A 144,179-nucleotide genomic window follows, 5' to 3' on the forward strand; every position below is an offset into this window, starting at 1 on the left:
ACCTTACCAACGTTTTCTAGGCTCATAGCGTCCCTTAAAATAGAATGATTGAACGTGCATTCCTCAGTTCACCAGATCCTTTGCCACAGAAGAACCGGAGCAACTTTGATAATATCTTCTATATAGGGCACCCCTAACTCAGCGTGACTAACATAAGTTGAAACACTGTCTGGTACTGCTAAGAGGAATTTTAAGAAGTTGTTCTCCACCACCTGTAGTGGTTTTGTATTTACATACCCCCATACCCCTGCACCATATGTAGCAACTGCCACGCAGGTTGCTCTGTATACGGTTAAAACATTCCCCAATTGTTTTTTTGCCCATCCTTCTACTAAAAGTTTTCAAGGCCATGATAGATTTGCAAAACAGTAGTCTTCTAGTTTGTGTTGCATCATTCCATCGACCTGTTTGGTCAAACAGTACGCCAAGGTATGGGAATGTGGGGGTATGCTCAAGTGGTCTTGAGCCAACATATATTGTGTTATCCTTTTTATGTTGCCCAAGGCCGTATGTCATGCTAAAAGTTTTCGTGCAGTTGATTTTCAGGTGTAAGTTGTTCATAAAACCTGTAAAAGTGTTAACCACCGTTTGCATGGCCAGCGGTGTCCTGGCCATCAAAACTTCATTGTCAGCATATAGGAGTGCCGGAACAGACCTTTTGCCAACAAGCGGCATGTCCCTACACTCCTATAACAATGTTTTTTCAAGATCGTTGATATATATTGTAAATAGAAAAGGAGCGAGGACGCAGCCTTGCCGCACTCCTCTCGCAATGGTGAATAAATCAGTACATTCACCATTTCTTCCATACATAACCCGAGCTGTAGCCCGTGAGTAGAGTTCCCTAAGAAAATTAGTTATATTTTCATCCACTCCTAGGTTCCGGAGGACCAGCCATAGTTTAAAATGGGTGACTCAGTCAAAAGCTGACGTTAAGTCAACGAATGTTAAAAACATGTGACCACCCTTGGCTTTAGCGCATTTTTCTAATAGTATGTGCAAATTAAGACACTGGTCAATGGTGCCTAGACCTTTCCTGAAGCCATATTGAAGATCGCTGATTATTAGTCGTTCATCAGCCCAAGATTGCAATCTATTTAAAATTACTCGGCTAAAGATCTTAATGGTAGAATCCAAAAGAGAGATAGGGCGATAGCATTGGCAGGTCGCTCTATAGCCCTTTTTAAATATTGGAACAATTATTGACTCACACCATGAGGATAATAAACCATGGGAGCAGGATGCATTGAAAAGTTGGGTAAGCAGCGGGCCCCAAAGATCCATGTTGCTCTTATAAAGGTCAACTGGAACGCCGTCGGGGCCTGGAGCTTTACCTCCGGCGCTATCTCTCATGCTCACATTTACTTCACTCAGAGCAATACCCAATTCCAGTTTGATCCTGTTCTGTGCTATCTCAGTCCTCACGGTGTCCTCAATAAGGGCTTGGTCCTGATCACTTTTGGCATGATACATTTCTTCATAGTGTTTAACCCACTCCGTATCGGAAATAGCTGTCTCTACCCTGGCCTTTGTTTTATCGGTAAAAAGAGGCGCGTTTACTACTTTCCAGAAGGCTGCCGAATCTTTGCTCTGGGATGCCTCACACAATGCGTCCCATGCTTCCTTTTTGATATTCTCTTTCCTCATCTTAAGGTTTTTCTTATACTCCTTTCTTAACTCCTTTATGAGATTAATATCTCTAATAGGGGCGTTTAAGGCGAGCTTAAGTTTGGTATAACTCTTGGTACAAGCTGTATCAAACCAGCTCGAAGGATTCTCCTTAAAATATTTTGTCTCTACCCAAAGGCTGTTTTTAATATGTTCAGCAATAATTCTAAAATGTGTCACAACAACCGAATCATCCGCATTATCATCAAGGCAGGTTTTAATACTAAAATTACATTTCTTAATTAATGTAATCAAGAAATCTTCAGGTACTACTTTACTCCATTTCAGAGTGTAGCCGTTCTGCCGACTGAGGGCTATATTCCGTACTTGCTTACTTGGTGCACATATCTTGGGCAGATCTTTACCCAATTTAACAATCTCCAGGCTCAAGGGGAAGTGATCACTTAGAGGATTATCTAAGGTTTCGAATGCTCGAACCTCCCCGCCATACCTAGCTGAAATCAGTACAAAATCTATGGTGGTATATGCACCTCTACCATGAAAAGTTGGGCGAAATGGGACATCGCTACAACCAATTCTGTTCGCGGAGCCCAGATCGCAGGTAAAGATAATCTCATTTAAATGATTCCCACAGGTGGTATGTTCAAAATGGCTTAAGCTGGTCGCCTTAGCCAGCATTAGGCCACAGGTACCCTTTTCCCCATGTTTACACAAGGAGCTGTTGAAGTCCCCACCCCAGATAACACAGACTGCTTTCACTCTCCCTTCCATCAGACATTTAATGTCTTTACCCAGGCTTATAAATGTTTGTTCCATAACGTCCACCAGTACATTATTATAAAAATTAACTTGGGTCATATGTAGGTCTCGATCGATAACAATTCTGATATGATAGTACCGATTATTAAAGACCATCTCGATCTTACAACACTTAAACAGGTTGGACACATAGGTACACTGTCCCCCTTTGGCCCTACCATATAGGGAGCCAATTGCCGGTGAATGAAAAGTCTTAAATCCGCACAAATGCGAGGCCTCTATCGTCCATGTTTCTTGGAGGCTTACAATATCATACTCTTTGATCGTGTTCACCCAGTTACAATTTGAGAGTTTTGATTTGAGGCCCACAATGTTCCAAAATATAATTGACCAAGTTCCCTTTATGTTTGTAGCATCCTCCGCTACAGTAGGTTCAGGGTTACCTGCTTTGTCATCTACTAGTGCATTCAAGTTACTGTCACCGTTCGCCATAATTCCACCACAAACCTTATCAGAAGCCCTTGAACCTATTCCTAGTTCCACCCAGCTGTTTCCACCTCCTTCAATTACCTTTTCCTGTGTTAGGCTTTCATTTACAGTAACAGGATCCAAAATAATGGCACTATTATAACTACGCCCCAGTCAATACACCCCCTCCAATTCTTGGAGCATGTCAAAGCGATTAAAAAATGGGATGCGAAACTCATTGCTATATGCAGTATTTGGTCTTCTAAATTGTATTTCTCTCGTATTTAGTGGCAAAAAAGACGAGCCAAAAACGGTACATGGGTAAAAATAGCTCAGATCAAAGGTTTGAATTCCACCGTCCCCTCTATGCCCTGTCCAATCACAGATATACCTTACCACCCTGGTATCTCTGAAATTCACAATAATACAGTCTCCACCTAGCTCCTTTATTCTATGGCCTAACCAGCTCACCCTTCTAACATGTAGGATTTCAGCATTAATGTAACCCGGGAGTGATCTATTATTGTTAAGCCAAAAAATAACCTTGTTTTTCAATTCACTATGGGGTTCCAATTTATCATTATGAAGATCAGGAACCCCTGTCCGTATCCCCGTGTAGGGTGCTGAGTCGGGCGGTAAATCAATACGTGGGTGCTTCATTTTTCCATCTTCTGTGCCTATTCTTCTATTTTCTTTGTTAGTTATTTCTCCAACCAGCTCAGAGGTTACAATCTCCTTTCCGACATCCCTCCCAGTCTCTTTTGCTCCTTCTCTAATATTTTGCTTTGCCCTTTCTACCTCTGTCCTACCTTCATTGCAAGTTGATTTTTGCCGCCCATTCGATCTGTTTACTGTTTCTAGGGGGGTGTCAATTATAATATTATTGGTGTCTGAAGCTATTCTTTTTTGTGATAAAAGACCAGGGTTCTGTATTCTGCCTGCGACTTTTTCCAATATATGCAAGTTAGCCGTTACAACTCTTTCTAGCTTCCCCAGGTTCTCATTTATTAGTTTTATCCTTTCGAATAAGGGTAGCATCAATGACTTCATTAGCTGCTCTACTTGTTCCAAAAAGCCTTCTGGAATTTGTGTTGCTAAAGAGGGACGCTGAAATGACTGGGTTATCAGAATATTTGGATCTTTAGTGGGCAATCGAGGAGGTGGACAGGTTGATAACAATTGTGTGGGTGTTGTCATATTCCCCCCTGTGTTCGTTGTTTTGATAACTTTCGGGCATCTTCCCTTTTGTGGACCTCCCCCACGCTTTCTTTTACCAGTCGTTGCTTGGCCAGTTGTTCGTTTTTTAGATCTTAGATCAATGGGTGCAATGGGAGTACTCATTACTGCGGGCCTATTTCCTGCAGGTAATGTGCTATCTTTAGTAGTATTAACCGAAGCACAAACAATAAGCCCATCAGACCGAGCAGACTCTATACTTGCTCCCAACAGATTATCACCATTGGATAGATGGATTGGTAGCTGCTCTGGTGTTACAGCCGTCATAATAGTGCCCAGTGACGATCGCTTAGCAAATAGAGGTTCTAGTGATAATCTCTTTTTGGTTAGGGTTATTTCATGTTCTAATACTACTGCAGCCCTATTTATAAATTGGTCCAAAGTGCCAGTAATTGTCCCCCCAATAGTGCCTGTCACCGCCTTCCTCCCTTTCCCTGAGCGGAGCGCCATTTCTGTAAACGCTCAGGAAATTTGTCTTTTAAATAACCCGAAAGTTGGTAACAACAGAACAGCAGTACAATGGCTTACCCAAAACAACAATAAAACGTACTGAAGTTCATGAACGAAAAGTCTCACTTTTGGTGGCGACACGTTAGGGGGTGGCCCAGCCCAGCCTCCGCCGGCCTACGATGGCCTTAGACGGCCCCGCCCTTGTCCCGGGCTTTGCCCGGCGCACACCCTCCGCATCCCGCGGGGCGTCAAGTGGGCGTAGTTATATACAGCGGGCAGGTAGGCGGGAAGAGAAACCAGCTGCGAGCAGTGACCGGGGCTGCTGGTCCTCGCAGTCCTGCAACAATGGCAATCCCAGGTAGCAACAATGTCCAGCAAGAAAATGCTAGCGAGCGGCTTCCGCGAAGCGGGGGCCGCGAGCAGGTATGGGCGGGCAGGTAGGCGGGAAGAGATACCAGCTGCGAGCAATGACCGGGGCTGCTGGTCCTCGCAGTCCCGCTACGATGGCAATCCCAGGTAGCAACAATGTCCAGCAAGAAACTGCTAGCGAGCAGCCCCCGCAAAGCGGGGGCCCCGAGCAGTTCTGGGCGGGCAGGTAGGCGGGAAGAGAAACCAGCTGTGAGCAATGACCGGGGCTGCTGGTCCTCGCAGTCCCGCAACGATGGCAATCCTAGGTAGCAACAATGTCCAGCAAGAAAATGCCAGCGCGCGAGCAGTTATGGGCGGGCAGGTAGACGAGAAGAGAAACCAGCTGTGAGCAATGACCGGGGCTGCTGGTCCTCGCAGTCCCGCAACGATGGCAATCCTAGGTAGCAACAATGTCCAGCAAGAAACTGCCAGCGCGCGAGCAGTTATGAGCGGGCAGGTAGGCGGGAAGAAAAACCAGCTGCGAGCAATGACCGGGGCTGCTGGTCCTCGCAGTCCCGCAACGATGGTAATCCCAGGTAGCAACAATGTCCAGCAAGAAACTGCCAGCGAGCGGCCCCCGCCAAGCGGGGGCCGCGACGAGTTATGGGCGGGCAGGTAGGCGGGAAGAAAAACCAGCTGCGAGCAATGACCGGGGCTGCTGGTCCTCGCAGTCCCGCAACGATGGCAATCCCAGGTAGCAACAATGTTCAGCAAGAAACTGCTAGCGAGCGGCTCCCGCGAAGCGGGGGCCGCGAGCAGTTATGGGCGGGCAGGTAGGCGGGAAGAGAAACCAGCTGCAAGCAATGACCGGGGCTGCTGGTCCTCGCAGTCCCGCAATGATGGCAATCCCAGGTAGCAACAATGTCCAGCAAGAAACTGCTAGTGAGCGGCTCCCGCGAAGCGGGTCTGCGAGCAGTTATAGGCGGGAAGAGAAACCAGCTGCGAGCAATGAGCGGGGCTGCTGGTCCTCGCAGTCCCGCAACTATGGCAATCCCAGGTAGCAACAATGTCCAGCAAGAAACTGCTAGCGAGCGGCACCCCTTTACTTAATAGTTGCTTCAATGCCCTGTGTTTTATTACTGTTTTAATATTGTCCTAGTATTCCAGCCTACTTCCTAATAGCCACATTCATAGTGTTGATTTTAAGAATTGTTCACCTAGGATCTTCTCCCCCTTCTTGCAGGCAACGCCTAAGAATACAGTTCCTATTGGGCTGCAAAATCCTTTAGGTCGCGTGCTTCCATTTGCACCCAAAGCTGTATTAGCGATCAGGTGGCAATAGTGCATGACTAGAGAATTTGCGCACATAATTTGTGACGGAAAAGACAAGTCACAAATTGCAGATGCAAATGGCATGGAAGTATTTAAATCGTACATGACTTCCTTTTCCTTGATGCGCAAACCGTGATTGGGAGCAAATTGTGCACCTCCTAATTTGCTCCTCCTCCGCTAATACAAATGATATGGTGCGATTGTGGAGCCTGCATTTTGAGGTTGGGTCATAAGCAGGGCATTAAAATTGTGTAAGGGTCACCAGCTAAACGTGCAGACGGTCTTAACTAACGAGGGCGTGCAAGTAATAAGACTTTTCAGCTTCGTGGCTTGCTGACCTGTATGTAACGTGGTGTTTTTATCAGACTGAGTAATGTGTACACATAGGATTAGAGCATAACTTGCAAATAATACATGCTTTAGCTTGATTTGATCACCTGTATGTGTTGATTAAATAGTGTTCTTGTGGTTCGTTATGTTGTGGATGAATTATTAGAACAAAGACAATGGAAGGACAGTGCAACCTTACTTCTTAACAAAATAGCTCTGAGTAAAGAAAATAATTTGTATCTACTGCATAAAACAGTGACCAAGAGGCCTCCAACTTTAACAGGTAAGATTACACATCAGACAGCAGGACATCATATTCCATCCTTACTAACCACAACGAAAGGCCATTCTTTACCCCAGAGTGGAAACTCTGGACGCGAGTAAACAGGAACGATTCACCAATACAGAGTAGTATTCTTACCTTCTGTAAACAACTTACCGATCGACTTAATGACAGGGACTGAGGGATGCACACTGTTTGAAGCACTTTGAAGTCAATACTTCTAAATATGCAGCACTGTACGCAAGCCCTATGAGATAATACGTTGTAATTCGAATTTTTGTATCCCTTGCAGAGCCCGATCATTAGCCAGTTCTTCCCAACTGTTCTCCTGTGGTCCTTCTCAAGTCTCCTTCCATCCATAGTCTACTATTCAACCCTGCTGGAGTCGCACTGGACTAGGTGAGTCATGGGAGTTGTTTTCTACTGCCTGCCTGTTATTTTCATGTAGCTTTGTCCTCTGTTAGATACAACTTAAGTTGTGGATCTTTGCACTGGTGTTAGCTTACAAAGTAAGCAATGGACTAACTATATTTAATACTGTGTATACCTGTTGCACAGCTCAGGTCCTTTTGTGTTGTGGTCATGTGAGTTACTTTCAAAGTGTTAATCAATGGTTATTGTTTTCTGCTTCATATTTCATATTTATCCTCTTTTTTTTAGGTCAACGGAAAACAGAGTCATGATGTACAAAGTCTACTTTTTCCTGATTTTCATGGTGTTGATTTTACCGTCCCTAGGCTTGTCCAGGTAACTGTCCACTTCTTAGTTGTATTATAAGAACATATTTGTTTGATGGAGGTCTTTCAAGATTTAACTTATATTTTACGAAGATTGCAAAGTGTTTCCATCTGTTTGTTTACAATAGTTCAAGATAGAGATTTGTTAACTATATCAGAATATTTTGAGTGATAACCAGTAGTCCAACATAGTGAGAAATAGTTAAAGTATGTTCTAGGTTCATCAGTTGGGTTAAAGCGGTAAGCATAAAGGAGAACAGCATGGCTACTGCCTGTTTCTTGCATCGCTCGGCTCCATATGCATTAAGGTGATGCCTGGCTCCCTGCACCCACTATACAGCACACTGCCCTCTTCCTGGTGATTTGCATGTGTATTCAGTGCAGGTTAGTTATTCGATTGCACCTCTGAGACCATATAATATATTTATGTATGTATTTATATAGCACAGACGTAGCCACGTGGGATGAGCAGCACTTTACAGAAAACCATATAGGAGTGCAATGGATGAAGGAGGTAACTTAGTGGAGGAGAAACCTGGTCATTGTGGAATTAGAGAGGAGCAGAGACTGTCCAGGAGAAAGGATGTATAGATACGATCTGAATAGGTGAGTTGTCAGGTTCCTTCTGAAGTGGAGAAGATTATTGTTGGTCTGCAGACTTGTTGTTCCAGAGTCTGGTTCAGGGTCTTGGACTTTTCAAATTCTGAATTTCCGGAGTCATACAAGCTAGGTTCCTAGATCTTCTCTTCCCTCCAGAGGCCTTGAGTTTGTTATTTAGGCAGGCAAGCAGACCTTGGTGTATAACTTTATGGGTAATGCAAGAAATGTTAAAGTAATTTCTAGCATCTCAAGACAACCAATGAAGGTCGTTCAGGATGGGGGTGATGCAACCAGATTTATTTTGTGCGCCTTTCATGAGCTGAGAAGCCGTTTGTAGGATGGTCCTCGGAGGGGTGCGATTAGTTATGGGGATTTCTGCGAGTAGGCCATTGCTGCTTTCAAGCTAAGATAGTACTAGAGCTTGTCCCACGGTCCTTAAATATTTGGTTGGGTTGGAGGGTTTCATTTTTGTAAGAAGGTGATGTTGGGAAGATGCACTTTTAGATTACAGATGTGTTTAGCCATGGAAATACTATTATTTAGGGTGAATTTTTAGCAAGGGGCACTTGTGTTAGTAGAAAGCCCAGGTCAGTAAAATTCTTCAGTCAGAAATGAGAGCGTTCTGTGTAGTTAGCAGAAGGAATTACATTTTACAGGGGCTAAGTTTAAAGGAGAAAGCAACCATATTTTTTGCGGTAATAGATGCCTGAAGAGTTCAATACCTTGAGCTTATTGAGGTGTCATCGGCAGACTAATTAATTGAAATTCCCTCCATGTAAAGTATTGACTGGATAGATCCATGTGATACACTAGAAGAAAGTGGGAGGGAGTGTGAATTTGCCCATTTTCACAAACTGTTGTTTGGAAGTGATGAAGGATTAGAATTATTGAAGTACTGTCTCCTTCATTCTCATTATTTTTTAGAGAATTGTAAACATGGATACAAACCACAAGTTTTTCATGAAAAATGTTGCAGACAATTCGAGCAGCACTAACAGACAGACCTTGCCTTCATCCATCACCTGAGGACATTATCAATAATTTGAAGGGTGCAGAGTCTGTGCTGCACTGTAGGTGGAACCCAGATTGCTAGGTATTTAAGATGTTTTTAAAGATATGGGTGAGAATTTGTTTGGCTAAGTCTTTTTGTGAGACTTTCGTAAGAAAGTCAACTTGGAGATTGGTCTCAAGTTTTGAAAGTCAGTGGGGGTCCAGATAAGGTGCCCTCACATAAGTAGTGATCTGGCCAACTTTGAGGGCAAATGGGAATACACCTTTCTTAAGCGATGAGTTGATGATCTTTAGAAAAAAGGGGTGATGCGTTTAGCACGTGTTTTTAGTAGGTTTGCTGGAATTGGATCGTCTACATACGAGGATGGTTTGGTTTATGTTAAAGTAAGTAGGATGGATTCCAAGTCTAATTGGTTATATATGGACCATTATGTAGTATCATCTCCTGGTCTGTGGGGGTAGGTCCGAAGTAAAGTTTGTATTCCTGAAATCATTGTAGATTCTTGTGATCTTTTCAATGAGGAAGACTGTGACATCATTAGCTATCTAGGCTGAACTTGAGTGTGTCCGGGTGTTTAGAATGGTGCTGTCTGTTTCTCAAGACATTGTGTGGTCTACAGTGCATGTTGTTACTGAGTTAGTCCATGTACTCCAAACAGCACCATATAATAAAAATTGAGCACACAGCAACATCCTGCAACTGCACACATGTTCATGGCGCATCCTGGTCTCTCAAAGCAGTTGTGCATATTTTAAAATAACGCATATTGCTCCAATACCTATATATGTTACACGTATAGGTATTGCAGCACATGTATACAATAACATGTTGATTTCTGTTGGATTTGTAATAAGAGTTCCTACAGATTAATTTATTACAAACAGTACTCTTGCTGATATTCATCATGAAGGCACTCAGAAAATAAGAACAGACTGAAATTCCTCTACAAAAACATCATACATTGTGTTTTGACAGCAACAGTCGAGTTTACAGTATACACAGAACAGTCAAAAAAATCTGAAAGGTGGATAGATTGATCAAGTGAGTTGCCGGTGCAGGGCTCAGTCGATATGATCAACTGAGAAACAAAGATGCAAGGTAGTAAACATGCAAGATAAGGAGAATACTTTGCTCCAGTTCTGAAGTCCACAGTATAGCCAGAACCTGCACTGCCCACCACTCTCTGGTTATTCTGTCCCTGGCATTATCCTCAAAGGAACCACCATTAAATAAGCCATTCTAATCTTAGCAGTCATCGCAACTCTGAGTGCTCAAAGTCCTTACTTTATCCCTGCTTTCCTTACGAGACCATACTTCCCCTCTGATCTTTACTCTTATCCCTCGTGCCGACACTAAACTTGACTTTTTATGGAAGTGTCCCTAGTCAACAACATGTATATTTTTTGCTCAGAGATACAAATGTGAGATCTTTACCTAAACATGAAATCCAAACTTTTGATTTCATTCACGATCACTATCCTAGGAATATTTTGCTTAACGGAGCCTTATCTGAAAGAAACCTATGCTTCAGATCTTACCTCTGCATATTCGGCAGGCGATAAAACTCTTCACATCGATCGTGTCTGTAAAGCTGGTGTTTGCAAAGCGATCATTTGTCAGGACCATTTATTGATGAGTGCCTCTGACTCAGCTGATAAACATTCTAACAAGAATGACAGACTAAGGTTGTAGATTCATTGTCGGTTGAAAGCTCTGTATGAAGAATTATAGACAGATCACCAAATATATGCCATTAGGGAATTTAGCAGCAAAGCACATGTTATAAGTACCAAGAACTGAGTACAGTTCTAGGTGAAATCCAGCATAGATTCGCCTTCTAAGAGTGGGAAAGGGAAGTGTCTTCTCATAGAAATCTACACCCTTTTATAGGACTTCAGACAAAGAAAGTCATAAATTCTACATAGGTACACGTTTCTTAGGATATGCACCAATAGAGAACAGGCAATAAGAAACAATTTACTACAAAATACATTTGCGGATTCTGTTGAAAGTGCAGACATTCTCACTGTTCGGCAGTCCAATGGATATTGTATGTCCATGGCCTGGGACAGTTGAAGTGTCCTTGGTGCACAGTACAGAGGTCTATGGGAACAATTTTCAGTTTATTAGTGTGAGACATTCAATTCTTTATATGGAATAAACGAAACAACAACGACGCATGATCCTGTTGGCATCGGTACAAGGTGGAGGACACTGTAAACACACCTCGAGTTACCATAAGGCAAAATTGTGATGCGTATGAAAGTGAAAGGAGATCAGCTTCCACACTGGTTTAACTCCAATCTGGACCACAGATTGCAGGAAGTCTGCCTCCTTTTAAAATCAGACTTCAGGCATGTCACATGTGGTGTTTCATAGGGCTCTTTACTCAGCCCAATGCTCCTTTATCTTTACATAGCTCCCTTTGCCAAACTCATCAGATCTTTTGGCCTAGAATGAATTAAAATGTTATGCTCTTGATACTCAGATTATTCTCAGGATGGACGAACAACTGATTTCATATGTATTTAACTTTCTTAATCGTTTTAGGGTGATAGTCGTCAGGATAAACTCCAGCTATGGTATAGTTATAGAGATAAAACTGAGCTACTCATCATTGGTAGCTACCAGTCCTCGAGGTCCTCTTGCTGGTTGCCTTCTAACTTTAACGTCTGCCTACATGCTGTTTTAGAAGCTCTCAATCTGGGATTCATCATTTATCAAGATTTTACTTTCCATTCCCAAATCTCCAAATTGAATTCCACTTGTTTATTTATTTATAGAGTTTTATATAGCGCAGACTTGACCCTTGGGTATCAGAGGGCTTCACAGTTACATGTGGAATATTTGTAATACAGTGTGAATAGCAGCATTAATATCTGTAATATACCTGTACATTACTTTCTTATCGGTTTCAACAAAAAAACAATTTTACAAGGTGTAACAGTATTTCTATACACATGGTTCTGATGTGCTTCCCGTGAGTTCTACATCAGAAACGGTTCACGATCGACGTTTGGGTATTAGTCACGATGCTAAAGTGAACAGTGTAGCCTATGGAAGGAACTTGCTTATTAGGAAGATCTTTGCTTCCTTCTAGAATGTTGCTATGTTTGGAATTTTTCTAATGTTTGGAGGGAGTGAATTCCAGATTCTGGGGGCTGCTCCAGAGAAAGCTCTGTCATACGTTTTCTTCTTCCGAAAGATGGGTGGTTTCAGCAGCAGCTCTCTGGCACTCCTAGCTGGTCTGCTTCCCCCTGAAAGCTCTATTTTCCGAGCTAAGCACCTTGGAGTTTTGTAGGGGAGCGCTTTGTGTGTAGTACATGCCAGTTTGAATTGAATTCTGTCTTCGTATGGTAACCAGTTCCATGCATTCAGGTGAGGGGAGATATGGGCATATTTTCTGGATCCAGTAATGGGTCTAGCCACCGCATTTATACACACCTATAGTGGAGCTGTGGACATTTTTGATAGACCTGTTAGAGCTGTACATCCATATTCAATCCTTGAAATAAATAAGGACTGGACTGCCAGTTTGAGGTCCGCCGTGGAGATCAGTGGTTTCATTTTTCTAATATAGTTCAGATGAAACCGGGCACTTTTCATCTATTTGAGAAACATTCTTCTTTTCCTGCCCCATGACAACTGTTTTGTGGTCACCCGGGCCATAATTGGATCAAGACTAGACTGCGTCGATGCCTTAAAACAGAGCTTTTCCTAAATACTAATTTCAATGGATACAGGTAATCTAAAAGACTGCTCCTTGCCTCCTACTTGATTGCCCTTACTGGGTAAAAATTCATTGGCTACTTTTCACCAAAAGTTCCCTCTACAAAGGTCTATGCATTTGCCACAAAGCTCACTCTAGTTCCCAACCTCACTGTATCAGAATTCTTTTTCACCTGGTATCAACCAGCATGCTTTGTAAGATCTTACTCATCTAACCTACTCAAAATGCCCAAAAAAGTTTGTGTTCATCAAGGTGGCCACTGTGTCTGGTTAATTGGTCTAACAAGTGAATCTGTAGGAAGCATTGTCACTGATCATATCTGGGTTCCAAAGATTAGAGGGTATCCACTTTTCTAATCAAAAATATTTAAAATAAATACCACCAAGGCATCTACCTTTAATTATTTATTTTCAAAAGTGCCAATTTTTCCTATTTAGTCCTTCCTCCATTTTGTGACCTTCATCCAAAACTGAAAGTGACAATAGAGCAGGAAGGAAATAAAAGGAATTCACAGAAGTGTGATTGGTATGGTCCCTACAATGGTGGGGAGCACACTGTGTTCTTTAAATACCCCTCACACACCAAAAGGGCCCTTCGTGTGTTTGCGTTTGTGTTCAGGTGCCGTATTAAATAAGTGGCCCGGGTGCACAGTGGGCATTTGCACCCGCTTTGCGTGCCCTGAGTCTCTTTGGTATTACCTCAACCGATGGGAGAATGGAAACTGACGGACTAGGACACCAAATATACCAAACTTGGATCGGAGAGGATGAAAATAGCCTGGGGGACTTTGTAGTGGACCTCCCAGCCGAGATTACGGAGATGGACATCTCAGAGGTTATTGGCCAGATGAAAGACGGAAACCTTAGGACCTTAATGGCCTACCCGCTAAGTTCTTAAAGTGCATTTCCTCCTGGTAGGCGGTTCTAATGCAAGATAAGGTCTACAGAGCCCAACAAGATGGGGTCCTCCGGTGGGATCAGAGGAAAGACCACAATAGTGCTGATCCACAAGCTGGAAAGCCCTTTAGCGAGTGTGCCTCCAATCGGCCAGTCTCCTTGCTCAACCTAGAAACCAAGACCATGGTGAAGATCCTTGCAAATCACCTAATGTGGGTGATAGACTCCCTGGTGGGGCCTGACCAGTCTGAATGTATGCCCTATCAGGCAACAAGACACAGCCGGAGGCAACTGGTGGGGTGCCTAACCCATAAAGACAGAATAACTGAATTTGCTATCCTACTCCCTTTTGATGCCGAGAAGGCGTTTGACTTTCTTGAATGGCCCTATCTGCGGGCTGTACTGCACACGATGAGTTTTGGCCCAAACCATGTTTCCTGGGTGCGGCACCTCTATAAAAATCCTATTGCCAGGGTAAAAGGTAACTGGATGAAATTTGGCCTTGGCAGGGGCTTTCGCCACTGATGCCCTTTATCCCCCTACTTTTGCTGTGACAGTTAAAACACTGGTATTTTGGATACAGTGGGGCACGCTCATACCCTTAGTGGGAAGATGTCGTATTTCCTTATGCCAATGACATACTGCTCTACCTGGCTGACCCAGACCGCTCCATGCCTCCAACCCTCCAGATGCTGGCGGTTTTCTAGTCATACTTGGGACTGCTGGCAAAGACTCCAATTTTTTCTGCTGGGTAGGGCTGACCTTTATAAGATTGTTTACCTGCCAACATTTCTTTACGTCATACAAAACACTCCATTTGATGTTCCGGAGGGGTTTTCACAGCAGTGGACGATGTGACCAGACCTTATTTGGGGTGCTGGAATGCCTTGAGGATAGCCGTAGCCGTGGCCAAGCTGATCAGGAAACCCCTCGAGAGGCGGTGGATTGCACTTCCTAAGCTTCATCTCTACTAGTGGGTGTACCAGCTTCAGGTAGTTAATGATTGGGCTTTCTCATCCAACAAGAACAGTAGCGTAGCTAGCCCTTTGGCCGCCTGTGGCAGTCCCTGCGTTTGCCACCCCGCGGGGAGCTGGCGATATTGCTCCGTTTCCTTTGCCGCCCCGTGGCGGCCGATTGAAGATCCCCCTCACCCCCCACCCCCCCCTCTTGCTATGTCACTGAACAACAGCCCTGGGATGGAATACTAAAGTGACACTACAGATCCTGCTTGAGAGGCAGATTTACTAGAGAGGGTGTGTGCAATAGAAGGGTATATTAAAAAAGGGACCTTCTGGCCATGTCCAAAGTAGGAGATGTCTGGTACAACGGTAACTTCATGCCATTGGCTGAGCTGCAAAAACGATATGAGCTGCCAGGCTTTCAAAACCTCCAATACCGACAATTGTCATATATCCTATGGGCTATGGAGGCCAAATGACAGTGATCCCAAAAAAAACTCCTCTGGAATATAGAGTCCTGGGGGTTCCCGTGATTAGTCATGCGGTGTCACAACAATACTCTACCCTGCTACACAATAGTCTTGCCGCACTCAGCAGCCTCACGGTAAATGTTGGTAGCACCTGAGTAGGTTGGAGGATGATGATTGGGGGCAGCCTGCTGCTTCCCCCGTGAGGCTGTGATCAGGGCAGGACTACACCAGGACCTGGCTGTTTCTTATGGGTAAAATAGACACCGACCTTAGCGCACGTGGGTGTGGACACAGTGGGACATTACTCCATTCGATCTGAAGGTGTCCAAAGATTCAAGGCTTTTGGAAGGGAGTGCAGGATAGGCTCTCAGATACCGTAGACATTGTGAACACATCACCCCGCAACTAGTGGTCTTGTAAGTGTGGGGAGATCAGACTGGGAACTACATACTCCTCTTTCGTAATGTCCCTAAGATGGTGGTGCGATGTGACTTGATCCGGAGATGGGGAAGTGGTATAACCCCATCTGCACGGGAATGGGAGATGGGCATGGATTGGTGCGTGAGGGCTGAGGAACTGGTGCACAAAAAATTAAATAAAATCTGGGGCCCCTGGCGGGTGGCGGATTATACAGCCCCCTTACAGCTCCAGGGGAGCACTGACTGGTGGGGTTGAATGAGAACGGGGTAGTGCGATGGGAACACGGAGTGTAATGGTACTAGTTGATGTTCTTTCCAAATGGGGAAAGGATTCACTGTTCCGAACCCGCAGTCACACTCTTGGAGGGATCTATCGTTATGCGTTTTGTTACATGAGGGGATAATGGAATGAAGATTGGTTTAGCGAGCCTTGCACAGCTGTTTTTCTTGTTTTACATCAAACATTTGTATATTGGTACCACTGCGGTGGGATTTCAGTTGCAAAACTTAATAAAGATTTGAAAATAAAATTGGGCAGCAAAGGTTTTTGTGTTGTTTTAGAGGGATGGAAAATCCTGTTTGGTGATGTTTAGCTTTAAAAGGATGCCCATCTCTTCGATTTGGAATCTGGCACGTTACTCAAACCCATTGGTTCTCTTCCCATCCCTCCCACTCGAGGTATTTGTATAGTCAAATGATTTTGCATCCATGATGTGCGTTTTTGTACAACATACTGTTAAGGTTACCTGTTGAATGCATGAGATTTAAGCATGATGGATTTTCATAAGCACATCTAACTTCACTGGACACAGTTTATTTACACAGTTCACCCCTGAGTGCTGCAGCCACTTTTTCTGTTTGAACCTTACAATGACTGTTTTTGTTTTTAGTACAGTAGTTCTCGTCTATCTTTCATCGGCTATCCACTACAATTTCATAAGATTATCGCCACTTCAAAATGGCCGACAGATCGCCAAATAGCCCCTCCCGATTACTTGATTGCGCTTCAGCGTGCCATGGTTTCACACTCATTGCTTACATCTACCAAGATGGCTAATGGAATAAAATGCATCAAAGGACACTAAACATTATTTTCATGATTTGTTCCACTGCAAGATGACTGACGAATTACTGAATAGCCCTGGTCACCCGATAAGTGATCATAGAACAGTCATGTTTTTGGGGCTTTAAAAACTGTTCCTGTCATCACAGTGGCACAGACTGCGGGACTAAGGAGGAAGCAACTGTGAAGGTGGCCTACCCCATTCAAATTAAGGTGCACACAGTGCACTTCCTTGATTCCTTATTGTGGTAATCCTTTCTACTCCTCCTCCTAATCAAAGATACTGAAATGTTTGGTGAGGTTTTATTTTAAAAGGGTGTTATTGATATAGTCAAGTGATTTGGCATTGGTGATGTACTTTTTTGTCCAACATGCTATCAATAAATTAATGCTTTCGTAAAAAAACCTACATATGTTTTTGTTTTTTTAAGTGTGTGACTACAGGATGACACCCTTTCTTCTTCCTGGTTATAGTACAAGTAGTCTAAGCCTTTGGTAAGATTACCTGTTGAATGCATGAGTTTTAAAGCATTTGGTTTTTAATAAACACCTCCATTTTCACTGTACACAGTGTTTTTGTATGTCACCCCTGTGTGCTGTGCCCACTTTTTTTGCTCGCCCTGCTTGAGCACATGTGAGTTTGTGTGGGAATGTCTGAGGATGAAGCTTGCCACCATGGTGAGGGCCTTTCAATTCCTATGGGCATATCTGTACCAAGTAGCTATTGACAGATATATGATGGCCTAGTTCTCTTTACTGTGTGTTTAGTAATTGATAGAAAGGACAGAAAAATACCTCTTAAGGACGTCTCTTCCCCCTTGTGTTTGTAGGTATTGTAGAAAATAAACTATTTTACATTTACTTGTGAAAACCTTTTTGAAATCCACTGTTAGCAGTAACAACTATCCCATTTTGAATTCTGCCTTTTTATTTCATTTATTGGATGTTTTTGATCCTACTGAAGGATAACAAAAGCTATTTGTATAAATCAGTTAAAAAAATGTATACAGTATTACACTAAATATTTTAATTCTTTAAAAAAAATCACATACAATTAGTATAAATGAAAATTTAAGTGCCAATTATATGGTTATTACATTGTCTGCTATAAAAAGTGCATTAAAAAATCAGCATACACAAATCTTAGATTTGGAGGCAAAAAATTGTACATGGTCTAGCTGTTTGGAAGAAAAATGTTTCCTCATCGTTAGGAAAAGGATCTCTGGAACTGAACTCCTGGATCATCCGATTGAAGTAGAAGTAATAAAAGTATGTATTTAAGAAATGATACTCGAGGTGAGTGTTTGCTCCCTAATTAAGTAGTGACATTTTTCTTCCATATTATTGAGGACGGAGCCTATCCCAGCACTGTGCATCGGCCTATCAAGGGTGCCACACTGAAGGAAGGAGTAGTGTGGGTCTTGTACACATCATTTACACATACGGAATGCAAATATTTCTCTACCCGTATGGGGTTGGTGTGGTCGACAAATGTGAAATACAGCTAACACAGACCCCATAAACACTGCTAAAATAGGGCTCAATAAATAGGTCCATGGCAGCATTTGTCTCCTGGCATGATAGTCTACAGTGCTGATACAACTTCATTCATTTGTCAAGGAGTAGAAAATACTGTTGGTTGAGGAGGCCTTTGTGGTGCAAATTAAAGGCCAGGAGTGCAATTTATTTCTTAAAACTGTAACATCTGTGTCATTCAGAGATTAAGACATTGTGTTCTGTCTCCTAACCTACAGGATCCTTTTTTTCTTTTTAAAGAGAATGATCCCCAAACTCTATGTACCATGTGGTGAATCTGAATTGTAATTTTGTGGTGTTTCGCTTTTAGTTCAGTGTATAGTTTCTTTTAGATTTAGCTTTCCTGGTAATCGGGAATTTTATGATAAAATATTTAAATAAGATTAATACAATAACAATCTTTCACACTCGTCGTGTAAAATACAGCAAAAATAATGTTTTCTACAAATACCTGCTCTCAATAACATTGGTTTTTCTCTTTTTTCTTTATTTTTTAGCTTGGCTTTCTTTTTTCGCTGGCTGTTTGATAAATCTACGGACAGTAGTAACCCAGTCAGGTTGGAGTAAGTATTCAGCCTGTTGGCCGTGAACTAGTTCCTTAGCGTCATTAATGCATTGAAGTGTATGTAGATTCACAATACTTCTTTCTACAGCTGTAGATAAATTGCATCTCCATTTCACTCACTATGGAGGTAGATGAAAAAGATTGTAGACAAGACCCAAAATCCTGTTAAAATGTTTTAATTGTTGAGTCAAATGGACCTATTGAGCTTTAAACCTTGCTTTATGTTTTCTTCCTTGTTTTACTTAATCTTTAGATTTTTTTCTAATTTCTTCTCTGTTTCCCTTTCCTTCTTCCTGCAATTCTAACAAATTATCAGCTACGTCTTTGTAGATTCCAGAAACTAGTAATGCTACAGTTGTGCAAAGATTCTTTAAAAAAGAAAAGAAAATCTATTTTTATTACTTCCTTTGTGAATAGACCCCTTAATATATACCAGGGTATTTTTCTATATAGGATTAAAAGCCTTCCAACTGGGCTTTGTAGGAGTATGTTGTCTTGTGTGTGTTGACCAGCCCTCCTCTTCTGATGGGGACTTTGTAACCAGTTTCTGTAATTACTTGCCCAGCTCACCAAATATTTTGCATAGCTGCAAATGTCCTGTAAACTTTTTCAAGCTAGTTTAATGGTCAATCTGATAGAGGGGCCATCACACCCAGCACATGGACAGACAGCATGTTCGAACAGGAATAACCACAGTCTTGGCTGAGACTTTAAATGTAGCACAAATAATGATTTAAAGACTGTAGACATGAAGCTAAAGCTACCATTGGCTAACTGGGACTCAGAGCAACATACATGTCGGCAATGTGTCGTGTCAAACACAAATGCAAACCAAAGTTTAGCAAGAAATCTAAAAAGGAAAGATGAAACACAACCATAGCTAATAATTTGTCTTCAAACCATGCATTGTGCCTTTTACTCCAACATAATACAATGTGCGCTGTACACTGGTTACAAAAGCCAAACCCAGGAGACCAAATGAGCACCTTTTCAACACAAGATGACGTTTCCAGTTAACAGCCGTATATATTAGTTGACCGATGTATTATAAGTAAAAGAATTAGATCAAGTCTGTGAATTTCACCTACACCGTGGTTTTTAAGCTCTCAGCTCCAGGTGCCAGACATTCCCCACCCACTTCTAACTTTACGGGCAAAATGCTATTTGTTATTTGTTTTGGTGATCGCTACACGTCGAAGACATACTAGACAGATCTATTCCTGTAAATGTTGATTAGCTGTTTGTTTGCTATCAAGATAGCTGCATGAATGACAGTCTTTGGCCTATGGGATTATTATGGTATATGGTCGGTCCTTCCTTTTGTAACAAAAAGTGTCAAAGGACTCATTAAAAATGGGTAGTGGCAGTAGTCTGCTGACCACTTCCTGAGCGTATTTTCATCTGCAGCAAAAGAAGCACTTGAACTTCCTTAATCCAGTGGCTTGTTTGGGCTTCTCCGGCATATCTTACTTTTGGTGAGTGGCCAGTTAGTGTTAATGATGCCAAGACTTGGTAGTCAACACTGCTGCATGTTTTTAGAAAAATGTAGAGCATCATGTACTAGTTTTCCTTGCGATGGCTGAAAGAGTGGAATTGGTGTCTAGATCAGAAGAAATGGTAAACAGTGAGATGGGTCCAGCTGTCATGGTAACCCTTTGAGTAAAGGTCACCCAGCTAATTGAGAGCTATATCCCAAACACCCTTGACCCTCGGGTAGGTCACTTCCCCACCGCTGCAGCCGCGCCTGCCAGTCTTCTTGCCGCCTGCTCCTTCCTCCAGATCGGCGCTCTCCCACCCTGCACGAGCGCCGCCTGGACTGCCTGCGCCTTGATTGTGTGCCCCGTGTGCCTGCCAGCCCCCTTCTCTTTTTTTCTGTACCCCCGAGTGAGTGAGTGAGTCTTCCTGCTTCGTCCGCCGGGCTCCTCAGCCCCGTTTTTTTCCGCCACTGCCCCTCGCCCCCCACACCCATTGGCTTCTTCCCTCCCGTCTCCCAGCTGACCCCTCCTCCCCTCCTTCCCTCTTATGTCGCCCCCAGAGCGACCGTGCAGCGGACGCGCGCAGCGGGTGCGCCGATTGTGCGCCAAAGGCGCGCCAAAGGCGCGCCAAAGGCAAGCAAGTCTACGCCCGTCCGCGCCTGGACCGCGCCCAGCGTCAGGACCCCTGGCCCCCGAAGATGCCAGCCCACACGACAGACCTACGACGCCACCACCCTCAACGCACTCAACGCCGGCCGGAACCCCGCCTGCTACCGAGCCACCCCGAAACGGACCCTTCACCTGCCAAGCCTGCAAGTTCACCTGCCTCCGGACCTGCACCGCTCCCGCCAAGCCGAGCCCCAGCAACAACCACCTCAAGTGCATCCTGCTCAGCACCCGCTCCATCCACAGGCACGCCGTTGAACTCTGGAACCTGCTCGACACAAGAGCACCAGACGTCGCCTTCCTCACGGAAACCTGGATGAACGCCTCCTCAGCGCCTGACATCGCAATAGCCATCCCAGACGGATACAAGATCACCCGGAGGAACCGCGTCAACCAGACGGGAGGAGGCATCGCCATCATTCACAAGAACACCATCCGCATCTCGACCAACTCCGACGACACCTTCACCGCCGCCGAACACCTCCACTTCCAGATACACACCGACCCCAAGACGACCCTCAGAGGCACCCTCATCTACAGACCCCCGGGACCACGCACACGATTCAGCGAAGACATCGCAGACTTCATCAGCCCGCACGCCCACCCCTCCGCTGACTACATCCTCCTAGGGGACCTCAACTTCCACCTGGAGGACAACAATGACAGCAACACCACCACCCTGCTGGACAACCTCGCCAACCTCGGACTCCAGCAACTGGTGAACACTCCCACCCACTACGCCGGCCACACGCTTGACCCCGTCTTCTCTTCCAGCAAGCACACCTCCTTCAGCCACTCCACCGGACTTCATTGGACCGACCACAGCTGCGTCCACTTCAGCTTCAGAAGAACCACGACCCACCACCACCCGCAACAGGTTCCTCGCCGGAGCTGGAGAAGGCTCACCGCCGAGCAGCTCACCGCCTCCCTCAGCCAGAACCCCCCTACCAGCACAACGGACCCCAATGAAGCAGCCAGCAACCTTACACAGTGGCTGACCGCCTGCGCCGATGACCTCGCCCCACTAAAGAACCCTCCCAGCAGACCCGGCAGCAAGAAAACCCCCTGGTTCACCGACGAACTCAAGGACTCCAAGAAAAACTGCCGCACCCTCGAGAAAGCCTGGCGCCACGACCCGACCACAGACAACAGTACCGCCCTCAAGCACGCCACCCGCAAGCACCACCAGCTGATCTGCGCCACCAAGAAGACAGCTCTCAAAGAACGACTGGACAACAACGCCCACGACAGCAAGGAACTTTTCAGCATCGTCAAAGAGTTCTCCAACCCCAGCGCCGGAAACAACGACATCACTCCCTCGCAAGACCTCTGCGACTCACTCGCCTCGTTCTTCCACCGCAAGATCGCCGACATACACAACAGCTTCGGCGCACCGTCCACGCACCCAACCACCGAACCAACGCCCGCCACCACCACCCTCTGCAACTGGACCCCGGTCAGCACCGAAGACACCACCCGCACGATGAACACTATCCACTCCGGATCCCCAACCGACCCCTGCCCCCACCACGTCTTCAACAAGGCCAACGCCATCATCGCACCCCAACTCCGGGACATCATCAACACTTCCTACCACACCGCCACCTTCCCGGAGAGCTGGAAGCACGCCGAGCTCAGCGCCCTACTGAAGAAACCAACAGCGGACCCCACCGACCTCAAGAACTTCCGCCCCATCTCGCTCCTCCCTTATCCCACCAAAGTCATCGAGAAGACCATCAACAGACAGCTCGCCGCCTTCCTCGAGACGAACGGATCCCTCGACCCCTCGCAGTCCGGTTTTCGAGCCAACCACAGCACCGAGACCACCCTGATCGCAGCCATCGATGACATCAGATCCCTGCTCGACAACGGGGAAACAGCGGCCCTCATCCTCCTAGACCTCTCTGCAGCGTTCGACACCGTCTGCCACCGCACCCTAGTGCAGCGCCTCAGCAACATCAGAATCCAAGAGAAGGCACTGGAGTGGATCATCTCGTTCCTCGCCGGAAAAACCCAGAGAGTCCGCCTCCCCCGTTCAGATCTGAGGCCACCGAAGTCACCTGCAGCGTACCACAAGGATCATCACTCAGCCCAACCCTCTTCAACGTCTACATGAGCCCCCTCGCAGCCATCGCACGCCAACACAACCTCAACATCATCTCCTACGCCGACGATACCCAGCTGATCCTTTCCCTCACCAACGACCCCGCCACCGCCAGAGCCAGCCTACACGAAGGGATGAAAGACGTCGCCGAGTGGATGAAGAACAGCCGCCTGAAACTGAACTCCGAGAAGAGGAAAGTCCTCATCCTGGGATCATCGCCCTCCGCCTGGGACGACTCCTGGTGGCCCCCTGCCCTAGGCACCACGCCCAAGCCAACGGACCACGCACACAACCTGGGCTTCATCCTTGACTCCTCCCTCTCGATGACCAGACAAGTCAACACCGTCTCCTCATCGTGCTTCAACACCCTGCGCATACTCCGCAAGATCTTCCGATGGATCCCCATCGAAACCAGGAAGACCGTCACCCAGGCACTCGTCACCAGCCGACTGGACTACGGGAACACCCTTTACGCCGGAACCACAGCCAAACTTAAAAAAAGACTCCAACGCATCCAGAAAGCCTCCGCACAACTCATCCTGGACATCCCCCGACACAGCCACATCTCCGGCCACCTGAGAGACCTGCACTGGCTCCCCGTCAGCAAGAGAATCACGTTCAGGCTCCTCACCCACGCACACAAGGCTGTCCACGACCTGGGCCCCAAGTACCTCAACGACCGCCTGACCTTCTACACGCCCACCCGCCAGCTACGATCGACCAACCACGCCCTCGCCGCCGTACCACGCATCCGCAGAACCACCGCCAGAGGAAGGTCCTTCTCCTACCTGGCAGCCAAGACTTGGAACGCCCTCTCCATCCACCTTCGGCTGACCCAAGACCATCTCTCCTTCAGGAAGCAGCTCAAGACCTGGCTGTTCGAGCAGTGACGGACCCCTCTCCCCCAGCGCCTTGAGACCCTTCCGGGTGAGTAGCGCGCTATACAAATGCCATGATTGATTGATTGATTGAAACAGGATTACACTAGACACCATCACATCTGGACCTCGACTCAGTGCGTATGAATGTGATTGAATCTTATTGTATCTCTATTTTGCTACTTTAAAATGGCAAAGAAGAGGAGGAGAACTTGGACGTGAGGACAGAACGAACATTTGGTCTGCCATTGCTGACATTTTTTTATCTTTGTATGTAACTAAATTTTCAAACTACTGCCACACCCACCCTCTCTTTGAAATTTTTCAAAAATGTGCAGTTGGTGACTGGCAGATGGTCAGCACAGTTGTACATCACTGCAGTGAGTTTAAAATATCAAAAAATCAGTGCACAAGCTTAGCTAAATGATGAAAGGCATTATATATGGTTTCAAAATCCTCTAACTGAAAAAACACACTCTACCTCGGTTTAGACATGTTCTAAGCAGGCTAGCTGCAGATCTATCTCTGTAGATCTGCTCCTACCAAGATTTGACATCTGCTTCCAAAATCAGAGCAGTCAATCCCTTGATATTACTGGGCTACATACGGGGCTTCATTTGAGCCAGTGCAGGTGCAGGCTACTGGCACTCATTTTTGGGGAAACTGCCCTTCTTTTACCTCATCCGACTTTGTATCAGAGCAAGAGAGAAAAACACAAGCGAGAAAGAAGGAGGGAGAAGAGCTCAAAAAAACATTGACAAGGAAAAGAAAACTGAAAGAGTGAGGTAAAGGGACAGGGAGTGTCTGGTGTTGGAGGAACCAGACATGAGATGGAATTAAGCCTACACAGCCTTGGTATTCAGTATGCTGATTGCGGGCTTATGAGTAAAACTTTGGTCCCTGGCACTTATACTTTCGCAAATTAAGCACCGGCTACAGATCTTCTAGCTGGTTGGTCTTCTCAGAAGTTCTTTGCTGAGAAATACCAGGCCAGTATTTCTTAAGTGGAATATTTGGTAGAACATAGGAACCTTACTATTTATTCAAAATTTGAGGAAAATGTTGCAGCTCTAAATAGCAGAAACCCTGGTATTTAGCATGGATAGAATGTGAGTAACAATAGAAGTTACTTTTATGGCGTACACTGCATACCCGAAAGATTTGTAAATACTCCTAATTTAGCGCACGCCACTGTGGGTGGAAGATTAGATGTGCCTCGGATCATACATTGGAAGAACCAGAAACCGAACACGCAATGTTTTATCTGCAGTCCTTAACTGATAGTTATCGACCGAACTCTTGAGTAAAAAGATTGTAGCTAATCCTACTGAAGGAAGGTGGGGTCGTAGTACCGTACTAGCAATGTCATGACTGTATAATGTATATATTGTCATTGACACTGTATTAAGTTCCTTCTGCAACAATTTCCTTGGATCATGGTTGCCCTGCTGCTTTTTTTTTTTAATGGTTGCCCTGCTTCTCAAGTTCCTTCTGCAGCAATTTCCTAGAGTCTTGGTTGCCCCGCTTCTTTTAGTTCACTGGTACGATTCCCAGATCCCCGACCCATCTCCTTTCAGCCAAGGCCCATTGGCTTCTGTCTGAAAATCACATACACCCCTGGAGTGTGTTGTCTGTCTGGTTGTGTTTCTAGGTCGCTTAAAATCTGGATCTGCTAGTTTACAGATCACAGTGAAACTGAACCCATATTGACCACTCTGCATGCCTGCATCCTTCAGTTGGGCTGTTCTTGAGTTTTGCCTCAGTCTGCCCGCCTGGTTAACTGATGTGTTCTTTGCCTGTCTTCAGCTGTGTTTTTCTGCCGGACCAGGGAGCTTTCTTCGTCAACTATGTGATTGCTGCAGCCTTCATCGGGAATGGGATGGAACTCTTGCGTTTACCTGGACTCCTCAAGTACACCTTTCTAATAATAATGGCCAGGTCTGCAGGGGAGCGACGAAACGTTAAGCAGGTATTTTCAAAGGTTCACCAAATAATCCCACAGGTCACCTTGTTTGGGTCTTTCAGTGTAAAAGCACTCTAGAATACATATTGACAATTTATAATGATGAAGAATTGCGCCATAATTACTTTTCAACATAGAATTAAAAGGGGTAGTCTAGTATGTGGACTGAAATGGGACAGATTAGTATATTAATTTTATAAACAGTGTTTTTGCTCCTTTTTGAAAGGTGGAAGCTTCTAAATTAGATTTAGGAATAACGCTTTTATCGCACTTCTGAACGATTCTCATATATCTATTTCCCTGGTAAATGTTTATTCAAGTGGTTCATTTCCTGGGCTGAATTTGTCTCTGGGCTGTTAAGATGGTAACATTCCTCTTGCTGGCTGATTTTGTAGGGAGTGAAATTTAGCTACCTATGCTTTCTACTTTCGCTACTCAGCCAAACTCTGTCCATCTATCTTCAGATAATTATATTTTTGTCTCCTTATGGGAATTAGCAACATTGTTCTTCAAATCTGTCGCAATAATTAAAAACAAAAGAAATACAATAATAACTTTGCAAAACATTTTTACTAATAGGCTTTATTGGAAAATAAGTTAAATGAATTAAACAAAAATAAATTAAAAATAACTCTAATTTTACCTCTGACCTCTACACTACGCCTAATCAGGACCCTGACCCTATTTCGAATTTGAACATGACCTTCACCTTAATCTGTTCTCTTAACCCCAACCTTGTCCCTTACTGTGACACAACATGAATTATTCTGATACATTTTTAGTTTTCATCACTATTAGGTTTTTTGTTGTTTTCATTTTTTTTTGTTTTACTTTTTTATTAGGACATCAGACATAGATACAAATGATACAAAAAAGCAAAAAGCAAACATTAGACCACTATGCCTTAGGTCCTCCTTTTCATGATTATACCCCACCCCAACCCCCACCCACCACTGGTGGATCCCCACAGGGTATGAGAACAAATACCAACAAAAATCATTCATACATAAATAAATAACTACTGGCCATTATTGTTCCAGATTCAACCAATTAATAAGAGATCACCAAATCCGTTCACCCTCCCTCCGAACCCTATTTCCTCTTCTCCTATATACAGAGATTTCCCACTTATATACACATAAAAATTTGCTAAACCATACATGTAACTTCGGGGGGACCGGTTCCAGCCAAACTGTGGCTAGACATAGCCGCAACACAGCCATTGCTACAAAAAGCATCTTCCGCTCTGGTTCAGCCATGTTTTGGTCAGAGACACCTAGCATAATAACTTGAGGTGTCAATGATACAGTATATCCCAAAACTTGGTCCAGGCGCTGTTCTATTTTATTTAGCAGTTGGCACAGAGTGGGACAGGTGGCAAACATATGTATACTATCAGCCGCAAGTTCCCCACATCGTGAGCAATTTATCCCAGCAGTCCCCCCCCCCCATTTATGAATTCGGGCAGGAGTTATATAAAGATTAAACCAAGTCTTGAAGCATTGTACCTGAAGATTAGCGGAGATGCAAGCAGATTGACTATACACAAGTGAATCTTGACATACACCTTGTCCTGCTTGTAAACCCTCTTGCCACCTGTCGAAATGCTTGGTTAAATCATCGCTTCTTTTCTCATTTATTAATTTGTATATAGAATATATAGTCGATTGGTTCCCATTAATCAGTTCCACTAACGGAATACGTATCCAAGTGACAGTTCTTTTGCATAGAAAATCTCTATTCTGTAAAAATTTAAAGAATTGTTTATTCCCTATACCAAATTTCTGTTTTATAGCCTCGAAGGTCATAAGCCTAGAATCAGAAATAATATCCCCTATGCTATTAACCCCTTGAACTGACCACTCTTTAAAATAAGCATCACAAAAAATTTCTGGGAAGAGAATATTCCTTGCAAAAGGAGAGTATATGTGAAGTCGTCCTATTTCGAACATTTTACGGACCTCCGTCCAAACTTTAAAGGCACTAAGCAAGACCTTAAACCTCACCCTTTTAAAATATGCAAAATCTATATGTCGAAACAAAAGTCCCTTAGCCTCTACCCCATAAATTAAATGATATATTGAAGTATCTGGACGATCCAAAACTCCTCCACCCAGTAAATCAGCTATTTGTCTCCGTGTAATGGACCAATAGTATATTTGAAAGTTGGGTACTGTCCACCCTCCCCCTGTCTCTGGGCAAGGTCATGAATTTTAGAGCCCTTCTAGGGCGTTTCCCAGCCCATAAAAACCATGAAATAATCCGATCAAATATGGTTAAAAAAATTAGCTCTATCAACAAAGGAATAGCTCTAAAGCAATATAAGATTTTGGGGAGAATATCCTTTTGATAACGTTACATCTACCCATTAGTGTGAGCTGCAGGTTATTCATCGGCGAGCATCCGATTCTAATTTATGTATAAGGGGATTCAGGTTGATCTCTACTATTTCCTTGGGTTTTGAGCTAATCTCTATCCCTAAATATTTGGACTTGCCTACTGGATCCAATAAACTAGCTCTATCATTGCAAATTATTTGAGTTTTTGCTTCATTTAAATGGTAGCCTGATATCTCTCCAAACTGCGATGTTAAGATTTTAATTTCTTGTAGAGCTACCTGCAGGGAGTCAGTCAAAATCGCTAAATCATCAGCATAGCCCGACATTTTTGTATCCCCACCCTTGGCCTGCACAGGTTGAATTATTGGATCGTTTAACATTTTCTTGTTTAAATAATCGATGTAGATGGCAAACAATAGGGGGAGCAAGGGCACCCCTGCCTTGTTCCTCTGAGTATATTTATTGTTGCCGATTGGGTCCCCATCACCGATATTTGAGCTGTTGGTTGTACATACATACTCTGTATAGCTCGAATATATTTCTCCCCGAGACCATAGTGCTTCAAAGTGGCCCATAAAAAGGGCCAGGAGACCCTATCAAAAGCTTAATCCGCGTCTAGCAGAATTAAAGCCATAGGGTCTCCTGTAACCTTAGTGCAGTTGAAAAACGCGATCGTTCGGCGTATGTGGTCGATAGTTTCTCGGCTGGGTACGAAGCCGTGTTGCTGCGGAGAAACCAATTTTTTAATAACCACTGCCAGTCGATTTGCGGGAATCTTTGAATAAATTTTGATGTCACTATTAATTAGTGTAATTGGCCTATAAGACCCAGTATCTGTCGGTATCTTTCCTTTCTTTAGAAATGTTACTATCCTAGCCATCTGCTAGGATTCAGGGGGCTTATCCCCATTCTGGACCACTCTGAACATCTCAAGCATGATATGAGGAAGCTGGAGTCGAAAAATCTTATAGAATTCTCCAGGTAAAAAATCTGGCCCCACAGCCTTACCGGTTGGGAGAGAATCAATAGCCAACGATAGCTCATCAGAGTTAATCGCGGCGTCAAGCATTCCCTGCTCGTCCAATGACAATGAGCCCACCTCTATCTCGTTAAGGTACCTTTGTATTACCGCCTGTACCCCATGGTTATCTCTAAGATCTTCAGCATACAAGTTTTGGTAGAATTTCTGGAAAGCCAGCACTATTGCCCCTTCCTCAGTGACCAACCTGACATCTGGGTCCATAATACTGTCTATACGTAAAACAGCCGCTTTTTCTCTAGTCCTTATAGCTAGCATATGACCGTCTCTTTCACTGTTCTCATACAATTTAGATCGCCAGGCTAGAAATTTACTTGCGGATTTAGCCTGCGAGATTTCAGTTATGGCAGACTTGGCAATTATTATCCTTTTTTGTGCTGGGTCAGCCTCCCCACCCCCCGAAATACCCCTAGCAAGATTAATCTCAGCCTCTTCCAATTCTCTATATAGCTCCTGTACTGTATCCCACACATTCTGTATATTGGTGCTACCAATATTTTCATTCAAAAATCTAATTATCCACATCGCCATGCATTCTATATAGGCACGGTCTCTCAGTAAACCCCGATTAAAAGTCCATTTATCTTGTTTTTTCCCCCTGGACTGTATATTGACCTCTAGTACTAATGGATTGTGGTCCGACATTACTCTTGGATATCTAGTTATACTGGCTCCCTGTATCAGGCTTGGAGAAATAAAAAAAATAATCCAACCTAGAATGAGTTTTATGCGGTGCTGAGAAAAAGGTAAACCCAGGGTCGTTTCTCCTAAAAAAAAACACATATCAATCAGACCATGTAATTCTTGCCTTTGAACCAGGGACCTCTGGACTTTAAGTTTCCGCCCAGAATGCCCTATATCTGGGTGATTGGCCACTTCACAAGTTATATTGATGTTAAAATCGCCGCATAATATGAGCGAAGCAGGCCAACCGACCAACTCTAGATTTAGCCAGTTATAGAGTTCCGGGTCATCCAATACCGGACCATAGATAGAGCACGGTGTAAATACTTTATTATGAATGTTACCATGAATAATGACCCACCTACCATACTCGTCAGCAGAGGAGCGATTTATATTAACCAAACCCCGATGAGCCAATATCGCTACCCCTTTAGTTTTTGCCTCCAGCTTTGTCCAGGAGATCAACTGGAAACCCTCAAATTCGATGAGTTTATTACGGCTAGCTTCAATGTGCGTCTCGTGAAGGCAGATGATATCTGCCCTCAAGAATCGGACATCCTCTTTTACCCTACGCCGTTTTACTGGATCGTTCAGCCCACAAATATTGATGGAGGCTATCCTAATGCATGCCATTCTGTATAAACATACATTCCTTACAGACCATAGAAAAATATACCCTCCCTGTCACAACCATCCTCTTACCCAAGACATGCCCAGTTATTAAATCAAGCCTCCCCTTTGCCTGCGATGGATCCCCCACCCCCAACCACCCCCCAACCGTCACACCCTCCATAAAGGCAAAAAGGTCCTCAGACCCTTGTGATCCCTCCCGCGTTCCTGAGTGTCGCCCCGTCACTCCCCGACCCCAGAAACACCAAAAGAGAGGAAAAAAACAAAAAAGCCTTTAGAACAAGCGAAATCCGACCCCAGTCAGACCAGAAAAGGACTTCACTCTAAGGGAGCCCACAAGAAGAAGTACCCCTTAACTCTCAAATCCCTCAAATCGCACCTTCTATTCTAGCTTTCACAGTAAAACTACATCAAAAACAATGAGAGAAATGAGATTTATGTAACAAATGAAATCTAAGCGCCCAGGCACATCAGTAATAAATCAGACAGGCTATAAACACTTCATACAAAGCTTAAGTCCATTAGCCAGCAGTTAATTCCTTCAAATAACTTTCGGCTTGAATTTCCGAAGAAAATACCCGAATCTTCCCTTGATGTATAACCTTCAGCCGCGCTGGGTTCATCAAATAGACCTCACACTCTTTTTTTGGAAGGGGCTAATCATCTGGCGGAGCCGTCACCTCCTCTCTACTGTTGCGTGGCAAAAATCGGGCCGCACAAAGAAAGTCTGGCCCTCAACTGATTTCCTGGCGTCTGGTCGTGCCTTTTCAAATATCAACAGAAAATTGCCCAAAAAAATTAAAATCGCCCGGGGTTTAGAATCCGAGCCTGGATTTTTTTCACATCATTAGGGGGAATCGATGAACTCTCTGAATCTCGGTTTCCCAAAACCAATGAGCTAGTTCTGGGAATGCAGACTTAAACAGTGTCAGACAGACGAGCAGCCCTGTGGCAGAGGGCTCGCGCGCGCTGGGCGCTTTACCTTGATTTTAAAATACCTCATCCTCTGCTGACTGAAGAGCAGCCCTTCGTCACGCTGACTGCTAGCGCTTGACGCCATCATTCACTTTTTTAATCCACTCCTCCCGCCCTGTTGGCTCCTCCCACCTCCTGCGTCACACGCCTATTTAGGCCACGCCCCTTTTCTTCTCTGGGTGAACAGACGAGCAGCCCTGTGGCAGAGGGCTCGCGCGCGCTGGGCGCTTTACCTTGATTTTAAAATACCTCATCCTCTGCTGACTGAAGAGCAGCCCTTCGTCACGCTGACTGCTAGCGCTTGACGCCATCATTCACTTTTTTAATCCACTCCTCCCGCCCTGTTGGCTCCTCCCACCTCCTGCGTCACACGCCTATTTAGGCCACGCCCCTTTTCTTCTCTGGGTGAACAGACGAGCAGCCCTGTGGCAGAGGGCTCGCGCGCGCTGGGCGCTTTACCTTGATTTTAAAATACCTCATCCTCTGCTGACTGAAGAGCAGCCCTTCGTCACGCTGACTGCTAGCGCTTGACGCCATCATTCACTTTTTTAATCCACTCCTCCCGCCCTGTTGGCTCCTCCCACCTCCTGCGTCACACGCCTATTTAGGCCACGCCCCTTTTCTTCTCTGGGTGAACAGACGAGCAGCCCTGTGGCAGAGGGCTCGCGCGCGCTGGGCGCTTTACCTTGTTTTAAAATACCTCATCCTCTGCTGACTGAAGAGCAGCCCTTCGTCACGCTGACTGCTAGCGCTTGACGCCATCATTCACTTTTTTAATCCACTCCTCCCGCCCTGTTGGCTCCTCCCACCTCCTGCGTCACACGCCTATTTAGGCCACGCCCCTTTTCTTCTCTGGGTGAACAGACGAGCAGCCCTGTGGCAGAGGGCTCGCGCGCGCTGGGCGCTTTACCTTGATTTTAAAATACCTCATCCTCTGCTGACTGAAGAGCAGCCCTTCGTCACGCTGACTGCTAGCGCTTGACGCCATCATTCACTTTTTTAATCCACTCCTCCCGCCCTGTTGGCTCCTCCCACCTCCTGCGTCACACGCCTATTTAGGCCACGCCCCTTTTCTTCTCTGGGTGAACAGACGAGCAGCCCTGTGGCAGAGGGCTCGCGCGCGCTGGGCGCTTTACCTTGATTTGAAAATACCTCATCCTCTGCTGACTGAAGAGCAGCCCTTCGTCACGCTGACTGCTAGCGCTTGACGCCATCATTCACTTTTTTAATCCACTCCTCCCGCCCTGTTGGCTACTCCCACCTCCTGCGTCACATGCCTATTTAGGCCACGCCCCTTTTCTTCTCTGGGTGAACAGACGAGCAGCCCTGTGGCAGAGGGCTCGCGTGCTGGGCGCTTTACCTTGATTTTAAAATACCTCATCCTCTGCTGACTGAAGAGCAGCCCTTCGTCTCGCTGACTGCTAGCGCTTGACGCCATCATTCACTTTTTTAATCCACTCCTCCCGCCCTGTTGGCTCCTCCCACCTCCTGCGTCACACGCCTATTTAAACGTCCCCTATGCGGCCGCGCAGCGGACGAGCGCAGCGGGCGCGCCGGAGTCGCACCAGAGTCAAGCCCGTCTGCGCCCGTCCGCGGCCGGACGGGCCCAGGGGCCAGGGACGCTGCTACTGCTATCTCCTATTCTTCTCCCGCCCTCATGCACCTTCGTGCCGCCGCTTGTCCCCTACCGTTAGACACTTGGACACGGATCACCTCACTAGGAATCGTTGGTGACCTACCCCCCTACTTGGGCCCGCTCACCCCCCCCACCTTCCCTATTACCCCGGAGTCACAGATCCGTTTACTTTACTTAAACACTCGCTCTTTTGTCAGGCATCAAACTGACATCTTCCACTTACTCTCGACTGAAAGGCCTGATGTTCTCCTACTCTCTGAGACCTGGCTCACGGACGACTCCCTTCCGGACATATTGGCAGCACTACCTCCTGACTACTATCTGCTTAACACCAACCGCCAAGGGGGCCGCCCTGGAGGGGGGGTCGCAGCGGTAATTCGTAAGGACATCCAGGTTATCGCTTCCACCTCTATGACCCTCCCTGATGTGGACAATCTAGCTTTCAGCCTTGGGACCGAGGTAGGCGCAGTCACCTTTATGGTACTCTACCGTCCCCCCCAGCCCATGCCCTCTTTCCCTGCATCTTTTATTGAACAGCTTGCCAGCCTAGCTATTTCTTCCCCACGTATAGCTATCGTCGGGGATTTTAATTACTGGTTCCAGCATAAGGACGCCGGTACCCATGCCTCCGAACTGTTCGAAGGTCTTTCGAGCCTGAACTTTAGCCAACTGGTTACTTCTCCCACTCACAGTGGTGGTCACATACTTGACCATATCTGGGTCCATGGGGTGAAGCCCTCCCACCCGCTCATCACGCCTTGTGTGTGGTCTGACCACTTCCTTATTGACACCATCATCTCTGTGGTTGGTCAGATTAGGACTCCACCGCGGGAGGGTGGCATGGCTCGTAAGTGGAAGGCTGTTGATCCCTCCAAACTGTTATCCCACTTGTCTCACACACGCCCCCCCACCCTCAATAATCCTGACATTAACGAGCTAGATGGCCAAGTTTCCAACTGGCTCGTGTCAGCTAGTGACATCTTTGCCCCACTAACCAAGTTCCCTCGATCCCGACACAGTAATTCACATAAATGGTTCACTCCCCATCTCAAAGCCTTACAGCTGGAACTCCGCCAATCTGAACGCAGATGGAGAAGAGACTACTGCTTGTTAAGCAGAGATACTTATGTGGCAGCCCGTAATAAGTATAAGTCTGCCATCTCTGCAGCTAAAAAAGCCTACGTCTCAGAGAGAATCTTACTAGCCCCCTGCAAGTCGAAGGAGATCTTCAGAGTTTTGGACGAATTCACCTCCGATTCCAGAACGCTTCTGTCCCAGGCCCCCACTCAGGAATCCTGTAATGCACTCAGCACCTTTTTTTTTACAAAAAATTGTTTTGATTAAGGACACCATTCCGGTCACCTCACTGGGCGCTGACTCTGCTACTCCCCCTCATAATGCTCTTTCCATTACTCAGTTCCCCCCCTTAGATCCCACATCCCTAGCCAGCCTGGCCGTTCGCATTAAGTCTGGTTCTCCTGACGACCACTGTCCACCTTCTATACTACGGGACATCTGCCATTCCCTACCCGACTGCATCCTTCCTTTGCTTAACTCTTCTCTCCTCTCCGGGACGGTACCCAGCTCCTTCAAGGAGGCCGTCCTAGTGCCTCTGTTGAAGAAGCCTGGTGCAGATCCGGCCGTCCCGGCGAACTATCGTCCTATCTCTCTTCTACCCTTTCTTTCTAAAATCTTAGAAGCCCATGTCACTGCCTGTCTCTCGAGGTTTATCGAGTGCTCCAACTTCCTCGAAGCCAACCAGGCCGGTTTCCGTCCTGGTCATTCCACGGAGACTGTGATCCTGGCCGTCTTGGACACCTTGAGAGACGGAGCTGACAAGGGTACCTCCCAGGCCTTGGTATTATTAGACCTGTCGGCCGCCTTCGACACGGTGGACCATAACATCCTTCTCCACCGTGTCGAACAGGCCGGCATCCAGGGCCTGACGCTGGCATGGGTTAAATCCTTTCTTACTGGGAGATCCAAGACCCTCAGCCTAGGTACATTCAGGGCCCCCAGGGAGCATCTGCCTTGCGGGGTCCCCCAGGGCTCCTCTCTTTCTCCCCTTCTCTTTAATCTTTACCTTCGCCCTCTTCTTTTCTCTCTGAGGCAGTGGGACGTCACCGTCTTTAATTACGCGGACGACCTACAACTCATCTTCTCTCTAAACTCTTCCTCTGCTATCCCCACCTTCCAGGCAGTCATGTCCCATATCTTTCAGTGGATGTGTCAGAACCAGCTTAAACTGAACCCAGGAAAGACGGAGCTCCTCCTGCCGGGCAAGAGCGCCGTCGACTGGGGTCCACATTTCTGGCCGGCAGAGCTTGGCTCCCCTCCCACCCCGGTGGCCTCGGTGAAAAGTCTCGGGGTCACTATCGACGCTGGGCTTTCTCTCGGGCCGCAGGTGGGGACGGTGGTCTCCTCCTGCATGTTCCAGCTACGCAGGATTAGGAAGGTGGCCTACCTCCTCACCCCCGATGCCCTGTTGCAAGTCATCATGGCCCTCGTCCTGTCCCGCCTGGATTTTTCGAATTCCATCTACCATGGTTTGCCCAAATGTGCCATCTACAGGTTGCAAATCATTCAAAACCAGGCGGCGAGACTGGCCCTCGGGATACCGAAGTGGCAGTCTGCCAAACCCCTCCTCATCAAACTGCATTGGCTCCCTGTCAGCCTAAGGGCTGTCTTCAAGCTTGGTTGCCTTATCTTTAAGTCTCTCTCTGGCTCTTGCCCCGCTTTCCTGAAATCCCTCATCCGACCCTACTGTCCTTCGCGCAATCTTAGATCACTTCATTTACATCTCTTGGTGGTCCCCTCCTTTAAACTCTGTAGATCTGGTGGTCGAAGATTCGCCTTCCTCGGCCCCAAATTCTGGAACTCCCGCCCCCTCCCAGTTAGGATCTCTGGCACTCTCATCCAATTCCGCAAATCACTAAAAACCTGGCTCTTTCCACAAACTAGCTAAATTCCCTCTGTTTCTTCTTAGCACCCTATCAGCGCCATGATACCCACGGTGACAGTGCGCTTTACAAGCACCCCCTTAACATAACATAACATAACAGTACAAACCCTCTTACATCGTCCCCCTCTGCTTTTCATCAATCCCTAAAAGACGTAGATTGTTCCTGCGCAGCCTATTTTCGGAATCTTCCAGTTTCCACATTATATCCGCAAACCTTTCATCAGTAGCGGTTGTCTTTGATTCAACATTTTCTAACCCAGCCTCCAATCCAACAATTCGTTCCTCAAGGGTTGTTGTTCTAGCAACAACCTCTGAACAGACTTTGGTATTTTTTCGTTTTGCCCCTTGTATTTTCTTGGTTGCGATCTTTTATGCTCCTGGCGTGCTTCGATTTGTATAGATTTGAGCATGGCATATATCAAGGTATTTGATGGAGGTAAGTTAGGTTTACTGCCAGGGCCCCCTGGATTATCTTCCTGCACTCCGAGCCCTACTGTCCTTGCTAGACTGGTTGTGGAATAATCCCACTGAAAGTTGTCACTTGTCTCAGAGCAACCGCTCTCACGTCGTCCTAAGCTAGCAGAGGGTGTCTTCCTAGTTTTACTATGCCGATGAGTGGCCCTTCTTAAAGTATCCGCGGTGGTTGGGGGGCTCCCACTATCCTCTCAAGTTTTGTCATCATCTGTATTATCCAAGTCTGTGCTATTGTCCATATCAGATTCTTTAGCCAGTGAAAAAAAGCTCTCTCCATCCTGTATATCTGGTAAGCCACCAGTCCTGGTTCCCATACCAGGTATGCCCCCTACCGGGGTTTGGAAGACAGAGGTAGTATCAGGATCTGTCTCCTTCTCTTGTATTTGTTTCTCGATGTCCCCCTCAGATCCTCTTACGGCAGCATTTAAAGAATACGCTACCTCAGAGCTCCGTGCACTTAATGTTTTATCAATACTAGCAGCCCCTGGTTTGTTAAACTCATCTCTGACCACTTTGTCCGTAGCATTAACTAGTTCAGGCTCATTGACTGCATTATTTACACTTATTACATTCGCTGTGCTACGAGGGGGTTTTACCACCGTTTTTGTACCAGTGGGCTTACCAGAGAACATCCCGGGAACGGTTAGTGTCTTTCCTTGCCCAGCGCCGTCAGGGGATTGTAGAGCACCCCCCGGCAATCCATTATTTCTGCTTGCAGCCTCATCACTTGTTAGGCAGGGGGAGTGCGTTGCATCCTCATGTTTTGCCCTGTTAGCATTCGCTTTCTTCGAGCTGGCCGCAGTTCCTTTCGCGCCGAGCTTGTCAGCCGCTTTATCCGGTTTTTCATCCGAGGTCAGTACTGGCATCTTCCGTACTCCAGCCGCCATCGCTGTGGCTTTGGTGTTGAGAAAGGGTAAATTCCCATTATTGCGGGGCGGCATACCGAACTTCAAGCTGCCGTTCATGTCCGCGTCCTGCCCAGCCTTTCCCGCAGACCACGCCCGCCACGTCCTCAGGTGAGCGCGGCTGCGAAGATCGGTTACTGCAAGCCGGACTAACCGAAGCCACGGCTTTTGATTATCCAATTCACCGAGCATTCGTTTTTCACAGATCCGCTGTTGATCCGCTTCTTCAAAAGGCTATTTTCACCATCACAGTGAATCCCTCCAGAGGTTCTTCCCCCATAATCGCCGAAAATCAGCAGCAGCAGACGGGGAGTGACACCCGCTCAGGTCATCCAGCCGCCATCTTGCCTCTGAAGCATCCAAAATGCCGCGTTTCTCCTAGTTATTATTTTTTTTTAAATAAATGTATTTCTTAGTGCTAATGATGTAATCTGCATGGCCTGCTTGTTAGCTCTTTGAGTTCTGGGCAAAAGAACAACTCTTGGCACAGGCCTCCAACTAGACCAGAGTCACACATGCATAGTGGGATTTCCTGTTGTTCCTTCTGAGTCTTAATTTATCATGGTAAAGCAATGTTTGTTGTGACCTGAGGGGCGAGGTGACATTTTTCAATGTGCTGAATGAACCCTTCCCTTATTCGAATTCTTTTTCAGAGAATACCTCTGGTGTAGTTTAATTCTTCCTTAATCTTCTGCCAATTATGAGTAGGCAGGTAGGGTTTCTTTGTACCCCTTACATTGCCCAGGCTCTGGGGTGAAGAAGGCAGCATTAGAGACAGAAAGTAGGCAGGGCTTAAAGCTCCCTGTTTACTTTCTGTAGTTTAAGAATATTTTACCTTTCTGTAACCCCTCACAAGACAATCCTGGGGCTATGGGTCTGATAAGTGACCAGCCATGTGTACCTCAGGTTCAAAGGATGCATGTTGTCACTTCCCCTACCCATGGCAAGTTGATGAGTTGACATCCATGAAGCACATGGAGAAGCGTGGCTCAGTGGTTAGAGGCAGCAGACCTGGAAGCTGAGATCGGCCGTGGACCAGGGTTCGATTCCCCGCCTCGGTGGGTCTCGGGCTCAAAAATTCCACGGACTTGACAATTCTCGCTCCGGTGCCTACTCGACTCACGGGGTCACACTCTGCGACTCTGGGCAATAGCATGCTTAATCTCCACTACGGCCCCTCGCGGCGGGATGCCTGGCATTCACCTTGTGGATACCCTGCCGGGGTATCTCACAGGGGAATACCAGGACGGGTTCCCTAAGCAAGCGCTTAGATACCGTGTCGGTGATTTGCGCTATATAAATACATGTACATTTACATTTACTTTAAAAGAGTAGACAATAAGGATTCAATTAAACAGCTCCTTGTCCTGGAGTGCATTTATTTATAGACTGCTGGAGTCTTAGGGCTCTGTAGACAAGACATGTACCTAAAGCAATTCTACAATACTTTCTTGTACCCAAGCAGGTGCATTAGGCAATATTGAATCTTTACAACATAAACTTGTTTCTTTTGACTAACAACTTTTACATGGTCTTTCTGGCGCATACCATGTAGGTCTTAGTGAAGCTTACTTCAACATCTCTTTCAACAGTATAGTTGGTTTCTTAGATTTACAATCCAAATCAAAATTATCAATACAGTTATCAAAACTTCAAGCTGAACTCTACTCCCGGAATGTTCTCAAAGGCTTTTTGGTAGTAGCAGCCCTTTTTTGCTTTCAGGGTATTCATTTAAACTTATTTTGAAATGGGTAGACAAGGTGCAAATGTGCAGGGTATTCAAGACGAATCCCTTAATGTTTAATTTTGAAATATAGACAGATGCTGCATTACTTTAATACGTAGATTTATTATGGAAATATTTTCTGTATCAATATTGCTGCTATGTTCAGAAGGAAAAGAGCCAGCCAACACTTGTTTCACCCTTTGGTCTGCGTGCAGGCCTGAGGATTTCTCTAGGCAAAGATGGCCTTTGTCACAATAATTAATGGTTACTGGTCTGTGTGGTAAGAACTTGGTCCAGCATTGTGGCCTTCCATGAGAGAATGTAATTTAAAGATCAGGAAACTTGCAATAAGGGTATTAAATTAAGCGACAATACCAAGTGAGAGTCGTGGTAATCTGACACAAATCAGAAAAGTCGCAGGATGAAGGCTCAGTCTGAAAACCCTTAAAATTGTTTGTGACTTTTGCTTTAATCTGAGTTTTTTTATCAGTCAGAAGAAAATATACTCTTCAACATTGTAGAAAACTTCAATTTATTCGAGTGGTGTTACACTTCTCAGCCTGTTTGAAATATCTACCTCTTGAGTCAATAATATTCTTTAAACATGCAGTAAAGCATACCATTAAGCAGGGCGAGCCTTTTTCATCTTGCACATTACATCATATCACAATTTATATACCAACATTTTATTTTTATTTTTATTCTTTGTAGTATACTATCTAAGAACAGCTCTAAAAAGCACTCTCTCTAACTCTCATGGATATTTATTCCGAAAAAGTTAATCCAAAAGGAATTTCATCAGATTTCCACCCATTTTGTGTGCTGGTCCTTAAAGTCCAATTTATTTATGAGTATTTCTTTCTTCTTAGTTCCTCTCTTGTGTTCCAAATAACAACTTGAATATATTTTCCAAATTTGCCAGAGTGCTGCAGGTCGGGTATTTTAAAGTTCTTAGGGACACAGTGTATTTTTGGGAGAAGCTTTTTTAGGCATTCCCAAACAATTGTGAAGGAGTAAAAGAAAACACTGAACTTGCTAGAATCACTATGAAGGTGATTTTTTCTTACACATTTATTACATCAGTAGTCCAGCACCAGGCTCAAGTTTGATGCTCTAGAGGACAATTCAGTGCACATTTTAAACCAAGTAAAGGTACGTATAAGCAACAGAAATTGTAATCATTGTATAACCCTCTTAAACAGAGCGGCAAGGCCAAAACCATAAACTATAAGAAACAATTTAAAATGCACTAAAATGACAGTGAATTTGCTAGTCATAACCTTACTATTTCAAAGAATACCTAACTCTAGTTTGAATGAGTGTTATAGTTTGTGAACTAGTCTTAATACAGTCCCCATTGTACTTAAAACTAGGTACAACATTTATGAATTCTGTACATCCAAAATAAAAGCAGACACCAAAAGTAGAAATTAAAGCCAATACAAAAAGATTTTGGATTCAGATGTTTTACTGTAAGATTGTAGCTCATATGTGACCTCCCTCATATTCCCAAGTCAGCCATGAATCAAAATAAGTTTTCATGTTTTAAACACAACATTGCAAGACTCTCACTCAATTAGGGCTTTAGGAATCAATGCATCAGCTATATTACAAACTGGTCTATTAAGCTTTGCAATGCTTTTGAGAAAGTGTCTTCCGTTTACAAATGATTTGGGATCTGACGCATCTTGACTCTTTTAGTGGCCTGTCATAAACATAGTGAACCACATAGATATTGTAGATAATAGATTATATAACTTCACTGAGATGACTCCTAATGTGACCTGCAAGTCACAAGTTCAAATGCTGGCAAAGCCAACCCAACATTCGATGCTTCTGAGATCAAGACCGATTGTTTTTCGTAATTCCACAGCAGAAACAATGAGATGTTGGTACAGAATGTAATTTCTACTGAAATGTGTTGATCCGCTAACCATTTTTAATTGCCACTAAAGATTATTAATTGTACCATAATCTAGAAGAGGTTGAAATGCGGTTCATATCATTCAAATTCACAGACCTGTCTTAGTCAATAGGTGCAGCTATACGAGGGTTTTTTCTGCGTTGACACTTCTCTACCCCTTTTAGCAGTGATTCTCTCTGGTAAATATTGACTAAATAGTGACCAACGAAAATTCAGTATTTTGTTATTGCACAGCTGTTTTTATAACAGTGTTAACCAAATTTTCAATATATTAGTCATGAGGCATAACAATTTTAAGAAACACATCTATGACTCATTTGCAGAATATGAAATGACTTTCTATCACAAATTGAGAAACGTGTGAAATAAACCACAAATGACTGTATCTTTGTTTATGAAGCATGTAAATATACTGACCTTTGTATGCTCCAGATAAACACTTAAAAAATAAACGTATTATTAATTTGGGATGTATAATCTTCTGGCACATTAGTCAAGGCGCACAGTTTGTAGGTGTATTTTACATATGTGACTGCAGGAGCTGCATTGCCTATATCTGTTTATCTCTTGCAGCAACAAGCGTACGAGTTTGAGTTTGGAGCTATGTACGCTCGAATGCTTTGCATCTTTACAGTCATCATGGCATACAGCCTTGTTTGTCCTATCATCGCCCCTTTTGGTAAGTTGATTGTTTGACCTTGAGTTGTTTTGGTAGAGGTTAGTGGCATTTGCTGTATTTTTTTTAACTTATAGTGAAAAAATAAACTTAACACTAATAGAACACCAGGCCAATTGGGTGTGCCAGTTTCCCAGCTTGTATTTGGATCACTTGCGTATATAAATAATACTTTCAAGCTACTAATTTACGCATGCTTCTCTAGTTGTGTTTCTGTTTAATGAGCTTTCCAATTATCATTCATTTACAGTGGTGTTCAAAGTATCACTGTGCTTGATTTCCTAAAAATGTAGCATGCAATAGGCCCTTTGTTTTCCGTTACTAGCATTTAATAATGTGTGTCAGGTTGCTGCTGAGACTGGCACATTGATGTATGTATTTAGGCACTAAAGAAAAAATCTGCAGTGATTTTCCAACCAACTCTAGATTACAACTGTGTGCAATTATCAATGATTAATGATAGATGTGTTTTTAAAATGTTGGCATACCAAAAGAGGAACAACAAAATAATTTGCACCCGGCCTACCCGCATTTGCCATAATAGAATAAGAAGCCACCTCTGTTTGTGTATTTTTCTCTTCAGTAAAAAATCGTAAAATAGACATTGTGATTCTAAAGTATAGCGGGATATGCAGACGGCATACCCACGTTTCTGTTTACTAACAGCTGAATCAATTTATGATTTCTAGAAATATGCTAGAAAAGTAATGAATTGGCTGCGGGATAGTGATGTGTGTGTGATCTCCAGATTGACTAACATTTAGTGCAATCTCCACATGGGCTGGGCCCCTCCAAGTTTCTGAGGTGTTGTCTTTGGGATATTCAAACACCCTAGCTCTGCCTTGTGAAATTGCAGCACTGAATGAAACAAAGTGTCTTTATCATGTCCTGATCCAAAGGCAAAGAAGACCCAAAATTAACCCTTAAACTAAAACTTAAAGGATTCGACCCTTCTTGTTGTTGTGAATGATAAAACCTCTAGTTATCAAAAATTATCCCACTCTAACATTAATACATCAAATCAACAGAATGCCACAACCAGGGAATGTCTACCTATATTCACCCAAGAGAGTAAAGCACCTCCAACGTGACTCTGGTATCCAGACAACCTAGTTTGCTTCAATGAAAACAGTGCTCCACTCCACGTCATCGATCCCACAGAAGCGGAACTGATTATCATTACTGGCAAGGATCAGATTTAAAAATGGATATCTGATTTTATAAATCCATCCTCCTAAGAAAACCTAGCTACCTAGCCAACCAACTACATTGGGAGCTCCAGTTTCCCAAAAAGCTAAAGCTCTTCACAACTGGAATCTCCCAAATTCAGAACTGAAGAAGCTCTGAAAAAATTATTCACGGGGCAGCAATCTCCATCTGGAATTCCCTACTGACAAAGCGTGACATCATATCTTTCAGAAGAGGAGTAAGACCAACATATTCAGACTTTGGGGAAATTCCACCAGTAAACATGTGAGTCTCGTATTTCTCGAAGTGGATAGATGTCCTTCTATTCACACCGTACGTTCACTTCTTCCGTCCATATTGTTAGAGCACCCTAACCCCCTCAAGCTCAAGTTGATAACTTTAGTCTCTCCTTCTTCATACTTTGATTCACCTCCATATACTCCTTACAGGATTCTTTTCTCCTGTGTGGTTTTGTATATCTAACAAATCATCACAATGACCTAGTCTGTGTAACAAACTGCTCACAACCTGGAAATTTGCTTTTCTTCTAAGCCGTCCAAAGGAACAAACTGAATTCATAATGAACATGTAGGTTGTGCCTCATATAATTCCTTGACTAACCAAGCTGCATTTACTACTCGCTGTGCCAGGAGTAGAGTACTTTGTGTTCCTCACACACCTTACCTATACACAAAGAAAGCCATAATGCGAATCCTACACACATGCCTCATTACTGTGAAACTCTAAGATATAACTGCTCTGCACGACCGCTGTATGTCTTCGGTCTAGTGCATTTGCTGCATTACTCCTCAACGCCCCAGTGATGCATCTCACGAATGGCAGCAATGTGCTCTATAATTAGTTCAAAGATTACAATTCCCATTATTTCTGTCCATGACATTACATATAAAATATTACAATTCTGTATTCTAAATGATAATTAGCTTTTTTACAGTTTTGGAGCTTTGAGCATACACTGAAAATATGATGTGAATCAATAATAAATCATGAAGATTTTGCCACCAATGGTGCTTACCTCGTGAACACTAGAGTGCTCAGGCCCACCTTCTGTGAATGGAGGATCTGGCAATGAAGCCCTTGCTAAAAATGGCTCATTCCACAGAATCATTCCCCATGCAGATACATTCAAGAACACTTTTCAACATTCTCCATTGACACCACGTGTTCCTGCCATTGGGTAACTTTATTACCAAGGAGTTGTAATTGCAACATAGATATTGATTAAGTTAGTTGGTTTTACTAGACCGGTATTTGTAATTAGAACCCTATTATCTATGTTCAGTAGGGGTACAAGTACATGACAGAGAGGCTCTGAGAAACTCCAATCAGCTATTTTCTGAGTTTTTGAACAGCCAGCTTCTAATTTTCCAAGTAGAGCCACACAAGAAATGTCAATATCTCTCTTTGAAACTGTGTCCTGCGCAAATATTTTCTTAAGATTTTATGGAAGCTTATCCTTATAGGTGTGACTTGTTTCTGTAGGCCTTACGTATTTACTGCTAAAGCACATGGTGGACCGCCACAATATCTACTATGCCTACCTGCCTACGACGTTGGAGCGAAACATCCATTTTAGTGCAGTGCTCCAGGCTCTGGCTGCTCCCATCCTTTGTATCACCTGGCTATATTTTTTCTCCCTTGTCAGAATGGGTAAGTGATGTGTGCTTTAAGATTACCACAATGTGTAGCTAGTGTTATTTTAGCATATTAAATAACACCATGTTCATCGCCCTTATGGTCATTTTAATTGAGCATGTTAAACATTGAATATCAGTTTCATTGAATTCTTAGAAAAAATGGCACAAAATCTATACCCAGAAGTTGTATTGTAGAGAAGCTGACAGGTGGGATATGGGAGAGAGAAGTCAAATTTTATCTGAGCTGTGATTCGGCTGCCAGTCTGCCTTACAAGAAGGACACAGAAGTGTAAAATAGTTTTCCTTGAAAGTACGCTTGGCTCACCTTTGGTAGCTTGGCTTGAGAATCAAGCCAAGCTAGACTTGTGTGTGTGTGTTATTTTGTGTAACAAAACCAACAACTAGCAATGCAGTTAAAGAATTAACAATTAAAATACCCAAACCATTTTTGATAGGTTGAGATTTAATAAGAAACCAGCATTAGCAATGTCAGTAGCTTTGGTGTTGGCTGCAAACATTTTGCCTTATTCAGTGCTTGTTTTGTCATTGTTTTTATAAAACATTATCAGGTGAGCTGTGGGTCCCTCACATTGCCAATACCAGTAAGTCTGACTTATAAATAAGCGTACCTTTTGTGTTCATTGATGGCTTTAGACACTCAAACTTCTACATGCACTCTGTCATTCATCTTTGCACTCAATGCATCCATTCATCCATCTACTTACTCTTTCTTGCATTCATCCTCTGAAACACACACAAACTCAACATATGCAAGATACAATTAAAGAATACAAGTAGTAAAAAGAAAATATGCTGCTGCCTAAATGTGTTTACAAATCATACACAGCGAGATGATGGCCGGAGCGCTGTTACTTTCCAGACACTCTCCCCCAGTCACAGTTCTGAGTTGAATCCATCATCATTCTTTAGCTCACTTCGCCACCCTAGTTCAGACCCAGCCATATGCAAATCAGTCTTGACCCTGTTTCTCATGGGAACAGTCCAGCCAAACTGCCAAGCCAGGTCTCTCCCTGGACCGAAAACAAGTATCCGGAGACCGGTTTCGCGGTAACACCCCTCATCAGTCAGGCTAGCTTGAATCCAGTGGCAAAGTGAGTAAGGGACCCACGTCTGGGCATACCCTGCCAAGTTTGGGCAAACAAAGCAAACACAGTGAGATGATGGCCAGAGCGCTGAAACTTTTCAGACACACTCTCCCAGTCACAGATCTGGGTTGAATTCATCATCGTTCTTTAGCTCACTTTGCCACCCAGTTCAGACCCATCCATATGCAAATCAGTCTTCACCCTGTTCCTCATGGGAACAGTCCAGCCTGAACTGCCAAGCCAGGTCTTCCCTAGACCAGAAACAAGCATCCTGGGACCGGTTTCAAGGTAATACCCCTCATCAGCCTGGCTAGCTTGAATCCAATGGCAAAGTGAGCAAGGGACCCACTTCTGGGCATACCCTGCCAACTTAAGGCAAAGAAAGCAAACACAAGAGGATGGCTGGAGCACTGAAACATTTCAGACACTCACCCCCCAGTCACAGATCTGGGTTGAATCCATCATCATTCTTTAGTTCACTTTGCCACTCCAGTTCAGACCCAGCCATATGCAAACCAGTCTTGACCCTCTTCGTCATGGGAACAGTCCAGCCCGAACTGCCAAGGCAGGTCTTCCTTGGACCGGAAACAAGCATCCTTGTTTTCGGTCCGTTGATGGCAGTGTCAAGGACTTGTTAGCATAGATAGCAGTTTAAATGTTAAATTGTAGCTTTCTTTCTTTTTCTTCTTCTTATTTCACAGGGTATGAATTCAGACAATGGGTTTAATTTGTAAGCTCAAGATGCTGAAGGCATTATGTTACTGGATAACCTTTTTTAAATTTCCGTTACTTAAGCCCCCTATATCTTGCACTCCTGAGGCTATGGACGGGGTGGGTGGAGTGCTCTTTGATGTTATGTGGGTGTGGACCTAATTGTGCTAAAGCAATTCCTCAACCACAATACAAATATTCACGTTATATTTTGTTAACCATTTGTTTTTCATTTCATTGTAGGTTTCAAATCCTCCACAACACTCTTTACATTACTTGTCTTGGTGATGACAATCTTTGTGAGCCTATTTTATACCTGCTTCGGCTGTTTTAAGCACTTGAGCCCACTTCATTATAAGGTAATCACCTGGTTTTCAGTCTAGGATTACTCTGAGAAGTAGTAGGTAGGAATCATGCATATTTGTAACATGTTCAGAATAAATGTAATATAATCCTAAAAAAAAGATTCAAAACATAACAAGCATTTTCAATGCAATAGGTCTCGCATTTGCGAGCCTTTAAGCTATTGGCATTGTCAATGTCAATGCCTTTTATTCATGTGTTTTCAAAGCAACACATAAAACAAGGCCTTGTTATTTTTAATGCCAATAGCTCAAACTCTTGCACATGCGAGAAAGCTTTAATGGTGGCCGGGCCCCTCCCTACCTGTAGATGCTGCGCTTGTATCCAGATTACAGAGAAAGAGCTGCGCACAATATTAAGTGAAAGTGCATATGGGGCATTTTCACTCTTAGTGGGAAAAAAATGTAATTTAGAAAGCTTCTGTAGCACTGCTTCTAAAGTGAAAGCGGCACATGTTATTAATTAAATAAATAAATAAGTGTGGCCGCTAATGCGAAAGCGGCCTGCGCTGTAAAATAAATAATTAAATAGGCATGGCCGCTAAAGTGAAAGCGGCCCGTGCTGTAATTTAAATAAATACATTAGTAAAAGCGTGTGGCATGCTGCGATGTCTTGGGTGGAGATCATTAAAGAAAACAGTCCTCACCGACTTAGAAAGCAGACAGTGTAACAACACAAGTAAAATAAGCGCTAAATTCTGCTTCAGATCACTAGACATTCCCACATGTATGATGCCTGTACCTGTGTATCATTTGAAATGCTTTATTGTAGCGCTGAAGAATGTCGACACAGTGCAGAGCATACTCCCACGCTTTCCGCAGGATAAATGAACCTCGTATTTGTTTACGTTTGCCATTCTGGAGGGAAGGCATTTGTTGCACTATTGAATGAGCACATAAGACGGTGTACTTTTCCCACTCCTTCAGTGCTCATTGGTGCCTGCTGGGAGGCGACCGCCTAGATAGAGCAATTATGGTGTTTGTGCGAGAGTGAGCCAGTAGGTGTTTCCCAAAGCTTAAAGTTGTAGTGACTTTGCAATCGCAACAAGGACACGGCTCGGAAATGACTGCGGCAAACGGGCAAAGTCCAGTCTGACGAGATCTCGCCTCGTGGGTCTCCTCCATCAAGTACAAGGGCGTACACAAGTTCTACGAATGGGCGGGTTGTTCTTTGACTTTGAGAACTGTAAAAACAAGTCCCCGCCGGGCCGCCGCGCTGCCTGCGACGACCCGGAAGCGGTTGGGAAGCCGGCCAATCCCATCGCGGCCCCAACCGGAAGTCCCGCCCCATCGCGGCGAGAGACAGAGAGAGCTGCCCGAGGAGCCACGAAGGCTCCGCATTGAGTCCCGGTCCCGAGATGGGGGACCGGGTGAAGAGCGTCCGGGCGCATGGGGAAGGCGGGGCTCTCATGTGGTGAGAGAGCCCCGCAAAGCGCTACCGCCGCCCGAGAAGAAGAACCGCCGCCGAGCACCGCCAGAACAGGTGAGTGTGTTGAGTGAAAGGAGGGGTGAGTGGGGGTGGGGTGTATGCGCGTGTGTCTGTTTGAGTGTGTTTGTGCGTGCGTCTGTCTGTCTGTGTGCGCGTGTGTCTGTTTAAGGGGGGTGCGTGTGTGTATATGCAGTGTGTATGGCTTTCTTTGTGCGCATGCGTGAGTGACGACGTGCGCGCTCACGAGGTACAATCTCGGAAAGAGAAAGCGCGTGGAACATTGCTGTCCTCATTCCCCCAGAAGTAACAACATAAGTCGTCTCGCCCTAGACAGCAAAGCTTTGCTTTGCTTTCGTCTAGGCGAGACCTAAAAACTAAAGAAAACGGGCAGCAGTCTTTTGTTTTTATTTAAAGATTGCGAGGTAGTACTGCATGAATTTGCAAAAGACAAAAACATCTTCCAGCTCTCATGAGCAATGGGTCACTGTGCTTTTTCTTACGTGAAAGTTAATAGGTTGTTAAAGCCTCTGATGTAAATTAAGAGGTTGATGATCTGTATAGCGGTCATTACTTTATGTATGTTAGTGTTGGAAAACTCCCAAGCTTGCTACATCTGTTTGAAACATGGGAATAACTTGGACATATGCAGCCTTGTAATAATCATTCAACAAATGAAACATTGTAAAATAGTACATATATGACAGTAAAACTGGCATTAAGCATGTGAGGAGGTAACAGAGCCGAAACATTACATCAAAATGTGAACAATGAGTGGTATCCAAACAACGTAAGTAAGACTATGCAAAAGTGGAAACATGTGTAGGGCAAAATATTTGCAAAACCTAGAAAATAGAGTGTGCATTTAATATTTCAACACTTTAATAATTAGTTACTTATAAAGAGTTTTCTAAAGCAGTGTTACATCACCTTTGTCACCTCCAGATACTAAAAAGGTTAGTGTCCAGCTGGATGTATGAGGTGGTCCTAGGCCTCACACTCCTCAGTCACTTCCCTAACTTCGGTCATTTTCATGCACTATACACGGTCCAGCACCCCACAATAATTTCAGTACTTACTAATGTAAATTCTTACCTAGTTTTGCTCATTTGTCCTAATTAGACAGTCTGTGAGATATAATCTACATTACTTGCTTCAAAAAGTTATTAACTCAGTGGATTCATATTTCAACACAGGCTACCCTTTTTAAATTTAAAACTATACTGGCATACAATTCCTACTTCTATGTTTCTGTAGTTTTTTCAGTTGCCCCAGTATTGGAACTTTCATAGATTCCCATGCTTTGTATCATTCCCCGTCGTCGGAATGGGAGCCTCGGTAGCATAAAAAACCATAGAAACAAAAGAGAAACCTAGGCCTAGGCCTCATCTCATTTTGTATTCTATCCACCTCTTTTTGTGAAAAAGAGACCAAACTTTTGCCAGGACCAATCAGAGCAGCCTCACCCTCTAGAACCTTCCTGAGAGAGCTCAGAGCCTCAGATTTTTCTACCGCACGTTGTGCTAGGGAGTCTCCACTGAGCTCTGCTCAGTTTTCACTGTTTTTCTACTTATTTCTTCAAGTTTCTGCTTCAAATCGTCATGTCTGACAAGGAGAAGAAGGCCTTATTCAGGTCCTGTGCCTCTTGTGGCAAAAAACGTCTTTTTGTCAGGATAAGCACGATAATTGCATCTATTGCTTATATCCTGACCACAAGGCCACAGACTGCAAGATCTGCAGGACTTTCTCGAACAAGACTCTTCGGGACAGAGAAGGCCGGCTACTTACCTGGCTTCAGAAGATGAAGACACGCAAGGAGGTGCTCTCTTCGGATGAGGAGGATTCCGTGTCTGCTGCTTCCTCGCAAAGATCAAAGAAGAGGGGTAGGTCTCCCCCTGGTTCTTCTACATCTGAGCCCCCTCCTAAAGCCCCTCACAAGATCTCTGACAGGTCTGAGAGGGCTGGTCCCCTTCAATCTCCTCACGAAAGTGTAAAGGAGAGGCAGGGACAGGCTACAGCAGTGGTGCCAGCCTTAAAGGACAAAAAGGAGGTGGTGATCCTTTCTCCTCCGTCCAAAAAGATCAAGCCCAGTGATAAACACTCTACTGGCACTTCAGGATCTGGGCCGGAGAAAAAACAGCGTCCGTCGACGACGAGAACACCAGGTACGTCGACGACTGTGACTTTGGCTAAAGTTCCCGCTGTTTCTGTGGCTCCGTCGACGGGCTCGTCGACGGTAGCGGTGTCCACGACGACGACTTCGTCGACGTTCAAGGTTCCGAGCTCGTCGACGATGATGACTTCCACGTCGACAACGACTAGCAGGCCGCTGTCGACGGCCGCAACGACGACGAAGACTACGTCGACGACGTCGACGACGACGGCTTCCACGTCGACGACGATGATAATGACGACGAGTTCGTCGACGAGACCGTCGACGATGGTCCCATCGACGACGAGGATTGTGTCGACGAAGGCTGTGGTGCAGTCGACGGTTACAGTAACTGATGCTCCATCGACGACGGCGTCGTCGACGAGACCGTCGACGGTCCAAAAATTGCATTTTCCAGTTCAGAGAATGAAAATCACGCCGGAGATGACGTCTCCGCGACGAGTCTCTTCCCATCTACCGACAATGCTGTTAGATGATGAGTCTGACGAGGATGAGTTTCAGGACAATTATGGACCTGCCTATAGTCCCTCGGACTTGAACGTAAAGTTGCAAGAGACGGACACGGAGGAGTATTTCGACCAGGCAGGTGGCCAACAACTACATCCTTATGTTGTGGAAGAGCGACATCCGCCGAGTTTGGGACAAGGCATGGTAGCCATGCCCTCCTCTCTCATTTCGGATCTTCAGGACATGCTTCAGGATTATCGTAAAAGGTTTCCGTCAGACCCTTCCAGACAGACTACGTTTTTTCCACTTCCACCACAGCCGCAAGTGCAGCCGGCTACTAGTGTTCCGGTGGTACCCTCCACACCACCGCCAGTGACGCCTTTGGCCCGGGTTCCCACACCAGATCCCGTACCACGGCCCGATACCCATCAGGATACCTCTTCAGATGAGGAGGTTGTTCCAGTAGATCCCTTGATGGATCCTTTACAGGACCCTGACCCGGATCAGGGGGACAATGACCCGCAAGACCCAAATGCTGCTGGTCGTGACACTTCCATCTCCCCTCCGGTGGATATAGGGGGTTTTCATCATCTGATGGAACGGGCTGCCAAGAGGTTTGGACTACCTATTTCAAGAGAGGAATCGGAATGTTTCCTTTATGACTTTAAGGAACAACACCAACGCTCTGTCAAATCAATTCCCATCATAGAGCATGTATGGGAGGAGGGCATGAAGATCATGCAGAGTCCTGCCACGGTGATTCCAGTCCTCCCCAGGCTGGAGAAGAAATATAAAGCTCCTGAAGGCAGTCCAGCTTGCCTTATTGGTCAGCCAAAGCCTGACTCGGTGATTTCTCAGGCGGCACAAAGCAAGTCAAAGAATCCGTCCACACCGTTGACCACTCCTCCGGACAAAGACGGCAGACGTCTGGATAATGTTGGAAAACGATTTTCCTCTATGGCCAGCTTACTGGTTAGAGCGGCGAATGCCCTTGCCATCTTAGGCCGTTACGACCGCCAGATGTGGTGCGACATGGAACCCTTCGTGGACCTATTACCTGAGCCCACTAAGGAGGACGCCAAGAAGGTGCTGGCGGAAGGAGAGAAATCGTCTGCAGAAGTGATTGACTGTGCAATGGACATTGCTTCCACGGCCTTCCGGGCCTTGGCCGGCTCCGCCGTCTTACGGCGTCAGGGTTGGCTGAAGGCCACCTGGTTTCGTCAGGAGGTCCAGAACAGAGTCCTAGACCTCCCTTTTGATGGGGAGATGCTGTTCGGGAAGCATGTAGATGATACCCTACAGAATATCAAGAAGGACACAGACACAGCAAAGTCCTTGGGCTCTCTCACCTATCGCAAGGTCCCCTTTAGGGGCGCACGAGGGAGAGGATTTACATCTTACAGAGGAAACCAACAACGTTTTTCCTCGCAGTCTTCCCAGTCATATAAACCCAATTACTCGAATCAGCGACAAGGGCAATCAGCATCTTTCTCTCGCAACACTCCGCGAGGCCGTCAACAGCGACAAGGCCGTGACAACACCAAACGACAATAGCGGCCTCCCGGCTCTACCTGCTGTTCCTCCCCTCCCGATCACATCAGTGGGGGGCAGGATATCCCTTTGTCTGGACAGTTGGATGTCAATAACATCGGACCAATGGGTCCTCAACATCGTGAAGAGTGGCCATACGTTGGAGTTTCACGACTTTCCTCCAACACGAGCTCCGGGCGCCATCCGCTCAGGACATCTAGGATTACTACATCTAGAAGCCCACCAGTTGTTCCTCAAAGGAGCAATAGAACCGGTCCCGCTCTCTCAAAAGGGCCGGGGGTTCTATTCAAGATTCTTCCTAGTGCGGAAGACGAAGGACACTTGGCGTCCCATCCTCGATCTTCGGGAGCTCAACACCTATCTCGTAAAGCTCTCCTTCAGGATGGTCACTCTCCAGGAAATTCTTCCTCTCTTAAATCCAGGCGACTACTTGGCGTCGCTGGATTTAGAAGACGCATATTTCCATATTCCAATACACCCAGCTCACAGACAATACCATCGCTTTACAGTGGGAAAGAGCCATTTCCAGTTCAAGGTGCTTCCGTTCGGCCTTCGATCGGCACCGAGAGTGTTCACCAAAGTATTGGCACCGGTGGCAGCTTTCCTTCGACGACAATCTCTCGAAGTTTTCCCTTACTTGGACGACTGGCTCGTCAAGGCACCATCTTTCCAGGACGCTTCACAAGCCGTGTCTACTTGCCTCCATTTGTTCCGCTGCCTGGGCCTTCAGTTGAACGAACACAAGTCAGTCCTCCTGCCTTCCAAATCTGCAAGATTCCTGGGGTCCGTGCTGGACACCACGCATTGTACGGCTCGTCCCTCAGAAGAGCGACAACAAAAATTGATGGTTTCGGCTCAACTACTCTGCCGCAGCAAGGTCCTATCGGTCCGCCAATACAAATCCCTTCTCGGATCGATGTCCTCCTGCATACCATTAGTGCCGCATTGCAGGCTAAGGATGCGTCCTCTACAGGAGGAGCTGGACAAGCAATGGCGCCAAGCAGAGGGGTCGTTCGACGACAGGGTTGTCGTAACATCAGCAATGAGAACAGCGAGCGAATGGTGGCTTCAGAAAAGCAATCTCGCCCAAGGCCTAACGTTCAGGATTTCTCCTTCACCCATGGTGATGACCACGGACGCCTCGTTGGAAGGCTGGGGTGCAGTGCTCCGAGAGCTTCAAGTCAGTGGCCATTGGAGTCCAGGACAGCGGCAGTGCCATATCAATTTCCTGGAGCTGACAGCCATTCGGTTGGCCTTGCAAGCTTTTCTACCCAGAGTGGGCAATCGCTCAGTGCTGGTCCGGACGGACAATACGACGGCCATGCACTATGTAAACAAACAAGGAGGCACCAAATCACAGACTCTGTCCGCAGAAGCTCAACGGATTTGGGATTTCGCAATTCACAACAACATCACTCTGAGAGCCGAGCACTTGGCGGGAACTCTCAATGTCAAGGCGGACGCCTTGAGTCGCCAGACGGAAGTGACTCACGAGTGGGAATTGAATCAATCCATTCTCGACGGAGTGTTCTCAGTTTGGGGGATGCCGACCATCGACCTCTTTGCTTCGCCGGAGAACGCCAAATGCCGGTTCTACGCAAGCAAGGTTCACCATCGGGGGTCCCTAGGGAACGCTCTTTCGATGGCCTGGTACAGCGCGTTCTTTTACGCTTTTCCTCCCATTCCCCTCATTCCTCGAGTTCTCAAGAAAATGAAGGCAGAACCCTGCAGGATGATTCTAATTGCTCCAGCGTGGCCCAGACAATTCTGGTACACAGAACTGCTGCGACTCTCCCAAGCTCCTCCAATTCACTTGAGGCCCATTCCGTCCCTCTTGTCCAGGAGTCAGGGACAGGTTTTCCACCCGGATCCGAGATCCCTCCACTTGACGGCGTGGCTCCTGAACACAGAGAATTCAGTCATCTAGCTTTGTCTCAAGAATGCAGAGAGGTCTTGGCTCATGCCAGAGCACCAAGTACCAACAAAACGTACACGGCAAAATGGAAGAGATTCTGCTTGTGGTGTCAACGGGAAGGTCTCCATCCTTACACTTCCCAACCTCATCAGTTGCTGCCGTATTTGCTATCTCTGGCTAAGTCTGGTTTGGCACATTCATCAGTAAAGGTGCATCTAGCGGCCATATCAAGGTTTCGACGCAGTTCGGCAGGTCCTTCCTTATGGTCCTCGAGGGTGGTTAAAGAATTCTTGAAGGGCCTATTCCGGATGTATCCGCCAGTTCGTCCTCCTCCACCAGTGTGGCAGCTCAACCTTGTCTTGGCTCAACTCATGAAAGCTCCGTTCGAGCCGATTCACAAGGCAGACTTAAAGTTCCTCTCCTGGAAACTAGCACTCCTCTTAGCTCTAACATCGGCTAGACGAGTGAGTGAGCTTCAGGCACTCTCCATAGTGCATCCATTCCTGCAATTTACTAAACAAGGTCTGGTTCTTCGGACTAATCCCAAATTCATCCCGAAGGTGCCATCTGAGTTCCACTTGAATGAACCGGTGATTCTGAAAACCTTCTTTCCACATCCTTCTACACCTGCGGAGCGTACGCTCCATTCTTTGGACATTCAACGGTGCTTAAAGTTTTACTTGGAGCGCACACGTCCCTTTCGGAAGTCTACTCAGTTGTTTGTGTCCTACAGTGCACCTCGTAAGGGGTTGCCTTTGGCAAAGACTGGCATTTCCCGCTGGATCTCCAGTGCGATTCAATTCTGTCATCAGGAAGCGGGCAAGCCGCTGGACGGCAGAGTCCGTGCACATTCCACGAGGTCGGTGGCTTCATCTGTGGCTCTCTTTTCGGGAGTTGCCATTAAAGACATCTGCAGGGCAGCAACGTGGAGCAGTACTCATACCTTCACGAAACACTACTGCCTGGATTCTGCAGGACGAGATGATGCGGCTGTTGGCCAGGCAGTCCTGCGTAATCTGTTTCATTGAGAGGTGAGCTTTCCCTACGATCCCTCCATCCTGGTGAGCACATTTTGTTTGGTTTTACTGTACTTTATGTATTTTTCTATGGTTATGTGATGCCATGTATTTACAAAATGTGGTCATGGTGCTGTACTGCTAGCTATTCTGATACAAAGCATGGGAATCTATGAAAGTTCCAATACTGGGGCAAGAAAACAAGTTACTTACCTGTAACTTTGGTTCCCCAGTATTGGTAACTTTCATAGATTCCCATGCGCCCGCCCACCTCCCCTGGGAAAGCTCATCCTTTTACAGAGTTAGTGGCTGTTTGCACAACGGCTACGAAAATCTGAGGCTCTGAGCTCTCTCAGGAAGGTTCTAGAGGGTGAGGCTGCTCTGATTGGTCCTGGCAAAAGTTTGGTCTCTTTTTCACAAAAAGAGGTGGATAGAATACAAAATGAGATGAGGCCTAGGCCTAGGTTTCTCTTTTGTTTCTATGGTTTTTTATACTACCGAGGCTCCCATTCCGACGACGGGGAATGATACAAAGCATGGGAATCTATGAAAGTTTCCAATACTGGGGAACCAAAGTTACAGGTAAGTAACTTGTTTTCTTCCGTTTTCTAGACGATATAATGTATTATTTTATTTAAGATCCTGTATTATGAAATCAGTGGATAACAACTGATTTTTATCTAGCATATTGTTATAAAATGCATTGACTGCCTTTTAAGCAATGTGTTATTTTTGGCATCGAGAGGTGGCCTGCCTTTCACTGAGAATGTGTTACATGCTCCAAAGAATCTGTCATCTTAAACATATGCTGTGCTTGCCACCCTTTTAGTTAAACTAGTCATGTTGTCGTGATATCTACAATAAATATGAATGCTAAGTGTTTACATGTAATGCTTTTCATTGGACGAAATGCATATTTTGGTAATTCTGAAAACCTAAGTAGGTTTTAATGTTTAGTGGGGTTTATCTTTAATATATGATTCTTTGTTTTGTCCCATATGTTGCTTTAACTCCATGACAGGTTGTAACCTGTGACATATTACAATATTTTCAACATAATTGTTTGCCCAGAATATCAATAAGATCTAATCTTAGTCATTCCATCTTTTCTAATAATGTTGCAAATTTTTATCAATTGTTTTGGGATTGCATTTGTAGATCTTAGTGATTTCAATCATTTACTTTCCTATATAAATGTCTAAAAGCCCCATTTGGAATGGTGTATTTGTTGGCAAATTCAGAAATTCACATTGAAGTGTTCCATATGTACATCACCTACTTTCACAATTTGTTTATTTTGTTATGCAATACTATTTATAATGAGAACAAGCTAAAGGGCTCATATTATCTTTAATAGTGCTCAGTAACCATAATTATGCCAAGTTGAGATTTTTAACCAATCATCTCCAACAGAATTCAACCTATACCTTCATTCAAAGTTTAAAGAAATGTTTTATTGTTTTTTCAGTTGTAGTAATAAATGTCCTCTCCTCTAAAAGAACTCCCACCATATATAAGCATAAATATCCTCAGTTACTTCTTCTCTGAGTCAAGATATGCCACTCACAGATTACACTTTTTGTTCATCGAAGTGAGCTTTAGATGTCCAAAGAATATTGTTAATCAGGGCTACCGGGTAAACATATTAAACACACGCACTTGTGTGTACGAAGTATATGATTTGCCTTCCACTTCCTTTTTGTCAGATATTTAAACAATGCTGATGCTATTGACCGCCTTCAAACATGAATGTTGTTTTTTTTAAAGGTACAGTACACTTATGAAGTCTTCCTATTTCAGCAAACTATTCATAATGGTGTATTATTGTCTTCCCTAGGTCGAGGAACCACCAAATGAATTTAAAGGATTAAAACAAGAAGATTGTGGTCGTAAACATAATGTGAGAATACTTACTATTTTTGTTTTATAAATGAGTACTTGTGATGTTTCTACAAGCTGAGTTTTGGGGGATTTTCTCATATCTTCATGAAAGTATCTCATACATGTCACATTTAATTTAATTTTATTGGGATTGTTATACAGTCAGTACCTTGTCCCAGTGGCATGTGGAATACTTTGCATTGATCAGTTAGTTACAAGCGATAGATTGATGTGACTGGTGCTTGACAGGAAACTTAGTATACAATAATTTTCAGAATATCAACAGTGGAAGCATACAGTTACCAAGGCAATGTGGGACACATGAAGTTTAGTTAATAAGTAATCATTACTTAGCGTGTTGTCTAGTAGATGACACGGTGCCACACATTCATGACATCACAGTTTTCATGCATTAGGTTAGAGTAGACACCAGTTTTATATGCTTCTGAAACATCAACTATCCATCAATGTAGTTGTCTTGTGTGTATTGATTTTTTTCTAATCGGTTGCCTATTGAATTGTGAGGAATGAGATGTGCGTAAAAACAACTTTCTGTATATTATAAGCTACTACACGAAGGATCTCATTTTGCAGTTAGTTTGCTTTAGGGCTCTGTTTACCACTGTTAACTAGTGCTAAAGTGCTTGTGTTCTCTACTTTAAACATGGTGGAATTAGCTTATATGGAATTGTCATATTTAATTTACTTCTAAGTTCCTAGAAAAACTGGCACTACATGTGCCCAGGGCCTGTCAATTAAATGCTACTAGTGGGTCTCCAGCATTGATTGGGCAACCCACTTAAGTAGCCCTTTAAACGTGTATCAGGCCTGCCGTTGCACAGCCTGTGTGTGCAGTTTAAACTGCCTTTTAGACCTGCAAAAATAAACCTTTTGCCAGGCCCAAACCTTACTTTTTAATACATGTAAACCACCCCTATTGTAGGCCCTGGACAGCCCAGAGAGAGGGCAGGGTGCAATGTATCTAAAAAGGAAGACATCCTATAAAGTGGTATATGTCCTGTTAGTTAAAAACACTTACATTCATTTGTCATTACTGCAAGGCCCACCTCTCCCATAGAATAACATTAGAGTTGCATTATTACATTTAATTAGTGTAAAATCCAAATGGGAAGAGATGTACAAATTCATGTTTGATGTCTTGTGAATCACAATTTAAAACCCTAATTTATAGTGAAGTCGGATTTTAAATTGCAATTCTGAAAACGCTACTTTTAGAAAGTTGCCATTTTCTTGCCTTAGCCACTTGGTCCTTCAAGCCTGTCTGTTCACATTGACTGGGTGTAGCAACAGTCGGGCTTTGTGCATTCCTCCTAGACAGTTGCATACAATGGGAAGCTTAGGTGTGACTAGATGGACCATCACTGGCAGGATGAGAGGGCGGAGCTGGGCATAGCCATACTTACACATGAATAGGCAATGTGTCCTGTCTCCACACAAAGGGCTGTATACAACTGGTTACCATGACGTGGGAGGCACATCTTATCTTCAGGCTTCTTGCCTCCATGCAGCGCTCCTCTCACCTGCAGAACATCTATGTTCAGTGATTATGGTTTGTGCAGAATCCTACTCTGCACATGTGCGTTTATTTGTGGTTTCAGATCTACTTCTCATCTTGTAGCACAGTTGTATGTTTAGTATTGTAATTCTGTAGGCTTTCTGTTCCAGATCATTGTCCCTAATAACAAGATGCTATTTAAGTAGTTGATGTACTGTACTTTCCGGATGTGTACCTCACAAAAATGGCCCCTGCCTTCAGTCGCTTGCATTGCCAGGTATCGCCTATGCAGAAACCTAAATCTGTAGTCCCAGATGCATGTGTGACATATGCTCTTCCAAATCATAGCCTTTGGTTTGTAAGTAATACCTGATTTGAAGTACAGTGCCATGGACCAGGAGAAAATAGTGACTGACACTTCCAAAATCAGAACAATGTGGGTAATTTAGAACTCCTAGAAAGGGGTGAGCCCAAAGTATGTCTGTTGCCTCAATTCAATCCTGCAAAGAATCTCTTTTCCCCATTAACCATATAAAACAGGGTAGTCATAATTAGCCCAAACCTTTATTCAACAGCGACAGAGCAAGTCAGTATTGGTTCAGGAAGCAGCAACGTTGCCCAACTTTTCCAATGACGTCGACTTCAGCACTGGGGTGTGTCTAGTGTAAGTTGCCTATCAGCAGAACATCACACAGAAAGAAATAAAATGTGGGTGAAAAGGTTTCTTCATGAAACCATAGAGAGGAAAGTCAATTGATTGGGAATATAGAGCGTCTTCTGGTGCCAAGCATATTATTTTTGGGATATCCACCTTAGATGCAGAAAGCTAGTTGTCTGATGTACTCTCCACTACTAGAGACTGGATGACCACAACTTTTCTAAAACTGAACCCATCAAAAAAGCGAAATTCTCCCAGTTTACACCAGGTGTCTAAAGGATCATATTCGCTTTGGCCAGAAACTATGGTATGGAACTAAGAATTAATCCTTGACTATCAGTTAACACTAGATGTTCAAATCACTAATGTAACCATGTTGTGCTTTTGCCATCTGAAACAATTTAGAAGAATACTCCCATTCTTGACTTTTCCACATAAAGTCATGGTGGCCAATCCCTGCATATACCAGCTAAGTTTAATGCTGGAAAAATATTTGATTTTAGTATGTGAAGATATGCATTGCACATCTCCAATACATTAAAAAAAACATTATTAGAGTGATCTTTAATCTGAAAACATCAGACCATGTCTCAAAATATAGACTATTAGAAGCTAAATGAATCCAATTAAAGATAACATGCGTTCTGCAAAAAAAACATGCCACAGAAACAATCACCCTTTCTTTGCACATAAACAACAGAAACATCAGCCCTTACATTCTCTCACGCCATTGAGTAAATTTTAATTTGTAGTCCTGAAAAAAAACTTGACAAATGGGGAAGCAGTCCTATCTGTGACAGGTTTTAAATTCTGCATGTCTTGCCCTCTTTACATTCAAAGTAAGCAAAATATTCTGAATTTCAGGCAATCAATGAAAACTTGGCTGCTTAACCAATAATGTTTGCACCCAATAAGTGACAGTCGATCTAAAATATCGCCTAGATATTCTGCTAATGAATGATGATTGTGCTTAATAAATATACATAAATACATTATTTGAGTCAATTGTACCAGAGATAAAGCCCTTATTATAGTGGGCAACCTATAATTCTGGTGGTCCTTAGCACCAGGTACAGCTTAAAGGCTCGTATAGATTATTAGAGAGGGGTAAGTAGCCAGACACGCATGAACTCCGGAACATACCTAAATAGGCACACTTTTTTTACGCTGGCTTCTGCAGTCCAAACTTTAGTGACACTGCTCTGTCTTCTGCTGATACTCTTGTTTCCTGGCCCACTGTTCGCCCACATAGTGTGACTGATTGAGCAGTGCCTACAACATGAGAAAACTACTTGTGACTTTGCTGGATTGAGAGTGGAGACAAATTTACATGCTGCATGCTCAGTAGGTGACAGTGTGTGCTTGTCTGGTAGCCATTGGTTTGGTTGGCTGCCACTCTAAGGCTGTTGAAATGAGCAGTACTGACCTTTTTGTAATATGAAAAACCTCTGAATGATGTACTGGGCTTGGCTTCCTCTCTGAGAGCTAGTTCTAGAATGTTGGAGGGCTACATGTAGTTCCCGAGCTACTTGTTGGAGACCCCTGTTTTATACACTCTCAAGGGTAAGAGGAAATAGTTCTAAAGGCTAACGAGGGCGCTGTAGCAGTAATCCAGTTTGATTTGTACCTTAGAATTGCTACTGGTACTGTTTTTTTTTTGTTTTTTTTAAAATATGTTTATTTCCGGTATTGATCATGGACAGTTACAATTTGAAAACATTGCATTAATCACAGAACAATTAGTTATGTCCATGCAGTTGCATATATCAGTATACATTATATTGGCTTTCATATTTTTGTTTTGTTCTCAGCTTACCAAATACAACAACTCCCCCCTCCCGCTAACTACCCCGGCACTTACACTTTGACAACTAAGCAACACATAGTACTTTGTCTGCATTTACAGAATGTTATCTCTCGTTTAGAACCCAGGTACGTCTGTCTGCACTCCCAATTACAATGTCACAAAGTCATTTCTCCATTTGCACCTGTTCGTGCGTTGTCCGCCACCAGTGGGGGGGGGGAGGGGGAAAAGGGGGGAACACGAGGGAGGGGAGGGGGGGAAAGAGAGGGAGGAGGGGGGAGGGAAGAGGAGAGGGGGGGCTAGCATGATGGGGTGCGGAGAATAGGGGAAAGAGGGAGGGTTACCCTTCTATGATCTAGCTGTGTCCCTCTCCTTCAGTGGTCTCACTAGTAGATTGATTCACATTATTGTCAGTACTTGTTTCAAAGTCCAGAAGCATTGCATTCCACTCCATTGATATGGGAGTCTTTCTCAGCCCTCTGCGTTCCTCTCGTTGCAATTCCATACCCTCCGCCCTCCCCCACCGTACCACCTCCCCGCGCCAAACATCTGGGTCTGGCGGCCTAGCTGACTTCCACCTCATCGTTACTGTTCTCTTAGCCAGTAGGAGGGCCAAGTCGGCGAAGCGGGTTGCCACGCTCCTTTTCCTTTCGGTAGTTCCCAATCCCAACAAACTATGTCGCAGATGTGTATGGCCTGGCTGGTGCTATCCTGGCTAGTGTGTCATGTACTGTGGCCCAGTAGTACCCTAACTTAGGGCATTCCCATAGCATGTGTATCAGTTGTGCATCTCCAGTCCCACATCGAGGGCTTTAGCATGTGTATCAGTTGTGCATCTCCAGTCCCACATCGAGGGCACGTGTCTGCAGCATCGGGAAACATAGCACTTAGCCTATGTGGGGTTAGGTACGCCCTATGCACCACCATTAGCTGAATAAATTAAAATTTCGGATTCCTCGAAACCTTTTTGGGGAATTGCAAGATTCTTTCCCATTCTTTGTCTCGAAGAGCCCTTCCTATGTCTCCCTCCCATTGTTCTCGGGTGGGTTGGAGTGAAATTGCCTTGCCCGCTCTAATGCCGCTCGTTATCCACTTAGTCAGGCGGCTACCTGTTCCCATTAAATACTGCATAGTGAGCAGCCGGTTCGTGGGTGGTTCTGTGCCATTCTGTGCTACTGGTACTGTTTGTGGAATGTGCGAAATGGAGCTGATACTTATGGCTTTTGAAGGGTAGAAGTGGAAAGAGTTAATGTAGTAGGTAATCCACATGCAACTTTGGAGGTGGACTCTACGGTTTGGTACTTAGAGTGAGGAGGTTATGATATCAGAAGGTCTCATCTCCAAGTTCAGTAAAAAACAACAGAAGACACTTCCCCCTACTTAATCTGTTCGAGTTCGGTAATCTATCCAAAATAACATGCCCCGCAGACTTGTAGTTTGTTTAATTTATTACTTTATAAAAGTTATTTTTTACCATGGTTGAAAGTACATTTTCAAACATTGTATACATATAAAAAATCATAAATATTGTACATGAGTTGCAATAGAGCCCCAGATGAACTTCTAGAGAAACCATACATGATATGTACATGCCTCCAACGATACCAAACAGAAAAACAACCATGAAATGTGAAAACAAAACAATTATACCTTAAACTTAAAAAGACATACATATAAATTTACATACAGCGTACAAAAAACACAAGAAATGCACCGAAGCGTGTTTCGGAGGTACCATGTACTTAGACCATCCTTCATCAGGGCGCTGAATTCATAAAGTGTTCAGTGGTCTGAAACCATTTGTAGCTTATGCGTCAAAAAATCATTAAATGTAGTACACCGGGCTCTGTACAATGTGAACACACTACTCTGTGGGGACAAACAAAACATAGTAAATCATGACATACTTTAATTTCATAATGGTTTAAGAGACGGAGCAAGGTAACCAGGCCATAAGTCCCAAACACCGAAATGGTGCAATGTAGATACAAAATACTGTCTCTCTACGTGCAGAATTCAAAAGATCCAAAGATAACCAGGTGATGAGAGGAATATCCAAGAAAAAGAATGAAATAGATACATAGGTAAAAAGGTAGAAACAGGTGAAGCAGGGAATATAAAACAAAAAAAGAGACTAACATACTTTTCAAAGGCTGTATTTATTCCAAAAAGACTGTGGCTCTAGGGGATTCTTGAACACCCCGAGCACAAGCAGACTATCTCACAAGCAGAAATTGGTTCTGTAAAGAGAGATAATCAGGTAAATCAGGTAAAGACCTAATACCTTAGGTGTGAACTCAAATAGTAAAGAGGTGCTAATATGGGATGGCATACATACTTTCGCGGTAAAGTCGTCCAGGATCCACTAGGACAGCCCAACCATGGATATGGTCTTTAGAGGGTGACACTATAAGAACTAGGAAATAAAGGACAGTAAGAGTAAGAGCATGGTTATGCATTCCTCTTCCTAATGGAATATCAAGAATGTATAGAAGGTAATTTGCAGTCCTACATACACAGTTGTTCGAGGAAGTGGCCCCAGTTCACATTCAGAGGGTTATGATGCTGCTGTGAAATTTCGGGTAACCGTCAGCGCAATATATACTTGAGAAGAGGGAAGATATATATATGTAAATCAGTCGCCCCAGTATGGGAATTAAGACCCAAAATGGATTAAACGCAGTCTAACTTACAGGTTAGAAAACTGCGAGCCGTATAGACCAGAAACTGTCCTTTTACGACAGGCTCCGGTCGCCGTAAGTGCCAAGGGTTCAAAATCCAAACTTTATATGGCAAATCTGTAAAAAGACAGAGACTCGATGGTTGATCATATAGTAGGATGAAGAAATGCCTATCCAATAAAGTCTGTGTCCTGCACGATGGAATTGATACCCTCTCTTCCCACTTAAAGTTACGGGACATTAATTACTCAGAGAAATCAGGCAAAATTCCGCCAAAGATCAATGTGACGCCATCTGGGTCGTCGGTCCTCCGTCGGAGCGAGCATTAAGGCTCTGCAAGACTGTTGGACCAGGCCTTGTGGCGTGGTCCTACCCCTCCCGCATGGCGGGCCCGGGACGACATCGGCCATCCATCGACCCGCTGTCTCCTCCACTGGCACTACTCTCCACGAACTCTCGACAAGAGCAGCCACCCTGACAACCCACGGCTCTCCCCCCTGGAACCCGGTGAACCCTACTCGCCCCCAACTCTGCAGTTCCGGCTACCACCCCGGACCACCATTTCAGGCCCGACTCCATCTTGGGCCCATCACGTCCCGAGCACGTGGCCTCGACCTGACCCCGGCCACGGCCTCAGCGGAGCCCGACACCGAGGCACCAAGATCCACCCAGGTGGTAGAGTGGCCACTCGACGGATCTAGGAGGAGGGGAGTTTCGATGGCCCTCCAGCCGTCCCCGGACGCCTGGTATCGATCGCCCTCCGGCCTCCCTGGGCGCTGGCTCCGCCCCCCTGCTGGGCGTCTGGACACACTCATCCCGGCCCCTCTGACCCCCAGGCGCGAGGGTCCGGACATCAAAGGACTCCAGTCCTATATCTGGGCAAGGCCTGGATTGGGACAGTAGTTGTATCCTGGAGTTGACGCCCTGCTGACCTCGTCGCGGCTGATCCTAATAAGAATTCTCGTACTTGGAACCTGGAACTTCGGAGCCCTGCTGACGCTGTCGCGGCCCGACATCGCTGAACTATCTTCGGAGCCCTGCTGACGCTGTCGCGGCCTGACATCGCTGAACCATCCTCGGAGCCCTGCTGACGCTGTCGCGGCCCGACATCGCTGAACCATCTTCGGAGCCCTGCTGACGCTGTCGCGGCCCAACATCGCTGAACCATCCTCGGAGCCCTGCTGACGCTGTTGCGGCCCGACATCGCTGAACCACCCTCGGAGCCCTGCTGACGCTGTCGCGGCTCCTTGCACCCCCCAGCTCGAGGATTGAGAGCTGTGTGCAGGGTATCCTAGTACCAGCTGGTACCCAGACTGTCCCGCTACCCCTTTTCCCCTGATACCGAGACTTTAAGGATCCCTCGATCCCTTTGTACCTATTGCTGCGAGAACTTGCCTTTATTCTTTATATAAAGACTCTTAAGTATCTACTCTCGTGTGGTGTCCCTTTGTAATGGTGTGTTTGCTCGTCCGGTACGATTGTACGAGAGGAACCTCGCCAAGGAGGCCTCTCGACGGCGCTCGGCCTATTCAATAAGGATTGGTGGGTCTCAGGGTAGTCAGTCAGACATCTTCTGTCTCCCCTGGGGTCGCCTTTCTAACATTGGTGGCAGGCGACGGGATCCGAGCAGACGTTAATCGTACAGCGAGTAACTCGCCCTCTACTAACAAAGGCCCACAGCAACTATGACCACTAAAGAAGCCGGAACATCCCTACAGTTCCAAAAGGAACTATTGGAGGAGTACACCCATAAAGAACTCAAACAATTTTGCAAAGACTTGGGTATCGCTACCACCGGACTAAGCACTAAAGAAGATTTTAAAGAAGCGCTACAAACCTGGGTGGAGGCTGAAGCAACGCCACCCCGAACTGAAGGTGACACGGTCCCAGACGTGCCCCCGGGAACCATAACAGCCCCAGCGGTAGAAAGAACCACCAACAGAGACCCAGGCCTCTCCCACGAAGACGCCCAAGAGCGAGAGAGAAGCCGGCTCCATGAGTTGGAGCTCGCCCGACTCCGGCTGGACGGAGAACTCCAACTAGCGGAAAAGAAAATGCCCATCGAGCAACTCCGGCTGCAAGGAGACCTGGAGGAGAGACGGAGACAGAGAGAATTGGAAGAAAAGAAACTCACGTTCGAGCACGAGCGTGGCCTCAAAGAAATGGAGATCAAGGCCAAGAGCGAAGAAGCTGGCGCCGCTGTGAACCGAAGCTCCCCACCTCCTACCGACACGAAGGTCCACATTCCCAAGGATGTCGTCAAAGAGTACTATAAAAATGACGACATCCAGCAGTGGTTTAAGGCCTACGAAGTCGCCATGACCGCGCACCGCATACCACGAAAAGATTGGGGTGCCGGCTTATGGGGGAAGTTCGTCAGCGAAGGAAGAGACACCCTGCTGGACCTGGCCGACGACGTGATGTCCTCCTATGATCACATGAAGGACGCCCTGTTCACCCGTTATGGTCTCACTCCTGAAATGTACCGGCAGAGATTCCGAGACTGTAAAAAGATCCCCGGTACCACATGGGTGGAGTACGTAAACTTTTATAGCCTGGCCCTGGAAGGGTGGATCAAGGGCAGCAAGGTGTCCACCTACGAGCAGCTGTTCGACCTCATCGTATGGGAACACCTCTCCAACAACTGCTTTGTCGAGCTCCGACAGCATCTACTCGACAGCAAACTGACCGAGCCACGGAAACTCGCCGTCGAGGCCGATCGATGGGTTAGCACCCGGGTCCCCCGGGCCCCGATAGGAGAATCAGGACGGAACCCCCCGGGGCACCCCCGCCAGCGAGGCGGCGGAGGAGGCCAGAACCGGAGCCGAGACTTCCCGTTTGCACCACCCCCGAGTCCGCCCCGGGGGTCGCCCCAGAATAACACTTAGCCAACCCTGTTCAGAAGAGGGGCCCCCCCAGCACGGCCGGGGCCCCGCCCGAACATCACATGCCACAGATGCCAGCGATCAGGTCACTTTTCCAGTGACCCCCACTGCCCACTGAACCAGCGTACCGGCACCACCGGACCTCCAACCCGCGAGATCGCGGCCGCCGCCCTGGGGGAAGGAGGGGAAGAAGAAGAAGAGGCCTACAACGAGGACCAGACTGAGTGGGAGCCGGCCGCCATGGCCCTAGTCTGTCTAGGCGAAAGAGACATGATCCCCCGAGCTCCCCTCCCGAGCAACACCCAAAAATACCGTCAGTGGGTCAACATCAATGGGCGACGGACCGAAGCACTCCGTGACACTGGGGCTAGTGTGACGGCTGTCCGCTGCCACTTAGTGACCCCCAAACAGATCCTACCGAATGTGCTATGCCCTGTACTGGCTGCCGACAATTCCGAGACCCTGTGCCAGATGGCCCGAATCCCCTTCGAGTGGGGAGGGGGGGTGTCTGGCACCCTTAAGGTGACCGTCCGGGACGACGCCCCCGTGGACTGCCTCCTCGGCAACGACCTCGAAAGCTCCCCCTGGGCCCAAGTCGAGCGGAGAGAACACCTGGGGATGTTGGGACTACCCGAGTGGGTCTGCGCCACCACCTGATCCATGGCAGCCCGGGCCCCGGCAGCGACCGAGGCCGCCCCGACCGAAGAACCGGAGTGGCCCGCGCCGCCGCCTCCCGCCGTCGAGAACGAAACCGACCCGGAGTCCGGGCCGCCGGAGCCCCACCGCGACGACATCCCCGAACTAGTCCAATGGCATCATGAAGGTGGTCCCACCCGAGAACAATTCCGGCAGGAACAGAAGACCTGCCCCTCCCTCGAGGGGACCCGGCAGCAAGCCGCCGCTCAAGCCGCTGGGGACACCCTGGGGTCCCACTGGGTCTACTGGGACCACGACCTCCTATACAGCGAACAGAAAATTGCCGAACTAGGGGCCAGCAGAGTGTTGGTGGTCCCCCTACGATTCAGAGACTTCCTCTTAAACCTGGCACACGACGTGCCCCTCGCCGGGCACCTGGGGCAGGACAAAACCTACAGCCGCCTGGTGACCCATTTTTACTGGCCAAAAATGCGCAACGACGTGCACAATCACTGCAGAACCTGTCCGACCTGTAAAGCCAGCGGGAAGAGCGGGGGAAAAGGCAAGGCCCCGCTCCAACCCTTTCCCGTGGTAACCATCCCCTTCGAGCGAGTGGGGATCGACATAGTGGGACCCCTGGACCCCCGCACCTCTCAAGGACACCGCTTCATCCTCGTCCTGGTGGACCATGTCACCCGCTACCCAGAAGCCATCCCCCTCCGGACCATAACGGCCCCTGTGGTGGGCCGGGCGCTGATGGGGATTTTCTCCAGAGTAGGATTCCCCCGAGAGGTCGTGAGTGATCGGGGCACAAACTTTATATCCAAATATATGCGGTCCCTGTGGCAACAGTGCGGGTTACATATAAGTTCACCACCCCGTATCACCCCCAAGGGAATGGACTTGTGGGGCGGTTTAACCGAACACTCAAGGGGATGATCAAGGGCCTGGAAGAGCCCCTATGCCGCAAATGGGACGTCCTGCTGCCCTGCCTCCTGTTTGCCTATCGGGAGGTGCCCCAGAAGTCCCTGGGGTTCAGCCCCTTTGAACTATTGCATGACTCGCAATCCGGTTTTAGGACCGGCTACAGCACGGAGACGGCACTACTAGAGGTGGCGGAGACTGTGCGGGAGACTGTGGACAGGGGAGAGGTGGCTATGTTAGTGCTCCTCGACCTGCCTGCAGCCTTCGACACGGTCTCCCATGCCATCCTCCTGGGGAGACTCCGTGAGATGGGGATTCACGGCACCCCTCTGGCCTGGATCTCTTCCTTTCTCACAGGCCGCACACCAAGTCTGGTGCCGCCCTTTCTGGTCCAAAGACAGGAAACCACTTGACTGCGGGGTGCCCCAGGGTTCTGCTCTCAGCCCCCTCTTTTTCAACATCTATGTGGCACCCCTAGCAAAGGTTATCGAGTCTTTGGGGGTAAGAGTGATATCGTACGCTGACGACACTCAGCTTATCTTTTCTTTTAAAGATCACTCACCCTCAGGTTTCGACAATTTCAGAAGCTGTCTTTCCAATATCGTGGCTTGGATGACCTCAAACACGCTGAAATTAAATACGGATAAGACTGAGGTGTTATTTTTTAGTCAGACAATTCCCCTACCCCCCTCTACATGGTGGCCTGTGGAACTCAACCCTCCACCTGCCCCGGTGAGGGTGGCCCGCAATCTCAGAGTTCAATTCGATAACGACCTATCTTTTAAGACTCAGATTCAGAAAGTCACCTCAGCATGCTTTGGGAAACTTCATATGATCAGAAAAATCTCCCCCTTTCTTCCCAAGGAAGCTCTGAAAACAGTGACACATGCTCTAATTACATCACACTTAGACTACGCGAACAGTCTGTACGTGGGACTTCCCGCCTACCTGCTGCACAGACTGCAAATTGTGCTGAACGCTGCTGCCAGGCTGATTTGCAAAGTCCCTTGCCGTCACTCAATCTCCCCCCACTTGAAGAAATTGCACTGGCTACCGATCACTGCTCGCGTTAAATTCAAGGCCCTGATACTAGCCTTTAGAGCTCTTAAGGGGAAAGGCCCTAAATACCTGAGTCGCAGACTTAAACCAGTGCACTCCACTCTTAACCTCAGATCGAATCACCTTCACCTGCTGTCAACTCCCCGATTCCGTTTTGCGAGAAAGGGTGGTAGAGCCTTCACAGTGGCAGTATCCAAACTGTGGAACTCTCTGCCCATCAGTCTTAGGATGACTGACACTGAATCTCAGTTCAGGGGCAAACTGAAAACCTTCTTATTTTCAGCCCACTAATATAAACAAGCAACTGCCACTCCTTCCTGCATTCCTCAGCGCCGGGACACCCCCGTTGGGGGTAGCTGTGCGCTCAATAAATGTCAAATAATAATAATAAATAATAATAATATTGTACGGACACCCTGTCCGAGGTCCCCTCAGCCTGGTCAAAGAAGGCTGGGAGACCGACGTCCGAGATGCTCCGCCTGATGTCTACCGGTACCTCCTGACCCTCCGCAACCAGACTCGGAAGTTCCGGGAACTTGCCGAGGCCAGTCAGGAGGAGATGAAACGCTGGTATGACCAGAACGCCTCGTCCATCGAGTTCGAGCCGGGCCAACAGGTCTGGGTCATGTCCCCGGTCGAACCTTGTGCCCTCCAGGACAGATGGACGGGGCCCTTCAAAGTGGTGGAGCGCAAGAGCCCCGTCACCTATCTGGTGGACATGGAGTCCCCCGGGAACCCCCTCCGGGTTCTACACGCCAACCGGCTCAAGCCTCACTTTGCCCGCACGGAGCTGAGCCTGCTGTTGGCTATGGATGACGGAGCCGAAGATGACTCCGAGCCCCTGCCCGACCTCCTGAAGTGCTCCGAAAAGGACGGCTCTGTCGAGGGGATTCCCCTCTCCTCCGCCCTGACCCCCGAACAGGGCCAGGACTGCCGAAAACTGCTGAGACAATTCGCGAACCTGTTTTCACTCACTCCCGGGGTCACCCAGTGGTGTGTCCACGATGTCGACACCGGGGACAGCCCACCCGTGCGACACCGGGCGTACCGAGTTCCCGACCGAGTTTGGGCCTGCATCCAGTCCGAAGTTGCCAAGATGCTAGCCCTAGGGGTGGTCTAGCCCTAGGGGTGGTCGAACCCTCAGACAGTCCCTGGGCCAGTCCAGTTGTCCTGGCCCCTAAAGCCGCTGCCCCCGGCGCCCCCCCCGGAACTCAGATTTTGTGTCGACTACCGGGGGCTGAATGCCGTCACCAGGACCGACGCCCATCCCATCCCCCGGGCCGATGAACTGATCGATCGCCTGGGGGCCGCCAGATACCTCAGCACCTTCGACCTCACGGCCGGGTATTGGCAGATCGGCCTCACTCCTGGTGCCCAAGAACGATCTGCCTTCTCGACCCCCGATGGCCACTTCCATTTCAAGGTGATGCCCTTCGGTATGAAAAACGCCCCGGCCACCTTCCAGAGACTGGTGAATAGGGTGCTGGCGGGGCTAGAAGAGTTCAGTACCGCATATCTGTACGATATTGCGGTGTACAGCCCACACTAGAACGAGCACCTGACACACCTCTGGGAGGTCCTGACGGCCCTCCGACGGGCCGGATTGACAATAAAAGCCAGCAAGTGCCAGATAGGCCAAGGGTCTGTGACCTATCTGGGGCACCAAGTCGGGAGCGGCCAGGTAGCGCCCCTCCAACCAAAGATTGACGCCATCGTGGCCTGGGAGCCCCCGGTCACCAAGACAGCGGTCCGAGCCTTCCTGGGGCTCACTGGATACTACTGGCGCTTCATAAAAGACTATGGGAGCATTGTGGGGCCCCTCACTGAGCTGACCTCCAAAAAGCAACCACAGAAGATACACTGGACCCCCGAGTGTCAAACGGCCTTCGAGACTCTGAAAACTGCCATGTGCACCGCCCCTGTGCTCCAAGCCCCCGACTACAGCCGAGAGTTTGTGGTCCAGACCGACGCCTCGGAGCACGGCATCGGGGCGGTCCTATCGCAAGTTGACCCCGAGGGAATTGACCATCCTGTGGCCTTCATCAGCCGGCGCCTGCTGGCTAGAGAACAACGATGGAGCACCATCGAGAGAGAAGCCTTCGCCGTCGTGTGGGCCCTAAAGAAACTCCGGCCCTACCTCTTCGGCACCCACTTCCGGGTCCAGACCGACCACCGGCCCCTGCGGTGGCTGATGCAGATGCGGGGTGAGAACCCGAAGCTGCTGCGATGGTCCATCTCCCTCCAAGGGATGGACTTCACTGTGGAGCATCGCCCTGGCAACGACCACGCCAACGCCGACGGCCTGTCCCACTTCTTCCGCCTCGGCGAGGAGACTCCCCAAGAAGATGGGTGACTCTCCCTGCCTTCAGCTGGAGGGGACGTGTGTTGGACCCGGCCTCGTGGCGTGGTCCTACCCCTCCCGCATGGCGGGCCCGGGACGACATCGGCCATCCATCGACCTGCTGTCGCCTCCACTGGCACTACTCTCCACGAACTCTCGACAAGAGCAGCCACCCTGACAAACCACGGCTCTCCCCCCTGGAACCCGGCGAACCCTACTCGCCCCCAACTCTGCAGTTCCGGCTACCACCCTGGACCACCATTTGAGGCCCGACTCCATCTTGGGCCCATCACGTCCCGAGCACGTGGCCTCGGCCCGACCCCGGCCACGGCCTCAGTGGAGCCCGACACCGAGGCACCAAGATCCACCCAGGTGGTAGAGTGGCCACTCGACGGATCTAGGAGGAGGGGAGTTTCGATGGCCCTCCAGCCGTCCCCGGACGCCTGGTATCGATCGCCCTCCGGCCTCCCTGGGCGCTGGCTCCACCCCCCTGCTGGGTGTCTGGACACACTCATCCCGGCCCCTCTGACCCCCAGGCGCGAGGGTCCGGACATCAAAGGACTCCAGTCCTATATCTAGCCAAGGCCTGGATTGGGACAGTAGTTGTATCCTGGAGTTGACGCCCTGCTGACCTCGTCGCGGCTGATCCTAATGAGAATTCTCGTACTTGGAAGCTGGAACTTCGGAGCCCTGCTGACGCTGTCGCGCCCCAACATCGCTGAACTATCTTCGGAGCCCTGCTGACGCTGTTGCGGCCCGACATCGCTGAACCATCCTCGGAGCCCTGCTGACGCGTCCCGACATCGCTGAACCATCTTCGGAGCCCTGCTGACGCTGTCGCGGCCCGACATCGCTGAACCATCCTCGGAGCCCTGCTGACGCTGTCGCGGCCCGACATCGCTGAACCATCCTCGGAGCCCTGCTGACGCTGTCGCGGCCCGACATCGCTGAACCACCCTCGGAGCCCTGCTGACGCTGTCGCGGCTCCTTGCACCCCCCAGCTCGAGGATTGAGAGCTGTGCGCAGGGTATCCTAGTACCAGCTGGTACCCAGACTGTCCCGCTACCCCTTTTCCCCTGATACCGAGACTTTAAGGATCCCTCGATCCCTTTGTACCTATTGCTGCGAGAACTTGCCTTTATTCTTTATATAAAGACTCTTAAGTATCTACTCTCGTGTGGTGTCCCTTTGTAGTGGTGTGTTTGCTCGTCAGGTACGATTGTACGAGAGGAACCTCGCCAAGGAGGCCTCTCGACGGCGCTGGGCCTATTCCATAAGGATTGGTGGGTCTCAGGGTAGTCAGTCAGACATCTTCTGTCTCCCCTGGGGTTGCCTTTCTAACAAAGACCGGCCCTTATATCCTGTTGTACGCCGTAATACAGGGGGTTCAATGAGTTCTAAATAGGAAACACCTGCCACAGCAATGGCATAGAACGTCACACCAAGTGGTGCGGCGCCGAGATGGGGGTCATAGTGGAGTGGCACGCGCAAAGGTGGGGAGGGGCAAGGAACGTGAAGACGCGTAGATCCTACATCTATACGGGCCATATTAGAATGAGGTAAAAATAAACTATCAATAACAAAAGGGAGAGTGAGGGAAAATTTACACTTATCTATGTGAGTTGGGAACTCCTGGTCCCCGGAATTAGTTACAAAAAACAATGGAGGAGTATCCACTCAGAAACAGAGAGAAAAAGGTTTCTCTGGACATGGGCTTATGTGCTCAATTCAGCACAATGTGCCCCAACCTGTTTAAGGATAATACATATCCTTATAGAAGACCCCTCACTCACCAACCTGGTTGGTGACATGCTTCATCATCGGGGTCCCACCCCATAGGCCGAGTGCCTATAGGGTGTGCTGCGACACCTGACTACAGTGGAGCTGGTTAATTTTTCTTTTATGTGTTCAGGGCGATCAAACAAGTGAGTTTAAAAAGGGCCAACACTAAAAATAAACTAGCCTATATGGGTACGAGTTGTATCCTGATCCAACAGCCAAACAGATATAGAAATAAAGTTGATGTTAAAATGTTAAGAAGGTGTCAATATATAATGCATAATCACTATTAAATTAATTGTTTGGGAATAACAATTACAACAGATCCTGGGGCGAAGAAGGCATTAAACATATGGCGTATAACATCTAAACCAATGTGGAGGCCATATTGAAATAAGAAAAAGGTCGAAAAACCCAAAAGAACCAGTATATGAAAACGGGCCATGTCAGGTTCGGATGGTCAGATATAAAAGCAATGCCGGTATCCTTATTAGAAAAAGGAGTCCACTCCAAGTGTCAAAATCGAGGGACTAGCTAACTGTCAAAAATTTACAGAGAAACAATAAAAAAAGAGCAGTCAGTCCCCCGGGGCTCATCGGGTAGACCAGATTGGAGTAGATAACAAGAAAAAACTTACTCATGGGCATGTGGTCGAAAAAAACATATGCTACTGCACATAAGATCCTACTAAGGGGAAAGCCTAGGAAGAGTACCACTTCCCTATGGGGGAGTAGCATAAATCTCCCTTCAAGATAATATGCTTAATTTCCTAGGGGTGTATGTTCAATATGGGACTGCGGATAAGCTATACATCCCCAATTACCATCCGGGAGACAACTCCATGTCTTTCATTCAAAGTCTCAGCTAAACAGCAGTGAGAAAGTATCAGTCCCCAGCACAAGTCCAGAAATCAAAACAGGATGTCTATATCTTCCTGTCATGGGGACCAAATCCTAAGCGAAAACCAATGGGCCTCCTGGGGTAAGTCCTAAGGGACCTGAAGGCTCATAAGTAGTGATTAAAGGGAAATGTTCACACTATAGCATTCTTCCAGGGGAGGCATTCTTTGAAGCCTGTGGTAGCTGTCTGTAGAGTATAGATCCACTATACCTCCCTCTTACATCTAAGGGCATCCACATTGCCATCCTTAGTGTGATGTATTCCTTCCAGTATGGTCCAAATTACATCCTTTACTGCATGTTGTTGTTCCCCCAATGTGTGACCAAAGGAGCGCCTATCCATTTATTATGGACTAGCAGCCCGTCCCGACGTTGTCCGGGTATGAATTGCTGCCGGCCAGTAGTATATTGTTTTGTAGGATTTTGTTTAGATAGCATTTCTTATCTGTGACAGGCCTGTGAAACGCTCCGATTCACAGTGCACTGCTGATGCACTTAAGAAAGCGCGTTCAGTAGTGTGTGAACTCTAGTTTCCCTACTTTATTTTTCCTTGCAATATTATATAGCGCGAACTCGACAACATGGCATGAGCACAATTTACATTACAGAAGAACACATTCATTTGTGGTAGACACGGGGAGACAAAGCGATTTGCCTGGAATCACAGGATGTTGAGCTGATGCCGAGATTCGAACGTAGCTCCCCAGCTCTAAAGTTCGCAATTCTAAGACTTATGGCGGGAGGTGTGTCTAAAAGTGTATGTCGGTGCTGGCCATCAATGAGAGAGACCTGTGCATTTTTCAAACGGGTGGTGAAAAAATATGAGTATGTTGCTGGAGATGTGGGCCGCCGTGCAACCAATGTACTTACCGGGGGAGGGTAAACACCCATTATTCCGCAACTTTCTTTCCGCATACCATCACTCCGCATACTTTCATTACGAAAGTACCATGACTCCGCAATGCCATTATAACGCATGGCATTACATTTTATATGCTCTTACCACGCATACATTTACAACGAAATTCGTTGTAAATGCATGAATTATAAAAGCATGTTTTTTTAATGTTTGGATAAGGTAAGTATGGGTATTGGGGTATATGTTTTGGGGTACGGAGATGTTTTGGGGTGTTTGGGTATTTTGAGGGTTCAGATATAGTTTTGGGTTATGGGGTACCGGGGTAGTTTTAGGGTTTAGGGATACGTATGGGTTTTGGGGTACAGGGGTATTTTTAGGGTTCAGGGCTAGGTTTGGGTTTTGGGGTATAGGGGTATTTTTAGTGTTCAGGGGTAGGTTTGGGTTTTGGGGTACAGGGGTATTTTAAGGGTTCAGGGCTAGGTTTGGGTTTTGGGGTACAGGGGTATTTTTAGGGTTCAGGGCTAAGTTTGGGTTTTGGGGTACAGGGGTATTTTAGGGTTCAGGGGTAGGTTTGGGTTTTGGGGTACAGGGTTATTTTTAGGGTTCAGTGGTAGGTTTGGGTTTTGGGGTACAGGGGTATTTTTAGGGTTTAGGGATAGGTTTGGGTTTTGGGGTACAGGGTATATTTATAGGGTTAAGATGGGTTAGTGTTTAAGGGTGTTGGGGTATTTTAAGGAGTAAGGGTGGGTTATGATTATGGGGTGCAGGGGTATTTAAAGGGAGCAGGGTGGGATTAGCACACGATATGAGACATGGCATGAAGGGTGGAACATACCACACGCCCCCAGCGTTTGTCATGCCCCCAGCACACCGCAGACACGCCCACAAGGGACTACTTTGCTGGCACGGTTCTTTTACCTTTTAAATGTATATGGTGGGCGTCTGCATAGCCTATGTCCTTCTGCTGCAACTGTCCTTTCCAACACTGTATTGGGTGTTGTGATTGGTGCTGTGGTTCCTGAGATTACCCGCCTCAAAGGTTTGGGCTCTCTCTTTATTATATTAGTATGGATGGCAGATTTATTTTCACTAAATCTCACTCTCAACTCCCTGCTAGTTTCACTGACAAAACCCTTTTTGCAGGGATATAAGATGAGATACACCACGTTGGCGATCCCAGGTAGAATTATGTTTGAACAGGATTGATTAGGCCCAGCGTGTATGGCCAAAATATAGCTGCCAGTACTGTGGCAAACAACTTTGTTTCTACATCTAACAATAAGATCACCCTGTAGGATCTACACACGGGGCGATCGCTGCCTGGCTTGGGTGTTACTGAAATCTTGACCCACAACATTCATTCAATAAATGAATTGAACATGTGTGCGAATATTGGGACTAGGCCATTACGGACTGTCCTGTAGAGTTTGTGTGAACCCATTGGTGTGGGTTGCTTTATGGCTCTTGAACCTGGAAATACTGCAGTCACCTCTTCCAACCTAATAGGCAGTGCTACAGTTTTGGCTTGCACGCTGTAAAGGGTCTGTAAACAGAACTCCTTAAAGACATTTGCTATGTTTTGGTGATCTCAGACCATGTCCCCAAAGGGTGTTCTAACTTCTAAGACGATCATGCATCACATTGGCTCTGAGTTGGCCCAGCAACTTCGTTCCCAACACTGTAGTAGTGTTGCTTCATTCATAACCGGGGATAATGTGCTTTATCCATATCTAAAATTCTGCACCAGCAGTATCTCCCATTTCTTCCCCCTATCCTCGGTAACCCCCACACTACAGCGTGTCCGGCAGGGTTTTCATGCTATTATCATCTGTCTTTGTCTGCCATATATTGTCCGGTAGTAATTTGGATCCTTTCTCTAATCTTCCTGCCTGCTATCAGCCCATATCTGTCTCCAGTCTTTTCCTGTGATGGGGCTTAGAGGTGTACATAGTGTCACTGATATAGGTGCCTGATCTGAGATAGCCATGTGCCCGATTTCCGCATTGGTAAGCTGGAGCTTCGTTGCAAATATTGTTAAAAAATGGTCGCCTCTGACATGTGCAGGGTGCCACTGAGAAATACGTGGTGTCCATTGTTTTGGTGTGAAGTGCACTACATATGTCTTTTATGCTCTGTGTGGGTATAACTGACCATCCCTCGCGAGTGCTCCTGTTTGTCCCACCATCTGTGCTTACCTATCTAGGGTTTTGTTTTTGTTCTTTACTATGTTAGGTTTGTCTTATTAAGCTGTCCTCATCTCTAGATTGTAGGATATCCATTCTCGTCAGCCTAAGGAACTGTTCCTGACCTATGTTTAATGCATGCATGTTGGCTCCTGAGGAGTGTGTGTCAGCGCGAAGGCAGAGGGCAAGACACCTACCCTTTTCATGAGCCTCTTTGCGTCTCAACTTTAAAGGTTTGCCACAGCAGGACGGCCCGCCTCCACTTTCAAATGTCCTGAAGAAAATTACTGTTTTGGGACCCATTTGGATTTCAGTCTAAACCAGTCTCTTGAGCAGCTGTGTCTCATAAACAAGGTACATGCCAATTAGAGGGAACATGGGCACTTTATCGCTGGGTGGCAGGGGTAAAGTGCAAAGAGTTCTACAGTAAGCAAAAATATAGTGTCCAGCATAGGGTGAAAAATCCAGGGTGACCCTTCGGAAAGGTGCATATTTGCTCCTGGCATATTTAGCTAGCAAAAAAACATTTTTTTAAACGTGCATTTGCTATGGAGAATCCTCGCACAGCAGGAAAAGGAGCTTGCAAGGAAAGTTACATGACCTTTGCACGAGTGCATCTAGAAACCTGCCCCTGGTGCTGCGTATTCGCCGGACTCCTGAGATATTTGGTGAATTAAAAAGCAGTTGGAGTAATATGTTCCGGTAGTTGTTTCCGCTTCTATTTTTCCTACTTTTTCCATTAATTGGGATATCTATGCCGGGGTGCATATAACTGTTAGTACAGTAGAAAACAGCAGAAAGTGCAACAATTTGGTGGGCAGTAATAGAATTTCTGGCACTCATTATTCACAGTTTTTTTAAAGAGCAAGAAAAATTGATCACCTTGTACTACAGAATTGTGATATTAGCGAAGGGCAAAGGCGTTTTCAATAGCAGTGAAATCCTCATTGAAATCTGGACATGTGTCCTTATTATTTGTGTTTACTCTTCTATTTAGACATGCATAAAACCATAACTCAAAATGTAAAAAATGTCGACAAGTATCCATGCTTTGGTTCTAGGTCATTTTAGTGCAGGCATTGGAAGGTTTGAGACCTTGCTGAGCTATCCCTGCACCACTTCCTTCCTCTGTCTATTATTGTGTGCATGCGGCGTTAGCTCTTGTGGGGCGTGTCCGATCAACTCTGCATACCTGCACCTTGCTATTTCCATCTGAATATTGACAGTGTAGTTGTGAAGTAGCGATATTGCTAACCATATAGGGCTGCCTTTGGATCCTCTCATTTCATCCACTGGCTTTTCAAACAGCCTTGCTTAGCCATTGGCTGGAGACTTTGTCAGTGACGTCTCGGCTCAGCCCGGTGGAGTATTTATCTGGACTTAATGCTGTTGGCTGAATGGGTGAAACCTTCCAACTCCACTTGAGTGCATTGAACTGCAGGAGGAACTCCTTTACAACTATAGCCCTCTCTGTTGGGTCCCACCATCTCCCCTCTCTGCGTCTTGCTCTAATGTACCAACATTGCAAGCTTTAACGCGTTAAATCCCTCTCTGTTGGCCTTGCCAACTCTTGTTTGTTCGGTATTGTGGTTCTGTTCCCTTTTATACTTCTAGATCACCCACATGGCTGGTGTGCTTACTTAGAAGGACTCCGGTTTTATGCCTGTGACTTTTGCATTCCCCCATTCTTGCCTGTTTCTCTACACATCTGCTTTGGTAACAAGACAAAATATCGAATTCAAAATATAGAATTACCAAAATATCGAAGTCAAAATATAGAATGGACAAAATATCGAATGGACAGAATATAGTGGTGAAAAATATCGAATTGAAGGTAAGTAATATCGATTTTTTTTTTTTAAATATAGAAAGTCAAAATATCGAAGTATATAATATAGGTATTAAAATTAAGTGTTTTGTATGTTAGTATATAAGTGAAAAGTGTATATTATTTTTGTAATTTATTTTAAGTAATGAATTTTACGTTATTTAATTTTTGTGTAATTTAATTCTGTAGCGAGTTGTGGGTTAATATGGGAATAGGGTGGGAAGTAATTTATTTATATAAAATTAAATATTAATTTTTAGAAATTACAAATTATTTTAAATTTAATTTTGCGTTTTAGTTCTGTAGCGGGTTGTGGGTTTATAGGGGAATAGGGTGAGATGTAATTGAATTGTAATTAATTAAATATTTGTATTTATTTATTGGTATTCATTTTGAATTAATTGCTAATTAATTTTTAATTGGTAATTAATTTTTATTAATTAATAATTATGTTAATTTTATTAATTTCTTTTCTGTAGCGGGTTGTGGGTTTATAGGGGAATAGGGTGGGAAGTAATGTAATAGTAATTATGTAAATAATTTTTATTTATTTATTGGTTTTCTTTTTTATTCACTAATTAATTGTGAATTGGTAATCATATTTTATTAATTGGTAATTCATTTGTATTAATTGATAATTACGATAATTGTATCAATTTATTTTATGTAGCGGATTGTGGGTTTATAGGGGAATAGGGTGGGAAGTATTTTAATTGTAATTAATTACATATTAAAAATACTTTTTGTGTATTGATAATTTACTATTAATTAATTATTAATTGGTATTAATTTGTATTCATTCGTTTTTGTTATTGAAAATTAATTAGTTAATTATGAATAGGTAATTAATTTTAATAACTAATATTTATTTGTATTTATAATTGATTATTTATTACATAATATTAAATTGGCAATTAATCGTAGTTAATGTTTTATCGGTATTGTTATTTAATTTATTTTTATTAATATATTAAATCACTACTTTACCTACTGTTAAATTCACTAGAGTGGTAATAGTAATTTTTACCCCTGCGCTATCCAACGCTTTCCCTACTGTTGCACTCTCTGGAGTGGGACTAGTAATTTTTACCCTCCCTCTATCCAACGCTTTCCCGACTGTTGCACTCACTGGAGTGGGAATAGTAATTTTTACCCTCCCTCTATCCAACGCTTTCCCTACTGTTGCCCTCACTGGAGATGGAATAGTAATTTTTACCCTCCCGCTATCCAACGCTTTCCCTACTGTTGCGCACTCTGGAGTGGGAATAGCAAATGTTAACCTCCAGTTATCCTATGGTAAAAATATTGTATCTTTTTTATTAATATTAAGTTAATATATATATATATGTGTATTTTTTTTTAACTTAACCTTCAAATTATTAAATAATTAATTTATTGAAGTATTTTTAAGTATGTTTTAGTTAGTTATATTTCTTATTTCATTAATTTTAAATTAATTTAAAGACATTAAAAAAAATCGATATTTTGACTAACTATATTTTTGAAAACGATATTTTTGATTCAATATTTTTGTACTTACCTGTTTGTAGATAGGAATTCGATATGTTTGCATTCTATATTTTTTCTTCGATATTATGTCAGTGATCCATCTGCTTTCTGTCATGGGGCAGGGCCCCCCTGTGATCTCACTCCCCTGCATGGCTTCCGTTTTTTGGTGCACTTATTTTCCTTTCGGTACATCATGCTGCAGGCTCTTGAAGCCAGTCTCCTTACCCAAGGAGCTCTCATGTATGTCTGCTGGTGTGCCTGGCAGCTGTTTGGTACCATGCTGCCGGGGCACAACTAGACCCAACCTTTGGTAGGGGTGTGGGGCGCTAACACTTCCAATAAGTGGGGCGGAACAAGCATTCAGGCAATATAGGTGGATATATCTTTAAATACAACAAGAGGGAAAGAAGTGACAAACTGCAATTTACACATATTGGACAAATTCTGTCTGATTATGATTGACAGACTGGAGTTCATACTGACCCCTAGAATCTTCACTTGGGCTCAGTTGTTTGGGGGTGGGCCACATTGTTGATAGGTGACGTTTGATCCATTTTCGACATATGAATATTTTGATTTGTGATGTGTTTATATTGCTGTGGTTGGCATCATGCATTATTTGACTGCTTATGGCATTGTAGAATTGAGAAGGAGTCAAAGTCCTGTGGGTTTTCATACTTCAGTATGATATGTGTATCAACTGCTTATCAGTAACACTTGAGATTTAAGGAGACGATTAGGTCCAGTAGAGAGCTGACCTGAAGGGAGGAGTGAGATGATCTATCTGATAGAAAAGGTGCAATCTGCTTCAGTTGTGTGCCACACACTCTGATACTGTCAAGTCTCTGAAACAGCTCAGGATAGTGAACAGTGTCAAAAGCAAGGGGGAGTTTAAGTAATAGGTGTGCTGGTACTCCATTTTTAATCCACCGTATGTTAAAAAAATCACCCCATGTGGAAATAACTGCTGATTCTGTGGCACGGCCATGCCAGAATCTGTGTTGGTAATTTGAAAGCAGTTTATTTATTTGATGAATGCTTTGAGGCAGATTTTTCAATCACCCTTTTTAGGTCTCGCTGGTGTTAGCAGCGCATAGCACTGCTCCAGCGAAAGACCTATTGTTGTGGGTTTGCCGGGAATGAGGACAGGGGATGAGCACGCGCTTTTCCTTGGCGATTTGACCTCGTGGGCGCGCGCACGCCCAGTCCGGCGCCGTGCACATCCCCAGTCCTACATTCAGAGCAAGTCAGGCATTCGAAATCGCGCGCACACGCACACACACGCACACACACGCACGCACACGCGCGCACACACACACACATACATACATATACCCACGCAGGCACAATGCATCAGGACGCACACACACGCACAGCTAACAGACACACAGTCACACATATACATACACACGCACAGCTACACACACGCGCACACACACACACAACTACACGCGCACACGCACAGCTACACCCACACACGCGCACCCCCCCACTCACCTGGCTCTTTTCTTGCTGCGCTGCTACGTGATGTCTCATACCGTTATGCCTTGCCTGCTCTCCCGGGAACTCCATCACTCCCGGAATCCCTGCTTTCTTCTGGCATGAGGTCACGTGTTCTTGGCATCACGCGTACTGATTGGTGGATACCCAGCCAATGAGTCAGCACATTATTACTCTGTCGGCGTGCGGGATCGCCTGTGTCCGGAAAGTGCAGATTCACCACGAAGAACCGGGGTAAGAGGGCCGAAATTGTGTGGAGTGGTTGAGAAATCTGCGGGTGATGCTGGGGGAAGCATGTTTGTGAGTTGGTAAAGGGTCACCCTCATACATAAACACACTAGCCCCATCCTCTCGCCCCATAACACCACGAGGGAGGCAGCGTTCTGGTTCTAGCTCTCTCCCACGTGTACTTCTCCCCCAGGACCCTTCTGCCCACTCCATGCTTCTCTCTCCCGCCCATGTGTTTCTCTTCTCCCCCATGTGTTTCTTTTCTTCCCCATGATCCACGTTGCTGCCTCTCAGTGTTGGATACTTATCCAGCCACACTCCTTGTTGCTTCCCCTTCCCTCTGTGTCGGTTCCCTCCGCCCTCTGTGTATGTCTCCTCACCTCGCCCTCGGTCAGCCCCCCCCACCCTCCCAGACCCCCCACCCTCTTTGTCAGTCCCCCACCCCTTCCATGTTGCTTCCGCCGCAACAATCAACCCTCCGTGTGCGTCCCTCACCGGCTTTAAAAAACACTTTGCCGTTAGTGGGTCCCAATAGGGAAAAAGCCTTTGCTTTTTGTTCAAGTATAACCAAAATAACCAAAATAGTGCTTGTAACGGAGCAGCTCGTTTAAAAAGTCGTGTGCGCAGTTTTCCACTTCAATGGGAAAGATTTCGGCTACGTTCACAAAAAAGTGTTAAATACACTGGTACCACCTGCCTCCGTGGCTCCCTGACCCTCAGTGCCAGACAATCGTAATTATTTTTTTGTGAAGAGTTTGATGAGCAGAGAAGGCTTAGCCAGCAAACAATGAGTGTGTCGTAATGGTGGTCTTCTCAACTACGTGTTAACGATTGCCAAAGCACGTGCACAAAGAGGTGGTTACAGATATGAAACAACTAAATTTCCTAGGATTTTAATTGCGCAGTGTGAATCCATCTGAAAATGCCGACAAAAACCAAGAGGCTCCATCGCAAATAAATAAAAATTATTTGCAATGCAATATGCGTCTCATTTGCAAGAGTTTAAGCTATTAGCATTGTAAATGACAATGCCTTTTATCTATGTAAATAAAAGGCAATGACATTTACAATGCCAATAGCTCAAACATGCTTAAATGCGAGACCTATTGCATTGCAAATGCTTGTTGACTAAAACCAACAGTTATTAGCCAGAGGTTAGAAGATCTCTTTGCTCACGGTCTGTTTGGTTTTGGGAGAGTTTTAGGTAAGACATTTAGTGTTCCTTTGGGGAAAATACCTATATTCAAGGAGTTGTTAGCTGCTCTGGCTGGATTGGCTGCACAGATATCCATGAGGACATGGGTCTGCCGGGGATCCCGCTGGCCCAGAAGCATCTGCAGCATTGATGAAGCCTTCTACTGTATTACCAAGGAATCGGGCTGGAGGCGGAACCTTTATCCTCTGAAATCTTCTAGGGGGGCTGTTGTTTGTCAAGTGGAGGCCTCATCAGGTTTGCAGACCTCTTAACACCTCTCTCTATTCAAATCTTCTGTCCTACGTTGAGGGCTCTCAGCTCTCCAGGCTCTAGGACAGCTCCCCAGGACATACAGCAGGTCTCCCTTAACCCCTTGGCCGCGGCGGTATTTCCGCCCCGGCGCTAGGGGGTAGAGGGGGTGGGGGCGCGGGGCGCCTCAATGCTCGTGACGGAACCACTCCATCACGAGCCACGGTGGCGCTGTGCTTGTGACGGAATGGTTCCGTCACGGCCCCGCCCGCTCAATAGAACGCGCCGCGCAGGGGCAAGATTGATGCCGCGCGGATGCGTTGCTGGGCCGTGACGGAACCATTCCGTCACCAGCACAGCGCCACCGTGGCTCGTGATGGAATGGTTCCGTCACGAGCATGCAAAGGGTTAAGCAAGGCAGACATGAGGTCCATGGCTCGTTAGCTTTACGGGCTCCAGTCAGCTTTCTTTGGTACCACCTTGTGGGTCTTCAGAAGAAAGAAAAAAATAAACATGCAAGCTGCTCACCATTTACAGGGGGAGGAACAGCTATTCCTGCATGTGTGTGCTGTGTAGACATAGCAGGCAGTGATTGGAAATCATGTATATTCAAACCAGTGATTATTCAGTGAGACGAAACGTGCACTTGTTTAGTATCCACAAAATGGTAGATTTACAGGTCTCAACTAAACATGTACATAGTGAAAAGAAATTAGGTAAGCCATATTAATTTAGGAAAACTGAATTTTCCTGAACATGCTGTTGGATCAGATATTTTCTCTGTGAGTTGCACAGTTATGTTGCTCTATTCTGAAGGCCCAGCTGCAACTATCCTGTATCCTGTTTTTTTTAATTTTGGCTAAAGGCTCATGCTAACATAAAATGTGCTTAGAGGCCTACCCTATCCGTGACACAAGTGAGGTCCTGGAACTGTCCTGTAACCTGGAGGGGTGCATAAAGTGTGCCCTCATTTTGCTGACACTGTATTACCGCCCCTGTTTTTGCTTTAACAGGTACAGTGGTGGTGGTAGCATACCATGTTTTGTAAATCTGCACTTGTGCCCTTTCTGTGCTGCTGGCACAATTTGTGTAAAGTTCTGCTGCGATTTCTAACTCAGAACCTATTGGTAACATCCCAATTGATTTTATTGTGTTTTTGGCTTCTGTAGTATTTGTAGTATGCCCTTAAGTGAGCAAGAGCAATGAAAGCATGTGGGTCCCATTTTGGAAGCCCCCGTCCTGCTCCTGTGCATGTGTATTGCTGACATTCCTGACGTTTCAGTGAGGAGACGAGGCTCCTTTAAAAATTTACTGAAACACTTCTGCTAAGAGGAGCTTCTGATCAGTCTTCCTGCAGTACTGCCATTTGGTTGGTGGTGGGGCTCTCATCTCTATTTTTCAGGGCGAAAGGGTTCTTTTAACCCCCTCCATGCTGATGACGGCCCCCGGCCGTCATGCACCACGGTGGGCGTGTGCTGATGACGGCTGGGGGCCGTCATGAACCCGCCCACTCATTAAAAGGGCCGCACAGGCGCAGAATCGCGGCCGCGCCCAAAGGGTTAAGTGAAGCCAGTGTTTTGACTTCAGCCTATCACTGTTAGTCAGTTGAAGAAATCTCATACCTCTCTGTGCCTCTTTTGTATGTACTCCTGGCTGGAAACTACCCTGCTGGGAGGAGCGTAACTCTACAAAAAAAGCTGTGTCTGGAGAACAGCCTACTTAGGACACTTGAAAGAAGAAGCTCCGTAAATCTGCTTTGACTGTCTAAAAGTGAGTGCTACTTACATCCTTGCTGCTCCAGTTCCAAGTCCTTTTGCCAAAGAAGGGAGTATTCCACAGCATACTCTGAAGACCACTGCGCAAGTAGAGCTTGTGTCTGTGTGACAGTCTTTACTTGCTGGAAGAGCTGTTCTGAAGCGCCTGAAGACAGCCTGTCTGCTGAGAGCGGGAAGGAGCCAGACTCTAGGGTGGAGGGCCTACCAGGAGCAAGAAGACGGAAGAGCACGATCTAAGCGTATGAGTGCAGTCTCTCTAGAATTGAGGGTCCAAGTGGCAATCGCAGGCTGGCAGCTGACCTTGCCACTATGCAATAGTGGCAATCAAGTTTGAGCTCGCTGCTTAAACCCAGAGCTGTGCCTCTGGCACATGTTGACACACTTACTGGGCTGTGGCCCAGTAACTCCTGCTTGACCCAAGCCGCTGAACTACGTGCGTCACGGGCTAGAAAGGATATGTATTCAGAGTGACCAACTACACTTTGTGTGCCACCTCAGTCTATTAGTTTGTGTCATTCACTTAATACACCATTTTCAACGGGTCTCAACAGCACAATGGTTGCAGGTAGAAATGGTGCACTAAAGGCATCAAAAGAAAACAAGGTGATTTTGAATAAAACTAATACTGTTCTAAAAACCAGTTCACTACTTTTGGGTAATCTACACATTACATTTAACTCAGTTTGTTATTCGTGAAGCATTAATGTAATCAAGTCAATAACCAAATTGAGACTATCAGGAGGAAGGGGATGGCAATAGCAACAAGACTAAGTCAGTTAAAAACAAAGCGTACAGGTCCTATCCTTTCACTTCTCCTCCGGGTAGCAGAAGCTAAAATTCTACCCTCTATCACCTATGGCAGCGAAGCACTGAGGGGCAGGGACGCAAAACTGCTGGACACCACCATGGCCAGGGCTTATAGAGTTATGTTTAGCCTTCCAACTTACACCCTCACCTGCACAGATTCGATTGGAGTTCGGCCTAACCAAACAACGTTTGGCAAGGCAAGGTTCCTATATAATGTGTTGGCACAAAATTAAGAACTTCCCCCGGAATACACTGAACCATCAGCTCTGGCAAGAACTATGTAACATATCCAACTCACCAGCCAGAAAGTACTTGGAGGATTCCCTTGCCACTACCGGGCTAGTCGACCTATGGGAAACTCAAACTACCCATTCGCTCTTGGAGCAAGTAATAAAAAAGGTAATCGAGAAAATCTCCCTTGTCGAAGACAAAGCTGCCTTTGCCCGCAGGAGCCATGCCTGAATGACACTGGGCGGCTACAAATTACTTGGGTCACAGGCATACTTCAACTTGGGGTACTCCAGGAAGAACAAAGAACAATTCTTAAAATACAGGCTAGGAATCCTGCCAGCCATTCCGCACCTTCCACCTTGGCAGAGGGAGAAATGTAGAAACACATGCAGACTATGTGGGAACGGTACTGAGGATATGGAATATCTAATCTGCTCCTGCACCAAATTAAAGGAGGAAAGGGTAGGATTACTTAAAGTGCACTTTAGCGAACGAGGGATTCGAACTCGGAGCCAGGCTGTGATTGCATGCTTCAACCCCAAGGATCTGCAGCTAAATGGGAAGCTAGTAAAATTCCTGTCACCAATAGAATCTAAACAAGGAAGAGCTGCGCCCCGTGCAAATGCAAAACCACATAAGGAAGTTTAAACTTGCACAACTGATAATTTTGAGCACAGACATTTGAACCTCTTCAGAAGAAGCCGAATAAAGGCGCTTTTATATTAGAGACTTTTTAGTTTTTTTAGAAATGCATTTCTCTTGTCTTAATATGTATGAAAAAAAATTTAACGTGTACTTTTGTAATGCTTTTAATTAATCAAAAACAATAAATTAATTACTCAAGTTAATATAAAGTGTGATTATGCGCTTATTAAGCTTTTTATTGAATGTGTTTCAGTAACTTGCTTGATATCTCAGCTATCGCCGTATCGTGAGTGATAAACCGAAAAAAGAGCTCTTTAAGAAGCCCAACTGAGAGAGGGGATTTGGCTCCACTAACCTGTTTATCTCGAGTACAGCACTTATGTTGTGCTGCCAAGAAAGAGTGCGTGTTGCTCCCAAATGGCTCCTGAGTAGTGTTTTCTCAACTAACATGGCAGCCCAATTGAAATGCAGTGGCATGGCAGTGTACAAGTAGAAGACCCCCTCCACAATGATGTGATGTTACTGGTTAAGAGTATTGCTGTGTGAGCCAGCAGCAGTATTACTGGCAGAAGTATTGCTAAATAGAGCTTCCCAAAAGTGGGTTCATATCACCCAAAATGGCTGCCTCGTCCAGCTGATGACATAGTGGCATATGGTCTTCCCAAACTTCCTTGCACTCCAGAAGTACTGGCCACTGCTGCCTTAAACTCTGTTTACTCTCCACAACTTCACTGGCTCTAACAGCCTGTCCCCATCTCCAAGATGATCTGTGGCCTCTACACGCTCTCTCCTCCTGTAGCAGCCCCTACAGAGTGCTATTACAATACAGGCCAATGGGACCAAGTGCCGCTCTACATCATTGCTTCAGAATTGGTAAAACAGCACGTCTGACCATAGGTGCCTCCCCTTTCCATCTCCATGGTCGTTATGAAAGCCAATGGGGCTCAGTGCAGGGCCAACTAGTACCTCTTGAGCTTGTGCTTTCTCCCCCTACCTGCACCACACCTTAGCCAGCAGTCCCCTCTAAGTTCCCGCACCTGCTCACAGCCACTGTTGCAATGCTTAAGCCTTAGCTGTTGGGCTGCCCCCCTCCTGTAGCCTTCAGCTGCTTTCACCACTTCCTTTTGGCTGATCCCCAAGACCTAAGACCAACCCCACCTCCCACACCAGCCACCAGAGGGTCAGCTCAATCTTCTATCCAGTACTATTCCCCCAGCCTCAGTGCACTCTCCCCTCTTGCACTGGACTTTAAATTACACATGAACAAGCATGTAGTACTACAGGAAGAGCATATATTCTGTGGGTGCATTTGTAGACGTGTATGCATGTTCACGAGTGTTAGGTCATTTAATGTGTGCTGTGTTAGAGGTCTACCTGTGTTAGTGCTGGGTAACAATGAGTGCAGAGTGAGCAGTGTGAGTGCAGGATGAAATGTGTGCCTGTGTAAGTGCACAGCAGAAGCCCTGCCCACCCAAGGACCTAATTAATGCAGGCTGCAGAATGACCACGCTGCTGATGTGCAGAAGGCATGACAAAGGCAAGCTCGCCTGTACCTGTCTGTGCCTGGCAAGCACCCAGCGCCGCGACCCCAGGTCCTTTCACCCCCCCAAAGATACAACATTGCCATGCTCTACACTTTCGACCTCACAACATACACTGCCTCTGTGACGACCCACGCTCCTAGGTATGACCTTTCACCTGTACCCACTGCAATTTCACCTGCCACAACACATACACTAGCCCACTTACCAGACCCACCCTGAACACACCACAGACACCACCTGAACAAAAACACCAGCTCTCATGTGGCCTTCTCCGCACTCGCTCACTATGCAAACGCACCGCGGAAATTTGGGACCTTGTCTCTACCTTCACATCCGACGTCCTCTTCCTCTCTGGACCCGGCTCAGTTCCACTTCCACGCACAACAATGCCAGCGCAATACCCAGAGGATGCAATATCACCCATCATAACCGCATCAACAAGCCTGGCGGATGGACAGCCATCACACACGAGAAATTCATCCAATGCACTGCCACAAATGACATAGCCCCAGCAATGGAACACCTCAACTTCCGACTCCAAACAAAGATCAAAACCAACATAAGGGGCACCCTCACCTACCATCCTCCAGGACCATATCCAGCCTTCTGCAATTTCATTGCCCCCCTTGCACAGACTCGAACAACTACATTTTCCTCAGTGACCTGAACTCCCATCTCGACGACAACAATGACATCAACACTACCAACCTCCCCAACAGCATGAACAACATTGGACTTACTCAAATCGTCCTCCACCCCTCTCACACTGCAGGCCACACACTAGACCACATTGTCACCTCCAGGGACTGTATCAGGTACTGCTACACAAATGAACTCACTGGGAACGACCACTCCATCATCCACATCAACATCACCAGCTCACAGGCCTCCGCCCCCAGTGTTCCCAACGCTCCCTACCGAAGCTGGAGCAAAGACTCAAAGGACACATAAATCAATGCCCTCAACACCACCCACCCCATATCCTCGAACAACCTAGACCAGAACGTCCGCAACCTCCACAATTGGGTCACGACTGCGCTGATGGCGTCGCTCCTATCAGCTACAGCACCCACAGAAGGTCCACCAAGCAGGCTAGCTGGTCCACTGAAGACCTCAGAACCTCTAAACAACACTGTAAACAACTGGAAAGGAGATGGCACACCAGCAAAAACAAGGCCGACAAGACTGCCTTCAAGACAGCCCTCAACCTCTACCACAGACAGTTGAGAGAATTGAAGAAAAAGGCCTTTGCCTCACACATTAACTCAAGCACCAATAACAGCGAAGAACTCTTCAACATCGTCAAAGAATTCTCGAACGCCTCAGTTGCAACAGTCACTATTACCCCCACACAGGAACTCTACAACAACCTTGCAAACTTCTTCCACAATAAGATTGGCAACAGAAACTTCAAGCCCAAGGCCACAGACTTCAAGCAACACAACGACGCGATACCACCACAGACATCCGACTAACTAAATGGAGCCAGCTCGCCCCACAGGACACCGCCTCCATCATGAACTCGGTCCACTCAAGGGCCCAAACCGACCCATGCCCTCACCACATCTTTAACCTAGGCGTAGACGGAATCAGCCACCTTGTTCAACACCCAATTGCCACTGCCTTCTTCCCCTAGGACTGTAAACACTCCGAAGTCAACGCCCTAGTAAAGAAGCCGTCGGCAGACCCCAGCTAACTCCACAACTACCGACAAATCTTCTTGCTCCCGTTCCCGGCCAAAGTTAGAAAAGAACATCAGTCAACAACTCTCCTCACATCTGGAACGGAACCGCCTACTCGACTCCTTGCAATCCGGATTCCACAGCAACCACAGCACCGAGACCGCCCTCATCATTGCTCCTGACGACGTCTGACGAGGAGAGACTGTGGCTCTGATCCTACTAGACCTCTTGGTAGCCTTTGATAGGGTCTCTCACCTCACACTCATCACAAGGCTACACAGCATAGGCATCCAAGGAGCTGCTCTCAGATTGATGCCTCTTTTCTCACCAAAAGAATGCAAAAAGTCCACCTCCCCCATCACCTCCAAACCCAATATAATCTGTGAAGTACCCCAAGGATCCTCGCTCTGTCCCACACTCTTTAACACTTATGACACCTCTAGCCAGCATCGCCAAAACCCACAAACTCAAAATCTTATCCCACGCCAAGGACAAACAACTCATCCTTTCTGAAGACACCACCAATACCAACATCGACAACTGCATGACAGATGTCACCAACTGCATGAAGGAAAAATGTCTGGAGCTAAACATGGATAAGACTGGGGTACTGATTTTCGGGAACAAAATCTCCTCTTGGGATGCATCTTGGTGGCCCTCAGAACTCGGACCTACTTCCACCCCCACTGACCACGCTAGCAACCTAGGCACCATTCTGGACAAGAATCTAACCATGACGGCTCAGGTCAACTCCATCTCCTCCTCCTGCTGCTTCATCCCCTGCATGGTTTGTAAAATATTCAAATAGCTATCACCCAGCGCTCATCCTCAGCCGACTGGACTACAGCAATGCTCTCTACGCAGGGATTGGAGCTCACCTCTGATGACTACAGACCATTCGGAATGCTGCAGCCAGACTTGTCCTGGACCTTCCTAGAAAAACTCACATCACCCCCTACCTCTCTGAACTCCATTGGCCCCCTGGACAGAAAAGATGCCAGTTCAAGCTCCTGCCCTATGCATACAAGGCCATAACCACTGCGGATCCGCCTACTTGAACCACCGCCTGAACTTCCATCAGCTCAGCAGAAACCTCTGCTCCTCATCGCTTTCTCTAAACCCACCCTCCCCTTGCATGTGACTTGGCAGATGCGGAGGTTGTGCCATCTCCTACCTTGCAGTGATGACGAGGAATGAGCTACCTTTTCATCTACGGAACTCCCCATCTTTTCCAGAGTAAGATCTGGCTATTCGGCAAATCAATTGGACCCTGCCAGCGCCTGGATACCTTCACGGGTGACAAGTCGCTCTCTACTAATCTACTGAATGGTTGATTGAGTGTAAGGTAATCAGTATGTGCTGTGCCAATGCACGATGATGTATCCCTCTACAGTAACTCTCCATGTCATTGACGGTTCGCAAGTGGGGGTGGAAGGGGGGGGGGGGGTCAGGTGTAATTTGAACTATGATTATTGAAGCTGATCCCACAACAAAATGCCAGTCTTTTGGATGTGTGAAATTTCCTTTTCTAGAGATGGGTGAGCCATTGAAGGCCAGAGCCAGATGTTGAACTCTGGAGAAGTGTTCTTGGAACTTCAAGCCAAGTCTTCTTGTGGCTTCTGCCACCCACATCCTTATGTTAGTCACCAAATTCCCTTCCTCTTCATCTAGCGACTAAATGATGCAACATTAAATCAGGAAACCTGGTTTCAGACAGTTTATCTGCTTGACAAAATGTGTGCTACCCTGGGCAATTTCCTTATTTCACTGTGCCTCCTTTTATTTTACTATCACATTAAAGCGTACCTTAAACACTCCATCTAGGATGTGCCTTCTACAAAAACCCAACATGTATATGTTTTAATAGACTTAAATGTTGCCCCATTTGTTATAAAAACCTAAGCGGCGTTCACATGACATCTGACGCGCCTCTTGGTTCACTAATAGCAGTGTCATCGCAGGTATGAATGTTTCAAAGTTTACGTTTAGAACCTATGACTTCTTATAAATTTCAATCAATGCAGAAAATCATTTTAATGCACTGAAGTGAAACACTTCCGTGTTAAAGAAATATACCTTTTGAAATGTGTTTCTTTAGCACGTGTTTACTAGACGAATTGTATGTCGCACTGAGCTTTGGCTGGGCCTTCTCTGTCCTCATTTATAGTTTTCCTGAAATCCACTCTCCCACTGTGGTAGCAACAGTCCATGACAAGAGCGGCGACAGCAGTGAGAGTGGGGGGCGGTAGCAATTAAAACACACAAGGACTCGTGAACTGCGAATGGCCTTTTGAAGACCTGCCAAATACTTTAGATGAGGCCGAGCCAGAGAGGTCAGCCCCTGGCCCGCCCAGGACACTTTAAGAACTGCTGTGTACTCACCAGCCTGGGCTGCGGCAGAAGCCCCCTCAGCCCAATGGGCGTTGTGTGTCTGCCATGCTGTGGTGCCCGGGGGACAACACTGTTCTCCTGCATGGTGTATGTTTAGAGTGGACCATTCATGTGGGTTTTGATTGTGCTAATTCTATGTCAGAATGTAACGTACAGAAATATTGTCAGACTTAAATATTGTGTCTCGAATATTGTTTACAAAAATACCATCCAACAGTTTGTCGATTTTCTATCATTAACTCTAATTCAGCAATGTTTTTGTAGATGCTATTTAGGGCACAATATTTATGTCTGATACACAGCAGCCCCTTACTCACCCGAAACTGGTCTCAGGATGCTTGTTTCCAGTTCAGGGAGGACCTGGCTTGGCAGTTCGGGCTGGACTGTTCCCATGAGGCACAGGGCCAAGACTGATTTGCATATGGCTGGGTCTGAACTGTGATGGTGAATTGAGCTAAAGAACGAAGATGGATTCAACCCAGATCTGTGACTGGGGGTGAGTGTCTGAAAAGTTTCAGCGCTCCGTCCATCATCTCCTTGTGTATGTCTTGATATACAATCTGTCATAGTCAGACCCTGCCCCATTGGCCCCAGGATTTTGTGGCCTAGTTTGGCAAATTTTGGGGCAAAAAAATATAAAATTTGCAGCTGTTTTCAAGCACTTGGCAAAAAAATACTGCTTTTCTGTGTGGTCTGTTACTGCTGGAGACTCTGACAAGTCACAGTCTGTGACCTGATTGGAACATAGGGCAGCAGGGTTGGCAAGATGCAGGTGCCTGGGGGATGGTTGGCCGATGAGTCTTTTGGGGGGAGGGCCAGTTAAGTTGTGGGAGAAGGAGGGCACACGGGGAGTGGGCACAGAAGGAATTGGGCAGGGGGCCAGGGGAGATACGGGGATGGAGGGGGAGAGGGTAGATGCTACTGTGCATCAAGAGAGGAGGCAGGTCAGAGTTCCAGTGGTACAGCAGGCCCACAGGCAGGCTACTGCGGGGAGCAGGTGGGTACAATTTAAAGACTAATAGGAGATTGGATCAGGTATATACCTGCAAATCCTGGTGTCTGGCACTCATTTTGCAGGTTGTTTTCACACTGTGCGCATTTGTAAGTGATGATTGTTGCGACGCCGGTGACTGAGAAAGTTAAAACCTCTCCTAGGCTACCACCTGGCTTGTTGCTCGCCTTCTTTTTATTGCCCAGCAGCAGTGACTAGCCAATACAAGAATGTTCAGTTTATCTTCTTTTCAATTACATTGCATGCAGTATCTTTTTAATTTTTTTTTATTAAAGTGCTGATTTTGCCATTTCTTTTTCAAATTCCCAGAAGAAGTCCCAGGGCCGGTCTGCATAGAGCTTTTTCGTCCATTTGACACAAGTAGAGAATAAAATAAAAGGGCACTACCAAAAACATTGGAAATCTGTACAGTGCATCATCGCAGTACGATGGAAGTTTAGGTGCAACTGTAAATATATAGTGTACGTTAATATTATTAGGAAGCATATGTGTGTTGGTCGAATGAAGATTATAATGATAGACATACCAATAACAAAATGGTTTCTCTATTTTCAGGTCTATGTTCCAAAAGCGTTGCTTTCCGCTGATCCTGTGCCCACTCCTTCGGCTCCAGAGGGAGCAGGACCGAGGTCCTACGGCACCATGGAAGACGCCTTCACGCCGGTCACAGACGACGACATGGTCCAACTAGTGGTGGATGATGATGAAAACATACATTAACAACTTCTCTGTCATCCTTAGCTCATACCTGAGATGTGCCTCCTCCCTGGGACTCGTTTACTGCTGCTGACTCCCAAGCTCCAATGGTTTCCTGTGAAGAGGACAAAGGGAAACAAGTCCCAAGCGTAGGGATCCTTGGGCTCCCGTGTGATATGGTAATACACAGGCACTGTATCCTTGGAGGAGCTGAGCATGTCAGAGACACATGGCTCCCACAAAATACCAGCGGAGAGGAGGCCGTTGGGGTGCCGAGAATTCTACAGAGAGCTCTTCCCAGGGCAAAGGTCAAGATACTCCGTCCAACCTAATACGCCCCACTCGTAGTCCAGAAGTTATCTGTCTAACGTGCTGTATTTATAATTCAGCTGTCATCATGTTATTTTTAATTTATTCCAGCTGAATACAGCTCGAAGAGAGCTTTAGTTAAGCCTTACTAAACAAAGCAATGGCTGGAACGGACTGGATTTATGGAGAAAGGTTGCAGGTTCTTAGAGAAAGTCACGACAGGAAATGGCCACCGGGTGGCGATAGTGTGCCGCAACCTAACTATTTAAGCACTGGTAGACGTCACTTAATTCCCATTTGACTCCGATTCAATGCACGAGTATTGCACATCGGTCCGCGGTTTTGTATTGTATTCTGGCAATTACAGTCTTGAAATTCTAATAGATAAACAGAACTAAAAGTACCAGAATGCCAGCATGCAAGCATGCAAGCACGCATGAAAGAGAGAAACTTGGACGCACTGCGACTGGTGTCTCTTTGCCAATCTCCGGCGTCTGTTTTTTGCCTCAGACTAATTTTGGGTACACCATAATCTCACTTTTAGCTCACAAGCCCTTATTAATCAGAAGTTGTATGGGTTAAAACGGAGCAAACACGTTTGGCAGCATTTTGGCAGCTCGCAGTGCAGAACTGAGCAGGTATATTAAGCTCCAGGCAAGACACAAGGGAACAGGTTTTGAGGCCACAATTGCACAGTCATTGAACATAAAAAGAACTTCATATATGGAAAAGAGTGTTTAATGAAGAAAGCATGAGCCATTTATTTACAAATTTGAAAATTGCAGCTAACTGATATAGCCTTAAACAGAGCCCCTTTTTACTCCTATCTTAAAGTTTTTTTTTACTCCATTTCTTATTATTTTATGCCCTGCTGCAAATCTTTACATTGCGGTTAATCATTAATGCTCAGTTGCCTGGTGAAACATGACTTTCTATATATATATTTTTGCACCAATGCAAAAATGTACCTAATCTAATATGATATCCTGCCTCTGTCACTTCCTTAAAAGACTATTGCAAACAGGAGTGCTCACCCGCAGCACCCCTAACAAAGGCCTTCGAATGCTACACAATGGGTCCTCGTTTTTTGAAAGGTTGAGTCTGAGTACCATTAAGTATACTATGCAAAAACACAACCAAGAAATGACATCACATTCACTTTAGACATTGACTTGCATCCTCTGTCTCTCCTGTTAGTGGTATCACTGGTTGCAACAAAAAGCAGGGAAAATGGGTGTAAATGGGGTAAATAAAACCCTTATAAACACTCCAAAACACACACACAAGCTAGAGTTCTCTGTCGTGTATACTGGTAACTTAAAGTCGCAGTACATGATTTGAATGCAATTCACCGCGGATCCCGCCACAATAAATATGATTGCCCCAAGCCACTAAAGGGTTAATTCTGTGCAGTGTAACTGTGCACACACTCTCATCTCCCTGAAGTCACTCCCAGATAGGTGTTAGTATGAAATCACTCCCAGAGTGCCATGATAACTGTACCTCATACACCTCCTAGGATTACCTCGTCGCCAAATGAAGTACCAAGTTCCATATGTCCCAGATCCAACGCTAGGCTAATCTTGTGTCCTGAAACAGGGTTAGGACACACATGCATCTCAATGCGTTATTGTGCCAAATAGATATTCAGTAAACTATTGTTTTTATAAAAATAGGCAGACATCATCAAAAATACATCACTGAGTTTTTGGGACCTGCATCTAATAACATGCGCTTTACTGTAACTTCCAACGCATTGGATATTTTGCATGCGTAAATGTACCCATTAGCTTCTGTGATCGCAATCTCCATGCCCCTAACAGTGTGCAAGTAATCATACCCTACCAGCCAGCTTCTCTGCCAGTAATCCACCCGTCAGTCAGTATTGTGTTGTGTTCTGCCCCAAAAGCCGGTACCGCAAAGTAGCCACCCCATCAGTTTACCACTCTGCAAGCTCTGTTCAGTACTCACCCCTAACCAGTAAATGATGTGTACACGCGCCTGTCAATCAGTACAGGGTAGATAGCAGCTATCTCTTTTGACAGATGTCAACTGCCAAAGGAATGAGTCGCCTCTATAAAGATTTACTGCAGCCACAACCTCAGGTTTGCCCTTTACAGAGCCAGTACACCACCACCTTTTAATGAGAGGGATGCATCTACAGATTAATTTATAACTACAAGGATGCATTTATCTCCAGAGTAACCTGTAACTACAAGGATGCATTTATCTCCGGAGTAACCTGTAACTACAGAGATGCATCTATCTCCAGAGTATCCTGTAACTACAGAGATGCATCTATCTCCAGAGTATCCTGTAACTACAGAGATGCATCTATCTCCAGAGTATCCTGTAACTACAGAGATGCATCTATCTCCAGAGTAACCTGTAACTACAGAGATGCATCTATCTCCAGAGTATCCTGTAACTACAGAGATGCATCTATCTCCAGAGTAACCTGTAACTGCAGAGATGCATCTATCTCCAGAGTATCCTGTAACTACAGAGATGCATCTATCTCCAGAGTAACCTGTAACTACAGGGGTACATCTATCTCCAGAGTAACCTGTAACTACAGGGGTGCATCTATCTCCAGAGTATCCTGTAACTACAGAGATGCATCTATCTCCAGAGTAACCTGTAACTACAGGGGCGCATCTATCTCCAGAGTATCCTGTAACTACAGAGATGCATCTATCTCCAGAGTAACCTGTAACTACAGAGATGCATCTATCTCCAGAGTAACCTGTAACTACAGAGATGCATCTATCTCCAGAGTAACCTGTAACTACAGGGGTGCATCTATCTCCAGAGTAACCTGTAACTACAGGGGTACATCTATCTCCAGAGTAACCTGTAACTACAGGGGTGCATCTATCTCCGGAGTATCCTGTAACTACAGAGATGCATCTATCTCCAGAGTAACGTGTAACTACAGGGGTGCATCTATCTCCAGAGTAACCTGTAACTACAGAGATGCATCTATCTCCAGAGTAACCTGTAACTACAGGGGTACATCTATCTCCAGAGTAACCTGTAACTACAGGGGTGCATCTATCTCCAGAGTAACCTGTAACTACAGGGGTGCATCTATCTCCAGAGTAACCTGTAACTACAGAGATGCATCTATCTCCAGAGTAACCTGTAACTACAGAGATGCATCTATCTCCAGAGTAACCTGTAACTACAGGGGTACATCTATCTCCAGAGTAACCTGTAACTACAGGGGTGCATCTATCTCCAGAGTATCCTGTAACTACAGAGATGCATCTATCTCCAGAGTAACGTGTAACTACAGGGGTGCATCTATCTCCAGAGTAACCTGTAACTACAGAGATGCATCTATCTCCAGAGTAACGTGTAACTACAGGGGTGCATCTATCTCCAGAGTAACCTGTAACTACAGAGATGCATCTATCTCCAGAGTAACCTGTAACTACAGGGGTACATCTATCTCCAGAGTAACCTGTAACTACAGGGGTGCATCTATCTCCAGAGTAACCTGTAACTACAGGGGTGCATCTATCTCCAGAGTAACCTGTAACTACAGAGATGCATCTATCTCCAGAGTAACCTGTAACTACAGAGATGCATCTATCTCCAGAGTAACCTGTAACTACAGGGGTACATCTATCTCCAGAGTCACCTGTAACTACAGGGGTGCATCTATCTCCAGAGTATCCTGTAACTACAGAGATGCATCTATCTCCAGAGTAACGTGTAACTACAGGGGTGCATCTATCTCCAGAGTAACCTGTAACTACAGAGATGCATCTATCTCCAGAGTAACCTGTAACTACAGGGGTGCATCTATCTCCAGAGTAACCTGTAACTACAGAGATGCATCTATCTCCAGAGTAACCTGTAACTACAGGGGTGCATCTATCTCCAGAGTAACCTGTAACTACAGAGATGCATCTATCTCCAGAGTATCCTGTAACTACAGAGATGCATCTATCTCCAGAGTATCCTGTAACTACAGAGATGCATCTATCTCCAGAGTAACCTGTAACTACAGGGGTGCATCTATCTCCAGATTAACCTGTAACTACAGAGATGCATCTATCTCCAGAGTAACCTGTAACTACAGGGATACATCTATCTCCAGATTAACCTGTAACTACAGGGGTGCATCTATCTCCAGAGTAACCTGTAACTACAGGGGTGCATCTATCTCCAGAGTAACCTGTAACTACAGGGGCGCATCTATCTCCAGATTCACCTGTAACTACAGAGATGCATCTATCTCCAGAGTAACCTGTAACTACAGGGATACATCTATCTCCAGATTAACCTGTAACTACAGGGGTGCATCTATCTCCAGAGTAACCTGTAACTACAGGGGTGCATCTATCTCCAGAGTAACCTGTAACTACAGGGGCGCATCTATCTCCAGAGTAACCTGTAACTACAGGGGCGCATCTATCTCCAGAGTAACCTGTACCTACACCAGATCGCCCTGAGTACCACTCTCCAACACTATGAGAATGTTGAATCCATACAAAGGAACATTCATTTGAGCCCAGGATTAAAGTGGTAAAGATGATGCCCAAGTGTTGTTACTTGGCAAACAGTCACTGCCATTCACAGTGCTATCATAATATGATGCAAAATATATTATTATCATATAGTATGTCGCATAATGTCACTGTTTTTGCATGAAGGGTTCTCGCAAAGAAATCCATTAAACAAGTAAACCAGTTTAGAGTATGTGGAAGTAGTCTCATATCCACTGTTTAATCTGTGATGCATCTAGTGCTAATCTACTGGGCATCTCTTGGGATCTGACCAACGTACTCCTTCGGATTTCAAAAACAATACTGCCAAATATCTGCCAAAAATGTTTAATCAGTTCGTCATTACATCAGTGTGAACAAAGTGTCAAAAGTCTCACTGTCCTCACAGTTGTCTGTGCTAAAAACACATGAAATCCAAGCATTGGGCCCATCTACAATTTTTCACGTGAAACACCTAAACTTTTATATTCAGAACGGGTGGTATTGATTTTCAACTTTAGCCGATTTTTGAAAGTTGATAACAAAGAATTTTGGACTTTAATTACTTTAATAGGGAATTATTTTCTGCTTTTGTATATTTATTTCTAAAGTTGCTGTTTTGACACTTGAAGCGTTTTTCCTGTACCTTCAACAGGACTAGATTGAGATGCAACATTTGTCTGTACAGCACGCAACGTTTGTGTACAGAATTGAGTTTAGGTCAGTGGCACTGATAACTATGAGTAGGTCTCTTATACCGTTACTACGAGGAATCAAGGTTATAATCTTTTCAGTCAAAGCAACTTCTCAACCACTGTTCTTGCACTTTTCCATGCAATGTGAGTGTTACATGAAGCATCCTAGCCATACACTTGATATGCAATGCCCACTGTTCTTTAGGGCTTAAAAATATCTCCAAACTTTGTATTTTATTAATTTATGTATACATAATATGGTTTGACCAAATAGGATTGCAACTAAGTTTCCTAAATTAGTATTTTTATACAGTACTCCATGGTATTTAATTGTGAGATTAATCACGGTGGTAAATGCAGGAAATATACTTGTTATAATGTAAGATGAAGAATAGTTTGAGATTTGAATAAAGCAATTTACAAACGAAAGAAAAACATTTTATCATAAAAATGGAATGTAAGTTATTGATTCTCTGATTTCAGGATGTATCCACATATAATTGAATGATTTACCTTCCTCAGAGTTATGTAGTGTGGTTGCCCTACCTTCTTTGTTTGTCATTCACTCTTTGTTGCCAATATCTGGCACCCTACATCGAATTCTGGGTTCATATTTGGGTGACATGGAGCAGCCAGGATCAATCACTTGTAATGTGACTCCTACATATTTAATGTTTCACTTCCTAAGCTCGTCCTCCGTCCAGGAATCATTTCTACTTATTTATCTTGCCAAATCAAAGAGGCAAGACTTTAGTTTTATTTCTGTTACTATGGAAATATTTTCTTATGGTTATATATAGTAGGCCAGTCAGCAATGGCTCCCTATTGGTGCGTTCTAAATTGACCTGCATGATGCATCCGTAATTGCACACAGGATCTCCCCACTACCTGGTGCACATCCTCAGAATCTGTTCTCCCTGGAGCCCTGAGACTTCGACTTCTGGAACCACCATCAGCCTCGTTTAGGGTCATCCTGATTTATCAAAGTTTTTACTCTCATTAACAACTCGTGCTGTTTATTCAACTTTGCTTGAGCAATGTAAGATGGTTCCGCGATGCGTTTGATTGACAACATTTTTCCCCAGCATGCAGTTTTCCAGCGGTGACAAGAATAGTCTGCTGGTATGTACACTGTATGGATGTTTCCGTAAACCGAGACCATGACGTGCGGGCGCTGCCACAAACACCAGCCTATGGCCTGGTGGCATGAGAAACCTGATGCCCCACTAGCCAAGTCATGAGAAGTGAGGAACCTGGAAGTAACCATGGACTCCGATCCACCCCTGATACGTAATTGAGGTCAAAGAACACCTTCCACACAATGAACACTGCAACGCATCCGCCCGTGTCTTGGATACCAACAAAAAAATAAAGTTAGCCTAGCTATAATGGATCAGTAGCCTATATCTTTGTGCCCTTTGTTAAATCTCTATATATAAAAACCAAAGTATGTCCGTTTGTCCTTTATGCATTACTTCACCATTCACCCGATCGGCATGAAACTTTGGGAAGTTGTTGAGTGCACTCCCGCGAAGGTTTCTGGCTAAAAAAAAAAACAAAGAAAAAGAAATAACAAAAAAAAATTGTTAATAGTTGTTGAGTACACTCCCGCAAAGGTTTCTGGCAAAAAAGAAAAAAAATGAAACATTTGTTAAATATCGGCCCCCGGGCCAGCCAGGGCCCTCATAATCTTTTCAATACTGAACGTTTACAGTTTCTGGTGCGACTCGCTTTTGCAATGACCATCAACAAAGCACAAGGACAATCGCTGCAAGTCTGTGGACTAGATTTGGAGAATCCGTGCTTCTCACATAGACAACTGTATGTGGCCGGCTCACGCGTCGGAAAACCTTCTGATTTCTTCGTGTACGCACCAGGCGGAAAAACAAAAAATATCATGTATCCACAAGCACTCGAATAAATAAACATAATTAAAACAACACTTTAAAATGTTTTCCATATTAAAATGAATAAGTTTCAATAAAAATGACAATGTAAATTGAATGTTATCATAACAAATTTCCTTTCTTCTGAGATCGCAGCAACACGCGACGGGTAAGCTAGTCATATATAAAACCTAACAAATCCAAAACACAACACCAAGACTCTTCTTCCACCTTCATCCAATAGAACACAAGGCCAGTTCTGCAAGCATGCCATTGGCTACCTTTAGTTACACATTCAGTGGTCAAGACTCTTTGCATCATTCCCAGAGCCTTCCAATGAAAAGGACCGCTATAACTACAAATCACATTTAAACGTGCTCTAGGCTAGTACAATGGTTCATCACACTGCCCTAAAATAAGAAACCCAGTGGCAGCTCTGCTTTCTCCATACGGTGGGATATTTAATTTTTTTACAATTCACGCAGCACAGCGAGGCAACTTACTTCATTGTTTGAATGGTAGAGACATCTTCATCATTTGTCTCGCGATGGCGCACATGTGGCTGCCTAGCGCCTATACTCCTTTTTTTTTTTTTTAAATGCTCATAGTTTTATATAGCACGAGCTAGACCTGAAGATATCAGGTATCGGAGCACTTTACATGAGCACCAGTTTTGTTACACAAGGAGATATCATGGTGCAAGGGTGCCTGCGTTATAGGTTGTATTGTTTTTGTGCAGGAAAGGATACCTTTGTGCACAAAAACAATCCTTAAAAGGCATTTCATTTTTCTATGTGTGTTGCATTTTGCAACACACACAGAGGAAGTAACTTGTTACGCCTGGTTCAGGAAGGTGTAGCACTTTAATGCAGTCCTGTATTTACAAGTCTTTGAAAATCTGGGAATGCACCAAGAGACATTGGGTGGATGCATAAAAAAACTCATGCTCTCCCCATGTAACGCCTATCTGACGCAAAGTAACACAAGTGCTTTGTGCTGCCTTGCAATACTTTTTATTTACTAAACCACACGAAACCAAACAAAGTGGCTTTACGTGGCATAGTAAATGCCCAAAAGGATTTTTTGTCGGGCAGAGCTAAAAAAGTCACGCATCCCCAATGCAAAACCTTAGTAACCCACTATCTCTAGCTGCCTGCCATCTTAGATTGGAAACATACAGCACCATACAAAGTTTGGAAGAGAGATGAAAACTTGGCTGTTAATGAAATAGTCAAATGTTTATCCTGTGCTTGAGCCTGTAACCTATAATCCCACCTATAAGTGCAGCCAAGAGCTACCAATCAACAGGCTGCGATGAGAAGAGGAACACAGGCACCCCACATAAGCTGGCAACCTCCACCCACATCGCCTTGCAATGATCACAACATATGGTTGGGCTGTCATAACTAAGTCTTCCCGAATATGTGATGACGCTCTGCTAAATAGTAAAAGTGACTGCTAACACTTAGCACTTGAAGATCGGCTTCCTTACTGATGAGATGGAGGACTCTAACCACAGAACACTACCATAGTAAATGGTGTCTGACCAACCACAAGATGGGGGACAGTAACTCTTGTAATTCTGATGGTCCTCCCTTTCTCAATCTGATATAAACTGAGTCATATACCAACTAATTGCCCATTTAAATAAGGGAACAGACATATAGCGGCCTATTCACTAACTGCATTTTGTTGTTATTAGTACTACAATAGAAGTACTACTTTAAGTACTACAAAATGCTATTCACAAACATACAAGTGTAAATCTCCTCTGATTTCTTTTCTATGGCAAGATCCTCACACATGTATGTTTACTACTTAGGGCCCGATTCCGATGCGGTTAGAAAGTCTTCCCGACCAAATGGCTCTGAGAATGTTTTTTGACTTGCCCGGATCGGGAGAATCCGACCGACCGAGTACGATGCATCTGGATGCTTCCAGATACGATTGGGTCGGATTCCCATTGACTTCAATGGGAGCCTATGTTCCGACTGACTGCATAGGCTCCCATTGAAGAAAGGGGTGGCTGAGGAAAATCGAGCACCCCTTGGTGCCTGCCACACTGCATGGCTGGTAAGGGGGGGGACTCATGGATACCCCCACGGGCCCAATTGGGAAGGCTCCAGGTGCAGGGGGGCCCGCTACATGCCCCCAAGGTATGATTCCGACTGCCGATTTGAGTCGGACGGCCCAATTCGGAAAGGCTGTCCAAATCTAGCATCATACTAGGTCGTTTGGAAACACGGCCCATAAAGACGTACAATTCTGCTCTATACAGTTCGGTCATCCTGAATGCCGTCTGATTCAGATTGGGATATTCCTAACGCCTGACTCGCATCGTACTCGGTCAGTCAGAAACCTCTCTGATTCTGTCGGAAAGACATGTTCCCGATCCATTCGGAAGGAGCAAATGCCGTTAGGATGCCTTCCTAACCGCATCGGAATCGAGCACTTAGTAGTAAATGTGGGAGGGGCCTGGGAAGTGGCTGGAAAAAGAGATGCTTACTGCTAAATGAGAGTGGCTTAGGGAGGGTTAAGGAGGAGTTCAGGAAAGGTTAGGAAGCGGTTTAGGCAGAAACATGCACCATACTCACAAAAGTGTAAGCCCATTGCTATTCACAAATTGCACTTACTGCAGCCAAAAAAAGACACAAAACAGTAGTAAATTACTCCATCTCAGAGCTGCAGTAAGTCCAGATAGCCAACCACTGGTACTGCAACACCCTCCAATAGAAAATAATAGAGGTCAGGACTTAAAACGGCTCAGGAAATAATGTTACATTAAATTATTTTAAATAGTTAAATATAAATTAATGATTTCATGCAAAAAAAGTCTAAAAATAAAACTCATGATTTAATTACGAAATATGTTAACCTTTTTAATTTATAAATCAATGTAACATTATTTTTTGGTAAAATATATTTACATGACATTAAATAAATTCTCTATCAGTTTTAATAATTATTAATGCATAATAAATGTAATCTTTGTATGTTAGGTAGGAATTATTTTTAATTTCAACCTCAGAAAACTATTTTTATTTAATATATTTATTTTTGTATTTATTTTTTATTTAAAAAGTTTTATATAGCGCTGGCTAGACCCGGAGGTATCAGAGCGCTTTACATGAGCGTCAGATCATAGTTACAGGTTACATCATTACAAAGGTTACAAAGTTCTTAGAGAATGGCAATATAGTTACATGTAAGGTCGAGATAAACAATAAGCACAAATACGTAAGGGGAAAAGCAGGCAAGGTGAGAGATTCCGGGGAGGGGGGGTTGGAGCACGGGAAGTAGAAAGATAATGAGGGTGGGAAAGGGGAGGGGCGGGTGAGAGACACAGCATGGGAAGAGGAGAGGAAGGGTGATGGGGACACAAACCGGTAGACGAGTCAAGGCAACGTCCAAAGTCCAGTAAGGTGTGATCCCAGGGCAGACAAGGGGAGAGATTCGGGGGAGAGAGGATAGGAGCTAGGGAAGAGACAGTAAGGAGAGACGAAAAGAAGTCTGCCTAAAGACCGACTGGGAGGTGACGACCCAGGAGGGAATCCACGGCCCATCTCCTCTATAGCTAAACCAGGTAGCTCCATCGGGCGTCAGACAAAATAGTTCGGTCTCAATACATTGAGAGAGGGGGGAAGGAGAGACATAAATAGAGGGAGGATGCGGTAGGAGACGACAGGAGAGGCGAAAGGAAGTGCAACAATGTGGTTCGACAATAAACCAGAAAAATAACAACAAGTAAACATTAAATAGAACAGTCAGCATTACATTAAGGGAGGAGAGAAAGGAGAGATAAAGTAGTGGGGGGTAGGGGAGGAGAGAGAGTGAGGATAAGGGAGGAGACAACCGTAGAGACGAAAGGAAGTCTGTCTAAAAACCGACTGGGTAGGTGACGACCAAGGAGGGAATCCACTGCCCATCTCCCCTATATGAGGAAAATTGAATTTTGCCTTGTCATGTGTCCCTACGTGTTCCCCATCGTATGTTATATGTGCATGATCGATATGCATATTTACCCCCTTAACCGAATAAAGACGCAATTACAGTTGTGTCCAACGTTAGTATGCCAGTTATCCAGTCTTCGTGGAAGCAACAAGTATTAGGCCTATGTTGCCAACGTTTTACAGTGTGCACGTTAATTCATCGAGTTGTCCCCGTTTTCTAGGCCTCATAGGGCCCGAACACCAGATTCAAGCTCAAGTCTCCTGAAACTACTCCGAGGAGCGATGTAGCCCCTCCCGTATTCCTGACCTTTCGCTTACTCTCTGCCAAGCAGCGCGGTGCCCGGCCTGGCCTGCCTGCCTGTCTGCCAAGAATATGTTATGCCTCTAGTTATCAGTCCAGCTCCCCGGCTTCACATTCTGAAGCTAACGAACCGCATAAACATCTTCAGCTATAGTCTAGTCTTCCTGTCTCCATGCAAGAGAATTACCGAATTAGTATTCATAGAAGATTCATAGCACACGCAATACATAAAGAAATATATGCATGCACCAGCCTTAGTGTCAAGTAGCCTTTACCCTGATGACATTTAGATTCTATCAACATGTTCTCCAAACACGAGATATCAGATATGCTATAGGTACATGTCGTCCTGACATCCCAGACTTTAGTCTCCTCTTCTAGTGCCAGAAGTCAGAGCCCCCAGCTCTCCCTAGATACACGTCATGGCCCGTTTGCGCGCACCAGTAGGTTAAAGGTTCCAGCTGCCCAGGTAGCCCCCTCCATGTATCCACCCATTTATGACACTTCTGTGACGTTTACATCACATGTCTCCGTGCACGCCCTGTGCACGCCTTCTTTTCACGCCCATATGTTCTTATCTCTCATTTGTCACTTGTTACGCCTACTGTATGCCATGTAATTGTACTGTTTTTCTATATATATTGTAAGATGTTAATATGACATGAGGCTTTTTTCTTTCCCCATGTGTCTGTCCCTTCCTGAACCTTTGCAGGTGATGGAACCCGATGGTCCATTGGCTCGAGCCATCTAATTAAAGCCTGTTTGACTCAGATTCCACGGATCCTGCCTCTTATTTATTGAGCTATCTGTTTTCAGTTAATGCATAGAAAAATAGTACCGGTAATTAATTATTTATTTACCACAGAAATGGCGCCCGAATAGGGACGAGCCCCTTCCCCACGCGCCGGCGATGTAACGCAGGCCCCCTGACCCTTCTACAGCCGTGACGGACCCCTACTGCACACTTGCAGATATTTCTGCTTCAAGTCTCCCTCAGGCCCACGAAGGAGATGGAGACTGCGGTCCGGCATCCAGACGAGGCGGTGAGGAATGCGGTTCGTCCCGACCAGAGCCCAAGCCGAGAGAGCAAGGTCCGAGGTATCCGGAGGCCCACCTGTAACTGAAGCCCGAAGCCCGAGGCGCATGCGTAGTGCGTAGTAACCAGATGTCGTAGCAGTCCAGTCTAGTCCGAGGCCTTCAGTTTGCTTCCCGGTGAGTACCGTTGCTGGGGGTATCTAGACGGGTTCATTAATTTGTGCCCGGTCCGACGGGTTTGGGTACACAGATCCGGTCCGACGTGTTCACCTAGGTGAATACGGTATGACGTGTCTCTTTAGGAGACCGGTATGTTCTGTACTGTTTTAACAGTGCATCCGATTCTGTACTGTTTTAGCAGTGCATCTAGTAATTCTAGTAAGTCTGTTCTCGAGAAGTTCAAGTATTATGTTTTCAATGTATCAGGTAGTATTCTGTTCGAACTGTTATTAATGTGTTCATTGATGTCATGGTATGAATGATTGTTTTGCTATTCATTACTGTGTTTATTGTGTATTGTGTTCAAGTTCAAGTACGGTTCAAATATGCCGCTGTTTTCTAAGTTACGTCAGATAAAAACCAGAAAAGGGTTACTCGGAGAATCAGTTCCTGTCCCTCCTAGGGACAGTCCTGGACATTTCATGTATCATAAGCATGGCTTAGATGCCATACTGTATCTAGATTTATGGGTGGATTACACCAAACATCTCGAAGAGAAATATAGATGGCCTGTTTCAGGAACATGGGATGCCGAGTGCATCATGAGAGTAGAAGAAGCATTATGGAAAAAGAAAGCCAGACAATCCCAGAAAGATGCCATAGAGTTATGGCGTAAAGAATCGCATAGGAGAACAGAGAAAGAATTCAGAAAAGCAGAATTAAGTAGAGAATCTTCCGAAAAAGCCCATGAAAGGGAATTACTAGAAGAAGGTGAACGAGTTAGAGCAGAACAGTCAGACAGACAAAGAAATGCCCTTATTAAAGGTATGTATCCTCTTCTCGCCGAGGGATTGCCTAAAGCGACCCCGGAAGCACCCTGTAATTTACCGCCACCATTGGTCCCGACTAAGCTGCGTCATAAACCGACAGCAGCTGAAATCTTTCTTTCTTCCTATTTAGATGACACTGTCCCAGAATATGCAAATACGAATTCTGCTCCGCCTGTTCAACTTCCACCTCCTGTTAATAATGTAATTACTGTTCCTCCAGTCGTGGGTCCCGGGAATCCTGTCCATGTGCCAGTACCCCCGGACCAACCCACATTACGTACACCTATTTTGCCAGTTCCGTTACCAGCAACCGCACATTCAGTGTTAACTGACGATTCCAGTCCAGGAGGAGCGGGGGGAGGTACTCCTATCACCCCGCCTCAAACAAAACGACTGACGCTGAGAGACGCAGCGTTACAACACACGCCAATGGTAGCTACGTACGAAGCCCTCAAAAAGTTCCTTACTGATAGTAAATATGATTGTAGATATGATCCAGTGCCAGGTGAAGATCACATGATATTATATTCAGTACGTTTACGACGAGTTGCAAACTTCTTGGTCACCATATCAGATATGAAAGAACATTTAGACAGAATATATCATTTTATCCGAACAGGGGAGAATCCAGAAAGTATTCACGAAGCTATGGCACACAGAAAGGTCGAGATTCAAAGCATGATTTTACAGTTCTTGATAAATTGTTTAATAAGAGAACAAGATCATCCTGATAAAGAAAAAGACGAGATGAAAGTCCTGACAAGATGGAGCGACAATATAGCAGACGGAAAACACAAGACACAAAATAGTATAGAAACCATGTACAGAAAGATCCGGAAAGAAATTATAAGCATACACGAGAAGGAGAAAGCAAGAATAGTAGCAGAGAAAGAGAATGAATCTTCAGATGAAGATGTAGACAACGAGAATCCCACCAGAATAGCGTATGTAGGTAGGACGAGACCTTCTGATAGACACACACGCCTAGACTACAAGAAAGCTTTTCCTCCTCCCGTGCCAGAACAGTGTTCTCTTGAACAAGTATTCCAGGCTACCGATAAAGTTCTGAAATTACGAATAGGTTATAGTGAGCTTAGTACCATGCATGAACAAGAACTAGCCCGATCAGCAGTTCAATGGACTAGTGATTCTACCACGTTTCCAGACGAAGTAGTGGCTCAAATGTTTCTGAAACTGCCCCCAGCCGAGCAGCGACTGGTGGGTATGTACATGATCCAGCACCTCATTACACTGTATGAGAGTCAACATTCTGATCCAGGTCCGTTATATAATGTACTAAACGAGTTACTCCTAAACAGATGGAAAGGTCTAGGTACCGATTTAATTGGTGTCATTTTAGAACAGCGCCACAAATACAGAACGTTCCTAACTCCGCATTTTGTTCCTGTTTCACCCCCATTCTACATAGATAGACAGAATCCGTTGCGAGAAGTGCATCCTGTTAAGGGAGCGGGGGGTGATCTCGAACGAGTATTTGTTTACACCCCTATAACGAAAATAGAATTACTAGAAATGAAAAAGTTAGTGCCCTGTCACGATAAAGATCCAGCAGGGTTCCACCGTGAATTAAAAGATATGCTCCGTATGGGAGAATACACGTATCCTGATATCATCAAAATGTTAAAGGTCCTGTTGCCTGCGGGCATATATGAAAAACTGAAAGAAAAAGAATGGGAGGTGGGAGAGAAAAAGATTGATTGGACCGCGTTAGAGAACGAAGAAAATACACGAGTCCCAGGTACTGGCCTTGGGGAAAAAGCTAAAGCATTGCCCGAGTTATTAATACAAGTCTTGCCAAGATTACTAGCCACGAAAAAGGAAGACTGGGATGCCATCTCAGCCTGTAAACAGAAACAAGACGAAGACACTAGTGATTTTTATTCCAGATTTGAGAAATGTTTCATTATTAATAGCGGTCTGAAAACAAGTAGTGAGTCATATCCACATCTTTTTGTTACCAAACTAGTTGAGAATTCTTTACCACAGGTTAAGAACCGAGTATTGAAAGTCGAAAGTACTTGGCAAGCTAATACCCCGTCACAGATGCTCCAGATGCTACAGTATCACCAGAATAGAATTAGGGAAGAGCAAGAACACGAAAGGAGACGTATGAAAGACACGAAAATGAAAGTACTAGTTGCACAGTCTGTTCCAGCAGATAGTCAGAAGAGGGGTACGAATCAAACTAGTCATTCTGCAGCTCCCGTTAAAGGGACATGCAATTACTGTAAACAGCCAGGTCATTATATAAATGAATGTGCAGTTCTGAAACACAACATAGCTACTGGTAAGACGAAAGAGAGACCGCGTCCTCCTAGACAAGAACATGTTCCGCAGAATACGCAACCGCCGCAGAACGCACAACAGACAGTTACAGTACCGCAGCCTATAGCTGCCACACAACACGTTACACAACAGATGTACCAGTATGCACAGTCAGATTATCCAGAATATCAGCAGTATTCATGAAACAGCCTAGAGAGGGAGGTTGGCTTGCCTCTCATCGAGATTCCTGTAGATCAAGAGGGTCCCTATGTACACAGTCAAGTATTAGGGAAAGACAGAAAGTTTCTGATTGATACAGGGGCAAGTAGGACTACCATCAGTCATGACGAGGTTCCAGGGGCTCCACTCTCAGGCTCAAGAAATGTTTCCCTGGGATTTTCAGGAAAGCCTATTGTTAATGAAATATCGAAACCAGTTTCCCTAGAAGTTGGTCCATTGTCCCGAACTACAGACTTGTTACTTACGAAATCATGTCCAGAAAATTTACTAGGTATTAAAACATTGAAAGAATTAGGAGCAGTCATCTGCTGTTCTCCGGAAGGAGTAAGATTGTTTTTACGTGATTTTAAAGGTCATTATGTGTTACGTGATTTTGATCCTAGATTATTGAATGTACCACAGCATTTATGGGCGCAAGGTCCAACTGATGTAGGTTGTATGCACATTACACCCTATCGTGTCACTCTGAAACAAGGTGTTGTATTACCACGAATCCGACAGTACAAATTGCCACCTGAGGCTGTAGCAGCCTTATCGAAAATTATTGACGAGCTCATTGCTCAAGGAGTAGTTGTAGAAACTGACTCCAATATATGTAATTCTCCTATCATTCCGATTCTTAAACATACTGATCCAAATGCACCTCCAGTTTATCGATTAGTGATTGATCTCCGAGAACTCAATAAATGTATCATACCCCAGTACCCTGTGGTCCCAGATATCTCTTCCCTATTGACTGCCATTGATTCCGAAGCAGAGTTCTTTACAGTTATTGATCTCAAGAACGCATTCTTTAGTGTCCCCATTCATCCAGACAGCCAGTTTCTTTTCGGTTTCTGTTTAAATGGAAGAAGCTATAAATTTACACGAGCTCCTCAAGGTTTCACAGAAAGTCCTAGTATTTACAGTCAAGCACTTAAGAGACAACTAGACAGTATTCACATGCCAACTGACACTGCCCTGCTCCAGTATGTCGATGATCTATTAATCACAGCCCGTACAGAACGTGACTGCGAACGTGCGTCACTGACCGTCTTGTATTTCCTGGCAGACATGGGGCACAAGGTGTCCCCTTCGAAACTGCAATTCTGTGTCCAGCAAGTGGTATACCTTGGACACTTACTGTCCAAGAGGGGTAGACAGTTGACACCTGACCGTATCCAGTTAATAGCACATCTTCCACAGCCCAAGACACAGAAGGAGGTACGAGCTTTTATCGGCCTCACTTCTTACTGCAGACAATGGATTCCTCAGTATGCATATCTAGCCAAGCCACTGATACAGTTAACAACACAGGAGGCAGCGACATCGACTGTCCTCCCTTGGACCCAGGAACATACACTTGTTTTCAAAGAGTTAAAGAAAGCTTTATGTAATGCACCTGTGTTAGCGACACCAAACTATAGTAAGCCTTTTACACTCTTTGTTACTGAACGTGATGGTACAGCATTATCTGTTCTTACACAAGATCAAGCAGGACAACACAAGCCTTGTGCTTATTTTTCTAGCACATTAGATCCAGTAGCCCAGTCTCTGCCTGCGTGCCTCAAGTCAGTTGCAGCCACAGCTCTAGCTATCAGACAAAGTGATTCCATAGTGTTAGGACACTCCCTGACAGTACAAGTTCCACATTCCGTGGAAGTTCTTTTAAACCGAACACAGACTCAGCACTTGACAATTGCACGATTAACAGGATATGAATTAACACTGTTTCAGCCACACATAGAAATCAGACGCTGCAACATTTTAAATCCTGCTACACTGTTACCCTCGACTGTTCCAGATCCTGCCACACATGATTGTGTGGAAGTTATTAATATCATGACTAAGCCAAGACAAGACTTGACTGATATTGCATTACTTGATCCAGACCTGACACTTTACGTGGATGGTTCGTGTATGAGAACAAGTACAGGAGAGCTAGTAGCCGCGTATGCAGTGACTACTGAAACTGAAGTTATAGAAACACATCGTATCGACATCCTGTCTGCTCAAGCAGCAGAGCTCATCGCTCTGACCCAAGCCTGCATACGAGCTAAGAACCTGAAAGTAAACATATATACAGATTCACGTTATGCATTCGGAGTTGTACACGACTTCGGAGTACTCTGGCAAGAAAGAGGTTTCATGACCTCTCATGGAGCCAAGATTCAGCATGGTCCCCTCATTCAAGCTCTGTTAGAAGCAATACATTTACCGAAAGCCATTGCCATTATGAAGTGCAAAGCACATACGAAAGCCACTGATACCATTTCCCAAGGTAACGATCTAGCAGATCGAACAGCCAAGCTTACAGCTCAGACTCCAGACATTCCAGTTAATAACACGACAAAGACAGACGTTCCAGATCAGACTACTTGTATGACAGTTAAAGACCCTACACGAGACGTACTAGACATACAGTCACATGCTACCCCAGACGAAATCAAGAAATGGTCTGAACAAGGAGGGGTCCAGACAGATCAGGGATGGTTGACGAAGGGAAAAGCCACATGGTTTCTCCCCGACTCCATGGTTCAAGTCCTTATTAATACCGCACATAGTCCAGCACATTTAGGAGAAAAAGCCATGTTAAACAGCATCCAGAACCTCTGGTTTAACAAGCATTTATGAGCAGCAGCAAAGCAGAAAGTGCATACCTGCATGATCTGTTGTCAATTCAATCCAGGTAAAGGTGTTCCGGTGGAACAAGGTGGATTTCATCCTCCTGACCACCCTTTTGAAGTCCTCCAGATGGATTATATTCAGATGGATCGATGTCGAGGTTTCAAGTATGTCCTCGTAGTTGTATGCGCTTTGTCCAGATGGACAGAAGCATATCCAGTCTCAGATTACACTGCCGCGACCACTGCCAGGCAGTTGGTTCGTGAGTTTTTCCCCCGCTATGGTTTGCCCAGGGTCGTGTATTCAGACAACGGCCAGCCATTCTCATCCGAACTCATGAAACAAGTATCTCTTCTGTTAGGGTACCAGTGGAAGTTCCACTGTGTACGACACCCCGAGGCAGCTGGCCTCGTCGAGAGACATAATCAGACTCTGAAAATCCGCCTTGCAAAGGTTTGCGCAGAAAAAGGTGTAGATTGGATGGTAGCACTGCCAGTCGCCCTTTTTTACATGAGAATGGTCGCTCACTCCCGTTCAGGTCTGTCACCCTTCGAGGTTGTTTTCGGTCGTCCCCCGAACATGTGGGGTACACCTATGCCACGTAAAATTACAGATGTTGACAGTAATATGCTGACAGATTACCTAGCTTCCTTGATGTCTGCACTACTCTCTTGTCGTTCACAGGTCGCGGCTGCCTTTCCAGACAACACCGAGGTGAAACCGCACGAGGTCATTCCAGGCGACCTCGTTTTGATTAGGAACTTTGATCGTTCAAGTCCGCTGGAGCCCCGCTGGAAAGTGCCGAAGCTTGTTCTGATGACCACAAGGACCGCCGTCAAAGTGGAGGGCCGCAAGGGATGGCTTCACTCCAGTCACGTCAAACGTTTTCATGGACTCCGTCCAAAGACTTTTTTCAAAGACTGCCCCGTTCTCAAGGACTGCCCAGATACTGACTCTAAACTTCCCCTGTTAGAGAAAACTCCGCAGCAGGAGTATAAATTAAAGTTAAGGTCTAGCAAGTCAGACAGTTTAATTGTTTAAGTCCCTCTCGGGTGAAGCGGTTAGACAGGTTCCTGACATGTATGAGATAGACCCCAATAGTGAGAGAGTTAGTCGAAACTCCAAGAAAATACGTTATTGTAAAAATTTGCGCAGCAGATGCGTGGTTATGTCATTGTTTATGTTATTTCTGAGTCTTACGATTACATGCATAAGTTATGTTTTACATGTATATTTTCCTCCTATTGATTCACAGGTACATTTGTCCTCTAATGATACAGTAGAGCACACTTTTAGTGACCTACCTCCTCACGAGTTATCCCACCGACTTGCCATGCGCAACAATACTTTTATCCGTATGCTACACTATTCACACCAGACCAGCAATGCCACTAATTGTTGGGTGTGTGGTCGACTCCCCCCTTTCCAGACACCGAAGGGAGTTCTGCCACTCTTTCCCTATCCGTTTTCACACAATGGTTCGTGTGGAGCATGGTTTACGATAACATCATCCTCAGACGATAAGTCCCTTCTGAATAGAACATGTTTCCCAGACAAGGAAGGTCTTTCCCATAGAACAGGGTTAGATCTGGAAAATGAAGTATATGATCTAGGTAATTATTCCTCGAATTTCATGATTTTGAATGTTCAGTCCGAGACTACTCCAGATTTGCCTGCTATTACAGTTCTACCAGTGAAAGGCGAATTATGTATTAGAAAGAATGGTTCGGTACATCTAGGACACAGTGATTGTACAACTGTGGTCGAGTATAGTGACAGTGGGAAATCTAATTTCAAAGCCTCACGTCATTCGTATTTTGTATGTGGTCAGACCGCATATGTTCGTCTGCCCCTAGATTGGGATGGAACATGTTACATTGCCTTCCTACTGCCACCAGTTTTCCTAGCCCCATCCGATTATCACAGGAATACACATCTAGTACACGTCAGACATAGAAGGGAGATCGAGTCCCCAATTGTCGATCAGACTGAAACTGCCTTAGAACAGTATACAGATTTCAATAAAGGTTTCTTTTTCTTCATAGGACCTGTCCAGAATAGTAAGCTAAGTTAACCAGAACCCTTGAAGCAGTAGTGAATGAGACTACTTCCGCTCTAGGTAACTTAACCGAAGAACAATCTGCTATGAGATTTGTCGTGCTTCAGAACCGCCTTGTTCTTGACGTCATACTGGCCGATAGGGGCGGAGCTTGTAGAATCATCGGATCTAGTTGTTGCATTTTCATTCCTAATAACGCACCGTCTGTATATTCAGCTATAACCAGACTTCATAAAATTGCCCATCAGTTGCACCAGAATCCAGGCACCTGGACATGGTCCGGTTGGCTCTGGAGTATAATATCTGCCTGGGGATGGAAAGTACTGTCATTCCTAGGAATAATAGTAATGATCATATTCAGTTGTTGTCTATGTTTACAATGTGGCCCTGCGATTTGCGGCTTGTGCGCTACCTCTTGTATTCCAAGTCCTAAGTCCCATTCCAAGAAAATAAGAGACGAGCAGATGATGCTCTATGAACAGATAGATGGTATCATGAATATTGCAGTTTCCTGATGGAAACGTAGGGCACAAGGAGGGAATGAGGAAAATTGAATTTTGCCTTGTCATGTGTCCCTACGTGTTCCCCATCGTATGTTATATGTGCATGATCGATATGCATATTTACCCCCTTAACCGAATAAAGACGCAATTACAGTTGTGTCCAACGTTAGTATGCCAGTTATCCAGTCTTCGTGGAAGCAACAAGTATTAGGCCTATGTTGCCAACGTTTTACAGTGTGCACGTTAATTCATCGAGTTGTCCCCGTTTTCTAGGCCTCATAGGGCCCGAACACCAGATTCAAGCTCAAGTCTCCTGAAACTACTCCGAGGAGCGATGTAGCCCCTCCCGTATTCCTGACCTTTCGCTTACTCTCTGCCAAGCAGCGCGGTGCCCGGCCTGGCCTGCCTGCCTGTCTGCCAAGAATATGTTATGCCTCTAGTTATCAGTCCAGCTCCCCGGCTTCACATTCTGAAGCTAACGAACCGCATAAACATCTTCAGCTATAGTCTAGTCTTCCTGTCTCCATGCAAGAGAATTACCGAATTAGTATTAATAGAAGATTCATAGCACACGCAATACATAAAGAAATATATGCATGCACCAGCCTTAGTGTCAAGTAGCCTTTACCCTGATGACATTTAGATTCTATCAACATGTTCTCCAAACACGAGATATCAGATATGCTATAGGTACATGTCGTCCTGACATCCCAGACTTTAGTCTCCTCTTCTAGTGCCAGAAGTCAGAGCCCCCAGCTCTCCCTAGATACACGTCATGGCCCGTTTGCGCGCACCAGTAGGTTAAAGGTTCCAGCTGCCCAGGTAGCCCCCTCCATGTATCCATCCATTTATGACACTTCTGTGACGTTTACATCACATGTCTCCGTGCACGCCCTGTGCACGCCTTCTTTTCACGCCCATATGTTCTTATCTCTCATTTGTCACTTGTTACGCCTACTGTATGCCATGTAATTGTACTGTTTTTCTATATATATTGTAAGATGTTAATATGACATGAGGCTTTTTTCTTTCCCCTTGTGTCTGTCCCTTCCTGAACCTTTGCAGGTGATGGAACCCGATGGTCCATTGGCTCGAGCCATCTAATTAAAGCCTGTTTGACTCAGATTCCACGGATCCTGCCTCTTATTTATTGAGCTATCTGTTTTCAGTTAATGCATAGAAAAATAGTACCGGTAATTAATTATTTATTTACCACCATTTAAAACCAGGTAGCTCCATCGGGCATCAAACAAAATAGTTCAGTCTCAGGTGGTGAGGGAAGAGGTTCACAGAAAAACAGGGTGGGGACAAAGGACAGGCGCAAGCGAGGGCAGAGGACAGAAGCTGGAAAGAGTAGGAGCGGAGGGGGGGGGGGGGGGGGGGGGGTTGGGGGAAGTGGGAGCACATATTGTCAGCAGCCGCAGGTTCATTTCTTTTAAATAGCGCTGGCTAGACCCGGAGGTATCCGAGCGCTTTACATGAGAATCAACAATGTAACAGAAAAAGTTCAACAATTACACAAAGCATTCAAAACATAAGCAATACAATTAGGAGAGGAGAGAAGAGCGAGGAGAGAGAAAAGTAGTGGAGGGGGCAGGGGAGGTTAGAAAGGTGGAGAAGTGTGGCTCAATGGTTAGAGCGGCAGACCCTGATGCAGAGGTCTAGCCTGGGACCAGGGTTCAATTCCCCGCCTCGGCGGGTCTTGGGCTCAAAATTCCACGGACCTGATAATTCTCGCCTCGGTGCCTATTCCAATCATGGAGTCCCACTCTGCAACTCTGGGCAATAGCTTGCTTAATCTCCACAACGGCCCCCACAACGCTAAGGATGCCTGGCCTCCACCTTGGGGGTGCCCAGGAGTGGACACCTCACAGGGAAAGCCAGGATGGGTTCCACAGCGGTATTCGTACAAGCGCCTTGAGACCCTTGCGGGTGAGTAGTGCGCTATACAAGTATCAATTTACATTTACATTTACAAAGGGAGGATAAGGAAAGAGACAATAAGGAGAGACGAAAAGAAGTCTGTCAAAAGACCGACTGGGTAGGTGACGACCAAGGAGGGAATCCACGGCCCATCTCCCCTATAGCTAAACCAAGTAGCTCCATCGGGCATCAGACAAAATAGTTCCGTCTCAAATAAATTGAGAGAGGAGAGAAGGAGAGATATAGATAGAGGGAGGATGCGGGAGGAGCCGACAGGCGAGAAGAAAGGAGGTGCAACAATGTGGTTCAACAATATACCAGAAAATGATCAACAAGTAAACATAATAACAAACAATCAGCAATACATTAGGAGAAGAGAGAAAGTAGTGGGGGGTAGGAGAGGTGAGAAAGTGAGGATAAGGGAAGACACAACCATAGAGACGAAAGGAAGTCTGTCTAAGGACCGACTGGGTAGGTGACGACCAAGGAGGGAATCCACGGCCCGTCTCCCCTATAGCTAAACCAAGTAGCTCCATCGGGCATCAGACAAAATAGTTCAGTCTCAATACATTGCGAGAGGAGAGAAGGAGAGACATAGAGGGAGGATGCGGGAGCAGCCGACATGAGAGACGAAAGGAGGTGCAACAATGAGGTTCAACCATATACCAGATAAAGATCAGCCAGTAAACATAATATCAAACAATCAGCAAAACATTAGGAGAGGAGAGAAAGGAGAGAAAAAGTAGATGGGGGTAGGGGAGGTAAGAAAGTGAGGATAAGGGAAGAGACAACCATAGAGACGAAAGGAAGTCTGTCTAAGGACCGACTGGGTAGGTGATGACCACGGAGGGAATCCACGACCCATCTCCCCTATAGCTAAACCAAGTAGCTCCATCGGGCATCAGACACAAATTATGATAGAGCTGCAGAATTTTTAATTTGGTTCTGCATTTAAAGTAAATATAGAAAAATAATTGACATTAATCTTTGACATACAAATATTTTTAGTTAAACTTTTAAAATGTTCCCTATACTTTACAAAGGGGAGACTCTACAGCCCTCTTAACTGCACATGAGTCGACAGCAGCGTGCTCCCCGCGGTTAGCCGCGCATTGTCTGACTGTTACGTCTCCGTGCTGTAATCATTCTGTCTCACTGGCAGACTTCCTCTCTGCTCCCAAGGCCTGTTCTGTGGCAGCACTTCCTTCCATTGGCACCCCTCCAACCCTAGTACTCCTTTGCTTTTCACCAGGGAAAGCCATAGCACAGGCTGAGAATGAGTATCACAGCGCAAGTGAACAATGCATGTTTACCCAAACTTTCTAGGGACATGGACCTTAAGGCCCTAATCTTTTTGAGGGTATTTATCCACCCAAGCATTTTCGTTGCGTTCTGATATTCATTTTATTTCCATTTCCATTATTAATGGAGAAAACTACAAGTACCAGAATGCTCAGGAAGGGCACTGCTGTATGTGCCATTCACCCAGGCAAAGGAAAGCTTCTAAACCTTTAGGCCAGACCGTCTCGGTGTGCTGGAAAAACATGTTTCTGGTTCAAAGATTATGCTAACTTGATATCTACACACCATAGGTGGACCGGCCCAATCCTGCTCCTCTCCCCGCTCCCGCTCCCAGCTGTCCAGCCCTCCCCGATCCCTATTTAATGGCGGCCACTGCGGGGCCAGGCGAGCAAGACCACTGACTCATTGTCAGTGAAATTGCTCTCCCACCCTTGCAGCTCCACCATTAAGTGAGGTGCCCCTGCCCCTGCACTCTTGAGTGTTAGTGATCGAGGCCCTCCTCCACCCGCAGGTTTCCCTGTGCCTCATCCCTGGTGGTCCAGTGGACCTCTGTCTCCTTTCTCTCACTCTGCTCCTTCACTCGTTTTTCAACCCTTTCTATCTTTCACCTTTCTGCATCTCTGCTCTTTTGTGCCTTATTTCTGCCCATTTTCCCTTTCTCTCCCTCTGCTCCTTCACTCGTTTTCACACGTTTTACTACTCTTTCTATCTTTCACCTTTCTGCACCTCTGCTCTTTTGTGCCTTATTTCTGCCCATTTTCCCTTTCTCTCCCTCTGCTCCTTCACTCGTTTTCACTCGTTATTCTACCCTTTCCATCTTTCACCTTTCTGCCCTTTTCTGCATCTCTGCTCTTTTGTGCCTTATTTCTGCTTATTTTCCCTTTTTTCTTTATCCCTTCTTTCCTCCCTTTACCTTTCCCCGCCGCTGCTGCCCCCGCGGCCCCTCCCCCCCAACGCGACCGGCCCAATCCAGCTCCCCATCCCCGCTCCCGCCTCCCAGCTGTCCAGCCCTCCCTGACCCCTACTTAATGGCGGCCACTGCGGGGACAGGCGAGCAAGACCACTCATTGTCAGTGAAATTGCTCTCCCACCCTCGCAGCTCCACCATTAAGTGAGGTGCCCCTGCCCCTGCACTCTTGAGTGTTAGTGATCGAGGCCCTCCTCCACCCGCAGGTTTCCCTGCGCCTCATCCCTGGTGGTCCAGTGGACCTCTGTCTCCTTTCTCTCACTCTGCTCCTTCACTCGTTTTTCAACCCTTTCTATCTTTCACCTTTCTGCACCTTTCTGCATCTCTGCTCTTTTGTGCCTTATTTCTGCCCATTTTCCCTTTCTCTCCCTCTGCTCCTTCACTCGTTTTTCTACCCTTTCCATCTTTCACCTTTCTGCCCTTTTCTGCATCTCTGCCGCTGGTGCACCGAAGGCGCGTCAAAGGCAAGCACGTCTGCGCCCGTCCACGACCAGCACCAGGAACCCTGGACCTCCGCCCCGCCAACGCTACGACCCAGCAGCACTCCACGCACTCAACCCAGGCTACAACAACAACTGCAAGCTAGCATCACCAGCCGACACCCATGGACCCTTCAGCTGTCACAGCTGCCGGCACACCTGCAGCACCGCCAAGAACACGGATCCAGCACAACCCGCCCACAAGAACACAACCGAACCGAAGACCCTGCAATGCCTTCTCCTCAATGTCCGATCCCTCCACAAACACGCCACAGAAATCTGGGACCTCCTCGACAGCACCACCCCGGACGTAGCATTCTTCACTGAAACCTGGACCAACGCCACCTCGGGACCGGACATCGCCATCGCCATCGCCATCCCCCAAGGATACAAGATCTCCAGGAAGGACCGCCCCACCCACCCAGGAGGAGGAATCGCCATCGTCCACAAATCCAGCCTCCGCCTGAGCACACTCCCTGACGAGTCCACAGAAGTGATGGAACACCTTCACTTCAAGATACTGGCCAGCCCCACCGCCACCCTACGAGGAACCCTCATCTACCGACCCTCTGGACCCCGCGGACCCTTCGCCAACTCCATCACGGACATTATCTCCCCGCAGGCCATCGCATCCACCAACTACACCCTGCTGGGAGATCTCCACTTCCACCTCGACAATCAACTGGACCCCAACACCACATGCCTCCTGGACAATCTACACAACATTGGACTCTGCCAGATCGTGACCGAGCCCACGCACTCAGCAGGACACACCCTCGACCCCCTCTTCACTACAGGAAACTCCATCACCTTCGTTGCGTCCACTTCACCTTCAGAACACCCACCATCCACAGACACCAGCACCTGCTTCCACAAAGAAACTGGACCAAAATCGCCGACGACCAGCTCACCTCCTCACTCAACAACTCCACCCCAACCATCGCGGAAAACGACGACCCCAACACCGCAGCCTGAACCCTGCATAGATGGATCTCGGACAGCACCAACACCATAGCCCCCCTCAAGAAAAACAACAATACCCGTGCCAAGAAAACCAGATGGTTTACCACCGAACTTCGAGAGTCCAGGCGCACATGCCCCCGCCTCGAAAAGGCCTGGAGAAACACCAAATCCACAGAAGATCACAACAACTTCAGAGCCGCCACCAACGCCCACCATGAACTCATCAGAGAAACGAGGAAAAAAGCGATTGAAGACAGAATCTCCACCCACGCACACAACAGCAAGGAACTCTTCAGCATCATCAAGGAGTTCGCCCAACCCACCACCGAGTCTACCGACATCCCTCCCTCACAAGACCTCTGCGACAAACTCAGCACCTTTTTCCACCACAAAATCAAGAGCATCTACGACAACTTCGACGAAGACAACCAACACACTGAACCCTCACCAACCACCCCCGACACCCGGAAACCAGGGATTGATGACTGGACAGCCCTCACCACCGAAGACACACTGAAGACAATGAAGTCAATCCACTCAGGAGCCCCCACGGACCCCTGCCCCCACCACATCTTCAACAGAGCCGCCGACACCATCGCACCATGCTCCGCCACACCATCAACCGCTCCCTGGCGACCGCCTCGTTCCCCGACGACTGGAAACACGCCGAGGTCAACCCCCTCCTAAAGAAACCCTCAGCGGACCCCACCGACCTCAAAAACTACAGACCCATCTCCCTGCTCCCTTTCCCAGCGAAAGTCATCGAGAAAGCCATCAACAGCCAACTCGCCACATTCATTGAAGAACACAACATCCTCGACTCCTCCCAATCCGGCTTCAGAAAAAACCACAGTACAGAAACCGCCCTCCTCGCCGCAACAGACGACATCCGCACCCTACTGGACAAAGGAGAAACAGTAGCCCTCATCAGGGGAGAGGTGTGGCGCCGCGGCCAGGGCGACTGACGCTGGAATCTGGGGACCACGGTTCGATCCCCGGCTCCGGCGGCAGGTTAGCCCAGCACCATGTGACTCTGGGCAATAGCTCGCTTAATCTTCCCGACGGCCCCCCAGCGCCTAGAGACCCTTACGGGTGATTGTGCGCTTTACAAATGTGGACTTTACTTTACTTCATCCTCCTAGACCCATCAGCGGCGTTCGACACAGTCTCCCACCGCACCCTAATACGCAGACTCTACGACGCAGGAATCCAGGACAAGGCCCTCGACTGGATCTGCTCCTTCCTCTCCAGCAGGGCGCAACGGGTCAGACTCCCCCTTTCCTCTCAGACCCCACACCTACCACCTGCGGAGTCCCCCAGGGCTCCTCCCTCAGCCCGACGCTCTTCAACGTCTACATGGCTCCACTTGCCCCCATCGTCAGAACCTACGGAGTCAACATCGTGTCATACGCAGACGACACCCAGCTCATCCTCTCCCTATCCAACGAGCCAAACACCGCCAGATGCAACTTTCGAGAAGGCATGGAAGCCGTCGCCAAATGGATGAAAAACAGCTGCCTACAACTAAACACCAACAAAACAGAAGTAGGGGAGGAGCCAAGATGGCGATCGGAACGGTCGCATAACCGCCGCGCTCCGTGATCTCTTCCTCCCCGCCACCTATCCTGTATTTCATCCTGTTCGGGGTGTTCCGAATTTGGTCACTGAGGAAGAGCCGTCACTTACCATCCTTTTCCGGGGCTCTGGCGTGCAGTGATTCCGGCGTTCTGCCCTGGTCCCCTTGTTGGCCTTCCCGGCCCTGACGCCGGGGCCTCGAGTGCTGTTCCTGCCCGGTGATGTTCGTAGTGCCGGCGGTCCGGAACCGGTGGAGAGACCCGATGGTGAGAGCCTGAGAGCCGCGGGCCGGGACCCCCGGGGCGGACCCGCCCCCGCTAGTGGGCCACCCCGCATGTCCGTTTGCCTACCGGCCCGAAGAAGAGAAGCCGCGCCGTCCGGCACCCCTCAAGTGAGAAGCCCACTCCTGTTGTTAGTCCCGCCCGGGGTCCGGTGCTGGGCTCCCCCCGAGTGCTGTGGGGAGCACGCCCGTTCTTCTGGTGACTCTCCTTTCTCCGTCGAGCGCCATCCGCCGCGGTTTGGCGGTGTGCCCTGGGGCCGCCGGTGCTCCTGGTGGACTTGGAAGAGCCTGCGGCGGTGGCGGAGGGCGCGGTGCTTAAGATGGCGGATGGCCCCTCGGAGTGTCTTTCTCCTGGAGACAGGGAAGTAGCCGCATTTGCTTTCTCCGGCCCTCGTTTGGTTTGGGCGGCCCCTACTCGGAGTACTGTCTGGTTTGCCCTGTCTGCTCTGCGGATTGACCTGTCCTTGAAATGTCGAGTTGTGGTATATAAATAAATAATACCGGATCTAGGTTTGACTGGACATAGTAATAACAGATAGCTCAATAAATAAGAGTCAAGATTCGAGGTAGTAGGAGTTTGCAGGTTTAATACAGCATAAAGGACAGGAACAGGACAACCTGCACAGGTATAGGATGGCAGCGCTGCCTGGGACAGGATAGGCGTAAGGGAATCGGAATCGGGAATCGGCGTAACATTTAATAACAGTGCACAAGCATATATACTAAAACAGTTGCATTACAATACATACGATAGGCGGAGCAGTGGGTGTGGTCAATAGCAGTCGCGAAAGATAAGGGTGAAAGTAGGTGTAACAGGAGGCGTATACATAGACATGTGATGTAAACGTAACAGAATATGTCATAAATGGGGCGGAAACATGGAGGGGGCTACCTAAGGAGCCGGGACCTCTAACCTAATGGTGCGCGCAAACTGACAATGACGTGTTACTAGGAGAAGCTGGGGGCTATGACTTCTGCGCTAGGAGCAGAGACTGAAGTCTGGAGAGTCAGGGCGACATGGACCTAAACAATATCTAGTATCTGATGTTTAGAGAACATGTTGATAGAATCCAAAAGTTATCGGGGTAAAGGCTAACGGACTCTAAGACTGGTGCATGCACTATTCTACATGTAGTGCGTGTTTGAAGAATATTAAATGACCATTAATACAGTATTTCTCTTACATGGAGACGTAAAGGCTAGACGATGACGGAAACTATTGATGCGATTCAGTAGTTTAGGAATGCAGAGAAGGAGGGCTGGACTGATAACTAGAATCATAACATACTTTTGGCAGACTCGTAGGCAGAGCCAGGCTGAACCGGGCACTGTGAGGCAGGAAGTAAGTGAAGGGTCAGGAATACAGGTGGGGGCTGTATCGCTCCTCAGCGAGGGCTCAGGAGACAGGAGCTGAATCTGGTGTCCGGGCCCTTTTGAGGCCTAGAAACGGGGACTCTACAATGAAATAACGTGCACACTGGGGAAACGTGGCAACGTAGCTTTACATAGGCCTGATATTCGTAGTATTCACGAGAACTGGAAACTGGCATACTAGAGATGGACACAACTGTAATTGCGTCTTTAATCAAACATGGGGAATACATATGCATATTAATCATGCACACATAACATAAGATGGGGAACACGTAGGGACACAGAACATGGCAAAATTTACTTTTCCACATTCCCTCCTTGTCACTACGTTTCCATCAGGAAACATCAATATTCATGATACCATCTATCATTTCATACAGTATCATTTGCTCGTCTCGAATTTTCCTGGAACGGGATTTAGAACGGGACTTGGGACTAGGAATACAAGAGGTAGCACAAATGCCGCAAATCGCAGGGCCACATTGTATACAGAGGCAGCAACTGAATATGATCGCTACTGCAATACCTAGAAAGGACAATACTTTCCATCCCCAGGCGGAAATTATATTCCAGAACCAACCGGACCATGTCCAGGTGCCTGGATCTTGGTGTAACATATGGGCAATTTTATGGAGTCTGGTTATAGCTGAATAAACAGACGGCGCGTTATTAGGAATGAAAATGCAGCAACTAGATCCGATGACTCTACAGGCCCCGCCCCTATCGGCCAGTATGACGTCAAGGACGAGACGATTCTGGAGCACGACAATTCTCATAAAGGATTGCTCTTCGGTTAAGTTACCTAGAGCAGAGGTAGTCTCAATCACTACTGCTTCGAGGGTTCTGGTTAATCTACGTATCAGTTTACTATTCACGACAGTACCTAAATAGGGAAAGACACCTTTATTGATATCTATGTATTGTTCTAGAGCAGTTTCAGTATAATCGACAATCGGGAGGTCTCTCTTGTGTCTAGTATGTACTAGGTGGGAATTCCTATGATAGTCAGGTGGGGCTAGGAAAACTGGTGGCAGTAGAAATGCAATGTAACAGGTACCCTCCCAATCGAGGGGCAGACGAACATATGCGGTCTGACCACAAACAAAATAAGAATGACGTGAAGCTTTAAAAATAGATTTCTTACTGTCACTATACTTGACAATAGTAGTACAATCACTATGTCCTACATGTACGGAACCATTCTTTCGGACACATAATTCGCCTTTGACTGGTAGTACTGACATAGCAGGTAAGTCTGGAGTAGAATCAGACTGAACATTCAGGACCATGAAATTCGAAGAATAATTACCTAGATTATAAACTTCATTTTCTAGATCTAACCCTGTTCTGTGGGGAAGACCTTGCTTGTCTGGAAAACATGTACTGTTAAGAAAAGACATATCTGTTGAGGATGACGTTAACGTGGACCATGCTCCACACGAACCATTATGTGAAAATGGATAAGGAAAGAGTGGCAGAACTCCCTTCGGTGTCTGGAAAGGGGGGAGTCGACCACACACCCAACAATTAGTGGCATTGCTGGTCTGGTGTGAATAATGTAACATGCGGATAAAGGAATTGTTTCGCATAGCAAGACGATAAGATAGTTCATGAGGAGGCAGATCACTAAACGTGTGCTCTACTGTAACATTAGAAGACTCATTTACATGAGAAACTGGAAAACACAAATAAAATGCATAACTTGTGCAGGTAGTCATAAGGCTGAAAAACAATATGAAACTTGGAAAAACGATGCATCGGATTGAGTTTTGACTAACTCTCTCACTATGGGGGTCTATTTTATACATGTCAGAAACCGGTCTAACCGTTTCACCTAGGGGAGGACTTAGACAATCAAACTGGCTGACTTATTTTACTAGACCTTAATTTTAACTTATACTCCTGTTGCGGAGTTTTCTCTAACAGGGAGGGATTTGTATCATTGTCTTTTGCGGGACAGTCCTTAAGAATAGTACTTTGGCAGTCTTTAAAATCCTCGGAAATGTTCTTGGAGACAGTCTTTAGTCCATAAAACTTTTTCACATGAGACAGGTGCACCCAGCCCTTCCTGCCTTCCAGCTTGACGGCAGTACGGGTGGCCAGGAGGACCTGTTTTGGCTCCTTCCAGCGAGGCTCCAGCGGACTTGAACGATCAAAGTTCCTTACAAGGACCAAACTTCCGGGAACGATGTCATGCGGTGCCACCTCAGTATTGTCTGGAAATGCGGCAGCGACCTGTGAACGACAAGAGTGTAGGGCAGACATCAAGGAAGCTAGGTAATCTGTCAGCATATTACTTGAAACATCTGTAATACTTCGGGGTCTAGGTGTACCCCACATATTAGGGGGGCGGCCGAATACGACCTCGTACGGGGACAGACCTGATCTGGAATGTGCGACCATGCGCATATAAAACAGAGCGACTGGCAGAGCTACTAGCCAGTCTACACCTTTCTCTTTACATATTTTGGCAATGCGGATTTTCAGGGTCTGGTTATGTCTCTCTACGAGACCGGCTGCTTCAGGATGGCGTACACAATGGAACTTCCACTGGTACCCTAACAACAGGGAAACATGTTTCATAAGCTCAGATGAGAATGGCTGGCCGTTATCAGAATATACGACCCTAGGGAGTCCATAGCGGGGGAAGAATTCACGAACCAACTGCTTGGCAGTGGTCGCGGCTGTGTAATCTGGGACTGGATATGCCTCTGTCCACCTGGACAAAGCGCATACAACTACGAGGACATACTTGAAACCTCGACATCGCTCCATCTGAATATAATCCATCTGGAGGACTTCAAAAGGGTGGTCAGGGGGCTGGAATCCACCTTGTTCCACCGGGACACTTTTACCTGGATTAAACTGGCAACATATCATACAGGTACGGACTTTCTGCTTGGCTGCAGCTCGTAAATGCTTGTTGAACCAAATGTTCTGGATACTGTCTAACATAGCTTTTTCTCCTAAGTGTGCTGGACTATGTGCGGTATTGATAATGACTTGAACCATAGAGTCGGGGAGAAACCATGTGGCTCTACCCTTCGTTACCCATCCCTGATCTGTCTGGACCCCTCCTTGTTCGGACCATTTCTTGATTTCATCGGGAGTAGCATGTAACTGGATATCTATGACATCTTGAGTAGGGTCCTTAACTGTCATACAGGTAGTCGGATCTGGAGTATGTGTCTGTGTCGGATTAACTGGAATGTCTGGAGTCTGTGCTGTAAGTTTGGCTGTACGATCTGCTAGATCATTACCCTGGGAAATAATATCAGTAACTTTCGTATGTGCTTTGCACTTCATGATAGCAATAGATGTCGGTAAATGTATGGCATCTAACAGAGCTTGAATAAGGAGACCATGCTGAATCTTGGTTCCATGAGAAGTCATGAAACCTCTCTCCTGCCAGAGCACTCCGAAGTCGTGTACAACTCCGAATGCGTAGCGTGAATCTGTATAAACATTAACTTTCAGGTTCTTAGCGTGTATGCAGGCTTGTGTCAGAGCAACTAGCTCTGCTGCTTGAGCAGACAGGGTGTCAATACGGTGTGTTTCTATAACTTCAGTGTCAGTAGTCACTGCATACGCGGCTACTAGTTCTCCTGTACTTGTTCTCATACATGAACCATCCACATAAAGTGTCAGGTCGGGATCTGGTAATGGAATATCTGTCAGATCTTGTCTTGGCTTAGTCATAGTGTTAACTACTTCCACACAGTCGTGTGTGGCAGGATTCGAAATAACTGACGGTAACAGTGTAGCAGGATTTAGAACGTTGCAGCGTCTGATTTCTATGTGTGGCTGGAACAGTGTCAGTTCATAACCTGTTAAACGTGCAATTGTCAAGTGCTGAGTCTGTGTTCGGTTTAAAAGAACTTCCACAGAGTGTGGAACTTGTACTGTCAAGGAATGTCCTAATACTATGGAATCACTTTGTCTGATAGCTAGTGCTGTGGCTGCAACTGACTTGAGGCACGCAGGCAGAGCCTGGGCTACTGGATCTAATGTGCTCGAAAAATAAGCACAGGGCTTGTACTGTCCTGCTTGATCTTGTGTGAGAACAGATAATGCTGTACCTTCGCGTTCTGTGACGAAAAGTGTAAAAGGCTTACTGTAGTTCGGTGTAGCTAGAACAGGAGCTTGGCATAAAGCTTTCTTTAACTCATTGAAACTAAGTGTATGTTCAGATGTCCAAGGGAGGACAGTCGATACGGCTGCCTCCTGTGTCGTTAACTGTATCAGTGGTTTAGCTAGAAATGCATACTGAGGAATCCATTGTCTGCAATAAGAAGTAAGGCCAATAAAAGCACGTACCTCCTTCTGGGTGTTGGGCTGAGGAAGACTCGCTATTAACTGGATACGGTCGGGTGTCAACTGCCTACCCCACTTGGACAGTAAGTGGCCTAAGTAGATCACTTGCTGGACACAGAATTGAAGCTTCGAAGGGGACACCTTGTGCCCCATCTCGGCAAGGAAATACAGAACTGTCAGTGACGCTCGCTCGCAATCACGTTCAGAACGGGCTGTGATCAGGAGATCATCGACATACTGGAGCAGGGCAGTGTCAGTTGGCATGTGAATGTTATCTAGTTGTCTCTTAAGTGCTTGACTGTAAATACTAGGACTTTCTGTGAAACCTTGAGGAGCTCGTGTGAACTTATAGCTCCTTCCATTTAAACAAAATCCGAAAAGAAACTGGCTGTCTGGATGAATGGGGACACTGAAAAATGCGTTCTTGAGGTCTATGACTGTAAAAAATGAGGCTTCGGAATCAATGGCTGTCAATAGGGAAGAGATATCTGGGACAACTGGGTACTGGGGAATAATACATTTATTGAGTTCTCGAAGGTCAATCACTAATCGATATACTGGGGGTGCATTTGGATCAGTACGTTTCATGACGGGAATGATCGGAGAATTACATACATTGGAGTCAGTTTCTACAACTACTCCTTGAGCCATGAGCTCGTCAATAATTTTGGATAAGGCTGCTACAGCCTCAGGTGGTAATCTGTACTGTCTGATTCGTGGCAGGACTACACCTGGTTTGAGAGTCACACGATGGGGTGTGATTTGCATGAAGCCTACATCAGTTGGACCTTGCGCCCATAGATGCTGCGGAACATTGGACAATCTCGGATCAAAATCTCGTAATACATAGTGACCCTTGAAGTCACGTAAAAACAAACGTATTCCCTCTGGGGAGCAGCAAATAACTGCACCTAATTCTTTCAGTGTCTTAATACCTAACAAATTTTCTGGACATGACTTCGTAAGTAACAGATCAGTAGTGCGGGACAATGGACCTACTTCTAGAGTAACTGGCTTAGATATCTCGTTTACAATAGGCTTTCCTGAAAATCCAAGGGAAACATTTCTAGAGCCTGAGAGCGGAGCCCCTGGAACTTCGGCGTGACTGATGGTCGTCCTACTTGCCCCTGTATCAATCAGAAACTTTCTGTCTTTCCCTAGTACTTGACTATGAACATAGGGACCTTCTTGATCTACAGGAATCTCGATGAGAGGCAAGCCTACCTCCCTCTCTAGGCTGTTTCATGAGTACTGTTGATACTCTGGATACTCTGTCTGTGCATACTGGTACATCTGCTGTGTAACATGCTGTGTTGCAGCAATAGGCTGCGGTGCTGGAACTGTCTGTTGTGCATTCTGTGGCTGAGAAGTCTGTGAAACTTGTTCTTGTCTAGGCGGACGTGGTCTTTCTTTAGTCTTACCAGTAGCTATATTATGTTTCAGAACTGCACACTCGTTTATGAAATGACCTGGCTGTTTACAATAATTGCATGTCCCTTTAACGGGAGCTGCAGGATGACTGGCTTGATTCGGACCCCTCTTCTGACTGTCTTGTGGAACAGATTGTGCAACTAGTACTTTCATTTTCGTGTCTTTCATACGTTTTCTCTCGTGTTCTTGCTCTTCTCTGATTCTATTCTGGTGGTATTGGAGCATCTGTAACATCTGGGACGGAGTACTAGCCTGCCATGTACTTTCGACTTTCAAAACTCGATTCTTAACTTGTGGACTTGAATTCTCGACTAATTTGGTAACAAAAAGATGAGGGTATGACTCACTACTCGTCTTCAAGCCACTGTTTATAATGAAACATTTCTCGAATCTAGAATAAAAATCACTAGTATCTTCATCTTGTTTCTGTTTACAGGCTGAGATTGCATCCCAGTCTTCCTTTTTAGTGGCTAATAATCTGGGCAAAACTTGTATTAACAATTCTGGTAATTCTTTACATTTCTCTCCAAGACCGGTACCTGGTACTCGTATCTTATCTTCAGCTTCTAGAACTGCCCAATCGATCTTTTTCTCTCCCACCTCCCATTCTTTTTCCTTGAGTTTTTCGTATACCCCTGCGGGCAACAGGACCTTTAGCATTTTAATAATATCTGGATACGTGTATTCTCCCATACGGAGCATGTCCTTTAATTCTCGGTGGAACCCTGCTGGATCTTTGTCGTGACAGGGAATTAATTTCTTCATTTCTAAGAGTTCCATCTTTGTAATCGGGGTGTAAACAAATACTCTTTGCATTTCACCATCCGCTGTCCTAACTGGGTGTACTTCTCGTAACGGATTCTGTCTATCTATGTAAAACGGTTTACTTTCTGGAGGTGAGACATGAACAAAATGCGGGTTCAAGAACGTACTATATTTGTGACGCTGTTCTAGAATGACACTAATTAAATCGGTACCTAAACCTTTCCATCTATACTGGAGTAACTCGTTCAGGACATCGTGTAACGGACCTGGATCAGAATGTTGACCCTCATACAATGTAATGAGGTGCTGGATCATATACATACCCACCAGTCGTTGCTCGGCTGGGGGCAATTTCAGAAACATTTGTGCCACTATTTCGTCTGGAAAAGTGGTAGAATCAGTAATCCATCGGACTGCTGATCGGGCTAATTCTTGTTCATGCATAGTACTTAATTTACTATAACCGATTCGTGATTTCAGAATATGATCGGTAGCTTGAAATACTTGTTCTAGAGAACCTTGCTCTGGTGCCGGATGATGAAAAACGGACTTGTGTTCTAGGCGTGAATGGCAGTCTGGAAATCTAGATTTTCCTACATACGCTATTCTGGCGGGATTCTCGTCCTCTACCTCTTCTGTAGAAGAGTCATTCTCTTTCTCGCTTACTTGTGCTGCTTTACGTTGTTCGTGTAATCTTATTATTTCCTTACGAATTCTCTTGTACATACTCTCTATACTACTGATAGTTCTGTGTTTACCCTCGGCTATATTATCACTCCACCTTGTCAGGATTCTCATTTCTGTCGGATCTTTGGACGGGTAATCTTGTTCCCTTATTAAACAATTAATCAGAAACTTTAATATCATGAGCTGGATCTCAGCTTTTCTTTGAGACATGGCTTCGCCAATACTTTCTGGATCATTCCCTGTACGGATGAAACGATATATTCTGTCTAGATCTTCTTTCATATTCGGTAGGGTGTCCAAATACCCGGTCACCCGTCTTACACGTATGGAATATATAACCGTACTATCATCACCTGCGACTGGATCATAGCGGCATTCAGTAAGAGCTCGTCGGATATCTGCAACGGACTTATATTTGGGCGTACGCTGTAACGCACATTCATGTAACTCGACCAACGTTACACGTTGGTGTGGTGGCGGGGTACCTGGAGGACCTCCTCCTGCGGCCCCTAAACTGGAATCGTCGACTGATACTCTTCGTGCTGGCGCGGCGGGAAATTGTAATGTAGGCTGGACCGGGGGTACCGTAGCAGGTACTGCAAAGGGTGCCCCGGTGTCTGGAGGAGCAGGAATTGCATGATTTACAGGGACTGGCGGAACAGGATTTGCATATTCTGGAACTGTGTCGTCCAAGTAGGACGAAATGAAAATATCAGCTGCGGTCGGTTTGTGACGTAGCTTGGTCGGAACTAATGGTGGCGGAAAATTACTGGATGCCTCCGGGGTTGCTTTTGGCAAGCCCTCGGCAAGAAGAGGATACATACCCTTAATGAGGGCATTCCTCTGTCTGTCCGACTGTTCGGTTTTAACTCGTTCACCTATCTCGATTAATTCCCTTTCTTGTGCTTTTTCTAAGGATTCTCTACTTAATTCTGACTTTCTGATTTCTTTTTCGGTTCTTTTATGAGATTCTTTGCGCCATAACTCGATGGCATCTTTCTGTGACTGTCTGGCTCTCTTTTTCCATAATGCTTCTTCTACTCGCATGATGCACTCGGCATCCCACGTACCTGATACGGGCCATCTATACTTTTCTTCTAACTGTTTGGTATACTCTACCCATAATTCTAGATATAATATGGCACTTATGCCATGCTTCTGATACATAAAATGACCTGGACTGTCCCTGGGCGGGACAGGAACTGCTGCTTCTAACAGACCTTTTCTGGTTTTTAACTGACGTAGTTTAGAAAACAAAGGCATGACTGAACTGTAATCTAGACACAATACAATACACAATGAACACGATAATTACACCACTTTCATACCACGACATTAAAATACATGAAGAACATTTAAAATAACAGTTCGAACAGAATACTACCTGGAATACGGAAAACAGAATACATGAATTTTCTCGAGAACAGAACTGACTAGAACAGAAACTAGATGCACTGCTGAAACAGTACGAAACTTACCGGTCTCATAAGAGACACGTCAGGACCCGCATCCACCGGAGTGGACACTTCGTTTTGGGTCTGTGTACCACCAAAACCCACGGACCAGAGACAATTAGATTGACCCTGTCTAGATACTACCCCAGCAACGGTACTCACCGGGCAGCAAGAACGGAAGGCCTCGGACTGGACTGGACTGCTTCGACGCCGGACGGACGAACTTCGGACTTCTGTTACGGGTGGGCCTCCGGATACCTCGGACCTTGGACTCTCGGCTTGGGCTCTGGTCGGGACTCGCCGCGTTCCTCCACCGCCTCGTCTGGATGCTGGACCGCAACCTCCGTCTCCTCCGTGGGCCTGAGGGATACTTGAAGCAGAAATATCTGCACGTGCACGGTATGGTTCCGTCACGGCTGCAGAGGATCAGGGGGCATACGTGGCTTCACCGGCGCGTGGGGAAAGGGCAAGTCCCTATTCGGGCGCCATTATGTGGTATATAAATAAATAATACCGGATCTAGGTTTGACTGGACATAGTAATAACAGATAGCTCAATAAATAAGAGTCAAGATTCGAGGTAGTAGGAGTTTTCAGGTTTAATACAGCATAAAGGACAGGAACAGGACAACCTGCACAGGAATAGGATGGCAGCGCTGCCTGGGACAGGATAGGCGTAAGGGAATCGGAATCGGGAATCGGCGTAACATTTAATAACAGTGCACAAGCATATATACTAAAACAGTTGCATTACAATACATACGATAGGCGGAGCAGTGGGTGTGGTCAATAGCAGTCGCGAAAGATAAGGGTGAAAGTAGGTGTAACAGGAGGCGTATACATAGACATGTGATGTAAACGTAACAGAATATGTCATAAATGGGGCGGAAACATGGAGGGGGCTACCTAAGGAGCCGGGACCTCTAACCTAATGGTGCGCGCAAACTGACAATGACGTGTTACTAGGAGAAGCTGGGGGCTATGACTTCTGCGCTAGGAGCAGAGACTGAAGTCTGGAGAGTCAGGGCGACATGGACCTAAACAATATCTAGTATCTGATGTTTAGAGAACATGTTGATAGAATCCAAAAGTTATCGGGGTAAAGGCTAACGGACTCTAAGACTGGTGCATGCATTATTCTACATGTAGTGCGTGTTTGAAGAATATTAAATGACCATTAATACAGTATTTCTCTTACATGGAGACGTAAAGGCTAGACGATGACGGAAACTATTGATGCGATTCAGTAGTTTAGGAATGCAGAGAAGGAGGGCTGGACTGATAACTAGAATCATAACATACTTTTGGCAGACTCGTAGGCAGAGCCAGGCTGAACCGGGCACTGTGAGGCAGGAAGTAAGTGAAGGGTCAGGAATACAGGTGGGGGCTGTATCGCTCCTCAGCGAGGGCTCAGGAGACAGGAGCTGAATCTGGTGTCCGGGCCCTTTTGAGGCCTAGAAACGGGGACTCTACAATGAAATAACGTGCACACTGGGAAACGTGGCAACGTAGCTTTACATAGGCCTGATATTCGTAGTATTCACGAGAACTGGAAACTGGCATACTAGAGATGGACACAACTGTAATTGCGTCTTTAATCAAACATGGGGAATACATATGCATATTAATCATGCACACATAACATAAGATGGGGAACACGTAGGGACACAGAACATGGCAAAATTTACTTTTCCACAGAGTCTTGGAGTTACGGATCTCCGCCATGGTGGCTCCGCCATTTTGTGACGAGGTGTCGTCTTCCCGAACTGTACTGGCTGAAACTTCGCCGGCGGCTGTGCTGGGATCTCCGGTTGGGTGTTCGATTCTATGGGATCAAGCGGACCCGGTGCCGATGCTGCAGTGTTTCCTACATCCTGTTTTCTTTGCTTCGTGCTGGACCCAGACATTGTGCTTGGCCACGTGGATCTTTGAGGAACTTTTGCATTCTGACTGTTGCCGAGTTCTCCTGGTTGCTTCTAGTTGGCCGGGACGGTGTTTCGCGGAAATCCCACCGGCTTTTCCTGACTGGTATGGACCCACTGTGTTCTGCTGTTTCTTGGCGGTGGCGAGATCTGAAAGCTCGACTCTTCATAAAAGTGGACAGGGGTGATCATGCTCGGTTGCCTGTGGGACCCCCTTTTTAAATGGCATCTCCGGGCCTCGTTATGCTGGATGGTTCCTGTTTACATCCCTGTGTAGGCTTTTCTTGACTCTCCTTTTCGACCTCGATTAGTGAATTATTGTTGCGGAGGGGGTAGTGTTTTATGTCTCGATTGCTGGCTCCTCTCCTCTCTCTTTCTTCCTTTTCCTCTCCTTCTTTTCCTTTCTCCCCTCTCTTTCTTCGTTATTATTCCTTTTCTCTTTTTCTATATTTCGGGTGACTCTGGGCGACAGGCACGCTGTTTAGTGGGGTAGGCCGTAGCCATTACAGTGATGTAGGGTGGGGGGGGTGTTTGTTATTTTAGTTTGTTTTATTCTATGGTCCCTTTTTTGCCTTTTTCCAGGGGGTGGGCTATGTCCCTTTGTGTTTACTCCTCTGTTTCGTAAGCGTCTGCACTTTCTCCTTTTTCGGGGCGGGTGGGCTGTGCATGTGGCGTCCACTTTATCTGTTTGCCGGTATTCTTCCTCTATTTTTCACCTGATGTGGGCGTGAGAGATCTTTGGGCTTTGCCCTACTGTGGTCGTCTGCTTGCGTGGGGGGCTGTTTCCCTCCCGCCCCCCCCCTTCTTTTTCTGTATATGTTGCATGACGCCCTGGTACATATGGTTGCTGCCTCCTTTATATAATGTAAAATGAAACCTTTTTTATCCTGGCGCTGGCTGTATAACGACTTTATTTGCGTCCATCCTGTATTCACTCTATCGTACACATTGCTTTGTTTTTTTTTTTGACTCTCCTGACTTTGCGGCCGGCCCCTGTGGTTGTAGGCCGGCGCTTGTACCTATACGTGTCTTTCAATAAAGGTTTAAAAAAAAACAAAAAAAAAAACAGAAGTACTCATCATGGGCCCAAACCCCGACGCCTGGAGCGACACCTGGTGGCCCACCGCCCTCGGAAACCCGCCAATCCCCACAGACCACGCACGCAACCTGGGAATCATCCTGGACTCCGAGCTCAAAATGGACCGCCAGATCAACTCTGTCTCATCTTCCTGCTTCCACACCCTCCGCCTCCTTCGTAAGACCTTCAAATGGATCCCCCTCGAACACCGAAAGACAGTCACTCACGCCCTGGTCACCAGCAGACTCGACTACGGCAACGCACTCTACGCCGGAATAAACAAAAACCTCATCCGCAAGCTCGCCGCCGCAAGACTGGTCCTCAACCTGCCAAAACACTGCCACATCTCCCAGCACCTGCGCACACTCCACTGGCTCCCCGTCAAGGCGAGAATCACCTTTAAGATGCTCACCCACGCACACAAGGCCCTCCACGGCACCGGACCAGCATACCTGAACAGCCTGCAACCTTGCAATTACACTTCGATTCTTTTGAAAAGCGCACCCGCTTTCAAGAAAACTGCATTAACCATAATGCTCTTGGGGTATACACGCTGGAATGGTGGAGTAGCGTGCGACCTACGGACCCTTTATTTAACACGGCTCCCTTGAGCCTTTCAGCTGACGAGCTGAGGTAACGCCCTACGCGCCTGGAGAGGTACCATACCTGAGAACACTTTGGCAGCCTGCACAGCAACCCCTGAAAACCGCCCTACACTCTGCTGATGAAGGACAATAATCCTGAAACACCGGTGTCCAGAGTTGGCCTGCAACCTTGCAATTACACTTCGATTCTTTTGAAAAGCGCACCCGCTTTCAAGAAAACTGCATTAACCATAATGCTCTTGGGGTATACACGCTGGAATGGTGGAGTAGCGTGCGACCTACGGACCCTTTATTTAACACGGCTCCCTTGAGCCTTTCAGCTGACGAGCTGAGGTAACGCCCTACGCGCCTGGAGAGGTACCATACCTGAGAACACTTTGGCAGCCTGCACAGCAACCCCTGAAAACCGCCCTACACTCTGCTGATGAAGGACAATAATCCTGAAACACCGGTGTCCAGAGTTGGCCTGCAACCTTGCAATTACACTTCGATTCTTTTGAAAAGCGCACCCGCTTTCAAGAAAACTGCATTAACCATAATGCTCTTGGGGTATACACGCTGGAATGGTGGAGTAGCGTGCGACCTACGGACCCTTTATACCTGAACAGCCGGCTCAAATTCCACGCACCCCAAAGGACCCTACGATCAGCCCAGCTCTCCTACGCCGTGGTCCCCCGCACCAGAAAGACCAGATCGGGAGGCCGCTCCTTCTCCTTCCTCGCCACCAAAGCATGGAACGCCCTTCCGCTCCACCTCAGACTGACATCGCTCCCCATCTTCGCAAGAAACCTCAAAACCTGGCTCTTCGACAGACCCCCTCCTTGATGGAATGGAACCTGCACCCACCCCCCACCCCTAGCGCCTTGAGACCCTTACGGGTGAGTAGTTGCGCTATAACAAACTCCTGATTGATTGATTGATTGACCCGACCCGTCTTTTAACTATTGTAAAGACAGTTTATTCGTCTTTTTCCTCCCTCAAATTTTTCATGACTGAATCCTGGTTTCCTTGGTAACGGTGCAGGCCAGTCGAGACTATGCAGTACGGGAGAAAGCAGCTTGAGGGCCACAAAAGCTGAGTAACCAACATGGCTGGCATTGTGCTGCAATGCAGCATGGCGCATCGGTGTTCTTCCCAAAAAGACTAACTTTCTCCCTATTATCTTGTCGCAAGTGGCACTCGTGCATTTTTTCGGATTCAGAAAAGGTCCATGTAGTAACTACTTTGGGAGAAAAATGAGTGTGCTGTTAATTTGGACACTGTTTAACTTGTTCACCCCTCAATCACACATTCTTCTAGTGTAAAGCACTCTTAGCATCTGGTTCCTCCCCAAACTGCCTGCTCACACATGCTACCTTCCTGTACATCCTCGTACTGGGTACAGGTCCACCTCCCACCCCGCCCCCCTAGGTGCCCCTCCCACTACTTCTCTCTCTGATCCAGCATTTCTCATATTAGTTTACTTCCGGTTCTTTCAACAAAGTTTCTTTAGCATACCTTTTCAAAAATTCCAGACCTCGAACACTCACTCTCTTCCTCTTCTTTTGGTGCCTTCTACGTATACAAGTGCAGCCTATTTATGCACCTATAACCTTCTTTCCCCTTCCTCACACACTTTACTGCTACTCTGTCTGGAGTTCATTCACCACTTCATGCACAAACAATCTATCCCTCTAATCTTCCTTTCTATCTATTTTATACAGCTCTCACCAATCTATTCACCATGCCACATAATTCCACTACACACCGCACAATTCAAACCCACACAATTCCACAACTAACAATTCCAATTCAAACCACATAATTCCCCTACAAACAACATACATCCACTCCGCTGCCAACAAAAAAACATAAGTAAAAAACATTGTCATTTACAATGCCAACAGCTCTAATTTTCACAAATGCGAGACCGATTTCATTGCAAATGCTTGTTGTCTATGGGAAGATGTTGCGGTACCAGTTGTTGGCCATGTGCAGGTCCCAACTTACTACGGTTTCTATTTTTGGCAGTGGCAACTTACACTCCTAAACTGACATGGAAGTCTACACTTTTGAGCACCTTTAAACTCTACTACTTTGGGATGTACACAAAATTAAAGTTTCTTGCTAGTGTAAGATTAAACTTACTCATGTAACTCATTCAAAAGTGTAAGTTCCCTTTGTGAGTAGTCTCAATAATGAATCAAAGGACGTACAGAAACTTGCTGGCTACTTACTGGAGGACACATACCAGCGACACAAGTTTGCTTAACGATCCACTCGGTACTAATCGCGCAGGCTTGCTAACACCGGAGAGATTGGCTAAACATTGCTGGTCAGGGAGGTCTCTAAAGTCATCCACCCTGCAGGTCCCGGACAGTCACATATTCTGAGCCCTGACACCTTTAAATGTCACGATAAAAGGATGAATATAATGCAGTGCATCTTGGCGTGTCTTAATAGCAACCCTATAAAGGTCTGTGACGCAGTCATTCAGGGGCAGATCTCTCATTCCCTTCACTCCTCCCCCAAACCGGTTACCGTTCTCAGATCCATAAGATCTCAGAGCGGGCGACCTGCTGCCACAGCCTGAATAAAAAAAAAAACAGATGATAACATAAAAGATAAAGAACATAGTCACATCATGGCAACAGGACCCCCCCACCCCACAACATAAGCATGCATCCCGCAAATAACACACTAGACACCAGTGTTAGATTGGGAAGAACTGCTGCAGGTTTATTACATACAACGTTATGTAATCATAGTGGGTTATCTTACGGGCGATCCAAGAGCAGGCCGCATTCTCGCCACCTGCCTGATGAGCCAGGCAGCACCGTGGCGAACCACCTATGTGCTGCCCCTTATGGTAAAGATTATACTCACGCCCCTTACGGGGCGTAGCTAGGCAAACCCCAGGTTGCACAGACCCACAACCGCCCGAAGGACTACTGGGGCTCCGACACATGTTCCCGGAACCTCCCATGAGGCCCCAGGTCTTAGGCTCTGGCACCCCTATGTGCCCGCTGAAGTACAGTGCTGCACCTCTCTGCTTCTGGATTGCCCTGTAACTCCGCCTGCAACGAAAATTAAAACATTAAAACGTTCAAACTGTCCCCCCCCAAGCTGACACACAGGGTGAGAGGTTGGGAGGGAAAAGTGTGTCCCCGCTGGCGAGGACGCCACGACGCGTCCGGTGCGGCAAAGAGGCAGAGAAGATGGCGAGGGGGACTTAAGTACCCCTCGCCCTGCCTGCCGCACCGGACGTGACCACAGCTCCTCCCTGCTCCTCCCTGCTCCCCTCGGGACTCCTCCTGCCCGCGGGAGGAGGGGGTGATAGAGGGGGGCGGGGGGAAGCCCTCTGTGTCTAGAGGGCCGCCCTCCTGATGGCCACTGCGTGGCCTCGGGCAGCCGCATAGTCACATCATGGCAACAGGACCCCCCCCACCCCACAACATAAGCATGCATCCCGCAAATAACACACTAGACACCAGTGTTAGATTGGGAAGAACTGCTGCAGGTTTATTACATACAACTTTATGTAATCATAGTGGGTTATCTTACGGGCGATCCAAGGGCAGGCCGCATTCTCGCCACCTGCCCGCCTGATGAGCCAGGCAGCACCGTGGCGAACCACCTATGTGCTGCCCCTTATGGTAAAGATTATACTCACGCCCCTTACGGGGCGTAGCTAGGCAAACCCCCGGTTGCACAGGCCCACAACCGCCCGAAGGACTACTGGGGCGCCGACACGTGTTCCCGGAACCTCCCATGAGGCCCCAGGTCTTAGGCTCTGGCACCCCTATGTGCCCGCTGAAGTACAGTGCTGCACCTCTCTGCTTCCGGATCGCCCTGTACCTCCGCCACAGCCCGGCCGGCGGCAACCGTCGCTGTCCGGGCCCCCCACTAACTAGCTTCCTTCCTACCTGCATCCTTATAACCGGAATGCTTCCTGCCGGTCAGAAGAAAGGTCCCACCCACAAGAGGGGAGAGAACCGATCCCCACAAAATAGGCCGAAGCTGTTACCCAAAACATTCTTGCCGGCTAAGGCCACTCACGCTGACATAGGACTATGCAGATCCTACGCTGTGCACACTTTATTTACATCAAGACGGTAGGGTTAATGCTATCCTTCTGCGCTAGGAAGTTATGCAGCTGAGTTTCTCATAGATCATACTCTGACCCTCGTTAAAAAGCTTATAGCCCACCCTGTCATCTCTAACATACCTGTGAGATATGCGGCATAACCTACATTTTTAACGTTAATGCCTGCACTGGCATCTTTACCTATTCCAAGGCAAACGGCATTAGAAAGCTCAAGATATCTGTCAATCCACTGAGAGCCGGAGGCGTCATGTACTCCTGCTGCACTCGTGCCTCGTACACATACAACTGCCCAGCAACGCTTGCTTGATTCCTGTTACAACAGACATTATTGCCGGCCAAGGCCCAGACACAACTGCTTCAGGGTGAGGCTGGCGTACACTGTGCTTTTGTTTAAACGCTTGTGCTTCTATACTCGAAGAATACAGGGAATTATTGTAGGGATAAATACAAATGTTTTATAATATATAACTTGTGTGGTGTCCCTCCATTTGATATTACAGGATTGCAATGGTAAAACAGCTGGCTACACATGCCCTCTTGAGTTTAGCCTGGAGGCTGCTTAGTCCATGCTACCTCTAGGATAGCTTGTCTATAAGGTTGACTTACAACCACCAACATAAGGGATTGCTTTGACTGGTACAAGGTGCCTCCAGGATTGGAGACATCAAACATCAGGCCAACATCTCACATTGGAAGGGGCTCCAAGAGAATCTAAGGATACTCCTATATATCCACGAGGCTGTTCCGACACAGGCCAGGGGAGCCCAACCACACGTAATCATGTTCGTGAAGCCGTGCGTCCCATTCCTGATAGAAACCCACTTGTGCAAAGCCACCACCCCTCTGAGTGAAATGAGCAAAAGGGGTGTTAAGTTACCAGATTGATCAGTGAGAACCCCCGCAAACTAAGCAGGGAAAATTGTGAGGGCCCCTCCCCATTGAGCGCCACAGGCAAAACGCCCTGACAGCAAATCTGTAAATTGTATAATTTAAGGTGCCCAGGAAAATTATCGCACAGCAGTAAAGGCTGCATAATAGCTGATAAGAGCAATACCAATAGCTTAATTACACAGGAGTATCCAGCAATTCAATGAACCTCCGTGTACACCTAGGAGGAGACCGCGTGGTGTCCTAGGGATAGACACCGGGTCCAGGCACACTGAAGAGAGTGCGAGCTCTCCGGGAAATAGGCCTGTGTACTGCACCTCACTAGCGTAGTTGACGGCAACACCGGACTGCAGGGACTGTAGTCCAACCCTGGCCAGGGATGCAGCCGATCCCCGAAGGTGTTATAGATCCGGGTTCCCCGCTTGCATGCTGAATGACCGGGCAACTAACTCCTGAGTTCACCCCTGCACCTCCCTCAAAGGAATTTACAGGTCCAGGCTGGACTCCAGTCTGCTCGAGGCAAGGACGCCTCACACTCCGTTACTCATAATGAGGCCGCCCGAGTCAGCATGCTTGGCCCCGGACTGCGCTGCTTACAGACAACGGACCCAATAATGCCCAGTCAAGCAGCACAAGCCCCGACACATACAATGTACTATAAGAGCAAACATAGGAATATAGTACAGGAGCTACCTGCTGAGCTCCGGGCCAAGATGACTACTACTGTAATACTTCCAAGGGGTGTAACCTGTTTACCCCACCACATGGACATAATGACACCTGGGGGTAACCAAAGAGACACCCAAACCCTGGCGGGCTGCCCCCAATGAGGTAACCCTTCACCGGATGGTGGTTCCGTTGGCCCCCCCCCCCCAAGGGTAGGGCAGTTCTCCAACTTTGGTCCTGTATTGGAGAGAAAAAACATCCATTAGAAGCCCCACCCCCCCTCATATACCAATCTGTAACACAGGAAGGGGGCCGTAGATGCCCCCACGCTACCCAGGCCAGGCCTGATTGTCAGTTACAGTACCAGTACTACCACCTTACCCTCCCGCAAGGAGATAAGTGGGCAATTGCTTCCGTACCTCCAGTGCCTGATGAAGAGGTAAGGTAAAGGTGTGGGCCTTCAAACTGACCTAAAAGATCTCCCCCAAAGAGACACTTCCAATGATACTACCTGCCCTCTCCAATATCTGATGGCAGACCTACAATCTAGAAAATTCTACTTGCCTTGAGTGTGGAAGTGTCTTCCCAGTGAGTTCTTGCTGTAAGCGAGTCCGTAAACTTGTGGTATATTCTTCTACCAATGTTAAGGACTCGTAGTAACATGCACCTATTACTAATCTCGTGTCACACGCTGTGTGCTACTTATGCAATGGGATGGTTACCTGTGAAGCACCAGTGATACCAACGCCTGCGTAACCTTCGGTCCTGAGTGTGCCTGTCTGCCAGCAGTGAGGATTGGGATGCATATAAACAGCAAAAGGCTGTTCTCCCTGGGGGAAGCCAAAGCACTAATTATTGGCTGGTGAAGTGGTGGGAGGAAGTGGCCAAAAGCCGAGGATGCCAATGTGAAGCCTGCCAGGCAGGCGCTTGAGCTAATTAGCAACTTGTATGCCAAACACACTTTTTTTTTTTTTTAACCTTTATTAAAGTAATCAGAGCAATACAAGCGCGGGCCTACAACCACAGGGGCCGGCCGCAAAATCAGGAGATCAAGACAGAGCAGTTTAGATGTGTACGATAAAAGGAAGAAGCACATTATAATCGTAAGACGTGGTCGTAACACAGGAAAGCACAAGGATAAAAGAGGTTTCATTTTTATAATATTGAGAGGAGGCAGCGGCTATATCAACAGAGGCATCGCACAACACAATCAGGCAAAAAGAGACGGGAGAGGTATAC

The 144,179-nt window shown here is 46.2% G+C and overlaps 1 protein-coding gene across 1 annotated transcript; it reads left to right on the forward strand.

Annotated features, from left to right (window-relative positions):
* The first annotated feature begins 5,338 nt into the window (after positions 1-5,338).
* On the forward strand, positions 5,339-98,562 carry LOC144762212 (mechanosensitive cation channel TMEM63A-like). The gene is made up of 10 exons (XM_078647363.1): positions 5,339-5,476; positions 7,128-7,234; positions 7,496-7,582; positions 18,755-18,820; positions 25,752-25,914; positions 41,776-41,881; positions 44,570-44,737; positions 46,785-46,900; positions 57,269-57,331; positions 94,688-98,562. Exons 1-10 carry the CDS (start codon positions 5,339-5,341, stop codon positions 94,850-94,852), a joined length of 1,179 nt encoding a protein of 392 aa, XP_078503489.1. The 3' UTR covers positions 94,853-98,562.
* Positions 98,563-144,179: the final 45,617 nt, after the last annotated feature.

The sequence above is a fragment of the Lissotriton helveticus genome, chromosome 6 (genome assembly GCF_964261635.1).
Source record: "Lissotriton helveticus chromosome 6, aLisHel1.1, whole genome shotgun sequence".
NCBI classification, from domain to species: Eukaryota; Metazoa; Chordata; class Amphibia; order Caudata; family Salamandridae; genus Lissotriton; species Lissotriton helveticus.

What these genes read in the sequence shown, in the direction of transcription:
- LOC144762212 (XM_078647363.1), top strand. Translation starts at nt 5,339, where the DNA reads ATGGCAATCCTAGGTAGCAACAATGTCCAGCAAGAAACTGCCAGCGCG. An exon ending in CTCGCAGTCCCGCAACGATG is followed by an intron (nt 5,477 to 7,127) that starts GTAATCCCAGGT and finishes TATCCCTTGCAG; the next exon opens with AGCCCGATCATTAGCCAGTT. An exon ending in CCGTCCCTAGGCTTGTCCAG is followed by an intron (nt 7,583 to 18,754) that starts GTAACTGTCCAC and finishes TTTATTTTTTAG; the next exon opens with CTTGGCTTTCTTTTTTCGCT.